Source organism: Pseudophryne corroboree, chromosome 1, assembly GCF_028390025.1.
Source record: "Pseudophryne corroboree isolate aPseCor3 chromosome 1, aPseCor3.hap2, whole genome shotgun sequence".
Lineage (NCBI taxonomy): Eukaryota > Metazoa > Chordata > Amphibia > Anura > Myobatrachidae > Pseudophryne > Pseudophryne corroboree.
This window is the reverse complement of record NC_086444.1, coordinates 609,956,633-610,100,811: the sequence shown is the minus strand read 5'-3', so window position 1 is coordinate 610,100,811 and position 144,179 is coordinate 609,956,633. Positions and strand designations below refer to the sequence as shown.

The 144,179-nt window shown below is 44.4% G+C and overlaps 2 protein-coding genes and 1 pseudogene across 3 annotated transcripts; 2 read left to right on the top strand and 1 right to left on the bottom strand.

The window, feature by feature from the left end:
- Positions 1–8,604: 8,604 nt before the first annotated feature.
- Positions 8,605–8,723, top strand: LOC134949821 (5S ribosomal RNA; annotated as a pseudogene).
- A 56,745-nt stretch (positions 8,724–65,468) lies between these two features.
- PLPPR3 (phospholipid phosphatase related 3) lies at positions 65,469–112,618 on the bottom strand. The gene is made up of 9 exons (XM_063914382.1): positions 111,889–112,618; positions 97,895–98,021; positions 90,263–90,448; positions 90,007–90,136; positions 89,730–89,925; positions 89,270–89,327; positions 87,417–87,590; positions 75,122–75,301; positions 65,469–66,893 (listed from the first exon to the last, which is right to left on the bottom strand). The coding sequence occupies exons 2-9, from the start codon at positions 97,973–97,975 to the stop codon at positions 65,793–65,795; spliced, it is 2,106 nt and encodes a 701-aa protein (XP_063770452.1). The 5' UTR covers positions 97,976–98,021; positions 111,889–112,618; the 3' UTR covers positions 65,469–65,792.
- Positions 111,910–141,787, top strand: AZU1 (azurocidin 1). Of its 2 annotated transcripts, none has more exons than XM_063914385.1 (6): positions 111,910–111,992; positions 120,679–120,854; positions 129,781–129,934; positions 138,707–138,848; positions 138,961–139,194; positions 141,435–141,787. In XM_063914385.1, the coding sequence occupies exons 2-6, from the start codon at positions 120,749–120,751 to the stop codon at positions 141,582–141,584; spliced, it is 786 nt and encodes a 261-aa protein (XP_063770455.1). In that variant the 5' UTR covers positions 111,910–111,992; positions 120,679–120,748; the 3' UTR covers positions 141,585–141,787. The 2 variants fall into 2 exon arrangements, with proteins under 2 accessions (XP_063770455.1, XP_063770453.1); XM_063914383.1 differs by lacking the exon at positions 111,910–111,992 and adding an exon at positions 112,361–112,453.
- Positions 141,788–144,179: the final 2,392 nt, after the last annotated feature.

The following is a 144,179-nucleotide window of genomic DNA, read 5'->3' as shown; positions in this document are numbered from 1 at the left end:
GAATCCATCTCTGTGGCATGTCCGTGTAAATGCGTGTGTTACCATGTATGGCTGTGCTCGCTGCGCATATTTGCAAGTATAGCGACTTAAATGTGTGTAGTTTGTATGTTCTCTTTGTGTAATATTTTTGACTTCGACACTTAACAGGACTATTAAGTGCATTGATGTTATTTACCATCTCTTCGAATGCTTCCTGTGTGTCATTCCAAATAAGGAAGACATCGTCGATGAACCGTCTATAAAAAGGAATCCTGGAACCATAGATGGGCAAAATGTGGGTATTCTCAAACCTGGACATATAGAGATTAGCGTACCCGGGCGCTAGGTTAGAACCCATAGCGGTACCTGATTGTTGCAAAAAATAAGAATCCCTATATTTAAAGTGATTGAGACTCAAAACGTGATTGGTCAACTCAAGGATATACTCAGTGGGTACAGTGCTGTCAGGATTTTCAGTGAGCACCTCCTTGATTGCTTCCAATCCATCACTGTGTGGTATAATGTTGTACAAAGATTGTACATCCATGGTGGCCAGGAGGCACTGCCCAATGGGTATATCAACTTGTCCCAATTGGTTAAGGAAATCACCTGTGTCTCAAAGTAACTACTACTCCTGCTTACATGTGGTTGTAGTATAGAATCCACAAACTGGGCAATGGGTTGTAGCAAAGAGCCTTCAGTGGCGATTATTGGTCGCCCAGGTGGTTTAATCAGAGTTTTGTGAATCTTCAGAAGCGTGTATATAATAGGACATTTAGGTTCTTTAACACTCAAAAATTCAAAGATATCTTGATCAATCCACCAACAGTCTAATCCTCTTTTCAAACTAAGATCAATGGTCTTTTTAATGGAAGGAATAGGATTGGTGTTAACTTTACGATATGTATTAATGTCTGCCAGCTGTCGGCATATCTCCGCGTCGTAGTCCATCCAATCTTGGACCACTATAGCACCCCCCTTGTCTGCAGGTCGTATTACAAGGGATGTGTCATCCCTCAATTTTTTAAGTGCCATCCTTTCACCAGTAGTAAGATTGTCAAAAAGACGAGGGGGTGTAAAATTCTGTACGTCATTGTTGACCAGCCTCAGGAAGGTCTTCATGCTAGAGTTATGGGAGACAGGGTCAAACTTAGAACCTTTTTTAAAAAGCTTTTTCTCTGATACTGGTTTAGTCTGATCTGAAAAAAATTCTTTAAGCTGAAGATTTCTTCCAAAACGGTATTGATCAACAGTACCTTGGAATGTTTGATGTGGAAATGTGGGAACAAAAGATAATCCTCTAGCCAAAAGGCTTAACTTAGACTGGTCAAGAGATCACCCAGATAAGTTAAACACCAAATCTAAGTTCGCTTCCTGCGACCCCTTCTTTTTATATCCGCCCCTCCTCGTATGTGCTCGGTGTTTCTTGGGTCCTCATGGGGAGGCGGAAGACCTATTGGTCCAGTGGCTGTATCTAAAAAATGAGAGGAACTGCCCTGATGTAGATCAGAGTGATCCGTGTCAGAGGTGGAGATAAAGGAGGAAATCTCACGCGAAAATGGTGCCTGTCTACGTTTCCTATAATTAGGCCCCGTTCTATTGCTGTATTGTGGATTACTGTTACCTAACAACCACAGGTATACCGTGTGATTTTGGTAGTCTGTCGTTACTGTAGTCAGTTTTTTTCTTTTGAATGGCTGAAGTTTTGCCTAGGTTGCCAAAAAACCTTGCACCGGCCATGGCTATACCCCATACTTGCCTACTTTTGAAAAAGCATTTCAGGGAGATTGTGATAGTAACACCTATCAGTGAGGACGTGTACTGTTACATCTAAGAGGCGTGTCCTAAAAATGACATATCCAAATGTAAATGATACCCAAAGTTAAGTAAGATCTACTTGCTGAAGAAAAGACACTAATATTTTACAGGATTTGTTTGTGTATTGTGCTTTACAAGAGGTACCATGTACTGTAAGTGACCATGAGAAACCTTATTTAACATGCATGTAGCCATAGTGATCATTGTGCTTCACAACCAATGCAGGAAAATTACGCTGACGATCCCATTTCAATGTATATATCTCTGATTTATTCCCCCCCCCCCCCTCCAATAATGTAACATCTATATAATGGGTGTGCAATCAGGGAGATTGCTGCTATTTCAGGGAGTCTCCTGCAGAATAATTGTAGGATAGGCAACTATGCTGTACCTCTGCTCTGCCACCTCCACCTAATTTCAGTTCCTTCCCATTTCCCACACATCAAATTTTAGGTAAGGTTTTGTTGAAAGAGGAGTTGCACTACTACACAGACTCCAATCTTCCTATCCTCCAGGGAGCCTCTATGTCCTATCCCAAAATGGCCACTGAGATCACTATTGTGCATGCGCAGAGGCCATCTTGTCTTTACTGATTTACTATGCAGAGCTGTGGTTCTTAAATGCAGTCCAAAAAACGAAAGAACAGAATTGTCTTTTTGTTGGCGCACTTAGAAAAGAAATTGATATATTGATGTATTGTTTTAATAAGACTTAACTTTTATTCTATTATTTAAAATATCCTGTTTAGTGAAATATAGACATACAAATGTGAAAAATTAATTAATAAAAGTGATAATATACTAACTTCTGGGCTCACTGTATTATTATTCCTATATTGTTCAATGACATTTGTGATTACTGGATCATCTATTGCACAGGGGATCTAATCATATAGGTAGCCCTTTGGATATCCCAAATAGATGTACTGTCCACTTTATTTGTCACATAGGTGAGTTCAGGAGTAATGGATATTGTTATTATATCCCACACATGCAAGGTTGCTAACTATGGTGCTGCTCACTCCTCCATACTACATCTATTATTCAAATCAGAATTTGGATTATGCAATCCGTTCTCTGCATAGACTGATATTGAGATATAGCAGATAGTGGTTATGATATATATGTCTCTATTGAGGGCACATTCATATACATTCCACAAATATAGTGCTGCTTTATGTCCTACTTTAAAAGGCCTGCTGACAGTGATATGAGGTATCTTAATAAATATCTCTCTGATAATTCAGATTGACATTACACGAGAAACAATCCTATATCACGTCTAGCACACAGGTCCTTATCATATATTCATAGGTCTCAATATCAACTTGTGATGGTATGGGGATCTGTATAAAGCTGTGTCGTCAACACCATGTCTTAATCACACAGGCTTGTCGTGTGTATCATCATATGTGCAATCATTAATTTCTAATAGCTATCTTTCACCTATAGTTAATCAATTATTCAAATGTGGACATTAGATACACTATATTGGTTATTCCTAGGGTTATTTTAAAGTTCCTCTAGTCTCAAGAAATAGTGATGGATAATTCTCTATATTCCAGTTATAATAATAATACAAAGGACATCATTCAGTTGGGGCAATAGGGATATGCATTGTCAGTGTATGCTTTATATGTTTATTCCAGCCTTATAACTATAAAAAGGTTCCATTCGATTGGAACTTATAGCACCCAGGAATGGATATATATTAATACTGTAAGGATCTCCTATAGTATATTCCGATATCAAAATCGTCTCTTATCGGTTATCCTAGGTGATGAGGATATTGTGTGTCCATAATCACAGAATAGTATTTCAGTCTCCCAGTGTCCTCTCAATGATACATTGTAGCTGCACTGGGAAACAATTACCAATATGTTGCACTCTGTGTTTATGCAGCTTTTCCAGCGGCTCCCCGCTGATACACTTTCACTGCCAAAAATGTGTTGCTATGGCTTTAATTATGGCCACAGTGCACAATAGTATATGCTATAGATGACAGTATTTCTTGTCGTTTGACCCGGTATCTGGTTACGCTATATCCGTTGTTAGAAATGACCAAATTTGTATATTAATCTTGTGCTTATATTAGAGACCATTACATCTAACAGCAGATTCATATTCCAGTTTCTATACTGATTCACCTGTGCATAGCATTATCAAATAGGGTCCAAGACCTGTACTATTCTAATGATTGGACTACACAATATTGTTCCTATTACATAGCATGGATTCCTGATCCTATTTCTCCCTTCAACTGAATGTGAGGAACTTCACTATCTATTCTTAGCCCCTGTGCTTATTCCATTGTCATGTACATTGTATTTAACATGGTAACATTATAATTAACAGTGAGCCCATTTGCACAGAAACGCCGGCGTGCACGTTTCACTAACAGGCTTCATCAGGGCGAACCAGATTGCCCCGTTTGGTAAGTATTTAGGATTGCAGTCAACCAATAAAGACACGTATTGCGGTCATCTGCATATCCTGACCAATACGATGTGTCTATTTACGGCCGCTAAGGATGCCGGGAAATGTAGTTCCTATTCTTCTCAGATCACGTGATCTTCATGTCCAATAATATCACTTGTTCCGGAACCCAAACAATCACCTGATTCTCGCGGCCAATAATATGGCATGCTGGCTATCTAGGGAAATGTAGTTTTTAAGTTATCTCACTCCTCGGTGACTGTAAATCCATAATCATAAATAGATTTCCATCAGTTCCATCTAGGATGTAATTGTTATAATAAATTCAAATGAAATTGAACTTCTGGATCTCAATTTTATAACTAATTAAAATGTGAATCTATTATGATCCCACTGTTATTCGGATTTACAGTATCACCATATATGGTAAGTTACAATATAAGATAAAACCAAATGTAAGGGCCATAAGTACAATATTGTAAATCTCTTTAAGATAATTTCTTTCATGCCATTCCTATTATCAAAGACATTTTATTGTATTGTTATATATAATCTGCTAAAGAAAATTATATATAAAGTGATAGATATAATGATATGAAATAGTGATATTAATGGTTATTAAAATGGTGAACATGTACATGATTAAACATATGGGTGTGTTATGTGTGATAGTGTAGTGATAATTGTCAAAAATAAGTGATGTATATGTACTATAAATTAAATAAAAAATATTTTTATGTCTCTTGTGATTCCTTATACGTTCATGGAACTCTTGTAATTGCAATCAGTGTTAAAACTCAAATCCTGTGAACTACCTAAACAAGACTACAAATGTGAAAAAATGAAAAAAGAAAGAGAAGAAGGAATTTCTTATTTAAAGTGAGTGGTTATGTTTCCTCCTACTGGTGCCTAGCTTCAGCAGTTAATGACACGTGTCATCAAATAGTGCCTGACTCTAAATATTAGTGTTATAACATGCATATCGGATATTCATTTGAACCTTGGTCCTTACATAATTCTGTGTTATAATTTTACCATACTGATAATATATCCACCCATAAAGACCACATTGCCTATATATGTGTGTCAACAAAATTTACTCTTCATCCTCACACATAAAGATAAAGCAATTTATAACCGAGATTGGAGAAAGAAGAGATCTTTGATTTCCTATTCAGGTATCAATATGGTTCATGTCCTGGGTTTAAGAGTGAATAGATCATAAGGTGATCAGAGAAAAGGTAGGTAACTGTTGTTCTCATTTAATCCCTTTGGATATTGGCTGTTCATAAGAAATATAATTTTAGTTTCAAATTGTAACAGATATTTATCTACATCCCCTCCCCTGATGTCAGTCTGCATGTGTTTCATACCAAATGCTTGTAATCCTTTCGGGTTACCTTCATGATGGGATAAGAAATGGTTCGCAACAGGAGTTAGGGACTTGAATCTGTCCCTGTCTCGTTTGGCATTTCTTATACTGCATAGGTATTCCAATAATCTCATCTTTAATGGTCTGATAGTTTTGCCAATATAAATTTTATTGCAGGGACAGATTAGTTGATCTACCACTCCTGTGGTAGTACAATCAATGTACTCATCAATCTTCCATTTCTTCCCATATTTATCAACGTATTCCGTTCTAGGTATCATATATTGACAGGCTTTACACTGTCTACAACAGAAAGAGCCTTTTTTATGATATCTGGGTTTCTTCAGGGAAGGTAGATGGCTCTGTACTAAGATGTCCTTTAAATTTTGGGATTTTCTCCAACTTGTTTGTACTTTTCTCGGTAAGATCTCTTTCAGATCGACATCAGTATGAAGGACTGACCAATGATTTTGTAATATAGTTTCGATCTCACGACATTGGTTGTTAAAGGTTCCTATGAATCTGACTGGTTCTTCCTTTTGGATCTTAATTTTAGGTGTAAGTAAAGATTCTCTTGTATATGATTTCACTTCGTGTTTAGCTGTTTTAATAATCCGATTGCTGTATCCTCTTTGTTTCAATCTGTCACATAATTGGTGTTCTCTTTCACGAAAATTGTGTGCATTGGAACAGTTTCTTTTTGTGCGTAATAATTCCCCTTTCGGGATTGCCTTAAGGGTTGCTGGTAAATGTGAGCTAGTATAATGTAAAATACTATTTGTTGCTGTCTCCTTCCTGAACATGTCTGTAGTTATTGATCCATCCTCCTCTATCATGATGGTTAGGTCTAGGAAATTTACTTGATGTTGACTCATTTCACTCATTGAGTGGTCTCATTCTTATGGACTTTTGGCAGTAAGTATAGGGTTGGTATTTTAGGTTTATCATTATACAAGAAATTGAAATCCTTCTTGGTTATTATTCCATTCTCCAATGCATCTGTAATTATATCAGTATACTTTTTTTGGAAATCAGAAGTCGGATTAAATAGTAGTAATTTATAACACGAGCGGTCATTAAGTTGTCTGTTTAGTTCTTCAACATACATGGTTCTAGGCCATAACACTACATTGCCCCCCTTGTCTGAGGGCTTGATTATAGTGTCATGCCATTGGGAGATTTGTTGGAGAGTGTATTTCTCTCCTATAGTTAAATTATCAGTCTGAGATTCAAATGGATTTTTTTGATTGAACAGATTGTCTAAATCTCTAGATACCAGATCTAAAAATACTTTCACTGGTGGACATATTTTAAAATCTGGAAAAAATGAGGATTTGTTCTTGATCTTAGAGGGATCAAAAGGATGCATGGTGAGAGTAGTGTCTTCCTGACCGGATTCTAATTCTTCCAAGATTTGAATCATGATTTGGTCCTCCCCTGTAAGTGTAGATATAGAATCCGGATTATCCATTGTTTGCAGATGTTCTCAAAATTTTTGTTGATTGCTATAAAAAATTTTCAATAATATCTTTCTTGCAAACAGCTGGAGATCTTTCTCACAGTCAAATCGATTAGGTTTATGTGTAGGGGAGAAGGATAAACCCTTTGATAATAGGGAAATCTGCTCATCTGTGAGAGTTTTATCTGCAAACATTCTAACTGGAGAGAATGGAGGGGTCACTACAAGAAATTTCATCAAGAAGGTCGACATGAATAGTTACTTACACTATCAGAGTAACCATTTGGAAAGGTGGAAGAACAACATCCCGGCATCCCAATTCTCAAGAATAAAGAGGAACTGCACGAGCTCTGATGACTGTGATGACCAACTTGAAGTTTACAAGAAAATATTTGAGGATAAAAGATACCCTGGGCCTATTCTGGATGCAGCTCTGGTAAAGACAAGAAATCTCAACAGAGAAGATTTACTCACGTACAAAACCAGGGAAGTGAAGAAAGACTCAGTGGCCTTCATTACCACCTTCAGTCAACACGAAAAAGTAATAAGAAAATCATTAAAAACCCATTGGAACATCCTCCTAATGGATCCAGTGCTTAAAGAGATCCTACCGCCCCAACCAGAACTTATCTTCAAAAAATCAAGAAATTTAAAGGACATTATTGCACCAAGTATGTTAAGAGAAGAATCCATCTACAAGACTCCGAGGCTGAAATGCACAGGTTCATACAAGTGTGGAAAATGCAACATATGCAGATACCTACACCGGAACAGAAAGACTTTTAGTGGTACAGAAGGTGATAAGGAATACACCATAAAAGACTTTATGAACTGCAACACAACATCCGTAATCTATCTCTTGGAGTGCACTTGCAATATGAAGTACGTGGGAAAGACAAAAAGACCGTTGAAACTACGGATCCAGGAGCACATAAGGAACATTAAAAACAAAGTAGAAAGTCACGCAGTTTCCAGACACTTTGCGTTACAACACAATTCCAACCCAGAGGAAATTACATTCAAGGCTATTGAACATGTGGCCTTGGGTGAGAGAGGAGGGGATCTTGTTAATAAACTTTCCAGACGGGAAATGTACTGGATATTCCAGTTACAGACTCTACATCCAGCAGGTCTGAATGAAGGATACGAGATTGCACCTTTTCTATGAGGTGCAGTATCCTTTACCCCCCTCTCGTCTCGTTTCCTGTTTTTCACATGATATGAACTAGGCACATTCAGCACTTTCACAATTAATAAAAAATAAATAAATAAAAAATAATCCATCTGTTGTTATCAATGTGTCCATATAATCCGCGTACAGTCAAACCACACTGGTACGCCCAAACTTGTCTGATCTTGGAAGCTAAGCAGTGTCTGGGCCCGACCAGTACCAGGGAGGGAGACTACCTGGGAAGATCGGGTACTGTAAAGGATGACAATCGATGCACAATGAATAATATTATTATCACCACTATAGAATCACTTATTTAATGACAACCTGGTTCCGGGTGCAATGGTGTCATGGTATCTGTTAAAGATTCACGTACAGTCAAACCACACTGGTAACGCCTAATCTCGCCTGATCTTGGAAGCTAAGCAGTGTCCGGGCCTGACCAGTACCAGGGGGGAGACTACCTGGGAAGATCAGGTACTGTAATGATGACAAACGATTTCCAATGAATATTCACCAAAGAATAGCACCTATACAGAATCACTTTGTTTGGTCATTTGTATATCACTGATTATTAGTATCCTTCTGATGTACTTAGGTACAATTCTATGTACCTGTTACATGTATATATATATTTTAATAGTCACGGGGCTTATTATAGTAAGTTTTTGCACCATTACTATTAATAATAACTTAAGTCACCTCATAGAGTCACCTGTATTGCACTAGCACTTTTAGCTTATGGGCAAGGGTTAATTTTAATATATCTACTTATTTGTTATGAAATCTGTGCCTCTAAATATGCATATGCACCACCACTTTGAAATTACCATTTGTTTTCTATCATTCCATGTATGTAACCCGTTACTATGGAAACCGATGTGCCTGGATTCTAGGAATGTCTGCTCATCCACCCAAAGATGGCCGCCGCAGCATTATGGAAAAGCATTCCAAATATCCCATACAAAATGGACTCCATCTGATACAGCCTAAGGAGTCAGAATATCACCATCTACCTAGGAGCAGCTCAGAACAGCCGCGGGCGCATGCGCAATGAAGCCGGGAGCCGCCGCGGGCGCATGCGCAGTTGCCGCCGGAAGTGGGGCGGAAGTGACCAGCGGAGTCCTCCGTCACCGGAAGTGTGGCGGAAGTGACTCTTAATCATACTGTGGATGTTTTTAAACGTTTTTATTGTCTCAAATCACTCGTTTTTAGCACTATTGAGTTTGTCTGACTTGGTTCTCACTCCAGCTTTGCTATGAAATAAGCTTTGTCAACTTTTTGAATATATAATGTGTAATTACATCACATGATCTATTATGATGTCACAACCCTCTGACTTAGTGATATGGGTATAAATAGACATGCAGCTTCATTCTGTCTGTACCCCTTGAAGAAGTCTGCTGAGACGAAACACGTTGGGCCTGTACTGACCACCCACTGTTTTCAAGCTAAGTTCTGAATTCCTATCCTTTTATATTTCTCGTTTATTGACAAAAGTTTTTTATTCTTGTTTTTAAAACCATTCTTTGAAACTGTTTTACTCTCGTATATATTAAAATCTATTTTTATAATTTTATAATATCTTTTGGCTTCTAATTATAAGCATACAAAAACATTGTTATTAGCTACACTCGTCGCCAGTACCCCGATCCCCCCATTTTTTATACTCTCTAACAATACCATACCAGTGTTGTATTTTTAGGGGTGGGCTGACACCATTTTAAAAGGTTACGTGGGCTTGTAGCTTTTTTAACAAAAGTTTATAATTCATTCATATAGTTTTACTGAGATTTTAACCTCACAAGTGGCGCTATACTATCTTTTTTGCACACATATATATATATATATATATATACACATATATACACATATACACACACCATATCAACGTTTTAATGCAGATGCATTTTCATCAGGACCTGATGAAAATGCCTCTGCATTGAAACGTCAATATGGTGTAAATGCAGCCACATGGAGATTATCTATTGTTACTGCTGAGCAGCATATAGTGGAGGGCAACGAGGTAGGTCTTACCCACAGCTTATATAGAGTACCGGACACTGCACAAGTGTGTGTGTCTGTATATATATATATATATATATATATATATATATATATATATATATAGTAATTTAGACCCATCGTACACTGGTTCCCCTAAGCCCCAGATGGCACGGACTATATAGCAATATATATATCTATTCATTCACACATTACTGTTTAGGCATGTCAGTCACATGAAGGACAATCAGCGCTGAGGTTCGAGGCACTGACCGTGTTTGTCCTCCTGGCTGTGGGTCTGTTTGAGAGAGGACAGCAGATGTTACCCTTGCAGATGCACTCCTGCATAGGGTAGTGGCTGCCAGACTTGGACGCCCCATCGTAGCTGCTGGCCACTGCAAGCTGGGAGAGGGAGCAGATCAGCTTGTGGTTGGGAAAGCCCTTGCAGCCCAGCTGAAGGTACCACCCCCAGCAGGGGTAAACGCAGGATTTCCTGGGGGGGTCTGTATCACTCGGAGTCTTGCAGATCTGTGAAAGAAATCAGCATTTAATTATCAATGATTCGGGGACTGTATCCCCATCTTCAGGGTACACTGCAAATGTTAATAATTAAACACTGATTACTGCACCGACTTGCAAGACTCCGAATATATATATATATATATATATATACATACATACCAAGGAAGGCAGCGGCACTGCGGGATTTGTTGTGCTGAAAAAATTGTATTGAAAGTCACACAAGCATGGTGTAACGTTTAATACAATTTTTTTCAGCACAACAAATCTCACAGTGCTGCTGCCTTCCTTGGATTATATATATATATATATATATATATATATATATATATATATTAGTATAGTATAGAATAGTGGTGTTTGGATCGGCAGTCCTGTGTACCACTGTTATAGTGCTCCGGTGCCTCCGGTAGAAGGGGTTCACTACGATATGCCGGCGGTCGGGCTCCCGGCGACCAGCATACCGGCGCCGGGAGCCCGACCGCCGGCTTACCGACAGTGTGGCGAGCGCAAATCAGCCCCTTGCGGGCTCGCTGCGCTCGCCACGCTACGGGCACGGTGGCACGCTACGCGCGCCACACTATTTTATTCTCCCTCCAGGGGGGTCATGGACCCCCACGAGGGAGAATAAGTGTCAGTATGCCGGCTGTCGGGATCCCGGCGCCGGTATACTGTGCGCCGGGATCCCGTCAGTCGGCATACTGAAGACCACCCGGTAGAAGAGGTGGTATAAATAAATCAATAAAGTCCGCGGCACTCGGAGATTTACAGATTAAAAAAACGAGTGTATTTAAAACTCACATGCCAAAACCAACGTTTCGGGGCTGGCTCGCCCCTTTGTCAAGGTGAGATCACCTTGACAAAGGGGCGGGCCAGCCCCAAAACATTGGTTTTGGCATGTGAGTTTTAAATACACTCCTTTTTTCAATCTGTAAATCTCCGAGTGCCGCAGACTTTGTTGATTTATATATATATATATATTTATATATATATATATACACATATATACACACACACAACTTTGTGGAGGGCACCTGGTAACATAATTTATTTGGGGGTGCCAAACATTACATTCTTGAGATATATATATATATATATATATATATATATAGTCCAAATAGGCAGCACTCCCAATGTAAATTCAACAAGCCGTAGGTGCCTTCCGTAGGAGTCCCCAGCACGGGGTATTCCAATTTGTAGTATACCGGCGGCGGCACTCAGAAAATATAATACAAACACAGGTATGTGCTTATCAACGTTTCGAGGAATTTATTACCTCGTCATCAGGATACAAAAGTCAGATACAAACTTACATTTAAAGACCTGCACCTCACCACGTGACCTCGGCTGGCTCCGGAAGCTGGAAGACGGCGCCCACCGATGACGACATCATACTAACCACCGTTGCCATAACAGCCGCAATAAACAAACACTGTGACACATAAAAATGACATCATGAGGTTACAATCACACAACAGCGTAGTGTGTATTCATTCAGATTTAAACAACATATTACATAAATTGATGTCTCTATTTTAGCTAGGATCACTGGGGTGGAACTAACAGAGTATTAAAGAACTCCTAAGTTCTAAAACCGTAATATATTTAAATTAGAGATGACCAATGTCATACATACATAATCCAAATATTTTAAATATTTTTAAATATTAATCATACAGTCTATCCAGAGGATGTTAGATATCAATCAAACATTAAAGAAAACAGTGAAGCCCTAAGCTCTCGTTAAGACCTTTGGGTGACAGGGTGTTCAATCTGTGTATCCACCTGGATTCACAACGCAGTAAAGCTAGTGATCTATCCCCACCTCTATTACTGGGTGGGATATGATCTATAATCATATATCTAAGGGTCGACAAATTATGTCCGGCTTTCACAAAGTGTCTGGAGACCGGTTGATCACTGTGACCCTTCTCAAGCGGATTTCTAATAGACAGTCTATGAGTGGCCATACGTTCCCGTAGGGTTCTGTCAGTTTTGCCTACGTAACTTAAACCACAGGGACATGTAATCATATACACAATAAACTTGGTGGTACAAGTCACCCAATGTTTAATGAGATATTTTTTGCCACTATACGGGTGTCTAAAACTATCACCAGCTACCATATACCAACAGGTGGTGCAGTTCAAACACTTGAAACACCCGTTCTTTCGGGCCAAGAAATGTGTTTCGGGGGTTGCAACTTTAGAGATATCAGTCCTAACCACCCAATCGTGAATGTTTTTTCCTCTGGTATAGCAGGGCATTATCCTTTTATCTTGAAGATTAAAATTTTTATCTGTGCCCACTATAGGCCAGAGTTTTTTTGTTATTGACCTAATGTCATTACTTTTATCATTGTAGTGGTTAACCCAAGGTAAGCGCGTAGTGTTGGTCTTCCTATTCCTAGGGATTAAAAGTTGCTCCCGCAGAATAGCCAATACCTTGTTTTTAGACTGTAATAACAATTGTTCATCATATCCCCTTGTAATAAATTTCTGAATCATCAGGTCAATATTGGTGATAGCCATCTCATTATTACTGCATATGCGCCTGGCGCGGAGGAACTGGGAATACGGTAACCCATACGTAAGGGGCTTAGGGTGAAAACTTGCTGCATGAAGCAGAGTATTGCGATCTGTCTGTTTACTATATAAATTAGTGGAGATTTGCCCATCCTTTAGTTCAATAAGAACATCTAAAAAATGTATCGCTTTACAATCAATAGAGTGTGTAAATTTGATAGGGCTGCCAGACATATTGTGTTCAGACATGAACAATGTAAAGGCTTCTTCTGAGCCCGTCCAGATCAGAAACACATCGTCTATGTATCTAGCATAGAATAATATATTCTCACTTATCAACGCTCTATTGAAAAAAATATCGCGTTCAGCTTTAAACATATACGAGTTGGCGTACGACGGGGCCACATTGGACCCCATCGCACACCCGGACGTCTGAAGGAAAAAGTTACCGTCATGGAAAAAGTAATTATTCGTTAGGACCAGTTCTAGTAGCTCTAAAACAAAATCAATGTCAGGGCCAACATATAATGGATTGGACATAATTAAGTCCCTCACTGCTTTGATGCCCTCAGTATTAGGAATAACGGTATAAAGATTAGAGACATCTATACTGCATAAGAGACTATTACTTGGAATGTCCACAATCTCATGTAATTTTTTCAGAAACGCAGTTGTATCCTGAATATACAAAGGATGGCCCATGACGCATGGCTGTAATAGGCAGTCCAAGTACACCGAAATGGGTTGGAACAGAGACCCCCTCGCAGATATTATAGGCCTGCCAGGAGGGTCTCTATACCCCTTGTGTATCTTAGGCAACGTATACAGCAATGGCACAATAGGCTTTTTGCACAGAAGTGCTGTGCTAAGCTCAGAGGAGATAATCTCCCTATCCACAGCTTCTTTTAAGCATTTCTCCAAAGACTGACTAAAGATCTCTGTCGGATCATGTGACAGTCGCCTATACACATCACTGTTAGCTAATTGTCGATCAATTTCAATTCTATATGCATCAATGTTTTGTATAACTATAGCCCCGCCTTTATCAGCGGGGTGTATAGTTATATCCCTATATGAGGACAAATCTTTTAGTGCTTGATATTCACCAGATGTTAAATAATTATAAAACTTGCAGTTAGATCTAGAATTAATCAAATTATCCCCATCATGGTTCAACATACGTGAAAAAGTCTTAATAGAAGTATTGTTGGTGGGTGGGTCAAACGTAGACTTTCTTTGAAGGCGTTTTACCGCTGCAGGTATATCCGTAGAAATTGGAGAATCAGCAGACCGTGTCTTACTGCCTTGAAAGTGTTCGTGTAGTCTTAGTTGTCTGGTTAGTCGGTATTTCTCCACCTCCCATTTAAAATCATCAAAGTAGGTGCTGGGTACAAAAGATAGACCACGGCCAAGTACCTTAAGCTCAAGCTCAGTCAATGTCCGTGAGGATAGGTTGATTACTGTCTCTTGCGGCGGGCAAGCGGTGGGCGACCTGGTTTTCGTCCTCTTGTTTTGCCCCCCTCGCCTCGTGAACCTCCTCTGTTGGCCAATTGATTGCGGGTACGTACGGCTAAAGGGATGAAGGGCCGTCCTGGAATATGATCAGAGTCACTGATGTTATCACGTCCCTGTGAAGAATCAGAGTCTGTGGTTTGTCTATAAGGAGCTTTATACTGCCTTTTAGTGTTCTCCCGGCGACCTCCTCCCACCCAATTATACACCTGATTATACTCATAATCAGCCGTTACTTTAATGAGTTTCATCTTTTTAAATTGTATCAAGTTGCGTTTGTAAACCACTAGCTGTTTCTCAAGCTTATCCAGCCAATTAGTATCTTTGTCAGCTGTTAGAGTGGCACGATGAGCAGTTTACCAGAGGAAAAAACATTCACGATTGGGTGGTTAGGACTGATATCTCTAAAGTTGCAACCCCCGAAACACATTTCTTGGCCCGAAAGAACGGGTGTTTCAAGTGTTTGAACTGCACCACCTGTCGGTATATGGTAGCTGGTGATAGTTTTAGACACCCGTATAGTGGCAAAAAATATCTCATTAAACATCGGGTGACTTGTACCACCAAGTTTATTGTGTATATGATTACATGTCCCTGTGGTTTAAGTTACGTAGGCAAAACTGACAGAACCCTACGGGAACGTATGGCCACTCATAGACTGTCTATTAGAAATGCGCTTGAGAAGGGTCACAGTGATCAACCGGTCTCCAGACACTTTGTGAAAGCCGGACATAATTTGTCGACCCTTAGATATATGATTATAGATCATATCCCACCCAGTAATAGAGATGGGGATAGATCACTAGCTTTACTGCGTTGTGAATCCAGGTGGATACACAGATTGAACACCCTGTCACCCAAAGGTCTTAACGAGAGCTTAGGGCTTCACTGTTTTCTTTAATGTTTGATTGATATCTAACATCCTCTGGATAGACTGTATGATTAATATTTAAAAATATTTAAAATATTTGGATTATGTATGTATGACATTGGTCATCTCTAATTTAAATATATTACGGTTTTAGAACTTAGGAGTTCTTTAATACTCTGTTAGTTCCACCCCAGTGATCCTAGCTAAAATAGAGACATCAATTTATGTAATATGTTGTTTAAATCTGAATGAATACACACTACGCTGTTGTGTGATTGTAACCTCATGATGTCATTTTTATGTGTCACAGTGTTTGTTTATTGCGGCTGTTATGGCAACGGTGGTTAGGATGATGTCGTCATCGGTGGGCGCCGTCTTCCAGCTGCCGGAGCCAGCCGAGGTCACGTGGTGAGGTGCAGGTCTTTAAATGTAAGTTTGTATCTGACTTTTGTATCCTGATGACGAGGTAATAAATTCCTCGAAACGTTGATAAGCACATACCTGTGTTTGTATTATATTTTCTGAGTGCCGCCGCCGGTATACTATATATATATATATATATATATATATATATATATATATATACATATACACACACAGTATATCCTTCCAAAATAGCGGCACTCCAACCATATAATAAGGCTTTCTGGTAATCAGCTTATGGCAGTGGTTCCCAAACTTTTTCAGTCCAAGGCACCCTTTGGGTGTCCCTGACTTTTTCAAGGAACCCTTAAGCCAAAATAATTACCGAACTGTCCCTTTTTCAAAGAAGTTGGGTCAAAATAATGCTATCAACAATTGCAAGCAAGCTAAAGGTGCCCACAACGGTACATTTTGTGCTAGGTGCGTTTTGTACTAAATCGTATTGCATCCCCCCAGTGTCAGACATGTCACAGTGCCAGATACACATGTTCCCGCAGTGCCAGATATGCCCCCAGTGCCAGATACAGATATGCCCCCAGTGCCAGGTACACATGCCCCCTTCAGTGCCAGATATGCATGTCCCCCCAATGCCAGGTACCTATGTCCCCCCAGTGCCAGATACACGTCCCCCCCAAGGCCAGATTCACAAGTCTCCGCAGAGCCAGATATGCCCACAGTGCCAGATACACATGTCCCCGCAGTGCCAGATATGCCCCCAGTGCCAGATACAGATATGCCCCCAGTGCCAGGTACACGTGCCTCCTTCAGTGCCAGATATGCATGCCCCCCCAGTGCCAGGTACATATGTCCCCCCAGTGCCAGATACAGATATGCCCCCAGTGCCAGGTACACGTGCCTCCTTCAGTGCCAGATATGCATGCCCCCCCAGTGCCAGGTACGTATGTCCCCCCAGTGCCAGATATACGTCCCCCCCAAGGCCAGATTCACAAGTCTCCGCAGAGCCAGATATGCCCACAGTGCCAGATACACATGTCCCCGCAGTGCCAGATATGCCCCCAGTGCCAGATACAGATATGCCCCCAGTGCCAGATACACGTCCCCCCCAAGGCCAGATTCACAAGTCTCCGCAGAGCCAGATATGCCCACAGTGCCAGATACACATGTCCCCGCAGTGCCAGATATGCCCCCAGTGCCAGATACAGATATGCCCCCAGTGCCAGGTACACATGCCCCCTTCAGTGCCAGATATGCATGTCCCCCCAATGCCAGGTACCTATGTCCCCCCAGTGCCAGATACACGCCCCCCCCCAAGGCCAGATTCACAAGTCTCCGCAGAGCCAGATATGCCCACAGTGCCAGATACACATGTCCCCGCAGTGCCAGATATGCCCCCAGTGCCAGATACAGATATGCCCCCAGTGCCAGGTACACGTGCCTCCTTCAGTGCCAGATATGCATGCCCCCCCAGTGCCAGGTACATATGTCCCCCCAGTGCCAGATACAGATATGCCCCCAGTGCCAGGTACACGTGCCTCCTTCAGTGCCAGATATGCATGCCCCCCCAGTGCCAGGTACGTATGTCCCCCCAGTGCCAGATACACGTCCCCCCAAGGCCAGATTCACAAGTCTCCGCAGAGCCAGATATGCCCCCAGTGCCAGATACAGATATGCCCCCAGTGCCAGATACACGTCCCCCCCAAGGCCAGATTCACAAGTCTCCGCAGAGCCAGATATGCCCACAGTGCCAGATACACATGTCCCCGCAGTGCCAGATATGCCCCCAGTGCCAGATACAGATATGCCCCCAGTGCCAGGTACACGTGCCTCCTTCAGTGCCAGATATGCATGCCCCCCCAGTGCCAGGTACATATGTCCCCCCAGTGCCAGATACAGATATGCCCCCAGTGCCAGGTACACGTGCCTCCTTCAGTGCCAGATATGCATGCCCCCCCAGTGCCAGGTACATATGTCCCCCCAGTGCCAGATACACGTCTCCCCAGTGCCAGATATCCCCCCCAAGGCCAGATACACATGTCCCCGCAGAGCCAGATATGCCCCCAGTGCCAGATACAGATATGCCCCCAGTGCCAGGTACACGTGCCTCCTTCAGTGCCAGATATGCATGCCCCCCCAGTGCCAGGTACATATGTCCCCCCAGTGCCAGATACACGTCCCCCCAGTGCCAGATATCCCCCCCAAGGCCAGATACACATGTCCCCGCAGAGCCAGATATGCCCCCAGTGCCAGATACAGATATGCCCCCAGTGCCAGTTACACGTGCCCCCTTCAGTGCCAGATATGCATGTCCCCCCAGTGCCAGATACATATGTCCCCCCAGTGCCAGATACACTTCCCCCCAGTGCCAGATATCCCCCCCAAGGCCAGATACACAAGTCCCCCCAGTGCGAGGTATATATGCCCCTCCAGTGCCAGGTACACAAGTCACCCCAGTGCCAGATATGCTCCCAGTGCCAGGTATACATTGCCCCCCCCCAGTGCCAGATATACCCCTAGTGCCAGGTATAAGTGAAGCCTTCCCCTGCTCACCACTCCTGCTGCTGCCGCTGATGTCCTGTCTGTGTGAGGGGAGGAGAGCGCAGCCTGCACCTCTCCCTCCCCTCAGTCTCCCTGGCTAATTCCAGACTGGCCAGCCACACAGGTTTCTGCGGCACGCTGACTTAGTAAGAAGCCTACACTGCCCGGCTGCTCTGATACATCCCGCCGCCCCCCGCGCTAACTCCACACTGCCCGGCCAACAGGTTATTGCCGCACGCTATGTCCCCACTTCCGGCGCCGGCTAAGTATGATGGACAAATTCCTTCCTCCACATTGCCCAGGCCGCACAGGAAAAAAAAAAAAAGACATGCGACTGCAAGGCTGCAACGGCGGCACCCCTGTGACAGCGCTGCGGCACCCCAGGGAGCCGCGGCGCACAGTTTGGGAACCCCTGGCTTATGGTCAATGTTTCAAGAACATGATGAAAATGGCAATACATTAATGCACTGAAACGTTGACTACAAGCTGACCACCACAAAGCCTTATTACAGTGTATGCTTGGAGTGCTACTATTGGGCAAGTTACTGTGTTATGGGCGGAGGGGGGGAGAGAATACACAGACTACACATATAGACTGCACACACTATACAGCACACACATACTATACATACATACATATATATATATAGTGCACACATACCTGGGGAGACACTGCCAGCTAATTGTGAGGACATAAGAGAGCTGCTGCTGTTGCTGTGCATGCACAGCAGCTACCATTCTCTGCCGGCTGGCTTGACTGCCAAGAGTTTCCTGCAGCGGTAGCTGCGGTCGCGATCGCTGCTTTTTCCCAGTCATCAGGTCGGGGGAAGGAATAGGTGGTACGAGCGCCGAGGCAGGAGGGGGAGGCGGTACAGGACTCATACATGCGGCTCCACTACAGCCCCCACCCGGCAGATCCGACCCAGGGTGAGAATGGAGCAGGTGTTTCACATTCCTCCCAGCCAGCACAACACACATCATCCTGGCTGTCATTCACTATTTCATTCCGCTCAGCGTTGCCGCCCGTCAAGTGACGCCGTCCATAGGCAGCTGCCTAAAGCTGCCTAGTGGTGGCGCCGGCCCTGGAGCCGAGTAATATCGGTTGAAGCATACTGCAATGTCAGCGGTGTGACAGCAGGTAGCACCATTGTCATTTTTCATATTGCTAATGAACGAAGTCACACTTTGGGCATGAAGCGCATTAGCAAGAAGACAACCTGGTTTATTGCCCCACTGGTAATATTTACAATTACATTTGCGAATGGAAAGTTGGATATTGTCAGAGAGGATTTTATTTAATTGTGTCCGTGCCTCTTCCAGTTCAACATACAGTACGTATCCCTAGACAATGTAGCTTTGTGTGAGATCTCCAGAGTATGAATCTTATGTAATAATTTGGCTACATATGCCAATCTTTGTTTTTTGATATACGACCCAAGTTGTATCAGATTACCTCTAAGGGTGCATTTGGAGATCTCAGCAGTATCATTGATATTTAAATATTCAAGAGAGACACTGTTTCCTCCAGCACCCTGAATGATAACAGTAACCAGATTTAAAGCCCACATAATGGCCCTCATTCCGAGTTGTTCGCTCGCTAGCTACTTTTAGCAGAAATGCAAACACAAAGCCGCCGCCCTCTGGGAGTGTATCAGCATAGCAGAATTGCTAACGAAAGATTAGCAACTCTGCTAATATTAGCAGAATTGCTAACGAAAGCAATTTCCTTGCAGTTTCTGAGTAGCTCCAGACCTACTCCTAGATTGCGATCACCTCAGTCCGTTTAGTTCCTGGTTTGACGTCACAAACACGACCAGCGTCCGGCCAACCACTCCTCCGTTTCTCAAGCCACTCCTGTGTTTTTACCTGGCACGCCTGCATTTTTTAGCACACTCCCTGAAAATGGCCAGTTTCCGCACAGAAACACCCACTTCCTGTCAATCAGCAGAGCGATTGAAAAGCTTTGTTCGCATGCGAGTAAAATAGCATAGTTTTGTGTAAATTTGCTTAGCGCGTGCGCCCTGCCGTGTATAAGCATGCGCAGAACTGCCGGATTTTAGCCTATTAGCAATTCTGCTAAAATTAGCAGTGAGCAAACAACTCGGAATGAGGGCCAATATTAGAATTCAGAGATCTCGATTACACATATTTGCGCAAATGTGTGAATAAGCCCCAAAGCTGCATCAAGGCGTCTCTGTATATTTGGGGTCCCTAGCGCTATATCTAGGTGCAGGGTGTGGCACCCCAAAACACCAGCATAAGCCAGAAAGTCCAGGGCAGCATACCAGTGAAAAAACTATAGTGTTAGTAAATCAGTATTTAGGAAGCCGAAGTTATAAAGAAGGTGATACAAAAATGAAATGTAATTAAAATAGAGAAATTGTGTTAAAAAATTAATAAGTGAAAAGTGTTAATAGAATGTAAAGGTATGCCACACTAAGGCCATCCAGCTCAGCCAGTCCAGAAGCACCACACCCCACACCTTCATTGCCCCAATCTGGGTCTATGATCAACCAGCAAGGAGCCACATGACAATGGCTCCTTACTACAAAATGTCTAAGCTAAGAGCTACCTACCTTGGAGCAACCCCATAATGCTCCATGTGGCATGTCAGGGCCTGCACCTTCTCCTAATGCAGGAACCTCTCTGCCTCTCACAACAGACATATATAATGGTAGTATACACTATCAAGGGAGCGCTTAAATCGTATTGGATTTTAAATATATTTATTTTATTTTGTTCATATTCCTTTTATAACATAAAACATAAAACATAAAACCATATGTAGATACAAATTGATATATTCAAATAATCCGATCCACATGCAATATCCACATACAAGAACTCCTATAAAATTGCCCTTTAAAAATAATAAAAAGTGTCCATGAGTTGTCTTTTGTATATATACTTAATAGCAATTGCTACATGAACAGCTGTTCCTTGTAAGTACCAGAATGTAAAGTGCAGTTTATTGATTTTAGCCACTTTGATCCAATTATTAGAGTTTATCAGGGGGAGAGCGCTGTGTATTGTGCTGTCCACAGCGGTATGCTACGACCCCAATTAGTATATCGTCATATTGAAACTCTTTAGCCGGAATAAAGGTGTAGATCAGTAGCTTCACTCACTTGTGAGCTTACTTGTTGCTAACAGGGAGATTCCGCTATGTTGATTATTAGCTGCGGCAAGGCACCAGCATCTGCAAGCTACTTCCCGCTGTTATCTAGTTCCAGTGAGCACCGAAAAACCATCAAACAGGGCAAAGGCTATAGCGAGACCGAGCAAAGGAGGTCCGCACCCTGTCTATTTCAAAGCCGCTGCAGCCGTGAGTAACCAGTGATTTATACAGTTGCTAGACAGCACAGGGGTGAAGTGCATTGCCGCAGCTAATAATCAACATAGCGGACTCTCCCTGTTAGCAACAAGTAAGCTCACAAGTGAGTGAAGCTACTGATCTACACCTTTATTCCGGCTAAAGAGTTTCAATATGACGATATACTAATTGGGGTCGTAGCATACCGCTGTGGACAGCACAATACACAGCGCTCTCCCCCTGATAAACTCTAATAATTGGATCAAAGTGGCTAAAATCAATAAACTGCACTTTACATTCCGGTACTTACAAGGAACAGCTGTTCATGTAGCAATTGCTATTAAGTATATATACAAAAGACAACTCATGGACACTTTTTATTATTTTTAAAGGGCAATTTTATAGGAGTTCTTGTATGTGGATATTGCATGTGGATCGGATTATTTGAATATATCAATTTGTATCTACATATGGTTTTATGTTTTATGTTTTATGTTATAAAAGGAATATGAACAAAATAAAATAAATATATTTAAAATCCAATACGATTTAAGCGCTCCCTTGATAGTGTATACTGTCTTTTTCCATATTGTTTACCTTGGGTGATACAGTGTCACCAGTGGGAGACGCAGGAATCCTTCTTGGATATTTTTATATATATATATATATATTAATCTTTTTTTGGTGGTAGCAAGCGCTGGGTTTTAGTATAATATATATAATGGTAGATGCTCAATCAGCTTAATGATATCATTCAGGTGCTCGAAAGGGAGGGGTATTTCTAAGCAAGAACAAAAGAGACATTGTTTCCCCCAGCACCCTGAATGATAACAGTAACCAGATTTAAATCTGGGTACTGTTATCATTCAGTGTGCTGGGGGAAACAATGTCTCTTTTTTTTTTTTTTGCTTAGAAATACCCCTCCCTTTCGAGCACCTGAATGATATCATTAAGCTGATTGAGCTTTGGGGCTTATTCACACATCTGCGCAAATATGTGTAACCAAGATCTCTGAATTCTAATATTGTGTGGGATTTACATCTGGTTACTGTTATCATTCAGGGTGCTGGGGGAAACAATGTCTCTTTTTTTCTTGCTTAGAAATACCCCTCCCTTTCGAGCACCTGAATGATATCATTAAGCTGATTGAGCATCTACCAGTATATATGGAATAAATATATGTTGATAAGTGGCTGGATGAAAGTGGCTAGAGCATAAATATTGAATAATAATCATACCACAATCACACTAGACCACACATAACACTGTACAGCCTGGTCATAATATGGTTGAAATATACATGGGTATGACCAGCCTCATCTATTGATCATAAAAAGATAATAAATAAAGGCTATTGGGGATTAACTGTGGATACACCTATATATAGACCAAAAACCATACAGGTGAATCATCCTCCCTATAGGACTATGAGAGCTGACACTGTTATAGGACATTAGAAATTACACTTGAGATTAATAAATGAAAAATAAGATGACAATTCTTGCTGGAAGAGAGTATTCTTCAAATAGTAACCTAATATAGAAACAACTGATGAATGGACTTCCAGTGGGCGGGGAATCTAGCATGGCCGCATTTTAGTTCTGCTCCTGAGACGGACCCTGACTAAAAGCCTTTTTCTCTCATATAACCGTCTCTTTTGGACTCTGGGACTACATTAATAGAGAGACCGTTAACAGAGGAATTGGGGGATCCCTTTCCTACCTCGGGAAACTATTTATCCACCGGAGTCTGGCTGCTTCTGCTGGCGGCCTGTATGACCGCCAGGATAACTGGCGCGAAAACTGGCGTGGGCACTGGAAGGGAGCTCTAGCTGGCGGGTGCCTGCACATATCAGCCCTTGTGCCCACTGCCTCGCCTCATCTATTTTCTGCTCAATGTTGCGGGGTCTGCTATACCCTGTGCGACATACCTGCATTTGTCCCTACCCTCCTGGGATCGCGAGCACCCAGTGGAGTCGCCGCGCCTTGGAGTACTGTCTGTGACCCGGGAGATCCGTGGCTGACCGGGGATCTCACTGGTGATCTGCCTGAGGTGGCTCCCTTGTGCCGCTGTGCCGTTGCGGCTCGACTCAGAAGTGCCCCGCTGAGCCTGCTCCCTGGAGAAACCGTGTGCGGCGCCCGTCACTCGGATCGCAGACCGCTGGACCTCCTGTCGGAGCCCCACTGGTGGCCGGCCGGTCTGGAAACACGTGGCGGAGCCTCACCGCCGTCAGCGGTCTGTCATCCGAAGCCTAGTCTGTGTCAGCGGCCGCGGGACGGTACCGGACTCTGGAGGTGCGGGGAGATTGCCGAGCCTAGACGGAAGCAACGGAGCGGATCTGGCTGCGGGGGGTGCTGCTGCCAAAAGGCGCTCGGCCCCTATCTCCACTTGCTACAGACGGACTCTGCTCCCTCATTGGAGCTTTGTTGGCTAGTGAAGAGGGTTTGCTGCGCTCACCCTGCCCCCTTCTTTCCCTCTACCCCCTTGTACTGCTGCTCTCTTTACCTGGATGCCGTACTGTCGGACGACGGTGGTTGCTACTGGAGCTCCGCCATGGGACGAAGTGCCGTAACCCGCCAGGCAACCTGCTGCCACTCTGCATCGGGAACTGGAGCGGAGTGTCAGCTCTCCCCCTCCCACCCACCCACCAGCTTGTCCACACAACAGGGGCCCGGCTGGGCCGGCCACATCTACTCCGGTGCCCACATCCTCGCGAGCGTGGGCCGGGGCCATCGGAATTGCGGAGGTACTGTGCTGCTGCAAGCCCGTCCCTACTTGGAGGAACAGAGATCATGGTGACCCCCCTCTTTTGTACGTGCTGCTGAGGATTGCTGATACCAGTCCCTACTGTCGACTCTTGCGAGAGCCTGGGGCTGAAGCCTCTGGACCTATTTGCCGGCTGGTGAACCTGGGGGTACCTCCATACCCATAGCTTCTACTGACGTGCTTAGCCCTGCGGGCACCTCAGGTACTAACGCTGTTTGTCCCCCATTCACTTTTTACTAATAAATACCCCTCTCATCTCTTACTTTACCCTATACTTGAAACCTTCCCCCCTCCTGTGTGAACCTTCCCCCCCCCCCGTTCCCTATCTCTTCCCTCCCCAGTTGGAATCACCCTCACTCTCCCCTCTATTTTTCTCTCCTCTCCCTGCGCTTTGTTCGCACACCAATACTGTTTACTAAACCCTACTCCCCTGGCAATTTATCTTAGAGGTGTACCACCACTCTCTAATAACTGTGTTGCGGCCTCATACTTACTCTTGTTGGGGGGGCCTACCATATTACCGGACACTACGTACCACCGGCTGGTGTTATACTGAGAACTCTCGAAAGAGGACTTTCCATTCAGTCTGTTTGGCTACCGCCCATGGACCTTAATTGCTGTCCCTGACCCATTATTGCACATCTTTATTGTATCCTACCTCCTGCTGATTTCTTTTGAAACTTATATGTGCTGTTTGTTATTTTTCTCACATTATCGAGCATAAGATTTTATTTATGTATTTATTTATTTTCCTCCTGCGGAGAACTTAATGTGACGTTTGTTATTTTGCACATACCAGGAATTCTATGCAATATTTTTTTGTTCTTCTCATATGGGAACTTCTATGTGTCGTTTGTTATTTTTCTGCTTCAACTTATTTTGTGTGAGATAATTTTTTTCTTCTCTTCGCCCGTTGTGGCCTGTATGTGACGTTTGTTATTTTTATTCAATATTTCCATTCTGTATAGCTTGACATTTTGTATTGTTTTCAGAAATGGGTTTGCGCCCCAGTCGGGGTCTCCCATAGCTTGTTGCTAGGGTTGCCTCACGGGCTCCTTCACAGGTTATAGACCATTGTAAATAATTGCAGCTTTCCTTTTCCTTTCGTGGGAGGAATGATGTAGTGTAATATGTTCTGAATAATTTGGTCTGGTTTCACACTTCCGCTCGAGCTCCATATATAATTACTTCTATTTTAGTATCATTGCCTGTACCTGCGGGATCACTGCCCATAAGAGACGCTGTTTGTTCCACATCTCATTCCCTGGGGTATGGACAAATACCTCGACAAAGCCATGCCCCCGAAACAATCCAACAATTCTTATAAAGCGGGGAAGGGGAAGGACGCTCCCCCTAAGTTGGGACCGCCCTCCCCAGCTGAACATGGGTCGGAATCCTCTTGCTTACCTAGTGATAAAACCTCTCCCCTGACAGCTAAAGAAATTTCAGATTTTCTAATGCCCTTGCTTGATAAACGATTTGACGACCTACAAGCCCGCTTGGAAACGGGCTTAGCTCGCATAGACTCCCACGCGACGCGTATTTCCGCATTGGAGACGAGACTGAGTGACACTGATGACTTAGTCCAATCTTGTCGGGAGGGGGTATCAACCCAGGATAAATATATACAACAATTGCGGGATAAAGTTGAGGACCTGGAAAATAGATCTCGTAGAAATAACCTCAGATTTACAGGTGTTCCAGAGTTCTTAACGGGCCCGGCCCTATCCTCCTATCTTAGTGTAGACCTCCCGACCTCATTGGGAATCATAGATGATATTGAAGTCCCATATATCGAAAGAGCCCATAGGCTGGGAGCGATGCAAGACGGGGCGCGGAAGCGTTCTCGACCGGTCATCGCCCGCTACTTAGACTACAGGGCCAAGGAACAAATTCTTACAACTTACCGTAAAAATAGAGAATTGTTAGTCAAGGGCCATAAGATCCTGATATTTCAAGACTTCTCGGCAGCTGTGGCTCAGAAAACAAAATAATTTTCTGACGTCTGCTCCCACTTGCATAGTAAAAATATCCGATTCGCCCTGCTGTACCCAGCTAAATTGCGGGTCTTAGAGAATGGAAACCAGATGTTTTATACTGACCCAGTGGTGGCGCGGTCTCGTTTCCTGACTCACGGATCTCTGTCAAGGTCGCCTATTAGTTAGGATATCAGTCAGTGGGGCACACAAGATTGAGCGGTTCGGATACCCCCGCCTCGGGCGGATATGTGTTAACCTACCTTATAAATTTTTATTTTATTTTTCTATTTCTTATTCTAGTTGATTTTGAATTTACCTATAAGTATTCATTTTTACTGTTTTACTAGGCCTAGCTGGTACCCACCATAGTTTTGGTTGTTAGGAAAATGTTAGAAAATAGAGGTATGAGACATTATGATTCACAATTGATATCTCAAATACTGAGACTGTGCATTGCATTTCGTGTTATACTGATGTTACTGCTGTTGAAATGTTTGCTACCCTGGGGATCCTGGGTTAGGAGGGGAGCCGTCATCACATGCTTACTTACATTGTTTACCCGTCTGATAATTCACTGCCCTGTGGGGATTGGGTAGCCATGCCATCAGCAGATTCTTCCTCATCTGAGGTAATACCCCCGAAGCCACTATAATTCATCTCTTAGAATGTAGGAGGACTTAATTCCCCTGTCAAGCGACGACGTGTGGTCACGCACCTTAAACACTTTCACCCGGATGTGATTTTCTTACAGGAAACACACTGGCTGACGGGCGAGGAAAATGTATTGAAAGCTCCATGGCTTGGTTCTTGTATCGCTGCTCCTTTTCGTGTGAAAACCAGAGGAGTGGCCATACTTTTTCGGAAAAATCTCCCCAACACTGTTTTGACAGAAATCATTGACCCCGACGGCAGATATATCATAATGGACATAGAACTTTTTAATTTTAAATTTACCCTTGTCAACTTATACGCCCCGAACGTTAATACACACACATTCCTTCAAGACATCACCCACATTCTTCTAGGCAGAACTAATTATTCTCTAATAGTGGGTGGAGATTATAACATGGTTGACTCCCAGAGCAGACATTTAATGTCATTTAGAGATTCCTTAGACATTTCTAATCCATGGAGACTGCTACACCCAACCGATAAAACACATACCCATTTGTCACTGGCACATGGAACGTTGTCTCGTATTGACAGGTTCTTAATTGCTGATGACTTAATGTCCCAGGTTGCTGGGGTGGATATACTTGACATATTGATCTCTGATCATGCCCCTGTCACGCTGGCAATAACCCACCCCCATATGCACTCGACAGATCGTATCTGGAGATTCCTGCAATACTTGGCAGATTCAGAGGATTTTAAACTGTATCTTACATATCATTGGACCAATTACGTTGATGAAAATATAGATTACTGGGATAGACCTGACATTTTTTGGAACGTCTCCAAGGCAGTGATGAGGGGTCACATTATTGGTTATGTCACCCGAAAAAAAAGGGAATCCAAACTGGAATACACTGCGTTAAAAGCAGCAATGTCCTTAGCCTTCCAAACATACACTACTACTCCAACAGAGATCACCCTTACTGAGTACAAACAGACCAGGCGCCTGCTTGAAACTTATTTAGCCACCCAGGCGAAACACTCCTTAGACTTTACTAAAAATAAATTTTATAGATGGGGCAATAAGGCTGGTAGATTACTGGCAGTCATTTCCCGACCTCCCAAAAAACGACACATTATAACCGCTGTATACCACCCCAGGTCCGGTCATATTATCACCAAATCTCAAGAATTTCAATCTTTGTTTAGCTCGGCACAAATAGATACTGATATACAATCACAGCTGCTCATAGATGTGGTACTGCCCCCTCTGACTCGAGACCAGAGAGAAGCCCTTGTGGGAAAAATAACGGCGGCGGAAAATAACACTGCTATCTCCAATTTACCTCATGGTAAATCTCCGGGTCCAGACGGCCTGTCGGGAGATTACTACCGCATGCTACAGGCCCACATTGTTCCCACCTTATTGGAACTGTTTCAAGCTATACATGAAAGGAGTACCCCATCTCTCTTTAATGAAGCATTTATTACACTTATCCCCAAACCTGGTAGGGACACCAATTTTCTTTCCTCATACAGACGCGGCTTCAATCCATTCTCCCTGATATACTCACCACAACTCAAATGGGTTTTGTAACTGGTAGACACGCGGTTAAAGCAATCCGCATGGCACTAGCGGCGGTGGCGGCATCCCAGTCTCCATGTACAAACTCGAATATGCTTCTCAGCCTCGATGCCAATAAGGCCTTAGACATGGTCTTGTGGCCACATTTGTTTACTGTGTTGGAGAGTAGAGGCTTTGATACAGGCTTTATAAACTATGTGCGATACATCTACGACAATCCATCTGCTTCTTTATTAATAAATGGGATCAGGGGCCAACGGTTCCTTTTGGAAAGGGGTACCCATCAGGTATGCACTCTATCGCCGCTGCTGTTTAATCTGGCCCTCGACCTGTTGCTCAGGACACTACAGGATTGGTCGGTTTTTCGGGGTATAAAAGTGGGTGGACAGGAAATTAAGCTGACCGCTTTCGCTGATGATATCCTCCTTTATATATCTGACCCAGAGCATTCCCTTGACTTGATCCTAGACAAGATCCAATTATTTGGCCGCATTTCAGGTTTTAGTATCAATATGGACAAATCTAAAGCATTATTGTTGTATGGCAATGTGACGTGTCCGAGTTGGACCTCGCATTTTCCCTTGCACTGAGTGTCCACATATATTATATATCTAGGTATTATGGTGCCACGCTATATGTCTGAACTATACAAAATCAACGTAAGCAAGGCCATACACACTCTAACTGATGATGTTAAGAGATGGGAACGTCTTCCATTGTCATATCTGGGCAGGGCTAACCTGCTAAAAATGGTGGCTATTCCGCGCATATTATATCCACTGCAAACACTTCCCATACTGCTGACTAAACAGGACGTACAAACAATAAATTCATCAGAACCTTTATATGGAAGGGAGGCCGGGCACGTATTGCTTTGCGTAAACTAGCCCAACCTAAGTCCAATGGGGGTATCAACTTTCCAGATGTAGTAGTTTATAATCACGCTGCACTTCTGAGACACTTGAGAGATTGGCTGCAAAATAGCTCTGTATATACGAACACATCCCTCAAACAGAACTTTTTAGCAGATGTGGGTCTGACATGTTTTCTTCACCAACATGATTGGGAGATACCGGTCCATGTTAGGTCTAACCCACTTTTCGGGTCTACTAGGAAAATGTGGCACATACTGCGCCACAATGCGAAATTGAATCAATACTACTCCTTACACTTGCCCTTAATTAAAAACCCAGAGTTCTTGGACGGCATGGCTGCCCATCCCTTTACAACATGGAGGGAGGCTGGTATAGCATCGATTCGGTCATTGGTATCTGTGGAGGACCACCGTTTGCTCACCTTCTCAGAGGTTTCAACAAGACATGCTGTGGTCGTTTCGTCTCCCCTTCCATTTTTGCAAACACAATTTTACGTTAGGCATGTTCTTACACATTTTGCGGAGGGGGACTGGACTAACCCTCTAGATAGTCTCTTAATGCGCCCTGTACCAAGTCACAAGGCCATATCCATACATTATACTTTTTTGAGGACAATATTAGACCACGCTACTATGACAGGTGGCATGTCCAAATGGTTGGCCCACTTTCCTGGACTGACCATACCAACAATGGAAAAAGCACTACTATACTCCCGGAAGGTCCTCCCAGCAAGCATGTACACTGAATTATTTCTTAATGTGTATCATAACACTTATCTATCCCCGTTACGACGATACCACATGGGAACGTCGGAAACACACTCTTGCCCAAGATGCCACCAGAGTGAGGCTGACACGTATCATTGTTTGTGGGCATGTCCAATTGTACAATACTTTTGGCATCTCATTAGGAGATATGCGGAGGCTAATTTAATAACCTATGTGCCCTTTACCCCCAAATGGGCAGTTTTGGGTATCATTGATCCCACTCTCCACATGCCATTGGAATGTAAAAAACTATTGATAGCCCTTAGTGCGGCCGGGAAAAAAACGTTTCTACAGGGGTGGATAGATAGTACACCACCACAGATACCATTATTTTTGAGTAAACTACACCATATATTCAGGATGGACTGGGTGGAGGCTATTGTTGATAGAGGTAAACAAGTAGATAGGTTTTTCAACCTCTGGGAATCTTATATCTCCACTTTGCGCCTCACTACACGGCTACACATTCATAACAGCCTCAAGAACACTACGTGGTACCTGACTAGATTGGCTGTGCAAGACCAACCTATATCTTTGGCTTAAGAATGGACGATTGTGGCGGCTCCCCTTATGGTTACGTCTACGATGTATAATACCATAACTGTATTAAACGATTACTCACTTATAATGCAAAAGTCTTAGCAGTTTGACGTATGTGAATTTGCTGTACAACTCCGGCTACAAACCCTTCGTGTTACTGTATTTTACAATTTCTGTACATTCTATTTTGCAATGTGATATCTGTGATGTCTCAATAAAAAGTTTACTGGAAAAAAAAAAAGAAACAATTGTTGCAACATGAGAAGACTGAGCAATAGAGTGATACTATTGTAACAGAAATAGCACAGACTTTATATGCAATATAGCCTAGATAGAGATACTATGGTTCACAGGAAAAATAAACAGCCGGAGATTTTAATAGTTTTTATTCAGACACCGGGTGGAATTCAAATGTTTGAAAAGTCGGTTGGGTGTCTGTTTTTTTCCTGTCTATTAGATAGGAAAAAACAGACTCCCAACTGACTTTTCAAACATTTGAATTCCCCCTACTTTGTTTTTCTTATCACACTATAATTTTAAACATTTCACCACGTTCTTGAAATATTAATGCATATCAATAAAGGTTAAGTATTTTCACATTGTATTATGGTTCCAAGTGTGCACCCCATTAAATGTTTCTCTAGTTCTCTTTTTTCTTCTATATATTGATAAATGTAGGTTTTCAACCTGAAACATTGGGGTAGCAACTAGAAAGAAAGATACATATCAAAATAATATTATGATATATACATAAATAAAAAGGAACCCAAAAATATTTGAATACGTTATTTGCTCTTTGGATACTGGTGCGGGATTGATCCAATATTTCTAGGTAAAGAAAGAAGACTGGTCTTGGTTAGGTGCATATATCACCGTGAAAGTATAGGCTTGTATAAATATTTTGCACTGAACAAGAGTCAGTCTGCCCGGAACGGGTCTACTGTATGTACAGTGATATCAGTAACTTGTAAGTTTTTGGAGAACACTATCGCCTCACCCTTCGTTTTGATATCTGAGTAGTTGGCATAGTAGGCTTGTCAAAATCATTGATTGGTAAGCACCGGACTACTTGCAGAGATTTTAAAATGGGTCCCCTGTATTAGAGCTACATCGACTCTATCTGCCCAAAGGGTTCTAAGCAGGGTAGATCTCTTTTCTGGAACATTGAGACCTCAGGCATTGAGTGAAATTATTTTGAGTTTACCTGGTAATGTCATGGAAACAGAGAGTCACTAAAGTAAAAATCAGTTCCCCGGATAACAGTGAGAAAAAAAAGAATAGAAAAAGAGCAGGTATGAAAAAGAGAGCGGTGAAGAAAAACAGAACAAACAAGAGAAAAACTAGAACAATGAAACATAACCCGCACGTCCACACATACCACTATAATATTATTCTGAATGTAATTGTGACTGTATGTTTAAAATATAGTGAGCATGGGAATAGAGGAATCTCTAAGAGATGACCCTATATAAACACAGATGCTCCCTTACTTTTAAAGGACGATGCTCCATATAATGCAGAATATTTTGATTAAACTGAGGGTTACTGTCCCCCTGCGACACCAGTATTAGACGCCTTTGATATAATCACATTCATAATAATATAGCTACTCCAAGCGGGTCATTAATGATCTATTTGGACACCGATTTGATGCAGTATCACGTTAATATTAATGATTCTTTAGCAATCTATTATTGCACGAGCAACGCATCAGTTGTGCTTGCGGATACATTTATTTTTGGTTCCCACTCATAGAATGGTGTTTGTTTCTGTTTATGTTGTTTTTCTGTTTTTGTTTTTATTTTTATTCTTATTATTTTTGGCTTTTACTTCTGTTCCTATGCAAGATTTAAACATGTTATGGCTTTACAATGAACCGTAGGGCACTTTATTTACTTATTTATTACCATTTCTTGTCATTATCCTGCATGTGAGAACAGAGTCTGTCCTAACAATGGGGGTCATTCTGAGTTGATCGCTAGCTGCCGTTGTTTACAGGGTAGCGATCAGGCTAAAAATCAGCATTTCTGCGCATGTGTACGGGCCGCAATGTGCACGCACAAAGTTTTTTCACAAAAAGCTATGCAGTTTTACACAAGGTCGAGCGACGCTTTTCAGTCGCACTGCTGATCGGTAAATGATTGACAGGAAAGAGGCATTTCTGGGTGGTAACTGGCCGTTTTCCGGGAGTATGCTAAAAAAACGCAGCGTGTCAGGTAAAAACGCAGGCGTGCCTGGGGAAACGGGAGAGTGGCTGCCCGAACGCAGGGCGTGTTTGTGACGTCAAAGCAGGAACTAAACAGACTGAAGTGATCGCAAGGTAGGAGTAGGTCTGCAGCTACTCTGAAACTGCTTGAAAAAATGTCAGCACTGTTCTGCTAACCTTTCGTTCGCACTTCTGCTAAGCTAAGATACACTCCCAGAGGGCAGCGGCTTAGCGTTTGCACTGCTGCTAAAAGCAGCTAGCGAGCGATAAACTCGGAATGAGGGCCAATGTGCAATGCTGGGTTTCTTGAGCCAATACAGGTGTACAATTAAGTAATCACCCACATGTGAATCATTGATTGCGCTCCTGAAATCAGTGCAAATGTCACTGGCTGCAGGAGCTGTCAATCACATTCTAGCATGATGGTGATAGGTCATCTCTGAAATAAAAGGCTAGCAGCAGGACTCAACCACACATGCCAAACCAGTGCAGTGTTGTGAGCAAGCCAGGAGGTGAAACATGTTATCCGTACTCTAATTGTGTCTGAACTACGTGGGCATCACGGACCAATGACTCTCCAATGCTCCGGTTCCCTCTTGAGTTAATGCCTAATAGGTAACTAATCCTCTTTCTGCCAGCTCTCATTATTGAATTGCGGAGTAGCACCTTGCAATGTCAATAGACAACAGGCTGTCACTACCGCTCTAACAAGGAAAGCAGTACGGCTTTCTTCCCCTTCCTTCCTACCCGGCTGTTCTCTGGTTGTTGCTCTCTTATCCACCGGCCGCTGGACCAGTATAGGCGACTGGCTGCCAAGACGGTGTGACAGCAGAAGTGATTCACCAATAGGATCGATGGGCACACTGTAATTTTCCTCCCACTTGAATTCCGTTGGGGACTATTCTATGATTTATAGGGCAACACTGAGACTACAGTGAGAAATTCTTTTACAATCTCAATACTTACCATGGTTGAATACCCTTTGATGCTTGTCATAGTATGAGTCCAATTTATAGGAAGGTTTGGGAACTATTATGACTCCAATATTCCCCAATCCTAATTAGGGTAAAGGTTTACAGTGCTGTGAAAATCAGGCACTTATGATGTGATTCATTATACTGTCAGCAAGTATTTAGGATTATATCGTTTGCTGTCTCAGTAATGTTGAAGTGTAAATAGGAGGACAATATACCTATATCGGCTCAATATTTCAACAGCATAGAGGTGTGTTTAAACTCTTACGCAACTGACGATAGGAGCACGGTTTTATTTTGTATATACGAGGGGCAATATGGCTCTATAACATAGTATACAATCCCGTGGTACTTATTGAGCATGGATTAATACGGAAAATTTCCGGATAATTATTACTGGTCTGCGATATACCCCTCAAATCAATTTGATTTTGGAAATATATACGTTTTTTTCCGGTGAATAATTCCTATTGAGGTGTTTAACTTGCACATTAGAACTGGACTTAGGTTCCCAGGTTATGTGCTTTATATCTCTTATGTGTGTGTGTATGTTGTGTATGTCCTAGTCTAACCCCTGTGCCCATTTTAATGGTATCAATAAAGGTTAAATTTTAATATACCCTATTTTAGTTGTCTGGTCCAATTTGGCTTCAAAGTAATTCATTTTGAGTGCCCCCATAATAGAGTCTTCTTTTTCTCGTGTGTGTATGCTGTTGTGTCTGAGTCGGGAGCAACACCAACCCTCTCGCAATCTTGTTAATTATTTATATTTAATTAATCCTTGAGGTATTTGGTTATGTGTTATTACCAACCTCCTTGTCTGAGTTAACAGTTTATGCCCTTGTGGCAATTTTTTATTCCAAGGAGGGGCCTTGTGCGGACTAGCTCTCTGTGTGTTATTGTAGTTCTTCTTGCTAGTGGTTATACTAGCTTTCTGCGATCCAGCACAGGCCAGATTTGTTTTTAGTTATTTACAATACTTCAGGGCCAGAAACATTTGTGATGATCCGCAACAAGATACCCCCTTGTTTGTGCCTGGATGACACAGTTACACACAAAATGAACACACGAGGGGGGTTAATTCTTTAAAGAAAACCAAATACCTATGATTACTCGGGTAGATTCACCATAATACAGGGTTGGTGTTGCTCCCCAGAGTCAGAAAACCAAATATTCTAGAAAGAGAAAAGAAGACTCTATCTTGGGGGCACTCTTTGAAATATAAATAGGGCCAGATATACCCTTAGGTATCATTAAAATATAACCTTTAATTGTACCTTTAAAATTAATAGGAATTTGAAAAGGAAAAATATATAAACACACACACAGGTTTATTCATATACACCTTGGGATCACTTGTCTATCACAAGGAGTTCAAAGAACACTGATTGCTCACTATGGAGCTTATTGGTTCAGAGAACACTGATTGCTCACCGAGGAGCTTGTTTTAATTATTTTTATTCAGATTTTTTTATAACCAATTATGATCTCTCACTGTTTAAACAACCATATCATGAATAGGTATTGATTTACCGAACGTCAGCTCCTATATTCTCAAACACATGTATAATTATAAAAATTCAAAATTTGCCCAAATGGTATATACACAGTGTTGAGAGAAGCAGAATGCCCATCATATTTATATGGTATCTTATGCGCTCATTAGTAGCCCGACATAAATAGTTGGTATAGAGAGAAAAAAGGAAAGAGTAAAAAAGATGATCAGTATGCCATGGTACATTGCTTCTACTGTCTCACCGTCATGAGCTCAAGGTTTTTGTTAGCTCAGCGGCCGGTGGATGAGAGGGCAGCAACCTTGAAATTTCTGACCAGAAAGAGGATAAGTGGCCGTACTGCTTTCCCTGTTAGAGCGGATGGAATGTCTCGATATCCTAGGACATTGCAGGACACTGCACCGCAATCCAGGGATGAGTGTTAACCGAAATTGAGTACAATTCCTGCCTGTTTAATTTTCAGGTAATTGCAGGGAGATGATAGGGAGTGGTTCAATGTTAAACCAGTGCCGTGCACATTCTCACATAGAAATGCATTTATCAAAAAAGCCGTTCTCCACACAGGCTATTAGCAAAGTACTTTCCCAAATTTATTTTCAGGTATACTTTATCGGTATACTAATATTGTTAGGCTCACTTAACATAATTCATTATTTTCTCTAACATTTGACCATAGGTCACTGAACAATATGTGTTGGGCTAAAAGGTAGCAGCAAACCCAGCTAGAATGAAAAGTTTTTATGACCGCAAACCCAGTCCAGCCGCTGAGATCTCTTTTCGTCATGTACTCTGGTCACTAGGACCGGTGCAGCGGACGGCAAATATGAAAACAGCAGCGCTTCGGGTATTACTGGCCGGAAAAAAGATTAGTAGCTGTGCTGCTTTCCACGTTAGAGCGGTTGCAGCGCCTTGATATCATAGGACAGAGCAAGGACGCTGCACCACAATCCGTGGATGAGAGCTAGCTGAAAATAGGAAGATTACCGTTCTAAAGGCAGCAGGACTTCTGGACGGAGCAGCGTATGTTGGTTGTAGGACCAGTGATTCTAACTTTCACAAGGCGACATTGCCATGCTGATTCCAGCCGTGCCAAAACGCGTTTTCACCCGTAGGCTTGCTCACTTCACTGCACTATCTGGCATCCAATAGAACGGTAATCTTCCTATTTTCAGCTAGCTCTCATCCACGGATTGTGGTGCAGCGTCCTTGCTCTGTCCTATGATATATGATTTGCCGTCCGCTGCACCGGTCCTAGTGACCAGAGTACATGACGAAAAGAGATCTCAGCGGCTGGACTGGGTTTGCGGTCATAAAAACTTTTCATTCTAGCTGGGTTTGCTGCTACCTTTTAGCCCAACACATATTGTTCAGTGACCTATGGTCAAATGTTAGAGAAAATAATGAATTATGTTAAGTGAGCCTAACAATATTAGTATACCGATAAAGTATACCTGAAAATAAATTTGGGAAAGTACTTTGCTAATAGCCTGTGTGGAGAACGGCTTTTTTGATAAATGCATTTCTATGTGAGAATGTGCACGGCACTGGTTTAACATTGAACCACTCCCTATCATCTCCCTGCAATTACCTGAAAATTAAACAGGCAGGAATTGTACTCAATTTCGGTTAACACTCATCCCTGGATTGCGGTGCAGTGTCCTGCAATGTCCTAGGATATCGAGACATTCCATCCGCTCTAACAGGGAAAGCAGTACGGCCACTTATCCTCTTTCTGGTCAGAAATTTCAAGGTTGCTGCCCTCTCATCCACCGGCCGCTGAGCTAACAAAAACCTTGAGCTCATGACGGTGAGACAGTAGAAGCAATGTACCATGGCATACTGATCATCTTTTTTACTCTTTCCTTTTTTCTCTCTATACCAACTATTTATGTCGGGCTACTAATGAGCGCATAAGATACCATATAAATATGATGGGCATTCTGCTTCTCTCAACACTGTGTATATACCATTTGGGCAAATTTTGAATTTTTATAATTATACATGTGTTTGAGAATATAGGAGCTGACGTTCGGTAAATCAATACCTATTCATGATATGGTTGTTTAAACAGTGAGAGATCATAATTGGTTATAAAAAAATCTGAATAAAAATAATTAAAACAAGCTCCTCGGTGAGCAATCAGTGTTCTCTGAACCAATAAGCTCCATAGTGAGCAATCAGTGTTCTTTGAACTCCTTGTGATAGACAAGTGATCCCAAGGTGTATATGAATAAACCTGTGTGTGTGTGTTTATATATTTTTCCTTTTCAAATTCCTATTAATTTTAAAGGTACAATTAAAGGTTATATTTTAATGATACCTAAGGGTATATCTGGCCCTATTTATATTTCAAAGAGTGCCCCCAAGATAGAGTCTTCTTTTCTCTTTCTAGAATACTTCAGGGCCATCAACATTGTCCAGACAACCTCCAAAACATCATAATATATGCTCTTAGGGCACACAAGGTACTGTTTAGAATTGATTTGAGATACTTCAGAGATGACAAGTCTCAGTTTATAGAATGAATTGATGATTAGACGAAAAATCAATGAAGATATTAACATTATATTCCCAAGTGATATCGACTATATGGTAACAAATCCCAATTGGGAGGACGACTTTCAAAAACTTAAATTCACACTACAGAAACAATTACGAGTGGGGTAGGATTTAACCACATTAGAAAACTATCAGAAACAGCGAATATATCCTAGGGGTCTGAGACCTAAGGTCTTCCCTGCTTTTCCTTTGGTGACAGAGGCACTTAAAAAGCAATGGGAGACATGCCTGTTAAAATGTTCCCATGATCTCACAAACATCCTGTTGAAGCATGATAACCTAATATTGGATGAGTGTGAGAAGGAAATAGAGGCACTTGGAAAGACCTTAGAACAATGGGAATCGGATACCCAATTTCAAAGGTGCTTTGAACAAAACAAAAAAGATCTTGACAGTTTTGAGAAGACGATCAATGACCGTAAAAAGAACAAGTTCCATTGGGATAAGAAAGATTTTGCAACTGGACAGGTGTTAGGTGGAGAAGCATACAGAAGAGAGAATACAGTAAAGGTAATCGGGAGACTTATAGCTATACATCTTCGGAAGCAGACTCATCGGGGGAAGATACGATTGACACGCAATTCTATAATAAGCAAAGAGATACAACAAGTAGTGTTTGTTTAGGAAACTCCAGAGGTGCCAAGGGTGGGCATCAGGATCTAAGAGGAAGATGCAGAGGTCAAAGAAGAAGAGGAAGGGCAAGATGGTGTTCTTCATCCCCGAACAGGTAACTGATACGAGCCAGGAAGGAGAAATAACAGATACCCTGAAGATTATCAACCTTTCTGATAAAATACTTACAGAAATGGAAATAAGGGTCCTGAGTAAAGGGCTGTCATTTTCCCCGACTACAAGGTTGGATCGCTTCCAACTTGAAAAAGACCTCAAGCTCTTTGAACGTAAATTATTACTTAAAAAGTTAATTGCGATAAAAATACAAACCACTCACTGTTCAATGATGACGACCTATCACAACAAGAATCAATGGCACTGGATGCCTTGGAAGAGTTGCAGGAGCAATCAGGGGGCATAGAACATAGCGCGGTACCAAAGAACAGATCGACATGTAAAAAGCAATTGACCTTCTTTCCCCCAGAAGTTAAAGTCTTTACCAACCTTGTTTCACAAGAGTTTGATAAGTTATACTCTAATCGCTATCTCCAGAAGATGAATAACAACCTCACCAAAGAAGAATGGGAATCTCTGATGCATATCAAAAGTTGGAACAACGTGGTTATGAAACCCTCAGGTAAAGGAGGAAATGTAGTAATTTGGCCTAAGGACATGGAGGAAGCATACAAACAGCTTAAAAACAGCAAGTGCTATAAACCCATGTTACTCAATCCCTTGGAATATATAAAATCCCGATATAAATCAATCCTGGATGGAGCCTTTGACAATGGTATCATTACCAAGCAGGAGATGGAATATCTGTGGACTGAAAGTCCAACAATACCCACCCTATATCTGCTCCCAAAGGTGCATAAAAACCCAGACATACCTCCAGGACGGACTATTGTTTCAGGGGTCAATAGTATATCAGAAAAACCAAGTCGTTTTATCGACTTACATCTTAGGGATTTTGTCCTAGGGCTTCTATCTTACATACAAGACACCAGAGATATCCTTAGGAAAATCCATGACACAAATTGGAAGAGGGCCAATTACTGGTAGGCCTTGACGTTGAAGCATTATACACCAGCATTAGTCATGAGGCCGGTTTGTCAGCAGTAAGATACTTTCTAAACATGGATGACTTTGGTGGTTTTCAAGAATTTCTGTTGGATCTATTGCACTTCATACTAAACTTTAACTTTTTCACTTTTGATGGTAAATTTTATCTACAAGTTCAAGGGACCGCGATGTGGGCAGCATATGCACCCACGTACGCCAACCTTTTCTTAGGTTGGTGGGAAAAGGAATTAGTCTTCTGTGATGACAATGAATGCTACACCAAACATATAGCAATGTGGCATCGCTACATCGATGATATCTTCCTGATATGGAATGGGGAACAAGCTCTTCTGTTGGAATTCATTGAGAAACTTAACACCAATAACCTCAATCTTAAATTAACATCAGATATCAGTGATACTGAGATATCCTTTTTGGCTATCAAAATATACAAGGATAGGCAAAATAAGATTGAAACTAGATTGTATAGGAAAACTACTGCAACAAACACACTACTCCACCAGACAAGTCATCATTTTCCACCTATGGTGGAAAATATACCGAAAGGTGAGTTTCTAAGACTCCAAAGGAACTGCTCTGAGGTAGCGGTGTTCAAACAACAGATTGTAGAACTGACCGATAGGCTCAGAGACAGGGGTTATAGTCATTACTCCGTCAAAAGAGCTAAAAGCTCCCTCAGAGAAGTCAATAGAGACTTTCTGATCTTTGCCCAAAAAGACAACAAACCAAGCAAAGATGAAAAATTGAGATTTGTCCTTAATTTCAGTCATGGATGGGATCAGATTAGAAAATGTATTAAAAAACACTGGCACATTCTTCTATCTGACAAAGATAGGAAACCTCCACACAGAATAGCGCACACAGAGGATACTTAGATAGTTTGTTAGATGAGTCTCCCAATGGTCTTTCAGAGGATTTATATAACCTCAAAAGGAGACAGAAATACAATATAGTGTTATATCTGTTATAAAGATATAATGCTATATTGTATTTCTGTCTCCTTTTGAGGTTATATAAATCCTCTGAAAGACCATTGGGAGACTCATCTAACAAACTACATAAGTATCCTCTGTGTGCGCTATTCTGTGTGGAGGTTTCCTATCTTTGTCTGTTCTGAATTTGTGAAGTGTTGGTGGAACTTCATTTCCTTCACTAAGAATAGCAGCCACATGTGCGCAATTGTGACTTTCTGCTTATATCTGTACATTCTTCTATCTGACAAGGATCTATCCAAACACATTGACCGGAATGTATCCATGAGCTGGCGTCGAGCAACAAACTTAAGGGACCATCTTGCGAGAAGTCACTATACTCGCACAGCTCATAAACCTCCTGCCCTAATTGGGTCTTTTCCATGTGGAGCCTGCAAGGCATGTCAATATATGACTAGGAGTAAAGAAGTGATGGACAAATACGGCAATAGTTATAAAATCAAGGACTATATCAACTGCCGTACGACAGGAGTTGTCTACTGTATTACATGTGAATGTAATAGCAAATACGTGGGCATGACTACCAGGATGGTAAGCAACGCATCCTGGAGCATGTAAGAACAATTAGGAAAGCAGCCATGGACTTAAGTAGAGGAAAGCAGCTGACCACTGTAGCTAGGCATTTTCATCATGTGCATAGGGGCAACCTTGGAAGCTTTTGAGCATTTGGCTTGGAAAAGGTACACTTAGGTATCAGGGGTGGCGATCTAACAAAGAAACTGCTCAAACGAGAAAGTTTCTGGACCTTCCAATTGGGTGCACTGGTACCAAGAGGTCTGAACGAGCACATCAATTATGGTGTGTTTATCAGATATGTAATTAGGATACACCCCCCATACGCCGTGATAGACTCCCTTTGATAACAATCTGGGTGGGCTAAATAGATAACCAACGACAGTGGACTAACCTTACAACCATTAACCTTAGTGCTGTTATTAGGATTAGGATTAAAACTAAACCCTACCTTTTGCTGTTTAACATATGGTCACGATACAACAGAATAGCATCTCTGACCCACTAGTTATCACAGGAAATACGAATTAGAAACCTTGTAAATTGTTTTCCTGTTTCTTATAGATATGTATTTTCTCTTTTTTGTATTTTTCTTCTCTGAATGTTGATGGTGCTTTTTCTTGATTATTCGCACCCTATCAGGCGTCTCTTGCTCTATACCACAAGGGCATATATATTAGCAAAATCAACAAATTACAACAGTCAACAAATAAAGTAGTGGTAACATTTTTTTATTTATACATACACTCATGTGCGGGTGTGTGCACGTCCACACATACCACTATAATATTATTCTGAATGGAATTGTGACTGTATGTTTAAAATATAGTCAGCATGGGAATAGAGGAATCTCTAAGAGATGACCCTATATAAACACAGATGCTCCCCTACTTTCAAAGGACGATGCTCCATATAATGCAGAATATTTTGATTAAACTGAGGGTTACTGTCCCCCTGCGACACCAGTATTAGACGCCTTTGATATAATCACATTCATAATAATATAGCTACTCCAAGCGGGTCATTAATGATCTATTTGGACACCGATTTGATGCAGTATCACTTTAATATTAATGATTCTTTAGCAATCTATTATTGCATGAGCAGCGCAATTATTTATTTTTGGTTCCCACTCATAGAATGGTGTTTGTTTCTGTTTCTGTTGTTTTTGTGTTTTTATTTTTTCTGTTTTTGTTTTTATTTTTATTATTATTATTTTTAGCTTAAACTTCTGTTCCTATGCAAGATTTAAACATGTTATTGGCTTTAAAATAAACCGTAGGGCACTTTATTTACTTAGTTATTACCATTTCTTGTCATTATCCTGCATGTGAGAACAGAGTCTGTCCTAACAATGGCCCTCATTCCGAGTTGTTCGCTCGCAAGCTGCTTTTAGCAGCATTGCACACGCTAAGCCGCCGCCTACTGGGAGTGAATCTTAGCTTAGCAAAATTGCGAACGAAAGATTCTCTAAATTGCGAATAGAAATTTCTTAGCAGTTTCTGAGTAGCTCGGGACTTACTCTGCCACTGCGATCAGTTCAGTCAGTTTTGTTCCTGGTTTGACGTCACAAACACACCCAGCGTTCGCCCAGACACTCCCCCGTTTCTCCAGCCACTCCCGCGTTTTTCCAAGAAACTGCAGCGTTTTTTCACACACTCCCATAAAACGGCCAGTTTCCGCCCAGAAACACCCAGTTCCTGTCAATCATATTACGATCACCAGAACGAAGAAAACCTTGTAATGCCGTGAGTAAAATACCAAACTTCTTAGCAAATTTACTTGGCGCAGTCGCAGTGCGAACATTGCGCATGCGCAATTAGCGGAAAATCGCTGCGATGCGAAGAAAATTACCGAGTGAACAACTCGGAATGAGGACCAATGTGCAATGCTGGGTTTCTTCAGCCAATACAGGTGTACAATTAAGTAATCACCCACATGTGAATCATTGATTGTGCTCCTGAAATCAGTGCAAATGTCATTGGCTGCAGGAGCTGTCAATCACATTCTAGCATGATGGTGATAGGTCATCTCTGAAATAAAAGGCTAGCAGCAGGGCTCAACCACACATGCCAAACCAGTGCAGTGATGTGAGCAAGCCAGGAGGTGAAACATGTTATCCGGACTCTAATTGTGTCTGAACTACGTGGGCATCACGGACCAATGACTCTCCAATGCTCCGGTTCCCTCTTGAGTTAATGCCTAATAGGTAATTAATCCTCTTTCTGCCAGCTCTCATCCTTGAATTGCGGAGTGGCACCTTGCAATGTCAATAGACAACAGGGTGTCACTACCGCTCTAACAAGGAAAGCAGTATGGCTTTCTTTCCTTCCTTCCTACCCGGCAGTTCCCCGGCTGTCGCTCTCTCATCCACCGGCTGCTGGACCAGTATAGGCGACTTGCTGCCAAGACGGTGTAACAGCAGAAGTGATTCACCAATGCGATCGATGGGCACACTGTAATTTTCCTCCACTATCTATGACTTATAGCTGCATAAAGGGCAACACTGAGACTACAGTGAGAAATTATTTTACAATCTCAATACTGACCATGGTTGAATACCCTTTGATGCTTGTCATAGTATGAGTCCAATTTATAGGAAGGTTTGGGAACTATTATGACTCCAATATACCCCAATCGTAATTAGGGTAAAGGTTTACAGTGTTGTGAAAATCAGGCACTTATGATGTGATTCATTATACTGTCAGCAAGTATTTAGGATTATATCTTTTGCTGTCTCAGTAATGTTGGAGTGTAAATAGGAGGACAATATACCTATATCGGCTCAATATTTCAACAGCATAGAGGTGTGTTTAAACTCTTACGGAACTGACGATAGGAGCACGGTTTTATTTTGTATATACGAGGGGCAATATGGCTCTATAACATAGTATATAATCCCGTGGTACTAATTGAGCATGGATTAATACGGAAAATTTCCGGATAATTATTACTGGTCTGTGATATACCCCTCAAATCAATTTGATTTTGGAAATGTATACGTTTTTTTCCGGTGAATAATTCCTATTGAGATGTTTAACTTGCACATTAGAACTGGACTTAGGTTCCCAGGTTATGTGCTTTATATCTCTTATCTGTGTGTATGTTGTGTATGTCCTAGTCTAACCCCTGTGCCCATTTTAATGGTATCAATAAAGGTTAAATTTTAATATACCCTATTTTAGTTGTCTGGTCCAATTTGGCTTTGAAGTAATTCATTTTGAGTGCCCCCATAATAGAGTCTTCTTTTTCTCATGTGTGTGTGTGAGCAACTTGTGTCACTAGACTCCAGGAGCCCAAGAGGCATATTAGCCAGGTGCAAGTGTGGGGCAAGGGAATCACCAGCCAGGGCTCTAGAAAGAACAAAAATTCTATAGCAATAAAGTAATAAAAAAAAAACTGCATAACTATAGCTAGTAACGTATCAATTATTAAAGTGTCCCAGTATGAAACCAAACTCGAAAGGAACAATTCTGAGTACAGGCCAACAGTGTGGTTGGACATCAGATCAACAGACAATTGACCAGAATAATATTCCCACCAATCGTTGAGACTTCCAAATCCTAAACTATTAGGAAGAAGAAAAACATTAATGAAACATAGGAAGAAGTCAGTGTGTCACTGCATCCTGATGAGGTGGGAAGGTACCAGATCTCCTCCCAGGGCCACGGACCATTAGCCATGAAGAATTCTGACCACTTTGTTGTGGAAGTGTAGCAAATTCCCAGTTAGGTATCCCAATCTTCGGTAGGCCAAGTCCAGAACAGAATGAAATCAGAAGGAGAATTCAAGGTGTGAAGTGTACCAGCTTAAGAGACCTGAAGATTAAAGGGAAAGCCCCAACGATAGTTTAACTGCCTTTTTTGGAGCTCATCGGTAACAGGTTTGAGGGCTCTCCATTGTTAGATAGTGCGCCATGACAAATTCTGATAAATATGGATCACTTGGCCATTGAAGTCGATGCCATCCAACTGTCGGACCTTGCGCATAATCTCATCTTTCTGGGAGAAATAGTGTAGATGACAGATAACAACATGCGGGTGATCAGAAGGAAATCCTCTCAGTCTAAGAGCACGATGAGCCCTGTCGAAGGTAATAGTGTAGTTGGGGTTATTTTCCAGGAGGTCATTAAAAATCTTCATGAGGGCATCCACCAAACCCGAACGAGGAACATCTCCTGGTAAACCCCTAATGTGAACATTGTTCCTCCTCCCCCTGTTATCAAGATCTGTCAGCCTCGATTGTAGCAAATGAATCTCCGCAGATTGTGCAGAGATAACATACCTCAGTGAACCCATAAACACAGTGGTGAAATTATGATGATCCTACAAGGCAGATGTGCAATCAGCAAGTCGCGAGATGTTGTGTCTAATACAGGCCAGTTCCTGACGAATCGTATCTTGAAGATCTTGTTTGGTGTGGAGGGTCTTCATAAAAGATAAGATATCATGAAGTGCTGTGTCCCTCTTATTAGATGAGGAAGTAAACTCAGCAACAGAGGAAGGTGTCAGAGTAGTAGCAGGGGATGAGGGTGGGCTTGAATGAGATTGGGCCTGGTGGAGGTAGGGTGTAAGAATGGCCTCAAATCCGTCTGGGGCATGGTCTCCTTAGGAAGAGGCGTGGAACCTTTCTCAGAAGATTTCTTGTTCCTAACCATAATTCGGACAGAAAAAGTTGACAGGAGAAAGAGGAGGTCTCATGGGTCGGCAAATTGAGCTAGCATGCAGGTATTGCGATGCATAAGAGAGGCCCTTACAGTGGTGACTCCCAGTGGGTTGGCATTAGCATATCATTAGGACTCTGATAGAGGCATGAGGAGGGGTATAAAACCAGCGGACTTCACATGCTCAGCAGGCCTAGGGGACAGAAACAGGAAACCTGTAGGATATGGCACAGGCATCCAGCTCTAGTGACCAAAACAATAGAAATGGGGAACCAATTCAAGCCAAAGGAATTACTTTATAATGGACACAAGGGGCAGATCCGAGAGAGAAAATGGCTCTAGACTGAGGGTAACAGAAATCTGGTAAAGTGTGTAGGACTATGGGCCTAATTCAGACCTGACCGCTGCTGTGCATTTAATCAGGTCTGAACTGAGCATGCACCAGCACCACTGTGAGCCAGCACATGCCAGACTGCCATTTGCTGTCTCAGCCCTGCGATCGCCTCTGTAAGGCAGAGGTGGTTGCTGGGCAGGAGGGGTCGGGCCCGGAGGCGTTTGGCTGCCGTTTTTGGGGTGCAGTCCTGGCAACGCAGGCATGCCCGGACCTTTGAGGGGGGCCACAATGGTGCGACCCTCACAGCGATGAGTAGCTCCTGCCAGTGCGCAGGGGCTGCGCTGGCAGGGAGCTACTCCTAAAGAACAAAAGCGTCACCGCTGTGCAATGCTTTTGTACTTGTGCGGGGGGGGGGGGGGGGGGTCAGGCCTGACATGCGGGGCAGACTAGCCCTGTCCTGGGCATCCCCCCGCATGTCTGTGTGACTGATCATAGATGTGCTAAATTTAGCATATCTACGATCAGGTCTGAATAGGGCCCTATGTTGTGGGTTGGAAGGGTCCAGCATAAGTCCTGTACACAGTGTGAAAATATACTGATATGGGTTCCATGCAGGGAACTGCCTATACTAAATAAAGAGATATAGCATAAGAGCCTGTAGGTAATAGCGGCCAGTGCACGGAATAAGTAATAGCCAGGAGATCATAAATACTGTGCCATGGTGTGCTGCAGGTATTTAGTGCAATATAGCAGTGTCCACTCCGCACTCACCCACGGCCAGCAACCATAGACTCACCAAGAACAGGGACTACCAAGGGTCACAGCACCTGTGTAGACATCTATACAGTGTGCGCTGCTTCTCAGGGCTCTAATAGTGATGTGCAGGAAGAGATGTGTCTTCCACGCTCCTGCATCCAAGATGGCTGCCACACATACAGCTGGACTGGACCTGGCACAGAGCGATCAGCAGTCCGCATCCCATGCCAGCAGCATGGCTGGCAGACAGAGTGCTGTCTCAGGCAGGTAAGCGGCTTGTAGGATTGTAGAAGAAGGGTCGGCTCGGCAGGGCTCCCTGATCAAGGTTCCGGCTCCAAGATGGTAGGGATGCTGCAACCTGCGGGAATGAAGAGTCCTGTCCTCCCGGCTCCGCAACCAGTCCCCAACAGTGGGCTGTTGGCAGATGTATTGGAGAGGGACCACAAACCCCTCCAAGCAGTAAATGGTGGGTCTATTCAGAAGGGAAAAGGTAAGAGCCCTGTCTCCACGCAGCCCCCTTGCTTGCCAGCCAAGCCACGCCCTCCGCATGTTAGTGAAATGAGTTGTATACAGCTCATGCTGAATTAGGCCCTCCGTAGTCCAGCTAACAAGGGTGGAGCGTTTGACATACTGTATAGGGCCTATATTATAAAGCAGAAATATTAAATAATTGAGACATGAGAACTGCCTTTTGCAAAGGGATCCAACTCCAGAATTTCATTAGGAGTTAGTTATGTTGCTATAACAAGCTGTGGACAAAGGAACTATTTGTAATCAGCTCAACAATTCTCTAATTCCGATCATTCCACTGTTGTATAAATCCAAGTTTCACAAGAGCATGAAAAACATATTGGATGAACATAATAGGAATTTTAACCCCTCTTCCCTTTTTTTCTTTCTTTCTTCCTCTCACTCATTTATCAGCGCCAGGTATATGTTAAATTCCTTTTGTCCAGGGCCGCATTACAAGCCACATAGGCCTGGGGCTGAAAATGCTCTTGAGCTTATACAGAGAAGGGGAGGAACTGTGATCAGTGCTGTGTTGGTGTGGCCAGAGCCACATGGGAGTGTACACATCCACTATCAGTCCCACCATCTCCCTGATAGGTCTATTCATGTAGCAGTGAAAAGCCTTTTATCAGTGATAGGGCTTTTCACTGCTATGTCCTATACACAGAAGGGGTTTCCATGGAGAAACACTGATTTCTCCACCGGTGCCCCTGTTTTGTATCAGGATCACTTTCACGTACATTAGTATAGGGAGAGCAATTCATAGAAGCTCTGCTTTCCGTATCACTTCTTAAAACAATATCTGTCTGATTTATGGGTCTATTCATGCAGCAGTGAAAAGCCCTGTTTTGCGTTAAACAGGGCTTTTCTCGGCCTACTGCAATTCGCAGAGCGGGTTACCGTGGAGAAGTCCCTGACTTCTCCAGCGGTACCCCCGCTCTGTGCCTGAATCGCATCACCATACCTGAGGAAGCTGGATTATACCAGTGAAACGCGTTGAGTTTACTCTACCTATCTGGATTCCACTCTCCAAACCGGCCTGCAAAGCATTTGTCATCCTTCGGCACATTTTGGACTTCTCTCCGATCACTGGACTCATTCATCAAAACGGTCTGATCCACCCCTACAGCTATAAATGGACTTATCCTAATGCTGATGCTTACCACCGTGGGGATCTGGTAACTATTTACCTAATACAGTGAATGCACATGGGGAGGTTGCCCTAGCCTTTAGGAATGGACATTGCCAATATAGGAGAATGTGAAATTTATGAAATCTTATCCAGATAAGACATTCTTAATCCACATCGCCACCTTGTGGCAACAGGAATTCCTTTCTTTTAAATTTGTCTATATGTGATGTGTTAATAAATTGTTATTTTTCTTACATAGAGCAAACCATCCTTTTTAATTTGTTCAGCCAGCGCTGGTACACATTCTTTCTTACTGTATAGTTTTTTCTGAGGAATTGACCTTCCTCTTACCTGCTGCTGTTGGTTGCGCACTTGTCTATTTTTTATCCCTATGCCACATTGGACTGGGGCACTGCAATGTGGCATATGCGAACTGGAGGCACTACTATGGAGTATAAAATGAACTAGGACAATACCATGAGATATAAAACGAACAATTGTTGTAGAGAGAGGCATTTTAGTAGAAGTAAAATGTTGCTATGGGGCCCACAACATTCTAATTACACCCCTGGGTGGCGCAATGGGGGTAATTCCAAGTTGATCGCAGCTGGAATTTTTTTAGCAGTTGGGCAAAACCATGTGCACTGCAGGGGAGGCAGATTTAACATGTGCAGAGAGAGTTAGATTTGGGTGTGGTGTGTTCAATCTGCAATCTAATTTGCAGTGTAAAAATAAAGCAGCCAGTATTTACCCTGCACAGAAATAAAATAACCCACCCAAATCTAACTCTTTTTGCACATGTTATATCTGCCCCCCCTGCAGTGCACATGGTTTTGCCCAACTGCTAAAAAAAATCCTGCTGCGATCAACTTGGAATTACCCCCAATGTTTTATTGTATTGCACAGAATTAGCACAACTTGATTGAACATAAAATAAATACAACAAACATATGAATGATCTGCAGAAATAATGAAATTATATTTTCCCTAACATGTAATATATTAATTACGCTTTGATAACTTGTGGTTTGGGGATTCAAGGTCACTGTGACAAATCATGTTCTTTGAATGCTATGCATACATGCAGTCTTGTAAAATATTTTCTCCATTTATCTATGGCCTGGCCTCCCTTAGCTACTGAAGCAACTGCTCCTTGCATGTCTGGGTGTTAAGAGGTAAATATTAATGTTGTAGTAAAAGACTGTGGCACTACTTTACGTTGTAGTATTAAACTGACTTGACAGGGGATGCTGAGTAAACCAAAGCTTAACACTTGCCTGACTGTCCTCAAAAGATAGGATACTGTAATGTATCTCGAATTGACACTGCTGGTGCCACAGTTTTAATCATCCCAATAACCCAGTTTAGCCACACCTTTATAAATTATTAGGGATGTGATCATTTTTGAGGGGACACATGGGAGTCTATTCATAAAGCAGTAAAAAGAGTGGAGAAGGGAACCCTTGGATAAGTTGCCCATGGCAACCAATCATCTGCGCCGTACAAATGTATAGTATGTAAATTATAAATGTTACTTCAGTGCTGATTGGTTGCCATGGGCAATTTCTCCACTGACACACTTCTCCGCCGTATTTCTCTACCAATATTGATATATATTTGATCTTAATGATATTACTCCACCCTACTCTAACAAGGACTAAAGATGGTTTGATAGAATTAATTTCTGGTAATGGACAATCAACCATTTGCTTCCACATGCTGGACAACAGACAACAATGGTCATCCAGATTTAACCACTTTATCAGAGCTACTGTTTTTTCTCTGTTTTCTGCCATTTTGGAGCAAATGAATGATTGTCATTTGCTCCCATACAGATTTTTGTTCCAACCAGCCAGATTGAACAGATATATCTTTAGGCGTGCACCTAGCTTTAATTCATATACAGATTCATTTTGTCTGTGCATAATTATCCACATGAAGAATTCCTTTAGATGCCTTCTTTGTTAGTAGAAATGAGATAATTACTGTATACACAGAAAGTTATATGAAGAGCCACTACCACCAGCAAACTGCTCTATAAGCACATAGCAAACGTGCTGCCAATATTACATTGCCCACTGGGTGATAGCTAAATAAAAATAAAAATCCTATACATTGATCACTGTATACTCTAATTGTAGAATTGCAGATGAAATCGATGCAAGAAGACACATCGTTGCTAAATCTTGATAAACAATTTACAATTTGGTGCAGCACATCATCCATCCAGACTGCACATTTATTCATCCATTATTCCTCAGTGCACACTTCAATGCATCTGTCACATCCTGTAGAGCTTTTACATGTAATTTTTTTACCCACAAAAAAGAGGCGATGGATTAAAAAGGGGAAGGGTTCTGCTGGATGTTTCCAAGGAGACATGCAGAAAATAATGCATTAAATGAAGTGCAATGTATTAATCATTTTAATGAGTAGTTTTACGAGGCTCATTTTATAAATAGGAAAGTGAAGATAGGCATGGTTACTGCCATACTGCTCACTGTAACCCCTTTCAAACATGCAGAATAAATTAACTGAAGCTTTGCTGTGGCCATTATAAACATCCATATTGCTTCTGAAGTACATTTTATTTCAATTACATTTTTATCTTTCATTGCAAAGAACATGACTTCATTTATTAATGGCTCCAAAGAGAACTTGCACTACCATCAGGTAGAAAGTAATCGTGCAGAACCCTCATACTACCCATTACAGTTTATATGATGCACTTAACTTTATTTTACATGTTATCTTGAACAGTAATTGCAATTGGCAGGGGTGTCCACTCTCAACTATTTCTTATGCCCTGCTAATGACACACAAAGCTCAGAAAATTAGATATTGGGGGTTATTCAGGTTGGTTAGCAAACAAAAAAAGTTAGCAATTGGGCAAAACCATGCTGCACTGCGGGGAGTGGGGGGGGGGGGGGGGGGGCAGATATAACATGTGCAGAGAGAGTTAGATTTGGGTGGGTTATATTGTTTGTGTGCAGGGTAAATACTGGCTGCTTTATTTCTACACTGCAATTTAGATTTCTGTTTGAACACGACTCACCCAAATCTAACTCTCTTTGCACATGTTACACCTGCCCCACCTGCAGTGCACGTGGTTTTGCCCAATTGCTAACTTTTTTGGTTTGCTAACAAATCTGAATAAGGCTCATTATCTGGTTATCACCAGTTATAAAGAGTAATAAGAATAACATGTCACTTTAAACAGAACACATTTAGTTATGCATTGGGGCTGATTCAGAAGTGGACACTAATTACAACGCTGATGCATCTATGTACAAAAATATGTAAAAGCTGGAGTCTTGAGTTAAAGACTGCAGGCTTTTGTGATCAGCAGCTGCGCCTGAGGACTCAGCATCAGATCAACTACAAGACTATCGGACATCTGGGTGTTTGACACCCCCGTTTCGCCAAACGCTCCACTGTGTTACCACTGCCACCAAACAGTTGGAGCCTGTCAGTCAGACAGCAGCGTCCAGGCCACTGTGAGCGATGTCGCAGAATGAGATTTGCAAAGGGGCAGATTGGGATGGAAAACCAGCCTGGGAAATTTATGGAAGCAGCCCTAATGGGGGGTGGAGTCTGATGAGGGGATGGAGTCTGTTGAGAGGGCGGGATCCCTCCTCACAGTGCCTGATTGTATGCAATTGCGGCCTTTCTTGCATCTTTTCCTGCAGACAAGGGCAGATTGGGAACTAAAAGTGTCCCTGTAAAATTTGTAGAAGTGGCCTGACATGGGCAGCACAAGAGCATTAACATACCGTGTAGCCATGGCAGCATCATTGAATGGCAGAGTTGCTATACTGCAGAGATGAAATAACAGAATTAATGGGGACAATGCAGTGCACTGAGTGTTGTGGGCTGTCTGTCATGTGGGGGTGGGGAGCCACATGACAAACAGACCACACAGACACCTTGGCCTACTAGAAATGTTCCTGGTGAGCCCAATGGCTAATCTGCCCCTAGATTTGCACTTGTGTAGTGCAGCAACTGCTTATGTGCAGGACCCAAACCATCGGAAATGTGTGTTAACATCCAGTAACATACATTTCGGAATCAGGGCTATTGTTCAAAGCCCTGTGTTCTTCATAATGTACTATCCTTGCCATACAATGGACCTGCATGAATGTGAATGTATTTGCTACACGTAATAAGTTATACCTCTGCGCAAACTTTGAGTAACCTTGTGGTGTGTCTCTGTGCCTGCTCTATGTAAGTGTAAGCTTGCAAGCAGATCTCTTACCTCCCTGTCTGTTGTTTACAGTCTTGTTTTATTAGTGTGTTCCCAAGTGTTAAGTGCAACGTTATATGCTGGCACTATATATACATAAACTCTAAGAAAATAAAATGTTAATAATCTTTGGCCCATCTGAGCCCTTACTGCAACCATGACATCATGGGCTTAACATTTATACTTGGTAGAGTTGTCACAAATTCATGTCTCACTCCCAGTAGTATATAAAACCAAGTACACACTAGACCAGGTGTGGGGAACCTTTTTTCTACCAAGAGCCATTTGGATATTTATAAAATCCTTCGCGGGCCATACAAAAATTATCAACTTAAAAATTAGCCTGTCCCCAGTAGATATGCCCCAAGTCAGCAGTTATGCCCCAAGTCAGTTGCTATGCCCCAGTAGATATGCCCCCTAGTAGTGACGCTTACACACACACATTAAAAGGAAAAAAAAACAACACAATACTCACCAGCCCCGCTCCTGCTTCCGGACCTTTGCTCTCGTCCTATACGCCGCTCCTCAGAACTATGGGAGAGACGTCATGACATCTCTCCCATAGCACTGCACAGCCGCACACTGCCAGAGCTGGAAGCCTCCGGCTGCTGCTGAGGGGAAGAAGCCAGGTGCCCACTAGTAATAAAATCTCAGCGGGCACCCGGCATCTCTCTCGGTTAGGTGAGCCTGGCCGGGCCGGATCAAGTGGCTCTGCTGGCCTTATACGGCCCTCGGGCCTGAGGTTCCCCGCCCCTGCACTAGACGATATATCGCTTGATATATCGTTCCAACTCGGTGTGTATGCCCGATCTGCATGCCCCCCCGCCGTCGTTAGCAATGTCTTTGGGCGGCCCTGCTGTAGGGTCAATCTGAAGACATCGCTAGTGATGCCATGCTGCTGAATGCAGCATGGCATCCCCCGCCACTCCATCACCCCCCTGCATCGGCTAGTGTATATGCATTTACCAATGCAGGGTCACATCGCCAGCGATGTCTGCCGAGTACACATTGCTTCAGTGTGTACCCGGCATTAGACCTGATAATAGGTGTCACTTTTGAATTTACTAAGCTATATTTTGTCCAATGTCTGACATCCAGGGTAAATGTAAGTCATTTTACCATATACTAATATATTAAATTAGATCTGTTTGCTCAGTACCTGGTTTCATCATTTTTTTACCCTTCCTCACCCAACAGGATTCTATTAGTTTAAATGATGTCCCATATTTGTGCCCTAAAACACGTTTCCGTTTCATTAGCTACAAACCCAGTGTTTTTTTTTTTCTATGAGAGAGGGTAACAGTAACCACCTAAAGCTGCAGGTTAAGTCAAGATATGTAGTAACTTCCATACTCAGGACAACTGAATAAAATAATTGTATTAATTTTAGAATTGTTTTCTCAGACTTATTTCTGTTTCCAAAAGTAAAAAATTATACAAGGAAAAAAAGAATCATTTTAGAATCTAGGAGGAGCTATATCAAAGATTAGAGAGAGATAAATTGGAAAGAGATAAACTACCAATCAATCAGCTCCTAACTGTCAATACAGCTCATAAATGACAGAAGCTGATTGGCTGGTACTGTACTTTATCTCTCTCCAAACTTTGCTAAATCTCCCACTAAGCCCCCTCTGCTTAATTTAATGTAACATTTATTTTAAAATTATTCCGTGCGTCATAACATTGATGGCGCGGTCGTATGTGATCTGACCATACCGGTTAAGTGGTTAATGTTGCTGGATTCTCCGAAATACACATATATGCACACTTACCTACTCTTCCAAAAGCTGCGGGAGACTCAAGATTTTTTGGGTAGTCCCCCACTCCCCTTGAAGAGTGACGATGATGTTACTTATTGTGGACTTTGGGGAGAGCATCCCTGACAAAGGATCTTCTGATCCCTCCCTGGCAGGGTCTGCTCCTATCATAATGCATGCTCCGTGAGAAAGCCAGGTCAGAACTTTGGAGAGCCACCACTTTACATTCTTTGCAAGCTCTCACCAAGTTTTTCAGAGATCGCACTCATTTCTTATGGCTGTGATATGAGGTAGTAAATTATACTTTTTGTGGCCTACATGCAATGTGTCTTAAATAGACTCTTTAATGTACACAATACATAGTCAATAGTCATAGACATGTTGCATTTTATCATACTGTAGTTTGTAATAATAAGAATTTACTTACCGATAATTCTATTTCTCGGAGTCCGTAGTGGATGCTGGGGTTCCTGAAAGGACCATGGGGAATAGCGGCTCCGCAGGAGACAGGGCACAAAAAAGTAAAGCTTTTACCAGGTCAGGTGGTGTGCACTGGCTCCTCCCCCTATGACCCTCCTCCAGACTCCAGTTAGGTACTGTGCCCGGACGAGCGTACACAATAAGGGAGGCAATTTGAATCCCGGGTAAGACTCATACCAGCCACACCAATCACACCGTACAACTTGTGATCTAAACCCAGTTAACAGTATGATAACAGAAAGAGCCTCTTAAAGATGGCTCCTTAACAATATAACCCGAATTTGTTAACAATAACTATGTACAGTATTGCAGATAATCCGCACTTGGGATGGGCGCCCAGCATCCACTACGGACTCCGAGAAATAGAATTATCGGTAAGTAAATTCTTATTTTCTCTATCGTCCTAAGTGGATGCTGGGGTTCCTGAAAGGACCATGGGGATTATACCAAAGCTCCCAAACGGGCGGGAGAGTGCGGATGACTCTGCAGCACCGAATGAGAGAATTCCAAGTCCTCTTTTGCCAGGGTATCAAATTTGTAGAATTTTACAAACGTGTTTTCCCCCGACCACGTAGCTGCTCGGCAGAATTGTAATGCCGAGACCCCTCGGGCAGCCGCCCAAGATGAGCCCACCTTCCTTGTGGAATGGGCCTTAACAGATTTAGGCTGTGGCAGGCCTGCCACAGAATGAGCAAGTTGAATTGTGTTACAAATCCAACGAGCAATCGTCTGCTTAGAAGCAGGGGCACCCAACTTGTTGGGTGCATATAGTATCAACAGCGAGTCAGATTTTCTGACTTCAGCCGTCCTTGAAATGTATATTTTTAAGGCTCTGACAACGTCCAACAACTTGGAGTCCTCCAAGTCGCCAGTGGCCGCAGGCACCACAATAGGTTGGTTCAGGTGAAACGCTGATACCACCTTAGGGAGAAAATGCGGACGAGTCCTCAGTTCTGCCCTATCCGAATGGAAGATTAGATAAGGGCTTTTATAAGATAAAGCCGCCAATTCAGATACTTTCCTGGCGGAAGCCAGGGCCAGTAACATAGTCACTTTCCATGTGAGATATTTAAAATCCACCTTATTCAATGGTTCAAACCAATGGGATTTGAGGAAATCTAAAACTACATTTAGATCCCACGGTGCCACCGGAGGCCCACAGGAGGCTGTATATGCAGTACTCCTTTAACAAAAGTCTGTACCTCAGGAACTGAGGCCAATTCTTTTTGGAAGAATATTGACAGGGCCGAAATTTGAACCTTAATAGATCTCAATTTGAGACCCATAGACAATCCTGATTGTAGGAAATGTAGGAAACGACCCAGTTGAAATTCCTCCGTCGGAACACTCCGATCCTCGCACCACGCGACATATTTTCGCCAAATGCGGTGATAATGTTTCGCGGTGACTTCCTTCCTTGCCTTAATCAAGGTAGGAATGACTTCTTCTGGAATGCCTTTCCCTTTTAGGATCTGGCGTTCAACCGCCATGCCGTCAAACGCAGCCGCGGTAAGTCTTGAAAGAGACAGGGACCCTGTTGTAGCAGGTCCCTTCTCAGAAGTAGAGGGCACGGGTCGTCCGTGACCAACTCTTGAAGTTCCGGGTACCAAGTCCTTCTTGGCCAATCCGGAGCCACTAGTATTGTTCTTACTCCTCTTCACCGTATAATCTTCAATACCGTTGGTATGAGAGGCAGAGGAGGAAACACATATACTGATTTGTACACCCAAGGTGTTACCAGTGCGTCCACAGCTATTGCCTGTGGATCTCTTGACCTGGCGCAATACTTGTCCAGTTTCTTGTTGAGGCGAGACGCCATCATGTCTACCATTGGTCTTTCCCAACAGTTTATTAGCATGTGGAAGACTTCTGGATGAAGACCCCCCTCTCCCGGGTGAATATCGTGTCTGCTGAGGAAGTCTGCTTCCCAGTTGTCCACGCCCGGGAAGAACACTGCTGACAGTGCTATTACGTGATTCTCCGCCCAGCGAAGAATCTTGGCAGCTTCTGCCATTGCACTCCTGCTTCTTGTGCCGCCCTGTCTGTTTACATGGGCGACCGCCGTGATGTTGTCCGACTGAATCAACACCGGTTTTCCTTGCAGGAGTGGTTCCGCCTGGCTTAGAGCATTTTAGATTGCTCTTAGTACCAGAATGTTTATGTGAAGAGACTTTTCCAGGTTCGTCCATACCCCCTGGAAGTTTCTTCCTTGTGTGACTGCTCCCCAACCTCTCAGGCTGGCGTCCGTGGTCACCAGGATCAAATCCTGTATGCCGAATCTGCGGCCCTCCAATAGATGAGCCTTTTGCAACCACCACAGAAGATATACCCTTGTCCTTGGCGACAGGGTTATTCGCAGGTGCATCTGAGGATGCGACCCTGACCATTTGTCCAACAGATCCCTTTGGAAAATTCTTGCATGGAATCTGCCGAATGGAATTGCTTCGTAAAAAGCCACCATTTTTCCCAGGACTCTTGTGCATTGATGTACAGACACCTTTCCTGGTTTTAGGAGGTTCCTGACAGGTCGGATAACTCCTTGGCTTTTTCCTCGGGAAGAAAAACCTTTTTCTGAACCGTGTCCAGAATCATCCCTAGGAACAGCAGACGTATCGTCGGAAAACAGCTGCGATTCTTGGAATATTTAGAATCCAGTCGTGCCGTCGAAGAACTACTTTAGATAGTGCTCTTCCGACCTCCAACTGTTCTCTGGAACTTGCCCTTTTTAGGTCGTGCAAGTAAGGGATAATTTAGATGCCTTTTTTCTTTGAAGAAACATCTTTTCGGCCATTACCTTGGTAAAAAGGCCCGGGGTGCCGTGGATAATTCAAACGGCATCGTCTGAAACTGATATTGACAGTTCTGTACCACGAACCAGAGGTACCCTTGATGAGAAGGACAAAATTTGGACATGGAGGTAATCCTTGATGTCCAGGGACACCATATAGTCCCCTTTTTTCCGGTTCGCTATCACTGCTCTGAGTGACTTTATCTCGATTTGAACCTTTTATGTAAGTGTTCAAAACATTTTAGATTTAGACTATGTGTCACCAAGCCGTCTGGCTTCAGTACCACAATATAGTGTGGAAAAATAATACCCTTTTCCTTGTCGTAGGAGGGGTACTTTGATTATCACCTGCTGGATATACAGCTTGTGAATTGTTTCCAATGCTGCCTCCCTGTCGGAGGGAGCCGTTGGTAAAGCAGACTTCAGGAACCTGCGAGGAGAAGATGTCTCGACTCTCCAATCTTTACCCCTGGGATAATACTCGTACGATCTAGGGGTCAACTTGCGAGTGATCCCACTGCGCCCTGAGACTCTTGAGACTACCCCCCCACCTTGAGTCCGCTTGCACGGCCCCAGCGTCATGCTGAGGACTTGGCAGACGCGGTGGAGGGCTTCTTTTCCTGGGAAAGGGCTGCCTGCTGCAGTCTACTTCCCTTACCTCTATGTCTGGGCAGATATGACTGGCCTTTTGCCTGCATGCCCTCATGGGAAAGGAAAGATTGAGGCTGAAAAGACGGTGTCTTTTTTAGCTGAGATGTAACTTGGGGTAAAAAAAAGGTTGGATTTCCCAGCTGTTGCTGTGGTCCCCAGGTCCGATGGACCGACCCCCAAATAACTCCTTCCCTTTATACAGCAATACTTCCATCTGCCGTATGGGATCTGTATCACCTGACCACTGTCGTGTCCCTGACATCTTCTGGGAGATATGGACAACGCACTTATCTTGATGCCAGAGAGCAAATATCCCTCTGTGCATCTCACATACATATATATAGAATGCATCCTATTAAATGCTCTACATGAATAAAATATTTTCAGTCAGGGAATCCGACCAAGCCAACCCAGCACTGCATCTCCAGGCTGATGGCGATCGCTGGTCGCAGTATAACCACCGTATGTGTGTATATACTTTTTAGGATATTTTTCCAGCTTCCTATCAGCTGGCTCCTTGAGGGCGGCCGTATCTGGAGACGGTAACGCCACTTGATAAGCGTGTGAGCGCCTTATCACCCTAAGGGGTGTTTCCCAACGTACCCTAATTTCTGGCGGGAAAGGGTATAACGCCAATATTTGCTATCGGGGTAACCCTACGCATCATCACACACTTCATTTTATTTTATCTGATTCAGGAAAAACTACAGGTAGTTTTTTCACTCCCACATAATACCCTTTCTTGTGGTACTTGTAGTATCAGAAACACGTAACACCTCCTTCATTGCCCTTAACGTGTGGCCCTAATGAGAAATACGTTTGTTTATTCACCGTCGACACTGTATTCAGTGTCCGTGTCTGTGTCTGTGTCGACCGACTGAGGTAAATGGGCGTTTTTAAAACCCCTGACGGTGTTTCTGAGACGCCTGGACCGGTCCTAATAGATTGTCGGCCGTCTCATGTCGTCAACCGACCTTGCAGCGTGTTGACATTCTCACGTAATTCTCTAAATAAGCCATCCATTCCGGTGTCGACTCCCTAGAGAGTGACATCACCATTACAGGCAATTTCTCCGCCTCCTCACCAACATCGTCCTCATACATGTCGACACACACGTACCGACACACAGCACACACACCGGGAATGCTCTGACAGAGGACAGGACCCACTAGCCCTTTGGGGAGACAGAGGGAGAGTCTGCCAGCACACACCAAAAACGCTATAATTATATAGGGACAACCTTATATAAGTGTTTCTCCCTTATAGCATCTTTTATATATATACAATATCGCCAAAATCAGTGCCCCCCCTCTCTGTTTTAACCCTGTTTCTGTAGTGCAGTGCAGGGGAGAGCCTGGGAGCCTTCTCTCCAGCTTTTCTGTGAGAGAAATGGCGCTGTGTGCTGAGGAGATAGGCCCCGCCCCTTTTTCGGCGGGCTCGTCTCCCGCTATTTTTGAAGTTAGGCAGGGGTTAAATATCTCCATATAGCCTCTGTGGGCTATATGTGAGGTATTTTTTGCCTCTAATAAGGTTTTTATTTGCCTCTCAGAGCGCCCCCCCCCAGCGCTCTGCACCCTCAGTGACTGTTGTGTGAAGTGTGCTGAGAGGAAAATGGCGCACAGCTGCAGTGCTGTGCGCTACCTTTAGAAGACTGCAGGAGTCTTCAGCCGCCGATTCTGGACCTCTTCTGTCTTCAGCATCTGCAAGGGGGCCGGCGGCGCGGCTCCGGTGACCATCCAGGCTGTACCTGTGATCGTCCCTCTGGAGCTTGATGTCCAGTAGCCAAGAAGCCAATCCATCCTGCACGCAGGTGAGTTGACTCCTTCTCCCCTCAGTCCCTCGCTGCAGTGATCCTGTTGCCAGCAGGAATCACTGTAACATAAAAAACCTAGCTAAACTTTCTCTAAGCAGCTCTTTAGGAGAGCCACCTAGATTGCACCCTTCTCGGCCGGGCACAAAAATCTAACTGGAGTCTGGAGGAGGGTCATAGGGGGAGGAGCCAGTGCACACCACCTGACCTGGTAAAAGCTTTACTTTTTTGTGCCCTGTCTCCTGCGGAGCCGCTATTCCCCATGGTCCTTTCAGGAACCCCAGCATCCACTTAGGACGATAGAGAAATAACTATATACTGTCAGTCGCCAGTTTGGTATTTTTAGAAGATTCTGAAAATCAATAGGAAACTACAATTATGACAGGGGCCATGCATTCAATTTTACATCTTGCGAGTTCCAGCCATGACACACAAAGCATGAATCAAAGCAGAAATCTTACATACTAATGGCCTTATTTATCACTGTGAGTGATAAATTGCACCAGCCAATCCGCTCCTAACCGTCATTTTTCAAACCCAGCCTGAGACATGGCAGTTAGGAGCTGATTGGCTGGTGCAATTTATCACTCACAGTGAAATGTATCACTCATTGATAAATAAGGGCATAAATGTGACTGAGGCACTGTTATGACAATTCCCCAATATCTAAATTATGCCCTTATTTATCAATGAGTGATAAATGTCACTTTGAGTGATAAATTGCACCAGCCAATCAGCTCCTAACTGCCATGTTACAGACTGTTTGAAAAATGTCAGGAGATGATTGGCTAGTGCAATTTATCACTCACAGTGAAATATTTCACTCATTGACAAATAAGGGCAATAGTTTCAGTGATACACTGGCCACGCAGTGGCTGCACTATGCATTGCAGCTTAACGGACTGCTGATAGCATGTAGAAAGAAGATATTAGACTCTGTCTTGCGAAATAAGTGTCATTGATGGATTTTGTGGATAAACATGTAAGAACACATCTGTAGTCAGGGGTGTATCTACCGCTTGGCCAGAATGGCACTTGCCAGGGACGCTGCCAATGAGGGGGCGCTGCACGGAGGTGCCTCCCACGGCCAAGGGGTAGATTTATAGTAGTGCCTGGCTGCCTCACAGAGCCGCAGAAGTCTGGAGAATAGGCGCACAACAAGAGGACCCATCAGCTCGTCCCCTGCTGTCCCCGGAGCAGTAGCGCACGCAGGAGGGGTTTCTGAGTACCCAGAAACCCCCCGACAGATCAAGTTTTCTTTCTGAGATGGAGACAGCTGTCTCCGTCTCTACTGTTACTGCTGCCTGCAGCGACGAGCGGAGCTGCCGGCAGCTCCGCAGACAGAGCTCAGCCTCTGCCCATGAGAGTTCTCTGCTTTGGAGTGCAAGAAGATGCTGACAGGGCACTGCTCCTCCCACCCCCCACCGAGCGCGGGCAGTCGGCTGTGGCTTGGTTTGATGGGCTGCACTGCCATCCAATTGGAACGGGTCATTGGAGGCCTCCAGTACAGGACAGGAGATGACTGAAAGGGAGCCACGGCGTGTCAGCTGCACTGTATGGATGCCTCAGGTTCCAGGTGCAGCTGCTAAATTTTAGTGTGTGTGTTTTATAGTGTGTGTGTGTGTGTGTGTGTGTGTATAAACAAATGTATCTGGCACTCACTACAGTGTATAGATGATTGCCCCGTTGCCCTCCACTCCATACCAGTGCCTCTGGACATTGACTATATATATATGCGTGTGTGTGTATAATTTTTGTATTTTTTATATGGAGGGTGGGTCCATTACTGCTCTATATAGATATAAATATGTGTTTGGCGCATTCTATCTCTATGTACAGTCCATCAGAGAAAGAACTCTGCCCACAGCAGAGCACAAAAATACTATACTTAGCATAAATGAGTGGGACTCCAGCAGGCTGAAAGCATGGCAAAAATCACACGTTCTTACTACAGCATTTTCCGAGTTTAATGCGCCATCAGGACGTATACGTAGCATTGGTATGTATCCTTCCTGATGACGGATTAAACTCCGAAACATTGAAGTAAGGACGCGTGATTTGGTATCTTGTCTGGAAATTCCCCCATAGAAATCCTGCGTTTGCCCCTGCGGAGCCGCTGTGGTTGATGAGGTGGAGCTAGCAGGCTGGACAGGAGAAGCAGCAGGTCAGTGTCTGCCGTGGTGAGTACCTGGAGGGCCAGAGGCAGGGCGGCTCCAATGACCCTCAAACTGCGTCAACATTATTTCTCCAGCCCGGCCCACTCTGTCCCTACCTGCCCAGCTCAGCCTCCTGGTAGCACAGAGTCGCAAATTGTGGGTGTTTAGGGGGCGGGGCCTAAATCCATGAATGTCCGCCCACATCAGAGACCTGTGTGTAGTCAGGTAGTGTCTCTCCACCCTCTTTGTCTCTCTCCCTCTTCTTGACACTTTCTCTGTCTCTCCCTGACACTCTCACTATCTCTCTTTCTCCCTGACAATGTCTCTCTATCCATCTCTTCCTGACACTGTCTCCCCCACCTCTCTCTCTCTCTCCCTGATACTGTCTCCCCCCCCCTCTCTTCCTGACAATGCCTTTCTCTCACTCTCCCTAACATTGTCTCTCTCTCCCACGCATGGCTACGTCCAGAGGGTCATCACATAGTGATTGACAGGCGACTGCAGTCCGGGGGCGGCGACGTGGCATTAGGAGTGAGGAGAGTAGGAAACACAGACGTGTCATAGCCATTTTCGGGGATGGCCGATTATGTCACCTGCGTTTCCTGCGATAGGAAACATTGGCACCGGACCACCTGCATACGCAGCCATGCTGCGTAGGTAGGGGTCAACCTCTATTTGATGCGATTGCAATTGAATTGCATCACAGGGCGGCGCCACACATTCTGGATGGCCTTGTCCTGTGCTGGGCTGCCCCCATAATGTGATTTTAGTGGTCACAGATTTTGCTACGATAGCATTTGCGACCAACTCTGAATAACCCCCACTGTTCCCTCTCTCTTCCTGACACTGTCTCTCCCTATCTCTCCCTAACTCTCTCTGACACTCTCCCTCTCCTTGACACTCTCTTTCTCTCTCCCTGACACTGTCTCTCTCTCCCCCTCTCTGTTCCTGACACTGTCTCTCCCTCTCTCTCTTTCCATTACACTCTCTCTCTCTCTGACATTGTCTCTCTCTCCCCCTGACATCTCTAGCTGACACGGTCTACTGTATCTCCCTCCCTCTCTATCTCCCTCCCTGCCCACTGTCTCTCCCCTCTCTTTCTTCCTGACAGTCTCTCTCTCTTCCTTTCTCTCTATCTCCCTGACTTTCTCTCCCTCCCTGTTACTGTCTCTATCCCCTTCTCTCTCCCTGACACTGTCGCTCTCTTCCCTCTCTCTGACAATGTCTCTCTATCTCCCTGACACTCTCTCCCTCTCTGACACTGTCTTTCTCTCCCTCTCTCTACCGAAAACACTCTATCCCTCTCTGTGACAGTGTTTCTCTCTCACTCTCCCTCCCTGACACTTTCTCTCTCTCGCTCTCCCTCCCTCTTTCTGACACCCACTTTCTTGCTCTCTTCCTGATGCCCTCTCTCTTCTCCTCTCATCTTTCTCCCTGACACCCTCTCTCCCGATCATCTCTCACTTTCTCTTTCTCTCATTCCCTCTTTCCATTAAACCCTCTCTCTTTCTTTCTTTCTTTCTCTCTCTCTCTCTCTTTTTTACTCCTTTCTCTTTCTCATCCTGACATCCTTTTCTCTCGCTCCTCTCTGTCTCTCTGATATCCTCTGATCCTCTCCTCTCTTTTTCTCTCTCTCTGTCTCCCTGACACCTTCTTTGTCTCACTCTCATTCCCCTCACTCTCTCCTGCTCCCCTAAGGGGCATAGTAGTGACAGTGGCGGTGGTGGGGGCAGACTCAATTTTGTTGGTGGGGGCTCCCTCTAGCCTTCATATGGCCCTGGCCCGGGGTCAAGTGATGGTGCAGCCAGAGATCAGGACAGAGGGAGCTGTAAGTCATCACTGACTCATCAGGCATGAACTGCAGGAGAGCATCGGGCACAGTGAAGCAGCTGCGTAGAAGGCTCCAGAATCCAGATGGTGCCAGCAGAAAGCAAGGAAGAGTAGAGATACAGTGACCAGAAAGGCTCTGAAGCCTTCTCGGTCACTTTTCTATAGATTATTTTTTTTATACTGAACTGACTAGCCACCAATAAGGTCTAGATGCCATTGGCCCAGGGACCTGACTGTTAGGGCTTATGAATAGCAACTGAATAGAAGGAGCTGGGCACACCGCAAGTGACATACATGGCAGTGGGTGCCTGGCAAACAGAGATTGCAGCTGCATCCAGTTCCACCCTAGAGCATCTTGTGCTCTGTGCTGTGGCACAGGCTTCACCACCCTATCATAGTCGAGGTGACCTGGAATCTAGAGAGGAGCCCGAGGGGCGACAGCAGCAGAAGAAACTTAGTACTGGAAAGAAAGCCCCCGGGGAATCCAACCAGGACAATCAGGAAAGGATTTAGTGTTTATATTATTATAATATATTCATCATAAAATACTTTTTTTTTTTAATATACTGTATATATTAAATTAATCTTGTAAGTTTTTTTTAGTGTTTTTATGTGTGTTAGGGGGAAAAAACAGGCCAGGTAGAATATGGGGAGGTGGGGGCGCCAGACCCTTACTTTGCCAGGGGCACCTGGACCCCTAGATACACACCTGTCTGTAGTCTATGCCTTTTTATGTTTACATTTGAAATAATATTGTAAAACATTCACAAACACAGCACAACAATTTCCATTGTAACGTTGTGAGCAATTTCTAATAGAGGAAACTGCTTTCCCATACTTAGTTCTGTCACTGTAGGAAAACATTCACAATGCTACAAATAGCCTTTTCACGTATGCAATTTAATTCCCTTTGCAAGCCAAACAAAAACTTTCTTGATTGAGTTAAATTATTTAATTTACTGTACAAACAAGGAAGGCAGCTGGATTCATCACTGTATGGAAATTCATGTTGTGATTTTACATGGGCACCTGATGTCACTTCAAATATAAAAGAAAATGTTTTCACTGCAATTTGACATCACGTTCTATACAGGAATGAATTATCCATGCCTATTGGGCAGTGGTTAGCTGTTGTTTTCTGTAGTGTCACTTCCATTTGTCAAACATGCCAAGCAAGATCTTTGTTGTTTGCTTCTCAAATTCCTTCAATCCTTGTATCTCTGGTTCTGAAGCTTCTTGTAAAATGGTTCTTCTCCCTCTTCGCTCCCCTCTCTTTCAACTGAATGGAGTTTCCTCCTCAGGCTAGCTTCCCGACTTGAAGTTATGGCAACAGTGTCTATTACTAGTGGAGTAGGAACACCTCCAGCAACATTGACAGTTGGCCCACACCGTGGTTCTGAATCAGGCTCTAGGTCACTAATGGAGGAACCTGGGGACACACCAGCACCCTTTGGCGTCCTGTAGCCACGGTAGTCCTTACTCATATCATAATCTCCTGTTTCTTGACTATCACCAGCTTTCTGTCCAGCCTTCCACTCCCATGGGCCATTGCCTGATGAAAGATGAACTACAGGGTGATGAGGTGCATGAGCATCAATCGTGACAATACTGGAACTGTCCCGATCTGATGGTGAGCGGTACTGGGATGAGTCAGAGCTGCTGGTTGTAGAAGAGGAAGAGGTTTCTGAATGTTTAGGTGTACTCGACACCAATGTTGTTCCCTGTTGTTGTTTGGACATTGCAATGACCTGCATTAATCTAGGGGCATTTGTAGAAACTCTTGGCGCACCTCCTTTCTCTGCCATCATCATCCACTTAGCTCTAATGGCAGAGCTGCTCTTGGGGGAACCAGTTTGGTTTTCTTCGGGTATGTGTAGAAGTGGTGGGGCTGCAGGACGTGGCTGGATAAGGACTCGTGGCCCTCCTGCCCGGGCCTGCACTGTGGGATATAATGAAGGAGGAGCTCGCTCAGGGTCTGGTTCATCAAGTATAATACCTGAAGTTTCAGAGGCTGCCCGTCGATGAGCCTGTGCCAATGCCACTTCCTCCCCAAGTGTCAGAGTACGTCCCTCCAAAGGCTTAGGTTTCCACTCAGTCCCTGTGCCCCGTGGACGGGAGCCTTCAGCAGGCACATGCATAGTCATGTGGCGGCGGGCAGTATCTTCCATGGATGGAGTGCTAACTCTGGGAAGGGTGTTACTAAAAGTTACCATGTTCTCTTTTCCCATTGGGCTTCGAGGAGCTAATAAATCAACATCCACACTGGCACGTTTAAGGCTACCCAGGGAGTTTTTTTCACGCTGAACCTACCAAAGATACAAGACAAATAAATGAATAAGCACATACTTTTCAGTATTAAAATCAGTTTTGTACAATACTTAATAGTCTTTATCTCCTGTTATTTCATGTTAATATGCTGACTTCTTGATTTGTCTGGCAGGATGTGTACAAGTAATACAGGACTTGCACATACTCAGGAGAGGCCCTTGTTCTGTTGTTCTCCTTCCTGAAATTTTGCTATGGGGTCAGGCTATGCACCACTGATGCAAAACAATAAAACGGAAAGACATTTTTTTCCCTTTTCTGCTGTCATGCAATTTCTGTTGTGCTGTTCAGTTACACCAAGATGTGTGGGGATAGATGACATTTTTTGTGGAGGTGCCATGGTGGATCTATATGTATATTGAGCTAGACATATTTGTTAGCCAACTGCCAGACATTTTGGGCCATACTTAGAGCTAGAAAAACTCATGCCAAAGGTAAAACTATGCACCTGGACAAGCCTTGTTACAATCAAGGGGGGCGGGGCAAATGCAATAAAATTTTTTTACATGCAGCAAAATTACTGCATGCTTTTGTATGTAGCACACAAGGGTTACGGTTGTTAGGTTGACACTCATTAGGTCGACAATGCCATTAGGTCAACATGTACTAGGTCGACAGGTCAAAAGGTCGACATGAGGTTTGTTTGTTTTAAATGTCATTTTTTGGATTTTTTCATACTTAACAATCAACGTGGACTACGATTTGAACGGTAATCTGTGCCGAGCGAAGTGAGGCACCTTGCCTGAAGCATGGCGAGGGGACACCGTGCACTAATTTGGGTTCCCCGTCAATTTATGGAGAAAACTACATCAAAAACCTCATGTCAACCTAGTACATCTCGACCTAATGCATGTCGACCTAATGGCAATGTCGACCTTCAGTGGTCAACCTAATGAGTGTCGACCTAAGTTGGGTCGACCCAACGACCCATACCCGCACACAAATACTGGGCAGATACATTTTTACTTTGACTTTAGAATAAGGCTAAAACATGTAATCTCCATGTACTATATATGAATACAAATTTACACATTTTAAATCCCCCCTCCTTCCTGCAGGGCAACATGGCTTTGCCTATATGAGTAATTACAATTATCAGATGGATTTCCTCCAATCTATAAATGATGTGCTTAAGATGAGCCCTAGAGAGTGGTGGGGTGCAGGTAAATTAATTTGTTTATGAGTGCAAGGCACGCATTGTTATTGCTTTTCTACCCAAGTTAATTAATACCTTAATGAGGATGAAAAGATAGTTTATGGAAAGAAATCTGTAAATATGCAATTTAACAAGGGAGGAGCAGTTGTGCTCCATCACCATTATGCACCGAGAAACTACAATGTAAAAGGTGAAATGTGCATCCTTGAATCCAATCCCCTTCTGTCTCCCCAGTTCCCTCTTTCCCATTGCCTTTTCTCATCTTACCCACCTCTTGTCTCTGCCATCCACTGTGACTTGCTCTCTAACTACCACCCAATCTTTCTCCTCCAGTTCGCACCCAAGCTTAAGTGTATTATCTACAACCACCTGAGCTCTTGTCTTTCTTCTCTTACCCTTTTTGATCTTCTTCAGTCTATGCTTTATCCACTCCACTCCACAGAAACTGTCCTCACAACCTTCTTGCAGCCAAATAAAAGTACCCTGTTCTCTTCCATAACCTCTCCGACACTGTGGACCCTTTCTAATCTTTTGACACTACCCTCTCCTTGATGTCCTACCTCTGACTGCTCTTTTTCTGTCTTTTTTCACGATTCCACCTCTCTTCCCCTTCTGTCATTTTCCATGATCAACTTCTCCATTGGCACACTTCTCCACTCTTTTCAATACTTCGTACATTTCCTCACCATTTCTTTGACATTCAGTGGGGTCTATATACTAAGCCTTGGAGAGATATAAAGTCAACAGAGATAAAGTTTCAGCCAATCAGCTCCTAAGTGCCATGTCACAGGCTGTGTTTGTAAATTAACAGTTAGAAGATGGTTGGTTGGAACTTTATCTCCATCTACTTTATCTCTCTCCACAGCTTAGTACATTAATGTCTTACTGCCCCTAGACTACAGATTGTAACTTCTAATGATCAGGTTACTCTTCCTTTGTTTCCATAATCCATCATTTGCTCCACCTTGGTATTCTTTTTGCAATCGGTACCTCTGAGACTATCTGCTATGCCCATCAACTGATATAAAATGTATCCACCACTTGTTTCTAGTTATAGTGGCTGTATTTGCAAAGATGTGGAGCTGCCCTCTATGTACTGTTTTTGTTCTATGTATGTACTTTACTTTTGTATGCACTTTGTACTGTACTGCACTGCACTGGCTTGGCTTTCTGGTGACCTATAAAGAGGATACTAATAACTGTAAACACATTTGGGTGTAAATATGTGCACTTTAAGCACAAGCAGGCACAAGGGTGCTAAACAAGTCCCAAGTCACAGATGAGAAGAGTCTCAACACTGTAGGCCATCCATCTTGACATTTCTTTTCATCAATTAAATTATTCAGCATTGCAAGAGCAATAGTAAATTAAGTAGGAAGTTGGAAGAAGCATTTTGCATCTAGAGGAAAAGGTTATGGCTAAATTCAAGTTGGTTGAAGGACCTCTAACGTTACCACTACATGATGCACTACAAGAAGGGGGAAAATGTATTGCCGGGTCTGTAGTTTTTCTCACCAGGCACAGTACTACTAAGATGACAAGGACTGAGCAGGAGGAACACAAGCTAAAAGCCAGAGGCCAGTAGAGTCCCAGGAGGTTTTGGGAGGCAAACTAAAAAGTGTGCGCGCTACAGGAAAGCACACATAACTGCCACTGATACCTAGTCAGACCAACTTACATCAAAAGGTGCTATAAAAATATTGATGGCCAAAATTAATTATAATTAATGATACTGTCACAGTATAAGTTTATTAAATAATGTCTTTGTTCAGCAAAAGTACCATAGTTCTAGCTGCATTCTACCAAGGAATCAGATGCAAAACCACATGGTTTGGTAAGAAGGTGAATCTAAGCAGTGGGATGTGTGCAAGGAGAAACACCAAAATATGACTGCAACTTATCCTGTATGCAACAAATACAATAATAGCCACCCACTGACACACAACAGAACAGCAAGGTTCCTATCTCTGTCCGTGGGTGTATATTAATTCAGGCGCAGATACTACTTCTAATTAATATAACTGGTCAACAAGAATAAACAACTTATATGCAGCTCCCACTTGGCAGTCTGAACAAATACCAATGAGTTAATTACAATAAATATATAGAAAGAGAGCGCATGCAGTTTTAATTAATTTAATTATATTTTTAAAAAAGACAAAAAATGTCTAATCAACATATACATATTAATACTTTAAAAATACCATGAGAACAATACCCTCTATTGTGCTGTAATATTATTAATTTTCCACACCTAGAAAGTCCACATTACTGTATCAACTTGTAGTCACAATTTGGTAATAGTTTGGATTCCAAAATCACTTTTGTGGCAGCTTAAATAGCTATAATAGCTGTCTGTCCCGCATCATCCAGAGCCACTCACTTAGATGGATAATTTTTATATATTTATTCAAAGGAACGTAATGAGTCCTGAAACAGTAGGATTAATTCCGAATCTCATACCATTCAATCATGCAGACAGGTATCAGTATATGCTCAGATTCGTTGTCACATATATTTGCATATAATAAATTTGTAACTTTTGTGGATTCAAGAACCGTGTCTCACCTCTTCTGTTTCCAGAATATTTTGTAGCCCACCGTACTAAACTCCTGCTGGGAGCGTTGTTAACCCCTTGTCAGGGTAAAGAGGACACAGACCAAAAAGCCGGCTCCCAGCTGCAGCGCCGTGCTGTTACGCTATCCCCGTTACAGCCATCCGTCTCCTCTTGGCCGTAGCACAGGCCACCTGTGTATGATCTCTGGAGCGGAACTCAGCTCCCGGCTGCAGCGGCGTGCCGCTAGATAGTACCTTGCTGGGGCTGTGTGTCTTACTTCCACGGAGGTTGTTAGGCGGACACGGTGGGTGGATGTCACTGGGCTTGATGCGGCAAGCTTGAGGCGGTGTGTGTAGTCCCACGATCCGAGGGTTTGTCTCAGAGTACTAAAGCAGAGTACTCTTAACGCGTTTCTCCGTTGTACAAATCTAACGGTTTCATCAGAAGATAATCACCCTTCTTTAGCACCTCTATTTAAACTAGATATCCTCCAATCCAGAGCTTCTTTTCATTATCGGAGGCAGGTGTGTTTTAGGTGTGTATACACACACTTATCTCCTTGTGACCAATTTCATTCAGCCGTTTAAAATATATATAATATATATACTACTGAATCTCAATTATCATAAAATTTTTTATAAAATACAAGCAATCATATATATAATATATTTTTTTTTATATACATATTTTATATGTATATAAAAATACAATAGCAATCAAAAATAATACACAATAGACATTATCTAAATTTAAAACTAATAGAAGCAGCACGCGAGAGGTAGAGACCAACCTATCTAATTTCATCAGAGGAGACCGGTGGATACAAACCACAGTGGCTAGGAGTTAGAAAGCTCTGTAAACTTTGTGCTTTCTAACTCCTAGCCACTATGTGAGTTCGACTGTGACAGAGAAGACCAGTGACACCTGGCTTAGTGCGGTTCCGCAAAAAAAGGGCTGCTTTAGGTGTGGACGGGTGGGCTGTATGACCTGTAAATTTATTAAACATAACAGTATTAGTTTCCATTCCACTATATACGATTCCGATTTTGAGATCAAGAGTAGAATAGACTGTAATGCCACATATGTAATCTATCTAATAACTTGCAAGTGTGGCATTCAGTATGTGGGTCGTACCACTCGTAAACTTAATACAAGATTTTTAGAACATAAACGTAATATAGTTAAAGGAGTAAAAACACATAGTTTTTCTATGCATATTCAACGAAAACATCAGGGTAAAATAAATGGCTTAGAACTGCAGGGCATTGAACATATACCCGTCACTGCTAGAGGAGGGGATAGGTTTAATCGTCTTTGTAAAAGAGAGGCTTTCTGGATATTTTCTTTGGGCTCTCTATCTCCTTTGGGTCTAAATGACAACATTGAAATGAACAATATATGAGATAAGAATATCTGCATTTCCTCTCTCTGTGTCCTCTGTCTAGGACTACTGTATCCTTCCCCCCTTCCCCCCCCCCCCCCAACTTTTTCCTTTTTTCCCCTTTTTTTGCAATCTATATGGGAGTAAATTATAAATGGTTAGAAAGATATGAATATATATGGATTGGTTTAGGTAAAACTAGTTCTATGAGATCCTTTTGAAGTATTGATGGATATCTATTTAATCTGGATAATATGTTGTCATAGGGAGACAAGTGGATATGATAGATGATAAATTGTAAACATGGGAAAGTATTTGAGTGTCCGGTGTGCAGCTGAGGACTGTGTTGGATTTGAACCCGGGGTGGCTGGCTGTGGGTCGGGGGCTCTTCATGCTGAGCTAAACTGGCACAATTGGATAAGAAAGTAAAAATGGTTTGTATCCACCGGTCTCCTCTGATGAAATTAGATAGGTTGGTCTCTACCTCTCGCGTGCTGCTTCTATTAGTTTTAAATTTAGATAATGTTTATTGTGTATTATTTTTGATTGCTGTATTTTATAAAAATTTTTATGATAATTGAGATTCAGTAGTATATATATTATATATATTTTAAACGGCTGAATGAAATTGGTCACAAGGAGATAATTGTGTGTATACACACCTAAAACACACCTGCCTCCGATAATGAAAAGAAGCTCTGGATTGGAGGATATCTAGTTTAAATAGAGGTGCTAAAGAAGGGTGATTATCTTCTGATGAAACCGTTAGATTTGTACAACGGAGAAACGCGTTAAGAGTACTCTGCTTTAGTACTCTAAGACAAACCCTCGGATCGTGGGACTACACACACCGCCTCAAGCTTGCCGCATCAAGTCCAGTGACATCCACCCACCGTGTCCGCCTAACAACCTCCGTGGAAGTAAGACACACAGCCCCAGCAAGGTACTATCTAGCGGCACGCCGCTGCAGCCGGGAGCTGAGTTCCGCTCCAGAGATCATACACAGGTGGCCTGTGCTACGGCCAAGAGGAGACGGATGGCTGTAACGGGGATAGCGTAACAGCACGGCGCTGCAGCTGGGAGCCGGCTTTTTGGTCTGTGCCCTCTTTACCCTGACAAGGGGTTAACAACGCTCCCAGCAGGAGTTTAGTACGGTGGGCTACAAAATATTCTGGAAACAGAGGAGGTGAGACACGGTTCTTGAATCCACAAAAGTTACAGATTTATTATATGCAAATATATGTGACAACGAATCTGAGCATATACTGATACCTGTCTGCATGATTGAATGGTATGAGATTCGGAATTAATCCTACTGTTTCAGGACTCATTACGTTCCTTTGAATAAATATATAAAAATTATCCATCTAAGTGAGTGGCTCTGGATGATGCGGGACAGACAGCTATTATAGCTATTTAAGCTGCCACAAAAGTGATTTTGGAATCCAAACTATTACCAAATTGTGACTACAAGTTGATACAGTAATGTGGACTTTCTAGGTGTGGAAAATTAATAATATTACAGCACAATAGAGGGTATTGTTCTCATGGTATTTTTAAAGTATTAATATGTATATGTTGATTAGACATTTTTTGTCTTTTTAAAAAATATAATTAAATTAATTAAAACTGCATGCGCTCTCTTTCTATATATTTATTATCCTGTATGAAACCTGAAAGGAGATTCCTGGTAAGCCATATCTGCTCATTGTCTGTGGAAGAAATGCCGCTTCACAAAAATATGTTGTAGGGGGGCATTTAAGCTACAAGTTACTTGTCAATATCTTGTTTGGGGCTACCATAAGTCCTGAAGTGTGTCTCATGCACGGTTTGGGAACTTAAGATGACCCTGGAAAAATTCTGAAAATGTCCTCATGCAGGTTGGACAATATCAACTGAAGGTGCGGCCCAACACAAAAGTAGGGGGTATAACGCACAGGGCCCAATATTGTTTTTGTTTTAAATATCTCTGCCCTCTAATCAACGGCCCACCAGGAAATCTCCCAGTGGAGCCTATGGCCAATATGCCTCTGCACCCATCAATATTGTAAGTTCATAAGAATTATATTTTAATTTATAGAGTGTCACCACTTGATGTATGGCTTGGTGATTTTTCTCCAGCTATGCTACACCCAGAGCATTTGAACTAGCTATTGAAGAAGTGAGTGGACTTCATAAATACCACAAATCTGCTATAAACTGGAACAATTTAATATCTAACTACATTAATCTACATCTACCATGCATTGTATGTATTGAGTGCAAATCCTTCTTCTTTGATATTTAGGGCCAGATGTACTAAGATTGAAAAGTGATAAATTTCATTTTTCAAACCCAGCCTGTGACATGCCAGTTAGGAGCTGATTGGCTATCACAGTGAAATGTATCACTTTTCAATGCTTAGTACATCTGGTCCTCGGGTACATTCTAGGTTTGGATCTGATGTACACGGTATTTGTTTGCCTCATCATGCATGATATATATTTTTTCACTATTCTGCGGGGCAAGCCACATGGTATAACGGGATGCAATCAATTTGCCGGCGGTCAGGATACCGACGCCAGAATCGCACAGGGGCTATTCCCACTCATGTATGTCCACCACACCTATAGAGTGAGAATAGAACCAGTGGCGAGCGCAGCGACCTACCAAGCCCGCAGCGTGGCGAGCGCAACGAGCCCGCAAGGGAACTGTTAGCGCTGGCCCCGCTGTCGGCATTCTGGTGAGCGGGAAGCCGCTGTGGGGATCTTGACAGCCGGCATCCCGCCCGCCGGTAAATAGTATGTATTCCGGTATAACATTACTACTTCATTTACTGAGCTTAGAGAACTAACCACATCGGTTCCTCTGCACTGCAATCTTTTTTGTGATGTGCTAATATAATACTTCTCACTTCACACCAAACTGTCTTTGTACAAGATATCACAGTGTGAAACAAGTTTGAGGTTGTACAGTTATTGCTTATTTCCCTGAATTCAATTTCATGCTTCTAAATTATGACGTATTCTACAAAATTATTTTCAACAGAAAGACTGCAGAGCATTAGCAGGTACATAGACCCATTTTATTTCCAGAACATACTACTAGAGCAAGCTACACAATGCATCCCACTAACCTGACGTTGAGTAGCCTGGGCTCGTGGGCGAGGGGTCAGTTCATCAGTGCTAGAGGACTTATTTTGATGGAACACAGAGTCATGTCCACGCTGTGTTAGAGCACGAAGAGAATCCTTAGTGACAGCTCTTGGAGAAGGGTCATTGGAGGATGCCCGGAAATTACCCACAGCATGATAAGCCTGCAAAGATATGGTGTCCAAACAGCGAAGTCAGGCTCAGAAAATATGTCACAGGTTACAATCTCCTCATTTTCTCACTACATGTTGGTCTGAGTAAGTGGAGGGGATTGGTGTATAACATGAAAGTCAAATTACCTGTATGTGATATGTATAGCAGAAGCTATACCTTTCAATAGGCCGCTTGCAAGTATTTACACAGATAACCTGTCTGTAGGAAACATCACAGTTCTTGGGAGCATTATGACACATGGAAAGGAGTGTAAGTAATGGTAAATGGGAGACTGTGCAGTATGTTATATAATGCACCAACATATCTAGTCTGTCTGGGGGTCTATGCTATATGCTTGTAAATCAAGTATATCCAATGTAGTTGGTGACATTAGCATTAGCTCTCTATTCCCTGATTTCTGCGACAAATATGATCTTCTCACTACCCTCAAAGTTTCTACAAATCAAAGGGTTTATTCAATCCCGTAATGACTCTAGCAAGCTTCACTCTCTCATTCCCTTTCTAAGAAAGTGCAAATACTCCACAGGTAGCAAAGGTATAATTTCTATATTTTATCAAGCCATCTCCTACCCTGTAGACATGCCCCTGGAAACATTTGAAATGGCTTAGGAAGGGACATGTGGAAGAAGGAATGAGGAGGAGAAGGAGTAATGATGAGGAATGATAAGGATTCACAGTGCCTGGGGGAGAAGGGGGTAGGGGGTTAATGAGGAGAAGGAGAAACAATGTGTGTGAATAAATGAATAAGGAAGATTGATGATGGGGACTGATGAATTGGAATTATGAGGAGGAGGAATGGGTGGGGTGATGATGATGTATGAAGAGGAGGAGAAATGAAGAGAAGTAGTAATAAAGAGGAGGAGGGGCTATGTGGTAGAAGGGGAATAAGAAGGCTGAGCTCTACTGTGGTGTAATTTTTATAACAGCTCTACTGTGCGGTGTAACGTGTATAACAGCCGGAGTACCACTGTGTGATATAACGTGTATAAGGATCGGGGTACTACTGTGTGGTGTAACTTGTATAAGGGCTGGTGTACTACTGTGCTATGTAATGTAAATAACGAACACTACAGTGCTGTGTAATGTTAATAATGTCCACTACTGTGCAGTGTAATGTGAATAATGGACACTACGGTGTGGTGTAATGTTAATTGGTACTATTCTGTAGCCACGCCCTTTCCCCATGAAGCCATGCCCCTATATTTTTGGTGCGCACTGTCCCTATTTTGAATATGGGGGGCACAAATTCTCTTTCTGGCACAGGGCATCAAAATGTCTAGTTATGGCATTGCCTAATATTATGTTATTGAGTTCCTCATGAAGATGCTCAGCAAGCTCCATAAAATACTGTTAAAACGCATAAGCAATGCAGCTAGTTTCCATATCGCCAGAGACTGGAAAAAGTCAACACCTCCTTGCGACAATGCAGTGGTCTCTCATATATGGCATGTTGCACCTATGAAAAATACATATATATATATATAATAAGAATTTACTCACCGGTAATTCTATTTCTCGTAGTCCGTAGTGGATGCTGGGAACTCCGTAAGGACCATGGGGAATAGACGGGCTCTGCAGGAGACTGGGCACTCTAAGAAAGAATTAGGACTACTGGTGTGCACTGGCTCCTCCCTCTATGCCCCTCCTCCAGACCTCAGTTAGGGAAACTGTGCCCGGAAGAGCTGACACAATAAGGAAAGGATTTGGAATCCCGGGTAAGACTCATACCAGCCACACCAATCACACCGTACAACTCGTGATACTATACAGAGTTAACAGTATGAATAACAACTGAGCCTCACTAACAGATGGCTCATAACAATAACCCTTTTTAGTTAGGCAATAACTATATACAAGTATTGCAGACAATCCGCACTTGGGATGGGCGCCCAGCATCCACTACGGACTACGAGAAATAGAATTACCGGTGAGTAAATTCTTATTTTCTCTGACGTCCTAGTGGATGCTGGGAACTCCGTAAGGACCATGGGGATTATACCAAAGCTCCCAAACGGGCGGGAGAGTGCGGATGACTCTGCAGCACCGAATGAGCAAACTCAAGGTCCTCCTCAGCCAGGGTATCAAACTTGTAGAATTTTGCAAACGTGTTTGATCCCGACCAGGTAGCAGCTCGGCAAAGTTGTAAAGCCGAGACCCCTCGGGCAGCCGCCCAAGAAGAGCCCACCTTCCTCGTGGAATGGGCTTTGACTGATTTAGGATGCGGCAGTCCAGCCGCAGAATGTGCAAGTTGAATCGTGGAGCAGATCCAGCGAGCAATAGTCTGCTTAGAAGCAGGAGCACCCAGCTTGTTGGGTGCATGCAGGAAAAACAGCGAGTCAGTCTTTCTGACTCTAGCCGTCCTGGAAACATAGATTTTCAGGGCCCGGACTACGTCCAGCAACTTGGAGGCCTCCAAGTCCCGAGTAGCCGCAGGCACCACAATAGGTTGGTTCAAATGAAACGCTGATACCACCTTAGGGAGGAATTGGGGACGCGTCCTCAATTCTGCTCTGTCCATATGGAAGATCAGATAGGGGCTTTAACAGGACAAAGCCGCCAATTCTGACACCCGCCTAGCCGAAGCCAAGGCCAACAGCATGACCACTTTCCACGTGAGATATTTTAATTCCACGGTCTGAAGTGGCTCAAACCAATGTGATTTTAGGAAATTCAACACAACATTGAGATCCCAAGGTGCCACTGGGGGCACAAAAGGGTCTGAATATGCAGCACTCCCTTAACAAACGTCTGAACTTCAGGCAGTGAAGCCAGTTCTTTTTGAAAGAAAATAGACAGGGCTGAAATCTGGACTTTAATGGATCCCAATTTTAGGCCCATAGTCACTCCTGACTGTAGGAAGTGCAGAAATCGACCCAGTTGAAATTCTTCCGTGGGGGCCTTCATAGCCTCACACCAAGCAACATATTTTCGCCATATGCAGTGATAATGCTTTGCTGTCACATCTTTCCTAGCTTTTATCAGCGTAGGAATGACTTCAACCGGAATGCCCTTTTCCATCAGGATCCGGCGTTCAACCGCCATGCCGTCAAACGCAGCCGCGGTAAGTCTTGGAACAGACAGGGCCCCTGCTGCAGCAGGTCCAGTCTGAGAGGCAGAGGCCAAGGGTCCTCTGAGATCATTTCTTGTAGTTCCGGGTACCAAGTCCTTCTTGGCCAATCCGGAACGATGAGTATAGTTCTTACTCCTCTCTTTCTTATTATCCTCAGCACCTTTGGTATGAGAGGAAGAGGAGGGAACACATAAACCGACTGGTACACCCACGGTGTCACTAGAGCGTCCACAGCTATCGCCTGAGGGTCCCTTGACCTGGCGCAATATCTTTTTAGCTTTTTGTTTAGGCGGGACGCCATCATGTCCACCTGTGGCCTTTCCCAACGGTTTACAATCAGTTGGAAGACTTCTGGATGAAGTCCCCACTCTCCCGGGTGGAGGTCGTGCCTGCTGAGGAAGTCTGCTTCCCAGTTGTCCACTCCCGGAATGAACACTGCTGACAGTGCTATCACGTGATTTTCCGCCCATCGGAGAATCCTTGTGGCTTCTGCCATCGCCATCCTGCTTCTTGTGCCGCCCTGTCGGTTTACATGGGCGACCGCCGTGATGTTGTCTGACTGAATCAGCACCGGCTGGTTTTGAAGCAGGGGTCTTGCCTGACTTAGGGCATTGTAAATGGCCCTTAGTTCCAGAATATTTATGTGTAGGGAAGCCTCCTGACTCGACCATTTTCCTTGGAAGTTTCTTCCCTGCGTGACTGCCCCCCAACCTCGGAGGCTTGCATCCGTGGTCACCAGGACCCAGTCCTGTATGCCGAATCTGCGGCCCTCTAGAAGATGAGCACTCTGCAGCCACCACAGCAGAGACACCCTGGCCCTCGGGGACAGGGTGATCAGCCGATGCATCTGAAGATGCGATCCGGACCATTTGTCTAACAGATCCCACTGAAAGATCCTTGCATGGAACCTGCCGAATGGAATTGCTTCGTAAGAAGCTACCATCTTTCCCAGTACTCGCGTGCAGTGATGCACCGACACCTGTTTCGGTTTCAGGAGGTCTCTGACCAGAGATGACAACTCCTTGGCCTTCTCCTCCGGGAGAAACACCTTCTTCTGTTCTGTGTCCAGAATCATACCCAGGAACAGCAGACGCGTCGTAGGAACCAGCTGCGACTTTGGAATATTCAGAATCCAGCCGTGCTGTTGTAGCACTTCCTGAGATAGTGCTACTCCGACCAACAACTGCTCCCTGGACCTCGCCTTTATAAGGAGATCGTCCAAGTATGGGATAATTATAACTCCCTTCTTCCGAAGGAGTATCATCATTTCGGCCATTACCTTGGTAAATACCCTCGGTGCCGTGGACAGACCAAACGGCAGCGTCTGGAATTGGTAATGGCAGTCTTGTACCACAAAACGGAGGTACACCTGGTGAGGTGGGTAAATGGGGACATGCAGGTAAGCATCCTTGATGTCCAGTGATACCATGTAATCCCCTTCTTCCAGGCTTGCAATAACCGCCCTGAGCGATTCCATTTTGAACTTGAACCTTCTTATATAAGTGTTCAAGGATTTCAAATTTAGAATGGGTCTCACCGAACCGTCTGGTTTCGGTACCACAAACATTGTGGAATAGTAACCCCGTCTCTGTTGAAGGAGGGGAACTTTTATTATCACCTGCTGGAGGTACAGCTTGTGAATTGCCGCCAGCACTACCTCCCTGTCCGGGGGAGAAGCTGGCAAGGCTGATTTGAGGTAACGGCGAGGGGGAGACGTCTCGAATTCCAGCTTGTATCCCTGAGATACCACTTGTAGAACCCAGGGATCCACCTGTGAGCGAACCCACCGGTCGCTGAAGTTCCGGAGACGGGCCCCCACCGCACCTGGCTCCACCATTGGAGCCCCAGCGTCATGCGGTGGATTTAGTGGAAGCAGGGGAGGATTTTTGTTCTTGGGAACTGGCTGTATGGTGCAGCTTTTTCCCTCTACCCCTGCCTCTGGGCAGAAAGGACGCGCCTTTAACCCGCTTGCCTTTCTGGGGCCGAAAGGACTGTATCTGATAATACGGTGCTTTCTTTGGCTGTGAGGGAACCTGAGGTAAAAATGTTGACTTCCCAGCTGTCGCTGTGGAAACGAGGTCGGAGAGACCATCCCCAAACAATTCCTCACCCTTGTAAGGCAAAACCTCCATGTGCCTTTTAGAATCCGCATCACCTGTCCACTGCCGAGTCCATAATACTCTCCTGGCAGAAATGGACATTGCATTTATTCTAGATGCCAGCCGGCAAATATCCCTCTGTGCATCTCTCATGTATAAGACTACTACGGGGTAAATTTACTAAGAATCGTATTTTCCCGTTTGAGGTCAAAGTTCAATCACGAATGACATCAAAAGTGTAAATATGCAACTTTTTGAATAGATTACGACTAATTTACTAAGCTGCCGTATTCTGCATTTTCGGTTTTTCCGATGTCGATGTCATTCGTTTTTTTAGGCAGTGTTTTACGTGAGTGACTTGTAAAACACTGCCGACTTTAATACAATGAATCTCGGCCGGATCAGAGAGATCCGTGCAGGGCTTCATTGTGCACCTTGTAAAAAAAATAAAAAATGTTTAAACTTAAAAAAAAAATTGCGTGGGGTCCCCCCTCCTAAGCCAAACCAGCCTCGGGCTCTTTGAGCCGTCCCTGGTTGAAAAAATATGGGGAAAAAATTGACAGGGGTTCCCCCATATTTAAGCAACCAGCACCGGGCTCTGCGCCTGGTCCTGGTTCCAAAAATACGGGGGACAAAAAGCGTAGGGGTCCCCCGTATTTTTGAAACCAGCACCGGGCTCCACTAGCTGGACAGATAATGCCACAGCCGGGGGTCACTTTTATACAGTGCCTTGCGGCCGTGGCATCAAATATCCAACTAGTCACCGCTGGCCGGGGTACCCTGGGGGAGTGGGGACCCCTTCAATCAAGGGGTCCCCCCCCCAGCCACCCAAGGGCCAGGGGTGAAGCCCGAGGCTGTCCCCCCCCATCCAATGGGCTGCGGATGGGGGGCTGATAGCCTTTGTTGAAAGTAATGAATATTGTTTTTAGTAGCAGTACTACAAGTCCCAGCAAGCCCCCCCCGCAAGCTGGTACTTGGAGAACCACAAGTACCAGCATGCGGCGGAAAACCGGGCCCGCTGGTACCTGTAGTACTACTACTAAAAAAAATACCCCAATAAAGACATTACACACACACCTTGAAAGTATAACTTTAATGCATACATACACACCACCATATACACATACTTACCTTATGTTCACACGAGGGTCGGTCCTCTTCTCCAGTAGAATCCATGGTGTACCTGTTGAAAAAATCCTACTCACCAAATCCAGTGTAGAGGGCTCCTCGGATAATCCATTTGTAATCCACGTACTTGTAAAAATAAAAAAACGGGACACCCGACCACTAACTGAAAGGGGACCCATGTTTTCACATGGGACCCCTTTCCCCGAATGCCAGAAACCCCCTCTGACTGATGTCTAAGTGGGTTTCTTCAGCCAATCAGGGAGCGCCACGTTGTGGCACCCTCCTGATCGGCTGTGTGCTCCTGTACTGTCTGACAGGCGGCACACGGCAGTGTTACAATGTAGCGCCTATGCGCTCCATTGTAACCAATGGTGGGAACTTTGAGGTCAGCGGTTGACCGAAAGTGACCTCACCGCTGACCACAAAGTTCCCACCATTGGTTACAATTCAATTTTCCCCCCATATTTTTGCAACCAGGGCCGGCTCAAAGAGCCCGAGGCTGGTTTGGTTTAGGAGGGGGGACCCCACGCATTTTGTTTTTGAAAAATTATAACATTTCCCACCCCTTCCCACTGAAAAACATGCACGGATCTCATGGATCCGTGCATGCCTATACAAACACGGGATAAAAAAGCAGGTCTGGTTTTTTTTAGCACTTTTTCACGATTTGTATTTTAGCACGGCAGTGTTTGGCTATTGTCGGCAGTGTTTGTGTTTTGCACTTTTTAGTAAATGACCGATTTCTACCAAATTGCAGGCGTATTTGACCGATGGTGTATTGATTCGTGATTTTTTCCTAGGACTTCCAAAATATTACGAATGCCCTCATCACTGCCGTGATTTTTGCTTAGTAAATTACCGAGATGACACTTTGAAGAAAAAACGGCATCTCGGTCAAAATCGGGACCTTAGTAAATATACCCCGTCGTCTTTAATATGCTCTATGGTTAGCAATATAGTGTCCCTGTCAAGGGAATCAATGTTATCAGACAGGGAATCAGACCACGCTGCTGCAGCACTGCACATCCATGCTGAAGCAATAGCAGGTCTCAGTATAGTACCTGAGTGCTCCTTTAAGGCGGCCGTATCCTGAGACGGTAGTGCCACCTTTTTTGACAAGCGTGTGAGCGCTTTATCCACCCTCGGGGATGTCTCCCAACGTACCCTGTTCTCTGGCGGGAAAGGGTACGCCATTAGTAACTTTTTAGAAATCACTAGTTTTTTATCAGGGGAAGCCCACGCTTCTTCACACACTTCATTTAACTCATCTGAAGGGGGAAAAACCACCGGTTGCTTTTTCTCCCTAAACATAATACCCTTTTTAGTGGTACCTGGGTTAATGTCAGAAATGTGCAACACATTTTTCATTGCCGTAATCATGCAACGGATGGCCCTAGTGGAATGTACATTAGTCTCGTCGTCGACGACACTGGAGTCAGACTCCGTGTCGACATCTGTGTCTGCCATCTGAGGTAGCGGGCGTTTTTGAGCCCCTGATGGCCTTTGAGACGCCTGGGCAGGCACTGGCTGAGAAGCCGGCTGTCCCACAGCTGTTATGTCATCGAACCTTTTATGTAAGGAGTTGACACTGTCGGTTAATACCTTCCACATATTCATCCACTCTGGTGTCGACCCCGCAGGTGGTGACATCACATTTATCGGCACCTGCTCCGCCTCCACATAAGCCTCCTCATCAAACATGTCGACACAGCCGTACCGACACACCGCGCACACACACAGGGAATGCTCTGACTGAGGACAGGACCCCACAAAGTCCTTTGGGGAGACAGAGAGAGAGTATGCCAGCACACACCACAGCGCTATATAAACAGGGATTTTACACTACACAAAGTGATTTTCCCTATAGCAGCTATAATATACAGTTTTGCGCCTAAATTTTGTGCCCCCCCTCTCTTTTTTACCCTATTGAGCCTGGAAACTGCAGGGGAGAGCCTGGGGAGCTGTCTTCCAGCGGAGCTGTGAAGAGGAAATGGCGCCAGTGTGCTGAGGGAGATAACCCCGCCCCTTTTTTGGCGGGCTTCTCCCGCTCTTTTATTAATATTATGGCTGGGGATTTTTACACATATATAGTTTATTAGACTATATTATGTGTTGTTTTGCCATTTTAAGGTACTCTAATTGCAGCCCAGGGCGCCCCCACCCAGCGCCCTGCACCCATCAGTGACCGGAGTATGTGGTGTGCATAGGGAGCAATGGCGCACAGCTGCAGTGCTGTGCGCTACCTTAATGAAGACCGGAGTCTTCAGCCGCCCATTTCCAGGACGTTCTTCTTGCTTCTGGCTCTGCAAGGGTGACGGCGGCGCGGCTCCGGGACCGGACGACCGAGGCTGGGCCTGTGTTCGATCCCTCTGGAGCTAATGGTGTGCAGTAGCCTAGAAGCCCAAGCTAGCTGCAAGCAGGTAGGTTCGCTTCTCTCCCCTAAGTCCCTCGTAGCAGTGAGTCTGTTGCGAGCAGATCTCACTGAAAATAAAAAACCTAGGAGAGCCCCTAGTGTGCAACCAGCTCGAGCCGGGCACAGATTCTAACTGAGGTCTGGAGGAGGGGCATAGAGGGAGGAGCCAGTGCACACCAGTAGTCCTAATTCTTTCTTAGAGTGCCCAGTCTCCTGCAGAGCCCGTCTATTCCCCATGGTCCTTACGGAGTTCCCAGCATCCACTAGGACGTCAGAGAAATATATATATATATATATATATATATATATAAAATCATGTTGCACCAGTGAAATACATATGTCTAGGAAATTTCAAATAGTATGGGAAGCATGTTAATCTCCCCACATCTCCCCAATCCCTCGTAAGCTTCCCCAATTTCTAGCCCCTGCGTGGGTGTTTTGTGGGCCAACTGCAGGCCCAGATGAACAATGGATTGGGTGAAACTACAACTACATGCCTTCACATAAAAATATGGCCATCTTCATGACAGCATGCCCAGCTGGCCGCGTGGCTGGCCATAATTACATTCTGCAATTCTTTTACTTCTACAGATTTAGGGAGACATTGGGCACGGGCAACACCCTCACCGCACTGTCACATCTCCTGATTTTAACAATATCTTTTTCAACTCCAGGCATATGTAGCACTTAATACAGCCCTGGCCGTCTAGGTATCAGAGAGTTCCCATCCTGCTTTTCTTCCCCTTAACACCCTGTATTTCCCATTTATACTATTTAATTATCAATTTAACTTTACACTTATCTGTAGAAAATCCAACATCGGGACTTAGCATTCTTTTAGAGTTTTCTATGTTGTTCGTGTTGTGGATGCGGATGTTTCATGCTCCAATACCATGTGTCTTACTCAATATATGACTGTTTTCTTTCTCCTGGTGTGAGTTATGAAATTGTCAGTTTTGAATTCACGGTTCTTTGCCTTACAATGTCTTTGGCAAGTGCCCTTACTTCTCTTTTATTATAAGACTGCATTGTCATAGTCCAACATTGCCTCACCTGAAGACAACCCTGCAGGACTTTTTAAGCTGCTTTTGCCTTTTACATGTTTGCATTCTGCTAATTGTACTTTATTTATTAAACTTGTAGCTATATTGTGCCAAGTCACAAACATCTATTTGGATTTGCACTATTGTATGAAAGAGGATTTCTATTGTATTTTAAAGGGGTAAAACTCAGATGTGGGGATATTTATTTTTCATTACATTTTATATGAAAAATGCAACCTTTGCATTTATTGATATGACTGTCATGCCACTGTTCTCTCTTGGTATAGACACTTTGGGACTGATTCTTAAGCTAGCGCCTTGGGTGATTTTCACAAAACTGATATGTCCACTTGCAGCCTCATTGTCATCTCAGTGTGCCTTTAGATGCACCACTGGTGCTAACTTATTAAGCCGGGAGAAATAGCATAGATAATAAGAATTGCATCATAAATACAGAAACGGGTAATTTTCTCGTGCATTTGATCACTGTTGATAGATAGGAACATTTCCAATGACAATTCTTTAAAAGCTGGCACTGTCCCAAGAGATTAGATACAGCTGATAAATATGGGGTATATTTAAGGCACAGCTATAAAAGCATTGCCTTTTTAAATATCAACCATAGACACGATCAGAAGTGGCAGGTATTACAAACTGACACTTTGCAAATATGAGTTTACTATGTTTATTGATAATTGCACAAACAGGAAAAAAACCCATAAAGGTGTATCAAGTAACTATGTGTGCCTTATTTTATCATATTTCTATACAGTATTCTTTACCGAGCCCAAGCGGTAATAAGGCTGCGCAGAAAGAATAACACAACAAAAGAAAAGAAATAGACCACATTATGAGCAAGCTAGATAGACCAGTTTGTTTCTTCCTGCTGTTAATATTTTCATGTACCGAAATATCAGAAACATGAAATATTCAGTAACATGGGCCAACCGATACGGGAGACTATAGATACAATTAAGAAGCTTATTACTTTTCCTGGAAAACAAGGGATATGGATAGAGAGGAGAAGAAAAACTAAACCTAAACCTTTGGCACTCTTACCATCAGAGGAAGCAGATCCACAGAAACAAATCATGAAAGGACAGTTTGATCAGTAGGAAGAGAACCTAGGGAATGCAGCATCAGTATGAGAAGTGAGTGGTCAACAGTGTCAAATGTACCAGTGTGCCAGGAGAACTTAAAACAAGTAAAGACCTTTAGTAAAGATCAAATCTTTGGCCACTTACTGAGCATATACCCTGGGGAGTGTTAGGAACACAAGATGGCCCAATAATCTGTGTGAGGAGTGGAGGCATGTGAGGCAAGTAGAGTCAAGCCTCTGAAGTAAGGAGAAGCATGACAGTTGAGCAATGGTACGGAAACCACAGAGTTTGGGTCAGAATGGCAGTAATAGCCACACTCTTGAATAATGATGTAAATATCTCAGTGTAGAGAGAGAAGGTAGTTAAATCTGAGATGCATATGGCAGCCCAGGCACTACCATGGTGTGGGAAGATACATCTTCATTTGTGTTTAACATGAAGAGATGTGTGAGGGGGTATAGCAAAGGAACTGAGCAGGCTGTGGCTCAGAGAAGAGAAATTCAGCTCTTGCCAATCATGCCTTTGAAGTAGGAAGCAAGATCTTGGGCGGGATGTATTAACATACATCGCCGCCCCTCGCCGGTTACCGCAGAGATGTTGATCGCATATGTACTCTCATATGCGATCAACATCGTGATGCGGTGACGGAGGCCCCCCGCGATACCTTTTAGGTGGTCTGCGGGGGGTCTCCGTCACCTCCCAGGGGTCCCCACACAGGCTAGATGACGGGAAGCAGCAACAGGCTGCCCCCGGCGCGTCCTCCTCCCCCCTGCAGCCGGAAGGACGTCCGGCTGTGTTGCTAGGGGGAGGAGGAGATTACCTTCCGGGTCCAGGGCAGCCTGGAGGAAGGTAAGCTGGGGGGGAGGTGGGTCGGCGTCTGCGGCGGTGTCGGCGGGTGCGGCGGTCGGCGAAAAGAAGCCCATAGGCTTCTATAGGGTATCGCCATCCAGAGATGGCGATACCCTGGACGCCAAAAACGCGGCAGTAGGGTGTTAGTAAATATGAAAATGCGGTAAAACCCCCGTTTTCGGGGGTTTTACCGCATTTTTGCTTTAGTACATCCCTTGTGTAGTAATGGGGTCAGACGGGTTGATGTGGAATAATGATAAAGTAACCATCCTGCTGTTTAATATTGAAAGCTACATATGCTCTGTACAGTGTCTCTGTATACAATGTATTGTATGCAGAACATAAAGATGAAACCTTGTTGCTCAATAATAGCAAGCAATTAGAATTAAGCAATGCCACTCACCAGATAGGCAGCGATGCCTGCTCCAATAAGAAACCCTGCATACACATCCACTGGGTGACTGCGGTACTGTGTGATTTGCGTCAAGCCGCACACTCCAGCAGCAATGGAGAAAGAGAAAACCAGCAGCGGCTTCAGAAGCTTTGTACTATCTGTTATGATGGAGTTAAAGTACATCTGAAAGAAAAACTGAGCATTAATAGAGCTCTGCAGGGATCACATGACTGTATGATACCGTCAGTCCCTGCATGTAAATATGTTGTGTTTATTGCTCTTAGCACATGTGCTTTTCGTTATCGTGACGTAATTACTGCCTGGGAAACCTTGTGCATTTTATTGGTTTTAAGGCAGAGGTTCTCAAACGTGGTCCTCAAAGCACCCCAGCGGTCCAGGCTTTACGTTTATCCATGCTTGGCCACAGGTGACTTAATTAGCACCTCAATTTGATTTAACCATCTTTGCTGATCCATAGATATACCTAAAATCTGGACCATTGGGGTGCCTTGAGGACCGCGTTTGAGAACCTCTGCTTTACGGGAACTATCACTAGGACATGTTATTACCTTCTAAATGTAATATTTATGGTACTACTAACCATAAAATAAAATAAGTTCCATTATGTAAATCCAGCTTCTAATATACACAAGTATAGACATAAAAGGTCCAATGACAGAACGCTAGATGTTTGACATAGTGTTTATCAGCAGCAGAGGGTACAGTATCCTGTTGTTCTCTTTTACCTGCTATTTCAGGCTCTGCAACGTTCTATGCAAAGTCCTGCAATGGGATTACTAACACAGAAGACTTTTGCAGAGGAAATGTATTTTCCTCCCACGAGCACAAATGTATCTCAAATATCTTCAGTTCTGATAAGCTTTAGTGACTTTTACATATTTACTGTATATGTGAATGTTATTAATAGATATTTTATAAATCCAACATTATTTTAGGCTTAGTGGTCTTTTCATCTCATTTACTGGGAGAGGAATATGCAGCTGAGTGCCCAATTTTCAACAAGTCCTGGCAGGATGCAATGCAAAGCAGCCATTGAGATAGCAGCTATAGTCATAACAGGATGGTGAGAATAGGATGTTTTAGTTGCATATAAATATACTGTACAGCTCTAGGGATATACACGATCAAGTCACATTATTATGACCACCTCCTACATTTGACATTGGCAGCATGTAGCCCATGAAGTGTGTCATGTGTCGTGCGCTGGCTTGGTGGGTATATAAAGTGATAGAGGCCATCTGCACACATATCACTTGTTGCTGTCATGGGTAAAAGGGGTGATTTATCCGAGTTGCAAAAAGGGATGATTATCGACTTTAGGGCCAAGGGTGGCAGTATTTCTGAAACAGCGCAGTTTGTGAACTGTTTGCGTGCTGCTGTGGTGAAGGTGTATCGTGACTGGACAAATGGCACCACTGCAAATAACTGACATAGAAACTGCAGAGCACCACGTGCCATTGAAGTGAGAGGTGAACATCGGCTACAAAGCAGCTCACCGTCAAAATGAACCTGGGGGCTACCAGACGTGCATCTTAAACAACAGTTCAGCGAACATCTAGCCGCTGTCCGTGCTGCACACGGCAGTTACTCTGGCTGTTAGTTGGTGGTCATAATAATGTGACTCGACTGTGTAATTCCAATTCCTTTTAGGATGTGTGTTAAAATGATTCCCACTGAACATGATGGGCTTCATTTACGAAGCGATGGCTGCTTCCCAGCAGGTTTAAGACTTCACTCACATTCAGTGTAAAGCACGCCGCTTCATAAATAAAGCCTGATGTATTTAATGGATCACTTTAAAATTGCCACTATCTACCATTTGAAGTATGGCATATACTTACAGACACATAGACAGCTGCAAAGGCCGAAAGTGTGGCGTGTTGTGAAGGAAATGTCTTCCTAAAAATAACAAATTACACTTGTATTTCAAAGTAGGAATTTCAATACAACAAAAATGTACACACCTACCTACTAAATCTGCACAATTAAATCTAGACTAAAGCCTATAAGTGTTCACATTATAATGTTCTTCTCATACGTCCGTTTTACCAGCCACATTATTGCTGGAAATCAGCTGTAAGTCTGGACAACCACACTGACATAAAATTGTTTCGATGTGAGCTGTGGTTCACTGTTGCTAGGATGCAAACACAGTTGCTTGGTTACTGTTGACTGATGTGCACCTGCTAAATACTGAATATGAATGTTGGCTTAGGTATTTGGTCACATCGCAATGAAGCTGTATTAAGCTACATAACTAGTTACCAAATAACCAGATGAATTTCCAGAAATTGAGCTTACCTGGCTGACAAAATGGCATGTTGGTCATTGCCTGTACAGATGTCTTGGGTGATATAAGGATTAGTGGCGCAGGAAGTACCAAGCCGGGTATAATTAGGTTTACAGACAGTGAGGAAGAAAGGGGCGTGATATCCAGTAGCAAGCTGAATGACATCAGTGACCAATGCCGTGGCACATAGTCCAAACACATGGACTCCTAATGTAAGAGCAAAAACCATTAAGAAAATATGTATAGTGTTAAAAATCAAAATTCATCTGTTTATTGCATTTTACATACCCACAAAGCGAACTGTTCTGCGTAGAAAGGAGTTGAAATTACAGCCACCTGCATTAATACTCCCTTCTGTGCTTCCACGACCCTTTAGTTTGGACTGAATGCAATACAGGACTCCTTCTCCGAGCATGATCTGCAGAAGGAAAGAACAGCACTATGTAAGGAACACCTAGCGTTGTAAGCCTCACTTCCAATATGTCCCCCCTTGCATCGTTTCTGGTAGTGTTTTCCTCTCCAGCCACCAAGTACATTTACTCACAGAAGCTGCTGGGGCAGCAAATGCCAGACTGAGTAGCATGAGCAGCGGAATAAGCTCTTCATTGCTCTCAACGTACGGCATGGAAAGCGAACGGTCATGACACTGGAACCCGCCATGTGCTGGCCGGAATACGTCTGTCAGCTCCAAAAAGTAAAGGGAAACTATGGAGGAAGCCACAATTGGAAGCTAAAGGAAAGAGAAAAGCAGGACTTTAAAATAGCATGATACATAATGGATCAATTATACTTTGACTGCACATTACAAATAGAGAAGCATTTCCTACCGTGTCACATAATGCAACAACATTTGTGCTTGGTTGTATACTACCGCATATGGGGCCTCATTCAGGCCTGGGCGCATTAATGGTACTTTACGCATGTGCCAGACCCGTACTGTGCATGTGCAGTACTGGTCCTGCGTTGTCAGACACAGTACGGCCACAGGCGTCAAGTGATTGACAGCCTGCAGCCGTTTATTGGGGTGGCGTGTCGCCTCCGTTTTGTGAGATTGATACATTTGTGAATAATTGTGCCCCAATTAGCATAACAGATCAAGGGGCAGATTTAACAACGAGCGATATCACTCATTATTCATGATAAATGCTGCTCCAGCCAATCAGCTCCTGTCAGTTTTCAAACATGTGAGTTTGGATCTACAGCACCATTTAACATTCGTAATGGGTGATAACAAGAATATCACTTGTTAAATCTGCCTCTTAGTTAAACTGTGTGAGATATGTCTACTATTTACAAGAGGTGCGTTAATAACCATTGCTTATAGTAGGGTGACATTTGCACATGCTAGTCACACTGCTTCCTAAGAGGGAGAATGAATACCTTTCTGACCATAAAACATCAGTTTTGCTCATGTAAGTTAAAGCAAGACATAAATGTTCAGTATGACTGTTATAATAAGATTTTAAACCTACCGGTAAATCTTTTTCTCGTAGTCCGTAGAGGATGCTGGGACTCCGTAAGGACCATGGGGATAGACGGGCTCCGCAGGAGACGTGGGCACTTTAAGAAAGACTTTGACTCTGGGTGTGCACTGGCTCCTCCCTCTATGCCCCTCCTCCAGACCTCAGTTAGAGAAACTGTGCCCAGAGGAGATGGACAGTACGAGGAAAGGATTTTAGTTAATCCAAGGGCAAGATTCATACCAGCCACACCAATCACACCGTATAACTTGTGTTAAACTAACCAGTTAACAGTATGAAAAACAACATAGTTTCGGTCCAAAACCGATGAAACTATAACATAACCCTTATTTAAGCAATAACTATATACAAGTCTTGCAGAAGAAGTCGGCACTTGGGACGGGCGCCCAGCATCCTCTACGGACTACGATAAAAAGATTTACCGGTAGGTTTAAAATCTTATTTTCTCTAACGTCCTAGAGGATGCTGGGACTCCGTAAGGACCATGGGGATTATACCAAAGCTCCCAAACGGGCGGGAGAGTGCGGATGACTCTGCAGCACCGATTGAGCAAACATGAGGTCCTCCTCAGCCAGGGTATCAAACTTATAAAACTTTGCAAAGGTGTTTGACCCCGACCAAGTAGCAGCTCGGCACAGCTGTAGTGCCGGGCAGCCGCCCAAGACGAGCCCACCTTCCTAGTGGAATGAGCCTTAACCGATTTTGGTAACGGCAATCCTGCCGTAGAATGCGCTTGCTGGATAGTGTTACAGATCCAGCGAGCAATAGTCTGCATTGAAGCAGGGCCGCCAACCTTGTTGGCTGCATACAGGACAAACAGTGCTTCTGTTTTTCTGATCCTAGCCATTCTGGCCACGTAAATTTTCAAAGCCCTGACCACATCAAGGGACTCGGAATCCTCCAAGTCACGAGTAGCCACAGGCACGACAATAGGTTGGTTCATATGAAAGGATGAGACCACCTTAGGTAGGAATTGAGAACGGGTCCGCAATTCCGCTCTATCCATATGGAAAACCAGATAGGGGCTTTTATGTGATAAAGCCGCCAATTCCGAAACTCGCCTAGCCGAAGCCAAGGCTAACATCATGACCACCTTCCAAGTGAGCTATGTTAACTCCACCGTTTTGAGTGGTTCAAACCAATGTGACTTAAGGAAACTTAACACCACGTTAAGGTCCCAAGGCGCCACCGGAGGTACAAAAGGAGGCTGAATATGCAGTACTCCCTTTACAAAAGTCTGTACTTCAGGTAGAGAGGCCAATTTCTTTTGAAAGAAAATGGATAAGGCCGAAATCTGAACTTTTATGGAGCCTAATTTTAGGCCCAAATTCACTCCAGTTTGCAGGAAGTGAAGGAGACGACCCAGATGGAATTCCTCCGTAGGAGCATTCCTGGCCTCACACCAAGAAACATATTTTCTCCATATTCGGTGATAATGTTTTGATGTCACGTCCTTCCTAGCCTTTATTAGCGTAGGAATGACCTCATCCGGAATACCTTTTTCCGCTAGGATCCGGCGTTCAACCGCCATGCCGTCAAACGCAGCCGCGGTAAGTCTTGGAACAGACAGGGCCCCTGCTGCAGCAGGTCCTGTCTTAGAGGAAGAGGCCACGGATCTTCTGTGAGCAATTCCTGTAGATCCGGATACCAAGTCCTTCGTGGTCAATCTGGAACAACGAGGATTGTTCTCACTCTTCTTTGTCTTATTATTCTCAACACCTTGGGTATAAGAGGAAGAGGAGGAAACACATAGACCGACTGAAACACCCACGGTGTCACCAGGGCGTCCTCAGCTATCGCCTGAGGATCTCTTGACCTGGCGCAATACCTTTTTAACTTTGTGTTGAGACGGGACGCCATCATGTCTATCTGGGGCAGTTCCCACCGACCTGTGATCTGCGCGAAGACTTCCTGATGAAGTCCCCACTCTCCCGGATGCAGGTCGTGTCTGCTGAGGAAGTCTGCTTCCCAGTTGTCCACTCCCGGAATGAACACTGCTGACAGTGTGCTTACATGATTTTCCGCCCAGCTCCTTGTGCCGCCTTGGTGGTTTACATGAGCTACTGCGGTGACATTGTCCGACTGAATCAGAACTGGTTTGTCGTGAAGTAATGCCTCCGCTTGACGTAGGGCATTGTATATGGCCCTCAACTCCAGGATGTTGATGTGGAGACAAGTCTCTAGACTCGACCAAAGACCTTGGAAATTTCTTCCCTGTGTGACCTCTCCCCAACCTCGGAGACTTGCGTCTGTGGTCACCAGGATCCAGTCCTGAATGCCGAACCTGCGACCCTCTAGGATAGGGGTGCCGATCCTGCCTGGCCCGCTGTGCCCCACCAGAGTGCAATGACAAGAGGCCCGACAGGCCGCTTGTCATTGCACTGCTCTCAGACGCGGCGCCGCTGAGGAAATCCCGGTCACGTCACAGGGTCAGCTGACCGGGATTTCCTCTATCATGCGCTGGGCGGCGCTGGGCGTCACGGGGGGCGGCGCTGGGCGGGCACTGCAGCGGGGACTCGGAGCAGAAGCGGCCAGTGGGGAGCACTGCGGAGGCCAGTGGGGAGAAGAAACGGCGGCCAGCGGGGAGAAGAAGCGGCGGCCAGTGAGGAGAAGCGGCGGCGGCAGCAGCAGCGCGGATCATCAGACAGCGGGGATCGTCTGCCACTGACAAATAGGTAAACCCCCTGTCCTGGATAAAGCTAAAGCTGCCATATAAGTTCAGGGGAGGGGAGTTAAAAACGGTTATATGGGTTTAGGGGAGGGGGAGGGTAAGGACTGCTATATAGGTTTAGGGGAGGGTGGGGAAAGGGGGGTAGGGACTGTCTGCCGTAATGTGTAAAAACGGGGGCCCTGTCTGCCGTAATGTGTAAAAACGGGGGCGCTGTCTGCCGTAATGTATAAAAACGGGGGCGCTGTCTGCCGTAATGTATAAAAACGGGGGCGCTGTCTGCCGTAATGTATAAAAACGGGGGCGCTGTCTGCCATAATTATAAAAATGGGGGTGCTGTCTGTCGTAATCTGTAAAAAGGGGACGCTGTCTGTCGTAATGTGTAAAAAGGGGGACGCTGTCTGCCGTAATGTGTAAAAAGGGCACGCTGTCTGCCGTAATGTGTAAAAAGGGATCTCTTTTTGAGTATTTTGTGTGTGGCCCTCGAATATTCGCTGGAAGTGTTAAGCGGCCCCCCAGCTGAAATAATTGCCCACCCCTGCTCTAGGAGGTGAGCACTCTGCAGCCACCACAGGAGAGACACCCTTGCTCTGGGGGACAGGGTGATCCTCTGATGCATTTGTAGATGTGACCCGGACCACTTGTCCAGTAGGTCCCATTGGAAGGTCCTCGCATGGAACCTGCCGAAGGGAATGGCTTCGTACGATGCCACCATTTTCCCCAGGACTCGAGTGCAGTGATGCACTGACACCTGTTTTGGCTTCAATAGGTTCCTGACCAGAGTCATGAGTTCCTGAGCTTTTTCCATTGGAAGAAAAACCTTCTGGTCTGTGTCCAGAATCAAGCCCAAGAAGGTCAGACGCGTCATAGGAACCAACTGTGACTTCGGGATATTGAGAATCCAGCCGTGTTGTGCTGTAACACCTTCAAAGACAGAGACACGCTGTCCAGTAACTTCTCCCGAGATCTTGCTTTTATGAGGAGATCGTCCAAGTATGGGATAATTGTGACCCCTCGCTTGCGCAGGAGCACCATCATTTCCGCCATTACCTTGGTGAAACTCCTCGGGGCCGTTGAAAGTCCAAACGGCAACGTCTGAAATTGGTAATGACAATCTTGTACAGCAAATCTCAGGAAAGCCTGATGAGGAGGAAATATTGGAACATGAAGGTATGCATCCTTTATGTCCAAGGAAACCATAAAATCCCCCCCTTCCAGGCTGGCGATAACCACCCTGAGCGATTCCATCTTGAATTTGAACCTTTTCAAGTATAGGTTCAGGGATTTTAAATTCAAAATGGGTCTGACCGAACCGTCCGGTTTCGGAACCACAAACAGGGTTGAGTAATAACCCTTTCCTTGCTGCAGTAGAGGAACCTTGACCACTACCTGTTGAAGATACAATTTTTGTATTGCATTCAACACTAACTCCCTCTCTGAGGGAACCGCAGGTAGAGCCGATTTGAAAAACCGGCGAGGAGGCACCTCTTCGAATTCCAGCTTGTATCCCTGAGAAACAATTTCTATTGCCCAGGGATCCACCTGTGAATGAACCCAGATGTGGCTGAAAAGTCGAAGACGTGCCCCCACTTGAGCGGACTCCCCCAGGGAAGCCCCAGCGTCATGCGGTGGATTTTGCAGAGGCAGGGGAGGACTTCTGTTCCTGGGAACTAGCTGTGTGCAGCTTTTTTCCTCTGCCCTTACCTCTGGCAAGAAAGGACGATCCTCGTACTCTTTTTTGCTTTTATTCGAACGAAAGGACTGCATTTGATAATGAGGCGCTTTCTTAGGCTGTGAGGGAACATAAGGCAAAAAATTCGATTTACCTGCCGTAGCTGTGGAGACGAGGCCTTCTCCAAATAACTCCTCACCTTTGTAAGGCAAAGACTCCATATGCCTCTTTGAGTCGGCATCACCCGTCCACTGTCGGGTCCTTAAGACTCGCCTAGCAGAAACAGACATAGCGTTTATTCTGGAACTTGGCAAACAAATGTCTCTTTGAGCAACCCTCATATAACGCAGCATCTTTTATATGCCCTAGGGTCATTAAAATGGTATCCTTATCTAGGGTATCAATTTCTGTAGATACGGAGTCTGTCCATGCTGCGACAGCACTACAAACCCAGGCCGACGCCATTGCCGGTCTAAGAATTGTACCTGAATGTGTGTAAATGGACTTCATGGTAACCTCCTGTCTGCGATCAGCAGCATCCTTGAGGGTAGCCGTATCTTGGGATGGCAGCGCTATCTTCTTTGATAAACGTGTTAAAGCCTTGTCCACCTTAGGAGAAGACTCCCATCGTATCCTATCCGTTTGCGGGAAAGGATACGCCATAAGAATCCTTTTGGGAATCTGCAGCCTCTTGTCTGGAGATTCCCAAGCCTTTTCGCACAGCTCGCTCAGCTCATACGAGGATGGAAAAGTGACCTCAGGCTTTTTCTCTTTATACATGTGAACCCTCTTGTCAGGGACAGGGGGTTCCTCTGTGATATGCAAAACATCTTTTATTGCAATAATCATATATCGAATGCCCTTAGCCACTTTTGGCTGTAATTTTGCCTCCTCATAGTCGACACTGGAGTCTGAATCCGTGTCGGTATCTGTGTCCATTATTTGGGACAATGTGCGCTTCTGAGACCCGGAAGGTCCCGCTGACACAGGGACAGGCATGGTCTGACTACCTGACTGTTCCCTAGCCTCAGCCTTGTCTAATCTCTTGTGTAATAAATTGACACTAGCACTCAAGACATTCCACATCTCCATCCAGTCCGGTGTCGGCGCTGCCGACGGAGATCTGACATTCATACACTCCCCCTCCTCCTTAGGTGAGCCTTCCACTTCATACATGTAGACACACGTGTACCGACACACCCCACACACACAGGGAAGTTCTTATCTGAAGACAGTTCCCCACCAGGCCCTTTGGAGAGACAAAGAGAGAGTATGCCAGCACACACCCCAGCGCTATATAACCCAGGCAAAACACAGACTGTTTCCCCAGTAGCGCTGAAATAACACGTTTTTCGCCAATTATGTGCCCCCCCCTCTTGAAAAACCCACTGTCACCTCAGTAAGCAGGGGAGAGTCTGGGGAGCTTCCTCTCAGTGCTGTGCTGTGGAGAAAAATGGCGCTGGTGAGTGCTGAGGGAGAAGCCCCGCCCCCTCGGCGGCGGGCTTCTGTCCCGCTCAAATTATTCAAAAACATGGCGGGGGCTCTTTATATACATGTGCAGTGCCCAGCTGAACATGTATATATGTGTTTATGCCATAATAGAGGTTTATATTGTTGCCCAGGGCGCCCCCCCTGCGCCCTGCACCCTTACAGTGACCGGAGTGTGTGAGGTGTATGGGAGCAATGGCGCACAGCTGCAGTGCTGTGCGTTATCCCCATGGTCCTTACGGAGTCCCTGCATCTTCTAGGATGTTAGAGAAATAAGGTATGACTGCAATATACATGGTATTAATGGTGACAACTTGAACTGGGGAAGAGAAAAAGGCCCACCAGAGCAAGAAGCCTTTCCTTGGTATCTGAATACCTAAAATACAAATGCATGGGGCATTTGCTTCCACTGAAGCTAAAACATGCAATGTACGCAATTTAAAATATACTTTCTAAACTGAAAAGTCCCTTTTGTGAGTGAAACACTGGTTTATGAGTCCTATACACTTTCTTTTAACACGGACAGACCAAATGTGCTAAATGGATCTTACTGCTTAGAATCTGGGCCAATGCCTACGGGTTATTTCTAAAAATATTTGGCCTTTATATTCTTTGTGTATCATGGAACTGTTCCCTTTGTGCTACAGTAATTATGTATGAGTCATATAAACTGATGTCGCCTATACAGCTGGAATATAGAGAACATATAAGTAACAAAGGTTTCAGTAAGTACTGTATTATACATACTACTGTGACAACAAGTACTGGTTATATGCTGTCTGCTCATCACAAATACATAGAGATATATTATTTGCAGTATACACTCCTGCTTCTTCCGTATATTCTTCCTTGGAAGAGCCCACTCACCTCCACAAAGTAGAAACATGGCAACAGGGTCATACTGTCTTTAGGGGGACGAACTTTGCTTTTTTCTTTGGGGGATATCATGGCACCCAGTTGGGTGACTAGTGAGATATGAGGGCCCGTAGGACACCTGTGTGCATAAAAGCCAAACAACAAATTTAATTCCTAATATGTAGACATCCCTCCAAATTGTGAGTAGGGTGAACTGTGAACTGAAGCATAACAGTAATTATATTTTATATCCATGGACTAGTCTACTAGCTGATCTGGTGGGACCAGAATTCGAATGGGCATTGGACACACAAAAAGCTAGACACTTAAGGTGTGTACACACGGTGAGATCTTTTCTTCCGATTCTGACTATATAGTCAGAATCGGAAGAAAAGATAGTGCAGATCGCAAGGTGACAGTCACCTTGCGATCCCGATCCAATGCGCGGCCCCGCGCGGTTGGCATCGGCAGAAAAAATAGACTGTGCAGGCAAGTCAATATTGACTATCTCTATAGAAGAGATAGTCAAGATTGACACTTAGCCAAAATCGCATAGTACCAGGATCGCAAGCACACTCATTATGTGCTTGCGATACTGGCTAAGTGCCGACCTGGCCGCCCGTCGCACAGTGAGAATCGGTTAAGTCCGAATCTCACCGTGTGTACACACCCTTACAGATAGAAACAGGTAGTATAATGGGCTGATAAGACAGACACCACACTCAATGGGGTATATATATTAAGGTGGGAGTTTTTTTTTTAAGTTGAGATGTTGCCCATAGCAACCAATCAGATTCCACTTAACATTTATCTAGCTGGTTATAGAAGATAATAGCTAGAATCTGATTGGTTGCTATGGGCAACATCTCCACTTCTAAAAAAAAATATCACACCTTAGTAAATATACCACAATGTACTAAAGCTTGCAGAGAGATAAAGTGGAATAGTTGCCCAAAACAAACAAACAATCAGTGTATAATTGTCATTTCAAAGACTAGATTAAATACAATTAAGCTGGGTACACACCTGGCCGACAGCCGAACCGCCGACCTATATGACGATTGGTAAGTGCATACACACTTACCAATCGTATTCCTGATGTGTCATGCCTGACGTCACAACTAGGTGGGCACTTAAATGTGCATGCCCAGTTGAGATGTCAGTCAATGGCGGTCCCTGCAACAAGTGTACCGGCAGTCGGCAGACAGGTCCGCCGATGGTCTTGCAATATATCAGCTGTTCGAATAGCCTATATATCGCCCAGTGTGTACCCAGTTTACAAAGCTGATTGATTGCTTTGCACAACTGCTCCACTTTTTCGCTCTCAAGGCTTAATAAATCTACCCCATACTAAGCAATAATGCTACAACTGAAGGAGGCACACTGATAGCAATGACAAGCATGTGTTGTATGATAGTATCAAGTGGTAGACAGCAGGGCCGACTCAACAGCAGTGTAGACCCCTGGGCAAAGCAATGCACTGGGGCCTCTACCCATCCTCCAGCGGTAGGGGTGGGGGGTGCTATCAGAGGCAGCTTTGATGTCCCGTGGACAGTAGGGTGTGTTCTGTCTTCTGCTCAGCATGTAGAACCTGGAGCAGTAATTTCTGTTAATTACTCCTTTACTGCACAGATGGTGGGAAATGGGGCAGGAGAGAACACTAAACTGTAGAAGAGGCATTGGGCTGAATGAAGGGGCCCTAGTACATGACTTCCAGGGTGGTAGGGGATGTTTAATACTCAGGTGAGGGGTGGATAGTGGAGTAGTCTTAATATTCATTTTTTTCCAGTGGGAAGGCAGCTTGCTTGACTGCAGATATCTTCAGTTTCTGGAAATCTATTTCTTAGCTTTCAATAGGATAAAAAACTAGAGAGCCCCTCCTTTCAAGAGGTACTGGGGACCAGGAGATCAGAGTTCAGGAGCCAGAGCAATCCACAGACGAAAATATAAAACTACATAAAAGGCGTGTAGAACTGGAACAGGGACCAGCTGCTGAAAGGCTGATATCTCTGGTTCTGGGCATAGTAGATACAAGCTGCCAGTATCCACCAAAAGGGAAGAGTCACAGCTTAGGAGGTCACAGCTTAGGAGTCACAGCTTAGTCATATCCTCATAAAAACTGTAAGTCAGACAGAACCCAAGATATCTAGCTGGGAAGAGCAATTAATAGGCTCGGATGGGGACCACGGCTTTGAAGTCGGATATCTTCGGTTTCTCAGGGCCGATTTTCAAAAATCTGGTACCCCTGGGAAAATGGGACCCTCAGCTATCAGCCTAGGGCCCTTATACTCATGGGGTCCTTGGGCAAGTGCCCATTGAGCCCATAAGAAAAGATGGCCCCGGTAGACAGTAGTTGTGTTATTCCCTGGCTCATGTTTGTTACTCTGTTTGAGCAGTTTTCATTGTTACCAAATAAAACTGTCATCTAGTTTTGGACATCTGGCTGAAGAGATGGGTCTTATCTGTAATGGAACTGCTTCAAACTGTATACCTCTTGATAATACACATGGTTGTACTAGCTATCAGAGTTCCTCCTTAATTTATAGTGTTACTGGAAGTTTGGATGAGAGTGGTGAAAGCATGGGAGTGACCATACACTTGTTTACTGTATACAGGTTGAGTCTCCCTTATCCAAAATGCTTGGGACCGGAGGTATTTTGGATATCGTATTTTTCCGTATTTTGGAATAATTGCATACCATAATGAGATACCATGGTAATGGGACCTAAATCTAACCACAGAATGCATTTATGTTACATATACACATTATACACACAGCCTGAATGTAATTTTAGCCAATATTTTTTGTAACTTTGTGCAATAAACAAAGTGTGTCTACATTCACACAATTCATTTATGTTTCATATACACCTTATACACACAGCCTGAGGGTCATTTAATACAATATTTTTAATAACTGTGTGTATTAAACAAAGTTTGTGTACATTGAGTCATTAAAAAACAAAGTTTTCACTATCTCACTGTCACGCAAAAAAGTCCGTATTTCGGAATATTCCGTATTTCGGAATATTTGGATAAGGGATACTCAACCTGTATAACATCAGTGGTGACATTTCTGCTTTTGCCACTTGGTACCACTAAGACATCCAGCATGTCCCAATGCTGGGGGTGAGCATGGCTATGTGAGTAGGCATGACCGGGCATCTTGGTAGTATCCGGGTACTTTGTAATCGTGCATTGCCCCCTTGATCACACAGTTGCCGTCCTAAAGCAGGATTTTAATACCTACCGGTAAATCCTTTTCTATAAGTCCGTAGAGGATGTTGGGGACACCAAAAGAACCATGGGGTATAGACGGATTCACAGGAGACATGGGCACTCCAAGACCTTCAAAGGGGCACGACCTGGCTCCTCCCTCTATATCCCTCCCCACACTCAGTTTGGAACTGTGCCCGGAGAGACGGACATTTCGAGGAAAGGAATTAACAAATAAAGGTGAGCACCAACTCAGCTCACGCCATAACATGCCGCAAAACATGGCATTCAACTGAACCCATGTCAACGGACATGAACAAAATTCAGCAACAAGCTGAAGAAACCATAACACAACCTGTGTGTAACCAGAGCTAAACTGCAGATACAGTACGCACTGGGACGGGCGCCCAACATCCTCTATGGACTTATAGAAAAGGATTTACCGGTACGTATTAAAATCCTGTTTTCTATTACATCCTAGAGGATGTTGGGGACACCAAAAGAACCATGGGGTTTATACCAAAGCTCTATAGCGGACAGGAGAGTGCGGACGACTCTGCAGCACCGATTGACCAAATTTAAGGTCCTCATCGGCCAAGGTATCAAACTTGTAAAACTTAGCAAACGTGTTTGACCCCGACCAAGTAGCAGCTCGGCTAAGTTGCAATGCCGAGACACCCCGGGCAGCCGCCCAGGAAGAGCCCACCTTCCTAGTGGTATGGGCTTTTACCGATTTCGGTAACGGCAAACCTGCCGTGGAATGAGCCTGTTGAATCATGTGACATATCCAGCGGGCAATGGTCTGCTTGGAAGCAGGACACCCAATTTTATTGAAACAGAGACTCTGTTTTCCGAAGTGGAGCCGTTCTGGCGACATAAATTTTCAAAGCTCTGACCACATCCAGAGACTTTTCGTCAGCCAAAGTGCCAGTAGCCACTGGCACCACAATAGGTTGGTTAATATGAAAAGAGGAAACCACCTTTGGCAGAAATCGTTGCTGAGTTCTCAATTCTGCCCTATCTTCATGGAAGATCAAATAAGGGCTCTTGTGGGACAAGGCCGCCAATTCAGACACCCGCCTAGCGGATGCCAATGCTAACAAAATGACAACCTTCCAAGTGAGGAATTTCAATGCAACTTTACTTAAAGGTTCAAACCAATGTGATTTAAGGAATGTCAATACCACATTAAGGTCCCAAGGTGCCACAGGTGGCACAAAGGGAGGTTGGATGTGCAAGACCCCTTTTACAAAGGTCTGCACCTCAGGAAGTGAAGCCAATTGTTTCTGAAAGAAAATCGATAAAGCAGAAATCTGCACTTTTATGGAGCCTAATTTAAGGCCCGCATCCACTCCATTTTGCAGAAAATGGAGAAAACGTCCAAGGTCAAACTTCTCCACTGGAGCTTTCTTGGACTTGCACCAGGAAATATATTTCCTCCAAATACGGTGATAGTGCTTTGACGTCACACCCTTCCTAGCAAGGATAAGAGTGGGGATGACTTCATTGGGAATACCCTTACGGGCTAAAATCTGGCATTCAACCACCATGCCGTCAAACGTAGCCGCTGTAAGTCTTGATAGACGAACGGCCCCTACTGCAGCAGATCCTCGCGAAGAGGAAGAGGCCATGGATCTTCGACTAACAACGCCTGAAGATCCGCTTACCAAATTCTCTTTGGCCAGTCTGGAACTACAAGGAGCGCTGGAATCAGTGATTTTCTTAGAATTCTCAGAACCTTTGGTATGAGAGGATGCGGAGGGAAAACGTACACCGACGGATACACCCAAGGTGACGTCAGTGCATCCACTGCCGCCGCCTGAGGGTCCCTGGACCGGGAACAATACTTTAGAAGTTTTTTGTTGTGGCGGGACGCCATCATGTCTATGTGGGGAATCCCCCAAATATTTATGATTAGTGTGAAGACCTCCTGATGGAGGCTCCACTCTCCTGGATGTAGATCGTGTCTACTGAGGAAGTCTGCTTCCCAGTTGTCCACTCCCGGAAGAAATATTGCTGACAGAGCGCTTATCCGAGTCTCTGCCCAGCGAAGAATCTTTGTGGCTTCTGCCATAGCTGTTCTGCTCTTTGTGCCGCCTTGGCGGTTTATGTACGCTACTGCTGTCACATTGTCCGATTGGATCAGGACAGGCCGGCTTCGGAAAAGATGTTCCGCTTGTAGAAGGCCGTTGTAAATGGCCCTCAACTCCAGCACGTTTATGTGAGGAAGAGTTTCCTGACTTGACCATCTTCCTTGGAAGATCACCCCTTGTGTGACTGCTCCCCAACCTCAGAGACTTGCATCCGTGGTCACTACGATCCAGTCTTGGATCCCAAACCTGCGTCCTTCTAATAGGTGAGAGCTGTGGAGCCACCACAGGAATGAGATTCTGGTGTTGGGGGATAGAACTATCCTCCGGTGCATATGAAGGTGGGATCCGGACCATTTGTCCAACAGGTCCCACTGAAACACTCTGGTGTGGAACCTCCCAACTTGGAGGGCCTTGTATACCGCCACCATTTTCCCCAGCAACCGAGTGCATTGATGAATGGAGACTGTTGGTGGTTTCAGAATGAGCTTTACCAAACTCTGAATTTCCAGTGCTTTCTCCAGAGGGAGGAACACTCTCTGCTGGACTGTGTCCAGAATCATCCCCAAAAATGCCAACCGAGTTGTTGGAATTAACTGTGATTTCGGCAGGTTGAAGAGCCAGCCGTGTTGTTGTAGAACCAACAGAGAGCGCAATGTCCTGTACCAATTTTTCCTTGGACCTCGCCTTTATCAGGAGATCGTCCAAGTACGGGATAATTGTAACTCCTCGCTTTCTGAGGAGAACCATCATCTCTACCATGACTTTTGTGAAAATCCTCGGAGCCGTGGACAGGCCAAACAGCAACGTCTGAAATTGGTAATGAGTATCCTGGATTGCAAACCGGAGATAACTTTGATGAGGGGGATAAATGGGAACATGAAGGTAAGCATCCTTTATGTCCAAAGATACCATGAACTCCCCCTCCTCCAGGCTGGAGATCACCGCTCTGAGAGACTCCATCTTGAATTTGAATTTCTTTAGGAAGAGATTTAGAGATTTTAGGTTGAGGATGGGTCTGACCGAGCCATCCGGCTTTAGCACCACAAACAGGCTTGAATAAAACCCTTCTCCTTGTTGTGCCAGGGGAACCGGGACCACAACCTGATTTTGACACAATTTTTGTATTATTGCTCCACAGACTAGAGCTCTGTCTGGAAGCGAAGCTGGTAAGGTCGATTTGAAAAACGGCGAGGGGGAACGTCTTGAAATTCCAGCTTGTACCCTTGGGTCACAATTTGCAATACCCAAGGGTCTAGGCCCGAGTGAACCCAGACCTGACTGAAGAGCATTAGACGTGCCCCCACCGGTGCGGTCTCCTGTAGGAGAGACCCAGCATCATGCGGTGGATTTGGCAGAAGCCGGGGAGGACTTCTGCTCCTGTGATCTCGAGGAGGCGGGAGCTCTCTTGCCCCTTCCTCTACCTCTGGTAGCGAGGAAGAAATTACCTCGGCCTTTTCTATACTTGTTGGGCCGAAAGGACTGCATTTGATAGTGCGGTTTCTTTTGTTGCGCAGGAACATAAGGTAAATAAGTTGACTTACCCGCTGTGGCCGCTGACACTAAATCAGTAAGGCCATTCCCAAAGAGTTCACCTCCCTTAAAGGAAAGGGACTCCATATTTTTCTTGGAATCAGCGTTAGCGTTCCACTGATGAGTCCAAAGCGCACGCCTAGCTGCCACTGACATAGCATTTGCCTTAGCACCCAGGAGGCCAGCATCCCCTGCAGCCTCTTTCAAGTACGCAGCTGCGTCTCTGATATAACCAAGCGTCACTAGGATGTTATCCCTATCCATATTATCCAAATCAGCAGATAAACTTTCAGCCCATTTTTCAATGGTGCTGCGTCCCCGTGGTAGTAAAAATAGCTTTCAAAGTAGCCTCTTGTTTACGATCAACCGGCTCCTTAAAGGTCGTCGACTGAGCTGCAGGGAGGGCTACCTGTTTAGACAAGCGCGCTAGGGCCTTGTCTACTGTGGGTGGCGTTTCCCACTTATCCCTATCAGCTGCGGGAAAGGGGTACGCCACCTTGATCCGATTAGGAATGAGAAACTTCTTATCAGGGTTGTTCCAAATGCCATCAAAAAGGTCATTTAGTTCAAAACATGGAGGAAAAGAAAACGAGCGTCTCTTTTCCTTGTAAATAAGGACCCTAGTTTCAGGATTTATAGGGTCCTCATCAATACGTAAGATGTCTTTAACAGCAACAATCATATATTGAATACTCTTAGCCAATTTAGGATCTAATCTAGAATCAGCATAATCGGCACCGGTATCAGAGTCCGTGTCGGAATCAGTGTCAACTATCTGGTCAACACCACGTTTAAGTGACCCTTGCAATAAAGCGTCATCTACTGATCTCTTCCACATCTGCATTTGAGACTCAGATTGAGCAAACTTTTGGTTTAACATAGTAACATTAGCATTTAAAGCATTCAAAGTAGCTAACCAATCAGCAGTCGGCGGTGCCGACAGGGCCCCCAAAACATTTGGTGTCCCCAATAAATTATCCCCCTGAGAGGAAAATTCTGCCTCAGACATGTTGCCCCCTGAAAAGCACCCAAAGGAAAGCCTGAGGGAACAAAAGGAAAAGAAGCCAGCTCACACCCCAGCACCAAAATTGCAGGTCTGAAAAACACCCTCAAGTGTCCCAGAGCTGCAGCGCTATATATATATATATATATATATATATATAAAATAATTAATCTGCCCCCCCTCGTTTTTTTCAAGCCCCTGGTACTTGCTGCTGTGAGGAAGGACCAGCGCTGCTGTGTGGAGGAGGAAATGGCGCCGAGTGAGCCTTGAAGAAGCTTCGGCCCCAATATGGCGCGCTTCGTCACGCTTAAAATTTGCATTTTTATCCTGGCGGGGGTTTGCGGACAGTGGCACTGAAACTACTATGCCAGCCTTATTTATGAGGTTTTACAAGCTCCCCAGGGCGCCCCCCCCCCCCCCAGCGACCTACACCCAGCGGTGTGTACAGAATGGGAGCCTGGCGCGCACTGAGCACTACCACTGCGCGGTACCTCTATATGCCGTCCACTGAAGAGAAGTCTTCTTTTCTTCTTATACTCACCTGTCTTCTGACTTCTGGCTTTGAAGAGGGGGTGACGGCAGGCTGTGGGAGGGAGCACCCAGGAGCGCCCGGCGTTCATCTACCCTCAGGTGCTGAAGGCATCCTGTCAGCAACAGCAGAGCCCTGAAACTCATTAGAAGTGGGTCTAGACTGCTCTCCCCTCTTTCCCACGAAGCAGGGAGTCTGTAGCCAGCAGATCTCCCTGAAAATAAAAAACCTAACATAAATCTTTTCAGAGAAACTCTTTAGAGCTCCCCCGAGTGCCTCCGTCTCGCAGGGCACATTTTCTAAACTGAGTCTGGGGAGAGATATAGAGGGAGGAGCCAGGTCGCGCCCCTTTGAAGGTCTTGGAGTGCCCATGTCTCCTGCGGATCCGTCTATACCCCATGGTTCTTTTGGTGTCCCCAACATCCTCTAGGACGTAATAGAAATAAGCATTTGGACACCAAAACGTTGCATGAAGAATCTGTGCAAACAAATCTAAAAAAGTGCAATGAGGCATGCTCCAGTATAAGCACAGGGGGCAGCTGCAAGTACACAATAATGATTTGTCATGATCTAGATGCTAGGTGCATGTGCTTCCAATGCGGAGGCATACCCATCTCAATATGTACATAGATCTGCATATAGGAGGAAATACGCCATAGCCAGATTAAGGGGGGGATGCAGGGCATACTGTACCCCGGGCCCCCTTTGTCAGGGGGCCCCCGGCCGGAGCACACTGACATCACTAGCTTTCCCTCTTAAGCAGCAGCAGTACCAGCAGGCAGAATGCGAGCAGGCAGTATGCAGTGCAGGCAGAGACACAGGAATATCATGTTTCATGAGCTACCGGCAGAGCTTTCTGACCAGAGGAGAGATAGGAGGGTGGAGAGAGCTGTAAGTGACACAGGGATCCCAGCTTCTCCTCCTCCCCGCCTGGGTGTCTGAGTCCTGTGTAAACTATTGTGCAACTAAACCATTTGGGTCTAGAGATAGAGACACACACAGAGTCCTCCTGAGTCCTGTCCCAGTGTGTAAGTAGTACAGAGGCTGCTGCTATTCTTGCATGTGACAAGATAAATTATTTTATTTTTCTATGTGTATTTTAAGGTTAAGTTGTCTTTGTTCTACTACAAGAAAAGTTTATAAAATAGTTGTCTTTCAATTAGGTGGAGCTATAAACAGCACCCAGGCATCATCAAACTATTAGTTAAAACTAATATACACCATTGGTTTAAATTTAATATACACAATCTATACCTCCCACCATGACCAATTCCAGGAGGGACAAAATGATCTCTACCTGGACTTCCCTCTTAATTTATGATTGCAATCACCTGTGTTAATATACCTTTCTTATCAATTAAATAGTTCAACACAGGTGACGCCAATCATATATTAAGTGGGAAGTCCAGGTAGAGAGCATTTTGTCACTCCTAGAATGGCACATGTTGGGACTTGGGAGGTATGCACAATTTAATATACATCCCCCACCTTCCATCGGGGCCCCCCTGTTTTAAGTGCCCTGGGCACCCCCAAGGCTTAATCCGGCCCTGAAATACGCTATTTATGTAAGTGCTTTTTTTTTCTTTAGCAATGTCTACTTGTTATCAACTTCACATCAGCCACACAGTGAACTAATTAGTGCAACTGTCAATAAAAATAGTACTGTGCCTATGCATTTTTATGGTAAAGCACCATGGCTAGTAAAGTTAACCATTTAATTATCATCTAGTATAGTTACTATATGTACATGATATAATCTACATTCATGCAAATACCATACTTGCCTACTTGACCCTCTCCATGAGGGAGAAAATGCTCTGTACCTGGACTTTCCTGGTAATGTATGATTGTCATCACCTGTGGTGAAACACCTTTCTTATCAATTAACTAGCTCACCACAGGTGATGGCAATCATACATTACCAGGAAAGTCCAGGAACAGAGCATTTTCTCCCTCATGGAGAGGGTCAGGTAGGCAAGTATGGCAAATACCTATAACTTTATCTGCACTGCTATAAAAGACTCCCACAGACATATAGAACCGTGTGCATTACCTTTATTGTTAGGTATGCCGCATTTGCACACCAATAGCTGGGGAAAATGTTCTTACTCACAAGCTAATTATACTAGTAATGTTCAGCTGGTTATATTTTGCAATACTGCTGTAGACTTAAGGTGTACACACGGTGAGATTTGTTTCCTACGATTTTGACTATATAGTCAAAATCGTAAGTATAGTGCAGATTGCAAGGTGAAAGACATCTTGCGATCCCGATGCGATGCATTCGGTATCGCAAGCCTAGATAGACTGTGCAGGCAAGTCAATTTTGACCATCACGTAGAAAAGATAGTCAAAATTGACACTTAGCCAAAATCGGACAAAGCCAGTATCGCAAGCACAGTCATTATATGCATGCGATACCGATCTAGTCCCTATCGCAGAGTGAGAATCGGGGTTAGCCCGTATCTCACCATGTGTATGCACCTTTATAGATATATTGCATATTCCCAGTGCTTTTTTCTGATGGTACTTAATCATACACAGTACCTGCACCTTTATTGTGGTATAATGTTTAATTCTTAGAACTAATTAAGGAAAGAGGAAGAAATCAGTGAAATAATTTAAAAATGAATAAATAAGCATCTGAAGACTTGTCCAGGGTATAGACACTACTATACACCTTGTATCTTCAGGTGAGTACCAGGACTAAGGACAGTATCCAATTAGTCGTGATGAATTACAACGGCTAATGGATTCGCCTGGGGCTATACAATTAGCCCTGATAGCTGACACTTATCCCCGATAACCAGCACTCAGAGTTGTGATAACACATGGGTCCGGATACTTAACCTGGATCTCATGTGTTATCGTCTGAAAATGGGACATATTTTGGACATAAAACAGGCTATATTTGGACAGCACGATAATGACCGTAGGTCAGACCATTTTTTTTTTTTACTGAAAAATTAGTGAAACTAATTGGATATGGCTCTAAATAAGACTATATATCTATAAGAACACAATAAAGGCCATCTATAAAAATGCAAAACATGCATTGCTTGCAGTACAACTAGTATTTGCAGCTGCAACAATGTGCATTCATTTTACTTGTGGAAATCTTCAAATGGGAGGAGCTGAGGGAAGCACAGGCATGCAATAACAATGGCCCTCATTCCGAGTTGTTCGCTCGTTATTTTTCTTCGCATCGGTGCGATTTTCCGCTAACTGCGCATGCGCAATGTTCGCACTGCGGCTGCGTCAAATAAATTTGCTAAGAAGTTTGGTATTTTACTCACGGCATTACGAGGTTTTTTCTTCGTTCTGGTGATCGGAGTGTGATTGACAGGAAGTGGGTGTTTCTGGGCGGAAACTGACCGTTTTATGGGTGTGTGTGAAAAAACGCTGCCGTTTCTGGGAAAAACGCGGGAGTGGATGGAGAAACGGGGGAGTGTCTGGGCGAACGCTGGGTGTGTTTGTGACGTCAAACCAGGAACGAAACTGACTGAACTGATCGCAGTGGCAGAGTCAGTGTCGAGCTACTCAGAAAATGCTAAGAAATTTCTATTCGCAATTTTGAGAATCTTTCGTTCGCAATTCTGCTAAGCTAAGATTCACTCCCAGTAGGCGGCGGCTTAGCGTGTGCAATGCTGCTAAAAGCAGCTTGTGAGCGAACAACTCGGAATGAGGGCCAATATTCTAATTTATGTGGCATGATTACTCAGTAAGTGGGAAAGACACATTTACTTGTATGTCTAAGATCATATTTCTCCCACAAGAATAGAGGAAGTCCCAATTTCCCCTCAACCTCAGCACTCACGTAAAACATAAATGAGGCTAAAATGAGCAATACTTAAGAAGAAAGATTGACACTGATGAAAGGACTGGTCCTAAAGCATACTTAGTAGGGTGTACTTTGTAGTCATGCTTTCATTCTTCCTATAATGCAAATTTCCAGTCAGGACAATAATCCTACAAAAGTAGACACATTGATTTTCTGGGGGCAATTACCAAAATAGAAATTAACTATATAATAATAGAGGATTGAGGTCTCATGATAGCTGAGAGGAGGGTAAGTATAGCAGGGACAGGGATGGAAGGGGCAGACTAGATAGGCCAAGTGGTTCATATCTGCGTCAGTTTCTATGTTTCTATGTCTATGGAACTCAGGCAGAAAACGCCCCATTGTAAGATGTAAGACTATTATTTTTACTCTATTGTATTTATAAGGTGCTACAGGATTTCCATAGCACCATACAAAGGGAAAAGAAAGAAAAGTGGATGTGCATCTATGGATGCATGAGGTGCCTTCCTGTGTATTGGAAATTATGTGAGCGCGCCTCCCTTCCCCCCTGTCCCAATGGCTCCCGCTGCTGGTGGGACATGACAGCCAAGAGAAGAAGGTAAGTATAGCAGGTACGGGAATGGGTGTGGAGAACAAGTAAAGGTGGAACAGGACCTTTTGTGAGGTGAGTCCTCAACTATTACTATTATTATATTTATAAGGGGCCGCATGGTTCTGTAGCGCTGTATACAGGGAATAGAAATGAATGTAGATTTGTCCAAAGTGGAAACTATGCAAGCCCCCTCCTCTCCTCCCAGTGGTTCCCACTTCCGGTGGAACATGACAGCTGAGAAGAAGGGATGGGAATGTTTGCACAGTGGGAGAACAGGCGGGTACAAAGCATGAACTTTTATGAGATAAGTCCTATACTACTATTATTAATATATTTTATTTATAAGACACCACATGGGTTTGTAGCACCATACAATGTGAATGGGAATATAATAGAATCTGGATGTGCACAAATACATGTGTGAGGTGGACAAGTGGGTGCATTTCTGTGTAATGCAAGCTATGCATGCCCACATGTTTTGCAAACTACCTTTAAAACGTGGGTCTAATAGATGTTAATGCTGATTGATAGTGAGTGCATAATTGCCCTGAAATAAGAATGATTATTCTCATATAGAACCTGCTCAGGTTCGTACCGGTCCGCAGTGCACCCAATATACTCCATATTACTCTATGGATTATTGGAATTGGTGTAATAAATACCTATCTACTAAATACCCAAATCCAATTTACATACTGTACATGTAGAATCTTTAATTGGCAACTTTATAACTTTAGGTGTGAGCCATAATAGACACAAATATAGCGGGGAGAAGCTATACACATGAATAATGCATTGTGATTTAATAATGCTGAAATGCTTCAACACGTATAAGCTCATATACTGTCTGTGCTGTTACTTGCCACAGCATGTGATAACTGACAGAATATATGTGCTATAACTGGTAAAAATCCTAACCACAAGATTACAGTGAATGATAATGTAACACCTATATGCAGATAACAATCCACATAGATTAACATGAAAGCATGCCAGGATTTTAACATGCATAAGGGAACCAGTGCTTATTAATATGTAATGCATATAAATATATGCAAATGCACAATTTTTATGAGTTTATTACAGAGCTTACAGGCAAGGATATAATAAATGTGTATTTCCAGTAAATATCTGTGTTCTGTTTCCTATTTGCAGACAATAGCAAAATCTCCCCCTATATCCCTCTGAGCAAAGCACACAGGAAATCTAGCTGCTAAGATGTAGCCAAAACATACATTTACCTGTCAGCAGAGGAAGATTCAGGAGGAAGAGGGAAGCATTAAACCATCTCACAGGGAAGACCAGAAACAAAGGAAAACAAAGGGACAGAGCAGGCAGGATGGAGGTAGATACTATAGTAAGGAAAGGATGCTACTGAATGGAAAGAAAAGGCACGGAGGGAGGGTCTGGATATCTGTATACCCCTTCTTAACAAAAGAGGAGGAATTAAGGAGACCTTGCAGTTGAGGGAAGCGTGATCTCCTTTGGACCACCTGTACAGGGATATGTCCCTATTCTATTGAGAGCAATAGATGGGTGTCCTGCCAAATGAGTAATACTCCAGCCAGCTTAACAGACGCAGCATGGAGCACTGGGGAGCGGGCAGGGAGTGATGGGGGGTAGGATGGCCGGGAGAAAGGAGTGCTGGAGGGGCAGACAGAGGAGGAGACAGGGAGAAGAGGCAGAGTCTGCGGTGCACACAAAAGCCGTTAGATGGAATGATGAAGTGTGCGGTGTATGTACATCCAGCGTGCCTGCTGCTGCCTGTGGGTGTGTCACTACCTGCTGCTGCCTAACGTGATTTATGTACGGATATACGGGTGTAGTAGGAGCGCACATGCCGGTATAAGCCTATATTGGCCTGCAATACAGTATTTATTTTTTACGTTTCGACCACTACTGCTTCGACCACTTTACATCAAACCCCCGCCAAAACATACTAGAACCTTGTTTAAAGCAATGAGATATAACTGCTTTATGACAATATAGCACAGCATGTGTGAAGCTGTATATTGTGACCATATAATAGTCTATCTGTACAAATATGATCCGCAGCTACCCTGGTTGCCATGGAGAATTCCCAGAACTTCAGAGGAACAAAAGAAAAATGGAGGCGACAGCGTTTGTATTGGTAGTGGGAGTGCAGGGGTCGTACAGCTGGAAAACATGTATTCAGTGCTGCTGCTATTATTGAGCAGCAGGAACAGGTTAACAACAAGTATGCTATAATGTATTGTCGCTCAGGTAGAGCTTCCAGTACAGGCTACGTGTTTTTCAGTTACCTAGCAACACGAAGAGATTGCTGTTGCCGCTATTTGCCTTCCTGCCCCTGTATACCTCCCTGAGGCGTTCTCAGCACACACAGGAATGAATGAAATACAGGGCTAGTTTGTTTCCAGAGGATTATACAAAAATGTGTCAGCAGTGAGCTTTAGAATCTTACTGAAACACATTGTTTAATTAAAATGATAATAGTGTCGTGTTGTTATTTGATAGTGATAAAAGTAATCTTCAGATAAGATGTAGAAAAGCTGTTGAAAGGCTGAATTTTGCAGAGGAATTATTTCCACGGTAGTACACAAGAATCAGGGGCGGATCCAGAAGAAAATGTTAGGGGGGGCACCATGGAAGGGGAAGTACATTTGCGTGCGGCTTCGGTGCATGTGAGGTGGCGCTTCTTATACAATGCCCACAGTTGTAGCGCTCATTATGCAATGTCCACTGTACTGGTAGTGCCCCTTATATAGACCCCATAGTAGTGGTGCCCCTTATGCAATGCCCGTATTGCCCCCAGTAGTAATGTTGCCTGTAGTAATGCCCGCAGTCATTTAGTGAGTGTGGCCAATTAAAATGAGACGTGATACACAGACATATGCCCCCAATAGTGCAGTGCCAAATCCACAATTGCCCCCACAGTGCCAGATCCACAATTGCCCCCACAGTGCCAGATCCACAAATGCCCCCACAGTGCCAGATCCACAAATGCCCCCACGGTGCCAGATCCAAAAATGCCCCCACGGTGTCAGATCCAAAAATGCCCCTACAGTGCCAGATCCAAAAATGCCCCTACAGTGCCAGATCCAAAAATGCCCCCACAGTGTCAGGTATACAAATGCCCCCACACAGTGCCAGGTAAACAATTGCCCTCACAGTGCCAGGTAAACAATTGCCCCCACAGTGCCAGGTATACAATTGCCCTCACAGTGCCAGGTATACAAATGCCCCCACAGCAGTTCTGCAGCTGCTTACCGCTGCTGCTGCTTCTCTGCCGGCTCTGAGGGTGTCAGGAGGAGAGCGCGGCTATGTCTGGCGGCGTGTAGGACTTCAAACTAGCCGCCAGTTCGTGAGCCAATCAGAGCTCGCGGACCGGCGGCTCCTGATTGGCTGCCGGTCTGCGAGCTCTGATTGGCTCACGAACCGGCGGCTGGTTTGAAGTCTGCAACACGCCACCAGATAGCCGCGCTCTCCTCCTGACAGCTGAGTCACGCTGCCGCTGGACTGAGCGGCAGCGTGTCTCAGTGACACAAGCGGGGGGGGGGGACGGGGGGGGGCACAAATTACAGGGGGGGGCACGGGCCCGAGTGCCCCCCCCTGGATCCGCCACTGACCAGAATAATAACTACAGTTCACATATTGATTTGCAGTTTTGATGTACATAGAATTACAGAAAAAGGTGCTGCAGTGTGAAAGTCTGCTACAGCACCCGGCTCCTGTTATAGAAGAGGAGCCGACAGCGCTGCAGACAGTCTCCGGGGGCAGCCCAGTACAGCCCAGCGCACGCCCCTGGAGTGATGATCCATGAGGCCACTCCCCATTTATTTGCGGCCACACACCCTTTTTGCCGCGAAAGCGCCTCCGGCATGCTGGCTTATCAAGGGTGCGCACTGGGTGTCACCACACCCAGTGACGCCTCTGATGAGGGTGATGCAGACTTGAACATATATTGACTCTACTTGCCCAGAAAATACCCCTTTCACACCGCACAAATAACCGGGTATATTGCCGGGTTGACGCGGGTCGCTGTGCAGTGTGAAAGGGTCAGTCCCCGAGTTCCCGGGTCAGGTGCACTCGGTACCCTTCGCCCGGTCGATTCGCACTCCTCTTTGCGTAAAAGTGCTTGGGCAGCAAACATATTTGAGCAAGATCCCGCCATCGGAAAATTCGGTGGAAATCGCACTAATTCAGCTGTGCAAATCTGTTTGGCCACAATTAAATTACCCCCATACTGTATGTTGTTTTCAGACTGTTTATTTAATAAAGGTATTTTCACTAGGCAGCAACCATTTTCTTTCTTCATACAGGTATAGCCTTTAGATTATGTACAGATGCAGAAAAAACTTATTAATATTGTTTAATATCCATGTGTAATAGTGTGACTGTTAGAGCCTACTTCCTCAGTGTGGTCACAGCTCCAGTTGAAACAAGATGCAATTGTGTGAGGAAGGCTAGATCTGCCTATTCATGTATTACAGTATCAGACGTTACTCATATAACAATGGGTTGAGTATGGGTGACCGACAGTTGGGATATCGGCGGTCACCATACCGACGCCGGGTTCCCAGTGTTTAGATTGCGGGGGGAGGGGAGCCCAATGAAGCCCCATGCGGGCTCGGTAGCTTGCTGCGCTCGCATCAGTTTTATTCCCACTCTATGGGTGCCTTGGACACCCACAAGTGGGAATAGTCCCTGTCAGTCAGCATACCGACTGTTGTGCTTTCCACCGCTAAGAAGACGTTGCCGAGCCCCTATTTTCTGAATGCTCCCTGTTACTGCCTCCAAACACCAGCAATATGTCAATCATGCGCTGTTTTTGGGGCACTATGAGCAACTTCACAGAAACAGATCTGCCTATGCACAGTACAATTATGTAAATATCAAATTTACGTTAATCTGTGAATCAGGCCCTTTACTCCAACATATACTTTTTATATGTGCACCCATTGTAATGTACACAAATATGTAAATCTTTTATCCAAAAACTTCCATAATTACAGTAATTTAACCACTTGCCTGGTGTGGTTGCATCATTTGCGACCTCACCATGCTTTGTGTTATCTGACCTGGTTGCAAACAATGCGACCATTCAAAAAAAGCAGAGTGGCCGGCTGCTAAAAGATATGCTTTTAGCAGCTGCCTATCACAGAGGGACCTCCCAGCCCTTCTGCATCCCTGTACCTTCCCCCAGTGTCTGGCACGCTACCGATCACTGTTGATTGGTCAGCACGGCAGGAACCCCCACCAATTTGCTGCACAGTGGAGCAGCTTCCCAGGAAATGTAAATGAACCCCCCTCAGCCCCCTAGAGTGTACCTGCCGGTTGCTCAGATGAAAAGGAGTAAACCAAAGACCCAGGTGCTATTTTCTACTCGTGAGAAATCTAATAAAATTGTACCTTTGTAAAATCAGCTGCAGGGATCAATTATGCCTGTGGATGCATAAAAAAGAAAAAGGTTCTGTCTTCACAAGACCACCCAATATATGTAATAACCTGCGCTATTATACCAAATGGGACGCTGGTAGGTATAAATCCACAATATACACTAATATCAACTTTACATTTATTTTTTATTTTTTTATTTTTATTCAATTGATATAATAAATAGAACACATATCAAGTTTCACATCTAAATACCATATGTATTAGTATATTTATCTGATATTAGAATGTATGTATATATTTTTAGATATATTTTATATATTTTTTATATACATGCATGGCCATTATTTATCATTTTAGTTTTTTTTGATCCACCTATTAAAGCTGCTCAGATGAGCAGCCTCTGGGGTAATCAAAGTCACGCTAGTCCGATGGTGATGGTCAAGATGTTCCGATGTTTGAAGGGAAAAAAAATATTTTACAAAAGTAAATAAATAATAATTCTTAATAAAATCCTTTTGGGTAAGTTTATATATTTGTTCCTGACTTAATACAATCATAAAAAATCCAACAATTTCTGAGCTTTCTGAGCTGCCTGCCCCCCGCCTGCGTTGGCCGGACTGCGCCCAAGAAACGGCGGCCAAACGCCACCGTTCCGCCCTCCCGCCCAGCGACCGCCTCTGCCTGTCAATCAGGCAGAGGCGATCGTAGCACAGCGACGGCCGTTGGGCATGCGCCGGCGCACTGCGGCACCGTTCTGGCCCGATCGCGCCGCTGCGATAAACTGCACCGTGCGATTGGGTCAGAATGACCCCCTATAAGCAAAAGGGATTTTTTACAAAGACGTAAAAAGGAAAGGAAGACTGTGTCTTTTCTGGGGCACGCTTTATGAATAAATATACAGGTTGAGTATCCCATATCCAAATATTCCGAAATACGGAATATTCCGAAATACGGACTTTTTTGAGTGAGAGTGAGATAGTGAAACCTTTGTTTTTTGATGACTCAATGTACACAAACTTTGTTTAATACACAAAGTTATTAAAAATATTGTATTAAATGACCTTCAGGCTGTGTGTATAAGGTGTATATGAAACATAAATGAATTGTGTGAATGTAGACACACTTTGTTTAATGCACAAAGTTATAAAAAATATTGGCTAAAATGACCTTCAGGCTGTGTGTATAAGGTGTATATGTCATATAAATGCATTCTGTGCTTAGATTTAGGTCCCATCAACATGATATCTCATTATGGTATGCAATTATTCCAAAATACGGAAAAATCCGATATCCAAAATACCTCTGGTCCCAAGCATTTCGGATAAGGGATACTCAACCTGTATTAATATTAAAAAAATTATTTTTTTTAAGCAAATTTAAAATACTAGGCTTCGTGCGACATATCATAACACATCTGGCTAAAATAGGCAATAAATGAGCGAAAATATAAGTAACAAATAAGTATCGGTGTCCGGTTGACCCCTTCTGATCAATTAATCTACCAATAGTACCTATTGGGAGGTCTAGTCACTCTATTCACCATCACTCACAAAGAAAAAAGATGAATGTTGGAGTTTGTATGTACTCCGTTTTATTGATCTGACCCTCAAAATCAATAAGTCAGATAGTGTAGGTGACACCTCACAATTTAAGCGTTAAAGAAAGGGTCAACCGGACACGTCTCATTTCTTTATAGATAGTTTAAGCATATTAACCCATATTGCAATAGTTAACATTCTTATAGTGTGTTTCAATAATAAAACGAAACCAGAAGTGTTCCAGCTAGCACTGGCACAGAATGTGACATTACTTATGTTATTAGTATGGTTGGTGTAATGGTTAGCATTACTGCCGCACAGCACTGAAGTCATGGGTTTGAATTTCACCACGGCCCTAAAGCCCCGTCCACACTGGACGATATGAATGATAATGAACTAGTGTGTATGTCTGAACAATGAACGATGCGCACACCCGCAGGTCGATCTCGTTCAGGCGTTATCTACCGAACATGCAGCTCAACTTTAACTATATCATTGAGCTGCTTGTTCGGGGAGTGCATGGGATGATGTCACTGAACGATGTGTATGTCCTATACCACTGAACAATATATTGTTCAGCGATATAGCGCTAGTCGTGTACGGGGCTGAAGTCATCCAGTGTGTACAGGTCTTAACTGTGTGGAGTTTGTTTATTTTCCCTGTGCTTGGATTTCCCCCGAACAAAAACAATGAACCCTAGTGTGTGTGTACTTGTGGCAGAGAATTTAGATTGTAAGCTCCTCTGGGACAGCGACTGATGAAAATTGACCAAACATTCTCAGTAAGGAGCTGCTGAATATGTATGCGCTATACATATAACTGGTTATAAATAATAAAATGTCACGTAACACACATACACATGTTTTAGGTTGAAGTTGTTTCCTCCATGTTAGAATTGATTTTAACCATCACTAAACAGGAATTTGAATCACTGATTTCATGCTTAGAAGTGCTATATAATGTGCAATGTGTTACATTCTATTTTATACTCTTCGTCGTCTGATGATGTCCTTCCTTTGGATGAAACACATTGGGACTAAAAAACTGTGAGAGGATCCCTGTTTCTAGTGTCTGATACCAGCACAGTTGTTTTTTTCCAGATAAGCTTGTTTTATTATTGTTGATGTACACAAAAAATTATATTATGTAAAATTAGTGCAAGGGACTGGCAAGAAAAAGATGTGGAAGTTGTCATTATGACAAATATAACTTTTGAAATTATGTCATCCTGAATGTGTTCACAGGTAGTGTCACCGTGGGATGCTGAAGGAAGACATACTGATTCCCATCTATCCAAACAAATAAAGTGGAGGAAATGCTAAAAGGCATTTTGGGCGTCAGTGCTGCAGAAGTGCTGCAAGTCACTAAGGGGTCTATTCACTAAACCTTGGATGGAGATAAAATGGTCGGTTATAAAGTACCAGCCAATCAGGTCCTAACTGTCATATCACAGACTGGGTTTGAAAAATGACAGGAGCTGGTTGGCTGATACTTTAACTCCGTCCACTTTATCTCCACCCAAGCCTTAGTAAATATACCCCTAAGACCCAGGAGGAGACCACTAGGCTGCATCAGGTGCAACTGGAACTTCTGATACAGCAACAGGAAAGATAAGAAGGTGCAGCATTCTCTGCACAAAGTGTACATAGCAGGTACATGGCAAAAATACATTGCACAACAGTGATCAGTACAAAACATAAAAACAACAAAAACATGACATGGAGTGACAAGTCCAGGGAAAGGGTATGGCAACTCGTTGTAGCTAGAGACAACAGGCAGTTGTGAGTTGCAGAAGGCACAATAGCTCTTAGTGATCATGTACCCATCTTATGAGCCAGTATCAGACGCTGATGGGAGAAGGAGACAAAAAAAACAAGGCATGGCGCTGATGGGAATCCTTCCGGCTGCAGCTGATCTCTGCACATGCAGAGATCAGCATTGACGTGCGGTTCCCCTCCCAGCACTTTTAGTTCCAGTGTATGCACCCTAGAATACCATTTGCAAGGCATTCTGGGGTGCGATTTCGGGAGTGATGTCGGTCGTCAGACACCACCACATCATTCCCAGGGGATAGCTGCAATGGGAGGAAGTTCATACCACTTGTGCAGAGGACACAGTGGGCGGACCGGACATAGGTGTTGCGATCAAGCCAGGTGACAGACACCTGTCTGTGGTCGCATCACATAGGTGAGCGTCATACAAGTGGTTTACCTCCCCACTACCTTCCTTATCTTACTTGTTTGCCAAATTCTGTATCTCTGACTTATTTAGTTTACAGTGTTTATTGAACTATGGCCCTCATTCCGAGTTGTTCGCTCGCAAGCTGCTTTTAGCAGCTTTGCACACGCTAAGCCGCTGCCTACTGGGAGTGAATCTTAGCTTATCAAAATTGCGAACGAAAGATTCGCAATATTGCGAAAAGACTTCTCTGTGCAGTTTCTGAGTAGCTCGAGACTTACTCTTCCAGTGCGATCAGTTCAGTGCTTGTCATTCCTGGTTTGACGTCACAAACACACCCAGCGTTCGCCCAGACACTCCTCCGTTTCTCCAGCCACTCCCGCGTTTTTCCCAGAAACTGTAGCGTTTTTTCGCACACACCCATAAAACGGCCAGTTTCCGCCCAGAAACACCCACTTCCTGTCAATCACATTACGATCACCAGAACGAAGAAAAAACCTTGTAATGCCGTGAGTAAAATACCTAACTACATAGCAAATTGACTTGGCGCAGTCGCACTGCGGACATTGCGCTTGCGCAGTAGCGACTAATCGCTCCGTTGCGAGAAAAATATAACGAGCGAACAACTCGGAATGACCCCCTATGTCTTTTGTGTTTAGTGATAAGGTTAATTCAGTGTTTGGCAACAGGGTGAACACACACAAGGGCTTCAGCTATTAGGGTGTTCATTTAGTTGCTTGACCAAAAATATATTTTTTGCCCTATGAATAATGAGAGAAAAATAATGTAAGATGGAACCACTAAAGAGAAATTTAAACTTTGCCATAAAACCATGACTCTTCTTAGGCTAAAAACTGCTTATTTCATATACTTCAGATTTGTCTTAACGTTTTCCTCTTCCTTAATTTCCCTTTTCTTTATTCTGCACTTATGCAGATGCAACTCTCATTGTGGCTTAGGAAGAACAGTTGGTTGTGTAATGTAAGCGTTTGCTTAACAGCTATAAATGTGCTGGATCAGAGTGCTGGAATACAGAGCAGTGAGTAACAACATGGATCATCTGCTTTTACTAGGGACGATTATGTTGGTATGGCAGGTGAATGCAGATGCAGGTGAGTATTAGCGTGCATAATGCATTGCAAACTCAATTAGTACATGAAGAATTTAATTTGTGTACAGCATATTTATTATTTATTTATTAACAGTTTCTTGTATAGAACAGCATATTCCGTTGCGCTTTACAATTGGAAACAACAAAGATAAAACAAAACTGGATAATAAAAAACAGTCATAGAGGTAGGAAGGCCCTGCTCGCATGCTTACGATCTATAGGTAAGTAGGCATTGATACACAAGGATAAGTGCTATTTATTGCATAATTCTCCACCAGATTGCAACTTGGCCACACAGCAATGATGAACCGAGGTCAGGAGGAAGGGAAAGTGAAGAAGAGAAAATATGTGAGGATATGAGTGGACTGTACAGTGGGGATATAATTAAATAGGAAAGCTTGTGTAGGTCATGTGAGCTGTTCCGGAATTTGATAAGAATGCCTGAAGATGTGAGTTTTCAGGGAATGCTTGAAGGTTTGGAGACTAGAGGGGCGACTTATAGTGCATGGGAGGGCATTACACAGAGTGGGTGCAGCCCAAAGAAAGTCCTGCATTCTTGAATGGGAGTGAATAATGAGTGTGGATGAGAGACGTAGATCTTGTGCAAAGCGGATAGGTGAGGGTAGGAGACATTTTGAGATAAGCGAGATGTACGTTGGTGTAGTTTGGTTAATGGCCTACTATTGGGCGGTGGAAATAAAATTAACTCTGTTTTGAAAATGTTAAGTTTGTGGCGAGATGACATCCAAGATGAAATGGTAGAAATGCATTCAGTGACACGGACCAATGCAGATGGTGACAAATCAGGGGAGGATAGGTAGCTTCGAGTATCATCCGCGTACGGATGATACTGAAATCCAGAAGAGCTGATTAGTTTGCCAAGAGATGTGGTATAGATTGAGAAAAGTAGAGGACCTATGACTGAGCCTTGTGGTACTCCAACTGATAGAGGTATCAAAGAGGAGATGGAATCAGAGAACCGGCCACTAAAAGAGCGATTAGATAGGTAGGATAGCACTGTAATATAATATGTAATATAGTACATTATAGTATATTAGAGAAATACTGTAGTAGGGATGCAGGATAATGTGCTTGTAAAAAACTGTTACATGATCCTTTGCCATGCAGGGTGGGTGCAGGGAGATTATTAACGTGTAGACTCACTACACTAAGCCTTGAAAAGTAATACATTTCACGGTGCTAAAGTACCAGCCTACCAGCTCCCAACGGTCATTTTTCAAACCCAGCCTGTAACATGACAGCTATGAGCTGATTAACTGGTACTTTATCACTGTAAAATGTATCACTTTTCAAAGCTTAGTACATCTCCCCCATAGTCTCCAGGTAGGAGAGCATAAATAAAAAATAAAACTCCATATTGTTGTCCTAAAGGGGTGCTGGTGGCAATACATACGTTGATTTTAACCAGATATTATTATCTTGAAAATGTAGAAAATTAGTCTACAGAGAAAATGATCCATAAAGTTTTTTTTTTTTTTTAGTTTATCGTTATACAGGTTCTGTAATATAAATGGTAAACATTTGTTATGTTATGCGATAGATATGATTATTGAATAACTTGATTTAAACAGAATAGAAGGCGGTGCTATGTCTTATGCATAGATTATAAATGATTTACCATTTTTCAGTGTAGGGCCTCATTTAGAATAGATGTATGTGTAAAAATACTGTTTGCAAAATTGTAGGCTTGCGTGTGTACAGTATGTTGAGTCACATCTAGGGCAAAAATAACAACAACAGCAGAATGTCTATGTGGTGTTCAAATACTTTCCCCCACAATAGATGGAAATCCAACTTCACATGTTTAGTAATTAAAACATAAGTCACATTACCCTAATCATACAAAGGATTTTATAATATTTGCCCATATATACTAATAGATAATAGTGTCTTCTTGTACTAATGCAAGTTACATTTTCCATATACACCATAATTAAATGAAAACATTGCCACATCTATTGTTTACCATTTTAGAAATACACTGGAAATCTTCTTTACTGCAGTCGTCTAATTTGAAATAACAAGTTAAATGGCAATTAGAAGTAAAATAATCCAAAGTCTCAGTGCTTTAGATTGTAAACAAAATATTTACACATGCGTCAACCCTTATAGAATTTTGCTAACCCCATAAAGTGGGGCTTCGAAACATAGTTTATAGTTTAAGATACAGTGCGGGATGTACAGTGTTACGCATCACATCCGCGATACATCCCACCAATTATTGGGTACTTACCGGTGTTAATTGTGTCAGCATGTCCATAGAAATGCTATTAATATCACAAAAAGCAGCTCTCCTGATGAAAGCTCTCCTTTGCTATCACTGAACTGCCAGGTATAGGGCCCAGGAGTCCTTCTGCGCAAGCACAGTATGACGCGGGTGCTGCGGGAGGTTCTGGGAAATCTCAAAAGGAAATGCAGAAAGAAGTCCACAGTCTTCTATTGGGTAACGCCACTTAAAGATAACGTTATTCACTGGGTCCATACTCTGGAAATATGGGACATATGGGAATGTGACTAAAACTCTGAAAATGGCATTATTGTAGTTTTGGATGCATTTTCACCTTTTGTTTATCCCACGCACAATCCTTTAATTTAATCTATGCATTTATATACAGTCACCCATATCCGAAACTCTGAAATTATTTTAGCGCAAATGAGATAGCAACACCTTAAATTTTTTATGGTTCAATCTACCCAACTTTGTTTCATGTACAGAATTATTACAAGTATTTCTCTGACGTCCTAAGTGGATGCTGGGGACTCCGTCAGGACCATGGGGATTAGCGGCTCCGCAGGAGACAGGGCACAAAACTAAAGCTTTAGGATCAGGTGGTGTGTACTGGCTCCTCCCCCTATGACCCTCCTCCAAGCCTCAGTTAGGTTTTTGTGCCCGTCCGAGCAGGGTGCAATCTAGGTGGCTTTCTTAAGGAGCTGCTTAGAAAAAGTTTTTAGGTTTCTTATTTTCAGTGAGTCCTGCTGGCAACAGGCTCACTGCATCGAGGGACTTAGGGGAGAGAAGTTCAACTCACCTGCGTGCAGGATGGATTGGCTTCTTAGGCTACTGGACACCATTAGCTCCAGAGGGAGTCGGAACACAGGTCTCACCCTGGGGTTCGTCCCGGAGCCGCGCCGCCGACCCCCCTTGCAGATGCTGAAGATTGAAGGTCCAGAAACCGGCGGCAGAAGGCTTTTCAGTCTTCATGAAGGTAGCGCACAGCACTGCAGCTGTGCGCCATTGTTGTCACACACTTCACACCAACGGTCACGGAGGGTGCAGGGCGTTGCTGGGGGCGCCCTGGGCAGCAATGTATAGTACCTTATTCTGGCTAAAAATACATCACATATAGCCCCTGGAGGCTATATGGATGTATTTAACCCCTGCCAGGTCTCAGAAAAACGGGAGAAGAAGCCCGCCGAAAAGGGGGCGGGGCCTATTCTCCTCAGCACACAGCGCCATTTTCCCTCACAGAAATGCTGGTGGGAAGGCTCCCAGGCTCTCCCCTGCACTGCACTACAGAAACAGGGTTAAAACAGAGAGGGGGGGCACTTTTTGGCGATATGTATATATATATATTAAAATGCTATAAGGGAAAAACACTTATATAAAGGTTGTCCCTGTATAATATAGCGTTTTTGGTGTGTGCTGGCAAACTCTCCCTCTGTCTCCCCAAAGGGCTAGTGGGGTCCTGTCCTCTATCAGAGCATTCCCTGTGTGTGTGCTGTGTGTCGGTACTTGTGTGTCGACATGTATGAGGACGATGTTGGTGAGGAGGCGGAGCAATTGCCGGTAATGGTGATGTCACTCTCTAGGGAGTCGACACCGGAATGGATGGCTTATTTAAGGAATTACGTGATAATGTCAACACGCTGCAAGGTCGGTTGACGACATGAGACGGCCGGCAAACCAATTAGTACCTGTCCAGGCGTCTAAAACACCGTCAGGGGCGTTAAAACGTCCTTTTTACCTCAGTCGGTCGACACAGACACGGACACTGACTCCAGTGTCGACGGTGAAGAAACAAACGTATTTTCCTTTAGGGCCACACGTTACTTGTTAAGGGCAATGAAGGAGATGTTACATATTTCTGATACTACAAGTACCACAAAAAAGGGTATTATGTGGAGTGTGAAAAAACTACATGTAGTTTTTCCTGAATCAGATAAATTAAATGAAGTGTGTGATGATGCGTGGGTTTCCCCCGATAAAAAATTATTGGCGGTATACCCTTTCCCGCCAGAAGTTATGGCGCGTTGGGAAACACACCTTAGGGTGGATAAGGCGCTCACACGCTTATAAAAACAAGTGGCGTTACCGTCTCCAGATACGGACGCCCTCAAGGAGCCAACTGATAGGAAGTTGGAAAATATCCTAAAAAGTATACACACACATACTGGTGTTATACTGCGACCAGCGATCGCCTCAGCCTGGATGGGCAGCGCTGGGGTGGCTTGGTCGGATTCCCTGACTGGAAATATTGATACCCTTGACAGGGACAGTATTTTATTGACTATAGAGCATTTGAAAGATGCATTTCTATATATGCGAAACTCTGGCATCAAGAGTAAGTGCGATGTCCATATCTGCCAGACGATGTTTATGGACACGACAGTGGTCAGGTGATGCAGATTCCAAACGGCACATGGAAGTATTGCCGTATAAAGGGGAGGAGTTATTTGGGGTCGGTCCATCGGACCTGGTGGCCACGGCAACAGCTAGAAAATCCACCTTTTTTACCCCAAGTCACATCTCAGCAGAAAAAGACATAGTCTTTTCAGCCTCAGTCCTTTCGTCCCCATAATATCTGCCCAGGGATAGAGGTAAGGGAAGAAGACTGCAGCAGGCAGCCCATTCCCAGGAACAGAAGCCTTCCACCGCTTCTGCCAAGTCCTCAGCATGACGCTGGGGCCGTACAAACAGGTGCGGTGGGGGGTCGTCTCAAGAGTTTCAGCACGCAGTGGGCTCACTCGCAAGTGGACCCCTGGATCCTACAAGTAGTATCCCAGGGGTACAGATTGGAAATTCGAGACGTCTCCCCCTCGCAAGTTCCTGAAGTTTGCTTTACCAACGTCTACCTCCGACAGGGAGGCAGTATTGGAAACAATTCACAAGCTGTATTCCCAGCAGGTGATAATCAAAGTACCCCTCCTACAACAAGTAAAGGGGTATTATTCCACACTATATTGTGATACTGAAGCCAGACGGCTCGGTGAGACCTATTCTAAATGGAGTCACTCAGAGCAGTGATAGCGAACCAGGAAGAAGGGGACTATATGGTGTCCCTGGACATCAAGGATGCTTACCTCCATGTCCAAATTTGCCCTTCTCACAAAGGGTACCTCAGGTTCGTGGTACAAAACTGTCACTATCAGTTTCAGACGCTGCCGTTTGGATTGTCCACGGCACCCCGGGTCTTTACCAAGGTAATGGCCGAAATGATGATTCTTCTTCAAAGAAAAGGCGTCTTAATTATCCCTTACTTGGACGATCTCCTGATAAGGGCAAGGTCCAGAGAACAGTTGGAGGTCTGAGTAGCACTATCTCAAGTAGTTCTACGACAGCACGGGTGGATTCTAAATATTCCAAAATCGCAGCTGTCTCCGACGACACGTCTGCTGTTCCTAGGGATGATTCTGGACACAGTCCAGAAAAAGGTGTTTCTCCCGGAGGAGAAAGCCAGGGAGTTATCCGAGCTAGTCAGGAACCTCCTAAAACCAGGAAAAGTGTCAGTGCATCATTGCACAAGGGTCCTGGGAAAAATGGTGGCTTCTTACGAAGCGATTCCATTCGGCAGATTTCACGCAAGAACTTTTCAGTGGGATCTGCTGGACAAATGGTCCGGATCGCATCTTCAGATGCATCAGCGGATAACCCTGTCTCCAAGGACAAGGGTGTCTCTTCTGTGGTGGCTGCAGAGTGCTCATCTACTAAAGGGCCACAGTTATGCATTCAGGACTGGGTCCTGGTGACCACGGATTCCAGCTTGAAAGGCTGGGGAGCAGTCACACAGGGAAAAAATTTCCAGGGAGTGTGATCAAGTCTGGGGACTTCTCTCCGCATAAATATACTGGAGCTAAGAGCATTTTACAATGCTCTAAGCTTAGCAAGACCTCTGCTTCAAGGTCAGCCGGTATTGATCCAGTGGGACAACATCACGGCAGTCGCCCACGTAAACAGACAGGGCGGCACAAGAAGCAGGAGGACAATGGCAGAAACTGCAAGGATTCTTCGCTGGGCGGAAAATCATGTGATAGCACTGTCAGCAGTTTTTCATTCCGGGAGTGGACAACTGGGAAGCAGACTTCCTCAGCACGACCTCCACCCGGGAGAGTGGGGACTTCATCGAGAAGTTTTTTCCACATGATTGTGCACCGTTGGGAAAGACCAAAGGTGGACATGATGGCGTCCCGCCTGAACAAAAAACTGGACAGGTATTGCGCCAGGTCAAGAGACCCTCAGGCAATAGCTGTGGACGTTCTGGTAACACCAGGGGTGTACCAGTCGGTGTATGTGTTCCCTCCTCTGCTTCTCATACCAAGGGTACTGAGAATTATAAGACGTAGAGGAGTAAGAACTATACTCGTGGCTCCGGATGGGCCAAGAAGGACTTGGTACCCGGAACTTCAAGAGATGCTCACAGAGGACTCAGGGCCTCTGCCGATAAGAAGGGACTTGTTTCAGCAAGTACCATGTCTGTTCCAAGACTTACCGCGGCTGCGTTTGACGGCATGGCGGTTGAACGCCGGATCCTAAGGGAAAAATGCATTCCGGAAGAGGTCATTCCTACCCTGGTCAAAGCCAGGAAGGAGGTGACCGCACAACATTATCACCACATGTGGCGAAAATATGTTGCGTGGTGTGAGGCCAGGAAGGCCCCACGAAGAAATTTCAACTCGGTCGATTCCTGCATTTCCTGCAAACAGGAGTGTCTATGGGCCTCAAATTGGGGTCCATTAAGGTTCAAATTTCGGCCCTGTCGATTTTCTTCCAGAAAGAATTGGCTTCAGTTCCTGAAGTCCAGAATTTGACAAGGGAGTACTGCATATACAACCCCCTTTTGTGCCTCCAGTGGCACTGTGGGATCTCAACGTAGTCCTGGGATTCCTCAAATCACGTTGGTTTAAACCGCTCAAATCTGTGGATTTGAAATATCTCACATGGAAAGTGACCATGATGTTGGCCCTGGCCTCGGCCAGGCGAGTGTCAGAATTGGCGGCTTTGTCTCACAAAAGCCCATATCTGATTGTCCATTCGGACAGGGCAGAGCTGCGGACTCGTCCCCAGTTTCTCCCTAAGTTGGTGTCAGCGTTTCATCTGAACCAGCTTATTGTGGTACCTGCGGCTGCTAGAGACTTGGAGGACTCCAAGTTGCTAGATGTTGTCAGGGCCCTGAAAATATAGATTTCCAGGACGGCTGGAGTCAGGAAAACTGACTTGCTGTTATCCTGTATGCACCCAAAAAACTGGGTGCTCTTGCTTCTAAGCAGACGATTGCTAGTTGAATGTGTAGTACAATTCAGCTTGCACATTCTGTGGCAGGACTGCCACAGCCAAAATATATATAAATGCCCATTCCACAAGGAAGGTGGGCTCATCTTGGGCGACTGCCCGAGGGGTCTCGGCTTTACAACTTTGCCGAGCTGCTACTTGGTCAGGGGCACACCCTGGCTGAGGAGGACCTGGAGTTCTCTCACTCGGTGCTGCAGAGTCATCCGCACTCTCCCGCCCGTTTGGGAGTTTTGGTATAATCCCCATGGTCCTGACGGAGTCCCCAGCATCCACTTAGGACGTCAGAGAAAATAAGATTTTACTTACCGATAAATCTATTTCTCGTAGTCCGTAGTGGATGCTGGGCGCCCATCCCAAGTGCGGATTGTCTGCAATACTTGTACATAGTTGTTGTTACAAAAAAATCGGGTTGTTATTGTTGTGAGCCGTCTGTTCAGAGGCTCCTACGTTTGTCATACTGTTAACTGGGTTCAGATCACAAGTTGTACGGTGTGATTGGTGTGGCTGGTATGAGTCTTACCCGGGATTCAATATCCTTCCTTATTGTGTACGCTCGTCCGGGCACAGTATCCTAACTGAGGCTTGGAGGAGGGTCATAGGGGGAGGAGCCAGTACACACCACCTGATCCTAAAGCTTTAGTTTTGTGCCCTGTCTCCTGCGGAGCCGCTAATCCCCATGGTCCTGACGGAGTCCCCAGCATCCACTACGGACTACGAGAAATAGATTTATCGGTAAGTAAAATCTTATTTTTATAAAATTACCTTTAGACTATGTGAATACTGTGTATAAAAAATATAAATGCATTGCATCAGGGGCGTATTAACAGAGGAAGAGGCCCGTGTCCATCCTCCTCCACCTGGGTCTCCTCCTCTGTAGCTGGCGCTCGTCAGGGCAATAGAGGCTGAGCACTAGAGGGTGCACAAACTCTATTGTGCATGCGCAAATCTCTGGGAAAATGGTGTAGCGTCCATTTTCCCAGAGATGCTGCCACCAGTGGAGGACTTCAGAGAGACTAGTAATTTAAAATGGGTGCAGGGTGTACGGTGTGGGCAAGATATCTCAATATGTATATGCAAATATTCCAAAATACTGAAAAATCCAAAATCTCACTGTTTTATATAGTAACAAGTCTCCTGAGTGCTGCCTTCCTCTGGAATTATATATGAAGCTTTGCAAAACCCTGGGATGGCACAAGAGCATGTAACCTTTTCAGTAGTAGAGAGTTAACCAGACTGTACATAATGGCTTTAGGAGTCACTGATACATATTTGATGCATATATGTGAATTACTTTTTATATTTTATAAGATCCTATAACATTGCAATGATTTTATTATATTAGTTCTTTTCAAGTGAAATATAAATAAATGCTTTATGTGTGTAACAATTCTTCCCTCAGGTTCCTTCAAAACTAAAATTGTTGGAGGCAGAGAAGCCATACCCAACTCTCATCCTTACATTGCCTCACTACAGATAAGACGTCAGCATTTCTGTGGGGGATCACTAATCGCCCCTCAATTCCTAATGACTGCTGCCCATTGCCTGTCAAACCTGTAAGTATTTCCATTGAAAAGGGGATGGTTTGTATTATTGTATTCAATCTAACTATCCATTTGTATGTGAGCATTAATAGGTAAGGTCAGTTGTGCTGAATTTGTTTGGCTAACACAATTTCTGACACAGACATTTATGAGACAGAGGACACACAAAGTGCTGCTGTCATAGGGGGTAATTCAGAGTTGATCACAGCAGCATATTTGTTAGCAGTTGGGCAAAACCATGGGGGCCATTCCAAGTTGATCGTAGCTGTGCTAAATTTCGCTCAGCTCGATCGGCCCGCCCCCCCAATGGTCCTGCCACGCCTGAGTTGGCCGGACCACTCCCCCTAAACGGCGGCTTAACACCGCCGTCCAGCCCCCTCTCGTCTAGCAACAACCACCTCTGTCTTAGAGGCGATCACTAGGTAACGATAGCGGCCATGCGCTGGCGCACTGCGGCGCCGGTGCATGCGCAGTTCCGACCCGATCGCTACGCTGCGACAAACTGCAGCGAGCGATCGGGTCGGAATGGCCCCCCCATGTGCACTGCAGGTGTGGCAGATATAACATTTGCAGAGAGAATTAGATTTGGGTGGGTTATATTATTTCTGTGCAGGGTAATACTGGCTGCTTTATTTTTACACTGCAATTTAGATTGCAGATTGAACACACCCCACCCAAATCTAACTCTCTCTGCACATGTTATATCTGCCCCCTTGCAGTGCACTGGGGGGGTCATTCCGAGTTGATCGCTCGCTGTCGATTTTCGCAGCGCAGCGTTCGGGTGAAAAAACGGCATTTATGCGCAAGCATATGGGCCGCAATGCGCACGTGCATTGTACCGGTACAAAGCCCGTTGTGGTTGTGCACAGGTTGTAGCAAAGTTTTCCTTCGCACTGACGGCCGCAAGAAGATTGACACGAAGGGGGCGTTACTGGGTGTCAACTGACCGTTTTCAGGGAGTGTTTGCAAAAACGCAGGCGTGTCTGAAATAACGCAGGCGTGGCTGGGCGTTCACTGGACTGGTGTATGACGTCAAATCCGGACACGAATAGGCTGAAGTGATCGCAAGCGCTGAGTAGGTTCAGAGCTACTCTGAAACTGCACAAACTGTTTTTGTAGAGCTCGGCTGCACATGCGTTCACACTTCTGCTAAGCTAAAATACACTCCTCAGTGGGCGGCGGCATAGCGTTTGCACGGCTGCTAAAACTAGCTAGCGAGCGATCAACTCGGAATGACCCCCGTGGTTTTGCCCAACTGCTAACAAATTTGCTGCTGCGATCAACTCTGAATTAGGCCCATAGTTTGCAATGGATTAATACTCCATATGTACATCAATCCAGAGTATGCTTAGATTTGCCTTCATTAATAGCAAGCACAAATCTGCTGATCTGAAGGTAAACCCTTCCTAGGGGCTAATTCAGACCTGATCGCTAGGCTGCGTTTTCATACAGCGGGCAATCATGTCTAAACTGCGCAGGCGTGTCGCATGGGTACAAAGCGGTTCGCCGCTCAGCGATGGGTTTGTGCAACAGATCCGTTCGCACGGGCGTTCGCAAGGAGATTGACAGGAAGAAGGCGTTTGTGGGTGGTAACTGATCATTTTCTAGGAGTGGTTGGAAAAACGCAGGTGTGTCCAAGCGTTTGCAGGGAGGGTTCCTGACGTCAATTCCAGGCCCGGACAGGCTGATGTGTTCGCAGCGGCTGAGTAAGTCCTGGGCTGCACAGAGACTGCACAAAATCTGTTTGTACAGCTCTGCTACACATGCGTTCGCACACTTGCAAAGCGAAAATAGACTCCCATATGGGTGGTGACTATGCGAACGCAGGACTGCAAAAAATACCTAGCGAGCGAACAGGTCTGAATTAGCCCCCTAGTCCAGTCCGTTTATCGGACATATACAATTTTGTTAGGTATATTCACCAATGCCCATGAAGTTTCTTAATCCAATATAGCTCACATGATTATGTGCCACATGATTAATTTAATAATAAATCGGAACTGAGATATTTTGGGTTGCAATCCCTTCATTTTCAAGAAACATACAGCTGATATAACACAGCAGTACACCGCCTGGCAGCGATACCTCAGCAGATATACCACACAGAATAGATACCACAGCAACACCACACCACCTGACAGAGATACCACAGCAGCACACCACACAGCAGAGATACCACAGCAGCACATCACACAGCAGAGATACCACAGCAGCACACCACACAGCAGAGATACCACAGCAGCACATCACACAGCAGAGATACCACAGCAGCACACCATTCAGCAGATATACCACAGCAGCACACCACACAGCAGATACCACAGCAGCACACCTCACAGCAGATATACCACAGCAGCAGATATACCACAGCAGCACACCACACAGCAGATACCACAGCAGCACAACATCCAGCAGATATACCACAGCCGCACACCATCCAGAAGAGATACCACAGCAGCACACCACCCAGCAGATATACCACAGCAGCATACCACCTGGCAGATATACCACAGCAGCACACCACCCGGCAGAGATACCAGAGCAGCACACCACACCGCAGATATACCACAGCTGCACACCACATGGCAGAGATACCACAGTAACACACCGCACCGCAGATATACCACAGCAGCATACCACATGGCAGAGATACCACAGCAGCACCCCACCCCTGGCAGAGATACCACAGCAGCACACCACACCGCAGACATACCACAGCACACAGCAAAGATAACAAAGCAGCACACCACACAGCAGAGATACCACAACAGCACACCACACAGCAAAGAACCACAGCAGCACACCACACTGCAGAGATGCCACAGCACACAGCAGAGATACAACAGCAGCACACCACATTGCAAATATACCATTTACAGCTGAGATCCAGTAATGTGAGCGTTTCAGGCACTTTTACATGATGCTGCTGGTATGTGATTCTTGTATCTGCTAATCCAATGCAGGAGAACTTATATATTAATTAGACTTTCTCTTACGTCCTAGAGGATGCTGGGGTTCCATTTAGTACCATGGGGTATAGACGGGTCCACCAGGAGCCACGGGCACTTCAAGAGTTTAATAGTGTGGGCTGGCTCCTCCCTCTATGCCCCACCTACCAGACTCAGTTTAGAAAATGTGCCCGGAGGAGCCGGTCACAGCTAGGGGAGCTCTTAGGAGTTTTTCTAGTTTTATTGTTTTCTGAGTTTGTTAGGTTACAGGAAGACTGCTGGCAACAGCCTCCCTGCTTCGTGGGACTTAGGGGGGAGTAGGAACCAACTCTTGAAGTTAATGGTTCTCTATCTCCGCTGACAGGACACTGAGCTCCTGAGGGTGCTGATCGCATGCCCACGAGGCGACCGCTCACTCCCGCAGCACGGCCGCCACACCCTAACAGAGCCAGAAGAAAGAAGAGTGGTGAGTACAGAGCGGGCGGCTCGGTTAGCGGGTCGCCGGCGGGAATGGCGGCACAAAGGTGGGAGCGCAGCTCTGACAGGCTGCACTCCGGCAGGCTCAGCAACACACTGGGTTGGCGTTTGAGGGGCGACCTGGGCCAGCGCAATTCACCCTAAACTGGTCACTTGGCTAACAGGGGCTTATCCCTGCTGTTAGCGACAAACACCTCAGGCCAGTATAAACAACTTAGTGCGGGAAGGCGCGGGCGATTGCAAGGGGCTGGGCTTCCTCTCAGAGCGGATCCAGCACTCACCAGCGCCATTTTCTCCCTGCAGATAACAGTAAACCGACGCTGACAGGGAGCGCTGCCCTCCAGATAACTCCAGCTATACCTCTGCGGTACCAGGGTGTTATAGACAGTGGGTGAGTGTGGTAACAGTACTAACTACCCTATTAAGGTTAGTTGGTCAGCGCCGGGCTTTTATCATAATAACTGCCTACTGGGGCGCTGTGTGGCTGGCTCCTTATACTCTGTGACTCTCTGAAGGTACTCTGGGGAAAATTGTGTCTGACATTTTCCTGTGTGTGTGTTTGTGTGTGTGTGTGTAAGTGTATATATCTCACATTACCATGTCTAAGGGCTCTGTGTCCTGTGCTGCAGAGTGTTTATCTTCTCCTGAGGAGTCTATTCCATGTACTCAGGACTGCAATGTGCTTTCCCAGCCTTCTTTTCAGAACCCCCATGGGTGGATTCTTTAAGGGGAATGATATCCCAGATTTCAACAAGGATGTCACATAATGAGAATGAAACTCAGTTTTTGAGAAAATCTGTGGAGGGTTTGACATACTCAACCCCCACTGCTTCGTCTAAGACCCCCCCTACATACCCACAAAAAGTACACTTGCCCAGATAATGCAAGCTGACACTGACACTGACTCTGATACAGGGAACGGTGATGGGGATATGCAAGGGGGGGATGCATCACTTGCACAGGGAGTGCAACTAATGATTGAAGCCATTAGGGACATTTTACATATTACTGAGGAGGTACCTGAGCAGGTAGAGGAATCTAATTTTACAGAAAGTAAGAAATCCTTGCTTACCTTCCCGGCTTCTGAGGAGTTAAACTCTTTGTTTGAAAAATCCTGGGAAAACCCAGAAAAAAAATTCCAGATCCCAAAAAGGGTTCTCATTGCTTTCCCTTTCCCTGAAGAGGACAGGAAAAAGTGGGAAAACCCCCCTATAGTAGACGCTTCTGTATCTAGATTGTCAAAGAAGGTGGTTTTACCTGTCCCTGGTTCAACCACTGTAAAAGAGCCGGCTGACCGCCAGATTGAGACTACGCTCAAATCACTATACGCAGGTACTGGCGTAGCTTTAAGACCCACTATTGCTTGTGCGTGGATTTCTAAAGCCATAGTAAAGTGGTCACGCACGTTACTAGAAGACTTAGATACTATGGATAGGAGTGACATTGAATTGTTTTTGCGTCACATACAGGATTCTGCAGGTTTCATGGTGGAGGCCATGAAGGACCTTGGCATGCTGAATGCAAGGGCTACTTCCATGGCAGTCTCGGCATGCAGAGGACTCTGGCTACGCCAATGGACTGCAGATGCAGAATCCAAGAAAAGTGTGGAGAACCTACCCTTCACAGGTCAGGCTCTGTTTGGGTACGCATTGGATGCATGGATCTCCACGGCAACTGCGGGTAAGTCAACCTTTCTTCCCTCAGCAGCACCACCGCCTAGGAAATCTTATCTTACATATACACTGCAGTCCTTTCGGAGCGCGAAAGTTAGAAAATCCAAATCCCCTTCCACTTTCTTTAGAAGTGGACGGGGAAAATCCAGAAAACCTGCACCAACAGGTTCTCAGGAACAGAAACCAGGTTCTTCTTCCTTAACGTCTTCAGCATGACGGTGGACCTCCCAGCCTGGAGATCGGGCAGGTGGGAGCGAGACTAAAGGATTTCAGTCACATCTGGGCGTCATCATGCCTAGACCCCTGGGTAAAAGATATTGTTACCCAGAGGTACAGACTGGAGTTTCAAGTGCTCCCACCTCACAGATTCTTCAAATCAAGCTTACCAGCTTTGCTGACAGAAAGTGCTATCCTACAGGAAGCCATTCAAAAAATGGTTCAAACAAATGTCATTGTTGCAGTTCCACCTCACCAAAAACACAAGGGTTATTACTCAAACCTGTTTGTGGTATCGAAACCGGATGGTTCGGTAAGGCCGAAATTAAACCTAAAATCATTGAACCCCTACTTGAGGGAATTCAAGTTCAAGATGGAGTCTCTGAGAGCGGTGATCTCAGGTCTGGAGGAGGGGGAATTCCTAGTATCCCTGGATATTAAGGATGCGTACCTTCACATTCCGATCTGGCCACCTCACCAGGCTTATCTTTGATTTGCGCTGCTGGACTGTTACTATCAGTTCCAGGGGCTGCCATTTGGCCTCTTCACAGCACCGAGGGTGTTCACCAAGATCATGGCAGAGATGATGCTACTCCTCCGCAAGCAGGGAGTGAACATAATTCCACATCTGGACAATCTGCTGCTGAAAGCATCTTCCAGGGAGAGACTGTTACAGAGTATTGCTCTCTCAACTCGACTACTCCAGGATCATGGGTGGATCCTGAACCTTCCAAAGTCACATTTGGAGCCGACAAGGAGACTGCCCTTCCTGGGGATGATACTCGACACGGAAGTGCAGAGGATCTTTCAACCAGTGGAGAAAGCGTTGGTGATCCAATCAATGGTCCGGGATGTCCTGAAACCACCCTGGGTATCGGTTCATCAGTGCATTCACCTTCTGGGGAAGATGGTAGCCTCCTACGAGGCTCTACAGTACAGAAGATTTCATGCAAGGTCCTTCCAATTGGATCTCCTGGACAAATGGTCGGGATCTCATCTTCACATGCACCAGCGGATACGCCTGTCGCCGAAAGCCAGAATTTCACTCCTCTGGTGGCTGCTAGCTTCTCACCTTCTCGAGGGCTGCAGGTTCGGGATTCAGAATTGGATCCTTCTAACCACGGATGCAAGTCTCAGAGGTTGGGGAGCAGTCACCCAAGGGGAAAACTTCCAAGTCTGGAATCCATCCTTTCGATAAATATTCTGTAACTAAGGGCCATATACAACGGCCTTCTACAAGCGGCACATCTTCTGCAAGATCAGACCATTCAGGTTCAGTCGGACAATGTAACGGCAATGTCCTACATAAACCGACAGGATGGAACGAAGAGCAGAGCGGCGATGTCAGAGGTAACAAGAATACTCCTCTGGGCAGTAAAGCACGCGGTGGCACTGTCAGCAATCTTCATTCCGGGAGTGGACAACTGGGAAGCGGACTTCCTAAGCCGACACGATCTCCATCCTGGAGAATGGGGCCTCCACCCGGAGTTATTCGCAGAGGTAACAAGTCGATGGGGTGTACCTCAAATAGACATGGCCTCCCGCCTCAACAAGAAGCTTCAGAGGTACTGTTCCAGGTCAAGAGACCCACAAGCAGTGGCGGTGGACGCCCTTGTAACTCCATGGGTGTCCCGGTCAGTGTATGTGTTCCCTCCACTTCCACTCATCTCAAGGATTCTCAAAATAATAAAAATAACCAGAGTTCAGGCGATCCTCATTGCTTCGGACTGGCCAAGGAGGTCTCTTCCTCTTCACGAGGACCTTCTACAACAGGGGCCGTTCGCATATCAAGACTTACCTCGGCTATGTTTGACGGCATGCAGGTTGAATGCCAGATCTTAGCTCGGAAGGGCATTCCGAACAAGGTCATTCCTACTCTGATCCATGCTAGGAAGGGAGTAACGTCTAAACATTACCATCAGATTTGGAAAAAGTATGTGTCTTGGTGTGAATCCAAGGAGTTTCCTACGGTGGAGTTTCAACTAGGACGGTTTCTCCTCTTTCTGCAAGCAGGTGTGGATATGGGCCTATGCCTGGGCTCCATAAAAGTCCACATTTCGACCTTGTCCATTTTCTTCCAGAAACAATTGGCTGCTCTCCCTGAGGTTCAGACATTCTTGAAAGGGGCTCTGCACATCCAACCACCCTTTGTGCCTCCTACGGCACAATGGGATCTTAATGTGGTGCTGCAGTTCCTGCAGTCGGATTGGTTCAAGCCTTTACAGGAGGTGGACGGCAAATTTCTTGCTTGGAAGGCGGTCACACTGTTGGCATTGGCATCTGCTAGATGTGTGTCAGAATTGGGGGCGTTGTCCTGCAAGAGCCCCTACTTGATTTTCCATGAAGATAGAGCTAAACTCAGAACGCGTCAGCAATTTCTTCCAAAGGTTGTGTCGGCTTTTCATATCAACCAACCTATTTGGGGCCTGTGGCTACTGACTCCTCAATTACCTCAAAGTCCTTGGATGTTGTGAGGGCTTTGAAAATATATGTGAAGAGAACTTCTCGTCACAGTGAGTTGGACGCTCTGTTTGTCCTTTATGATCCCAACAAGGTTGGGTCTCCTGCTTCTAAGCAGACGATTTCTCGCTGGATCAGGTTTACTACCCAGCATGCTTATTTTATGGCATGCTTGCCGTGTCCAAGATCTGTTCAGGCCCACTCTACTCGTAAAGTGGGTTCTTCCTGGGCGGCTGCCCGGGGTGTCTCGGCTTTACAGCTTTGCCGAACAGCTACTTGGTCAGGGTCGAACACGTTTGCGAAGTTCTACAAGTTTTATACTTTGGCCTCTGAGGACCTAAAGTTTGGTCAATCGGTTCTGCAGGAACCTCAGCACTCTCCCTCCCGTTCTGGGAGCTTTGGTACATCCCCATGGTACTAAATGGAACCCAGGCATCCTCTAAAACGTAAGAGAAAATAGGATTTTAATTACCTACCTGTAAATCTTTTTCTCGAAGTCCGTAGAGGATGATGTGCGCCGGCCCTGTGCTTCGTTTTCCTGCATTGTTACTTGATTAAGTATCGTTGGTTCAGTCGTTGCTAAATCGTTTCAGTTTGGTTAGTTTGGCTTTCCTTTTGTTATGTGTGAGCTGGTGTGTATCTCACCACTATCTGTGTATTTCCTTCTTTCAAAGTATGTCCGTCTCCTCGGGCTCAGTTTCTAGACTGAGTCTGGTAGGAGGGGAATAGAGGGAGGAGCCAGCCCACACTATTAAACTGTTGAAGTGCCCGTGGCTCCTGGTGGACCCGCCTATACCCCATTGTACTAAATGGAACCCCAGCATCCTCTACGGACTACGAGAAAAGGATTTACCGGTAGGTAATTAAAATCCTATTTTTACTATTGTCCACTGAGACAATTGCACTTTGTAAATGATGGGTATGTTGTAAATTCCAGCACATGTGTGTAATATGTACCACTTTATCAGATCAACCTTTCACTTAGCATGCTACTCCCTTTTACAACTTAGGAATCCAAATATGGTGACTGTGGTATTGGGGGCCCATTCTCTTCTTACCAACGAGGACTCCAAACAAACTTTTAGAATCTCCCAAGTCTTTGAGAATGGTTTTAATCCTCAGACACTGGAAAATGATATCCTGATATTCAAGGTGAGAATACTGTCAGAAGTTGTCATGTCTTGTGATGTCTGAGAGATGCTGCATATACTCCATTATTCTTATATATTCTTATTTATAATTGGCCTTTTTGTTCTGCCTGCAGCTTGACAGGAGAGTATCTTTGAACCCCAGAGTACAAGTAGTGGCTCTACCCCGTGACAATGAGACAGTCCCAACTGGAACAGCATGTGTCACTTCAGGATGGGGGCAACTGGGAACTAATGCGCGAATTCCTGACCGCCTGCAGGAGCTCAATGTGACTGTGACTAGCAGAGACTTATGCCGTCCCAACAACATTTGTACAGGAGTATTTATGCGTCAGGCTGGAATATGTTTTGTGAGTGACGGGAAACAATTGCAAATGCTGTATGTTGATGATAAAAATTCAGGAAGAGGACAGAGAGCAACTTGAAGTCTGGTGGGCAGTCACAAATAGGTTGGAGACCCTACCTGACTCAAGTACCCTCATGATATATGTAATAAAGAAAGATATATATTCATATATTTATTTATACACACAGACACAATTACAGTAAACACTGGACTTCATTTATAGCTACATTGTCACTATGTAACCATACATTATGTATCAGAACAAAATTTAACTATTTATGACACGTCCTGGGAATTCTGAAGAGTCAATGTGTGACAGGTGTCTGTGGGTTCCACAGCAAGGAAGTGTCACAAGCTGGAAAATCAGTAGTGACAGCTGAGTGTGTGCGGAGCCGGTCCTAACCAATATGATTCCCTAGGCAAGATTTTGGCTGGTGCCCCCTAGCACCACCGCTAGTTCCACCTCTGACCCTGCACCCCTTTCCCATTCCCAGCACCATCACCCCTTACCCATTGCAGTCCTCCTACCCCTATATTTTAAATAGGAACAGTGCGCACATTCGGCGCACACCCCAAAAAGGGAAGGGGCATGACCACACAATAGTACACCGAATTCAAATTACACCACACAGTAGAGCACCTTATACACATAATGCTACACTTTAGTAATGCCTTTATACTCATAATACCAAGAAAATTAATGCCTCTTACACATATGACACACATTATTAATGTCCTTATAAACATAATGCACCTTACTCACTAGGCCAACTTTTATTAATGCCCTTATACACATCATGCCCCTTACACATATGTCACACATTATTAATGCCCTAATAGATATAATGTTCCTTACACATATGCTGCACATTATTAATGCCCTTATATACATAATGACACACATAATGTCCCTTACACATATGCCACACATTATTAATGCATTTATACACGACATACATAATGTCCCTTACACATATGCCGCACATTATTAATGCCCTTATAAACAGCCGCTATAACACTTCCTGAGGCGAAGCAGGAAGGGACAGCAACAAGATGTATTAACATCTTGTCTGCCGAAGCGGGGGAGTGAAAGCTCCCCCCTCCAGCGATGTCACCCTGACCTCACAGCGGTGTCTCCTTCCCAGCCGGCTCCCTCTGCGCATGCGCGAGATCCCCAGCACTATCAGGAGCCGGCACCCGCCACAGCCAGGGACAGCTCTGTCCCTGCTGTGGTCTATGGGCATTGCCACCTGCAGCAGTAGAAATCAACAGCTGCAGGTGTCGGAACGGTCAGCATCCATTGCCCTCACATATCGTGCCCACACCGCAGCCTTCTTACATAGGGGAGAAGTGGTATAGTGCACATAACATGCCCTGATACCACTTCTCCCCCATATCGCACCTTCATACATTTACCCATATGTCCCTTACACATATGCCACACATTATTAATGCATTTATACACATGACACACATACTGTCCCTTACAAATATGCTGAACACTATTGCACAACCAACCCACCTGTACACAGCACTTACACGGCATCTAACACTGTGACCTCTGCCTCTGCTTGGACACAGATGTGTCCCCATACATCTTGCCTCAATATGCCATGCAGCAGCTCTAGGCCAGCTCTGCTAACATCGGGCACCTTTTTTGCCAAAAATACACTGATATGTGACTAGGACACACAAGCAGCTTCTGCTGATTAAAATTATATGCTGCGTGTCTATATTCTGTGTGTGACTGTATCTGCATATGAAATGCTACGTTACAGTGATTTCCAGGAATACTCTAACATAGCATTTTTTGTGCAGATACAGCCGCAGTCACACACATGATATAGGTATGCCATATATCATTTTAATCAGCATAAGCTGCTTGTGCCTCTAGGCATTCCAAATGGCCTAGGCATTTGTCTAGTTTGTCTATGCCTAGGGCCAGTTCTGAGTTTGTGGGAGTGCTGGCTATATACTGTGTAGCTACAAAGTTGGAGTCTTGGTAACCGAGTTGAGTGTGAGTTCAGTTAAGAAAATGCCTTCTAGGCAATCAAGTATTAGTCATACTGATGAGTAGCAAAATAGAAAGTAATACTTGCCTATTCTTCTGGAATATGGGTGAGTGAAATAGGTGTCCAGGAGCATGATGATGTGGTTAGCAGGGAATCATGGACTACCATCATGGCTCTCTGTGGATTAATGACACACACACAAACATTTAATACAGTTTTCTTGTTTTTTCAGGGTGACTCTGGAGGACCACTTGTATGCAATGGGGTGATTCAAGGAATTTCATCTTTCATAATCCAGAGCTGTGGAAATGGGGTAGCTCCTGATTTCTTCTCACGTGTTGCACTTTTTCGAAACTTCATTGATCGAGCCATCAATAGCTGAAAGGGTACAAAACTCTCCCATGTAACTGTTTAAGTGTACGCATGTATCTTTCCTTACAATGCATACTGTTCTTGAAGGTATTTCTCCAATTAAATAATTAACTCCTAAAGCTTTTTAGAATATTGCATATTACTGATTAGCAACATTAACTATATGGCTATATACATGAATTCTTATTAAAAGAAGAAAATTGTGTGTTTCTAGTGCAGTGTTGTCTGTGTCTTTGTATAGTGTATGTGTTGTTTAGCTCTGTATGTGAGTGTCATATGCGACCATAGCTTGTCTCCCCAACATTATTTTGTTATGCTGTTGGTAGTATAGTAGCTCTGTGGCTGGATACATCCAAAACAATTCTAGTATAGACAGCAAATAGACTATTCAGACTCAGATTGTCAGTCCAAAGGTTCTTCCTTTATTAACTTTTAGCATTGTTCATTGCATGCTACAATAAAAATGAATATATAGATAAAATGTGGTTCTAGGACCCTTTGCTGAGGTTAAAATAATAATACATAAGAGACTTCTTTTTCACTTTGAATCTTCTGTGGGAGCCCGTCTCATACGTCAAATATACAAAGAAACATAAAGAGAGAAATCCTGACAAGGGTTGAAGAAACAGTAGGAGATATAGATCTAGTCACCTTTATAATATTCTACAAAGGTCCGCATACCCCATTCACAGTTAAGCGTGACTTCTATATGCACATAAAGGTTTCTTTATACACTCCTGTGTTCGAATGCATGCACAATGTGACATAGACAATTCACCCGGCTAGTATGGTGTTCAGATAAATGGGCGTACCCGACTCACAATATAATTTGAACTGAAGTTCACATCAAGGTATATTTATAGGTCCCTATGGAGAATTGTGATGACCATGCAGGAACAAATAATGGTCCCATCTAAGAGTAGTTGGAGTGTCTGAAAAGCCCCAGGTTGTAGTGGTATAATCCTGCTGGTGACAGATGGCTAATTGTGGAATGGCTTGTTATCTCCCTGCCAATACGTTTTGGGACCTATTATCCCATTGTCAGGGTCATACATTCTTTTTGGCGCACAAGGGTACATTGAGCACACAGAGTGGCAGCAACCCTAGTGACGCCATTGCTTAGGACCAGGATAAAATCTTACATGACACACATAAATTATACCTGATAATGATGGTGAAAGAGGTTACCTCTCACTGTCTGAGCTCTGATAGAGAAACTTGTTTCTCAGCATCCCACATATGAGCCAAAACTGCCGCAATGCTCTCTCTGTGTATACAGAAAGGTCATCTATATGTCATAATAGATCAGTAATACTTGGCTGCCAAAGCATAATAGAAGTACTTGATTTCAACAAGATATACCTTTTTGAACAAAAAGCAAAAAATAAAATAAAAAATAGGCCTAACAGTATTTACCTTGCATGCAAAAACAATAAATGATTTGACCAGGTGCACAGTTATTTGCTCTACTCCCAACTCATAGTCAGAAAGGTTGTAGTAGAGTGATAACCAAACCAGAGGTAGAACTAGCAGTGGTGCAGCCAGTGCATTGCACCAGGGTCTGCCGCTGTTAAGTGGCCCACAACCGGCAGCTTTACACTGACTAAAACAGACTCATTAGTACACCACTGTGTGGCTCCATCGGCTGTGACAAGAGGTCCCTGAGGAAGTGTTCCGGACGGAGATCAAGAGGAGGAGCAATGGGGGCCTTCCAATTTAACTCTCCTTGGCTCCTCCACTCTGCCTCCTGAGTGACTGCCAGGCACTGGCTGGCTGCTGGTGCTGAGGGGGAAGCAGTGCTGCCGGTGATGATGACTGTGGATAGTTGGAACAGATATACCCCTGCCTGCAGAGAGAGTCTATCTTACAGACTGATGAACCACTGGTCTAAAGTGGGCTCAGGCCCTGGACCCGGCCCCGGAAGTACTGTAAGTAAACTTAGAAATGTCACTGACTGCAGCCACCTCATTTCCTTCATCCACTGTCTTCCTGTCACCCACTATCTCTGTGAGCCCTGCCTCCCAAGTCACCCACTATCTCCATGTCACCTTTTCTGTCCCCACTATCTCCCGGTCACCCACTATCTCCATCACTCCTGCCTTCACAGTCACCCACCCATGTTACCCACTATCTCCCTGTCACCAACTATCTCCCTATCACCCTCTCCCTGTCACCTAATATCTCCCTGTCACCCACTGTGTCCCTGTAACCCACTATCTCCATCACCCCTGCCTCCACAGTCACCCAAATATCTCCCTGTCACCCTCCCCTGGTACTCACTTTCTCCCTATCACACTTCCCCTGTCACTCACTAGTTCCATGTCATCTTCTCCTTGTCACTCAGTATCTCCATGTCACCCTCTCCCTGTTACGCACTATCTCCCTGCCACCCCATCACCCCTGTCTCCACAGTCACCCACTATCTCCCGGTCACCCTCCCCTGTTACCCACTATCTCCTTGTCACCGTTCCCCTGTCACCCACTAGTTCATTGTCACCCACTATCTCCCTGCCACCCTTTCCATCACCCACTATCTCCCTATCACCTTCTACCTGTCACCCACTATCTTCCTGTCACTCACTATCTCCATCACCTCTGCCTCCAC

What these genes read in the sequence shown, in the direction of transcription:
- PLPPR3 (XM_063914382.1), bottom strand. Translation starts at nt 97,975, where the DNA reads ATGATATCCCCCAAAGAAAAAAGCAAAGTTCGTCCCCCTAAAGACAGT. An exon ending in CATGCCATTTTGTCAGCCAG is followed by an intron (nt 89,328 to 89,729) that starts GTAAGCTCAATT and finishes TGTTATTTTTAG; the next exon opens with GAAGACATTTCCTTCACAAC. An exon ending in CCCAGGCTACTCAACGTCAG is followed by an intron (nt 66,894 to 75,121) that starts GTTAGTGGGATG and finishes TATCTTTGGTAG; the next exon opens with GTTCAGCGTGAAAAAAACTC.
- AZU1 (XM_063914385.1), top strand. Translation starts at nt 120,749, where the DNA reads ATGTGCTGGATCAGAGTGCTGGAATACAGAGCAGTGAGTAACAACATG. An exon ending in ATGATATCCTGATATTCAAG is followed by an intron (nt 138,849 to 138,960) that starts GTGAGAATACTG and finishes TTCTGCCTGCAG; the next exon opens with CTTGACAGGAGAGTATCTTT. An exon ending in GTCAGGCTGGAATATGTTTT is followed by an intron (nt 139,195 to 141,434) that starts GTGAGTGACGGG and finishes TTGTTTTTTCAG; the next exon opens with GGTGACTCTGGAGGACCACT.